At 37.5% G+C, this 144179-nt stretch overlaps 1 protein-coding gene across 2 annotated transcripts; it reads left to right on the top strand.

Annotated features, from left to right (window-relative positions):
• The first annotated feature begins 66588 nt into the window (after positions 1-66588).
• On the top strand, positions 66589-126320 carry SLC12A2 (solute carrier family 12 member 2). 2 transcript variants are annotated; one of them, XM_062599050.1, is made up of 27 exons: positions 66589-67366; positions 82902-83021; positions 84212-84287; positions 85155-85250; positions 87110-87249; positions 88128-88238; positions 90392-90500; positions 90975-91102; positions 91185-91269; positions 95770-95918; positions 101380-101487; positions 102206-102329; positions 103731-103832; positions 105140-105295; positions 106286-106385; positions 109259-109370; positions 112095-112235; positions 112498-112604; positions 114620-114699; positions 115837-115974; positions 116752-116799; positions 118558-118677; positions 118851-118962; positions 119481-119567; positions 120598-120733; positions 122338-122405; positions 123341-126320. In XM_062599050.1, the coding sequence occupies exons 1-27, from the start codon at positions 66767-66769 to the stop codon at positions 123474-123476; spliced, it is 3489 nt and encodes a 1162-aa protein (XP_062455034.1). In that variant the 5' UTR covers positions 66589-66766; the 3' UTR covers positions 123477-126320. The 2 variants fall into 2 exon arrangements, with proteins under 2 accessions (XP_062455034.1, XP_062455033.1); XM_062599049.1 differs by having other exon boundaries at positions 115834-115974.
• The last annotated feature ends 17859 nt before the right edge of the window (positions 126321-144179 follow it).

Raw genomic sequence — 144179 nt, 5'->3', positions numbered from 1 at the left:
AAATGATCCCCTTGATAAAGGTGATACAGGATTATTATTTCTTTTCAAGATTCATATTACCAAACTACACTTTTAAACTAGAATAGTTTTTACACAATCATTCAGGAAAATGATCGAAAGAAAAGAACAACACTGGTCAAAACAGCTATGCTAGAAGTTGATATTGCACGCAAATTCTCATGTTGGCTGTAGGCGAAGAGCTTAGAAACAGCTCTGTGAATTACAATCGAAGATGGTAATTGTAGATCTTTGCTTCTGGGTTGTTGCTGACAGAGGAGAGGGGCCCACCCACCTATCATAAGGTCATTAAAGAGCACTTACTTTCTTTTGGAAGTTGGAAAAGAGACTGAATAAAGTCACACTTAAAAAACTAAAATTAAAAATAAAAGAGAAAAATATTTTTATATTCATGAAAAAACCAATGCCGTGTGTTCTGTAGGTTACTATATTGTGGTAACTAGTAAGACAGGGGTCAGTGCTCCCTGAAACTTCAACAATTGAACAAAAAGATGATCTTTGGAAGAGTCAGGTCTTGAAGTCTTTGCTCAGTTTTCCATTAAAAGAAAGGAAGCATGATGCCTTAGCATGCCAAAGCAGTAAAAAGAAAACAAAAGACATCAGAATTCAGGGTGAAGTTACATAGTTCTGTGACTGACCCTTTACAGAATAGGAAAACTCCTGCAGTTTGGATGCACAGCAAAGTTATCAAGTGCAATGAAGAACAAAGAAATTAAACCACTTGTTAAGAGTTTTGAAAGAACAGAAGAGTCATTAGCTGTTGCCCTGTATCAGTGCTGTGATTTCCCAAATTGGCACAAGAGCCAATGTGTTTGGAAGAACAAAATTTCCAAAGAATAATAACTTTCTTTAAAAAAGGAAAAGAGAGAGTGAAACAGGGAGAAAGTTTTAATCTCCAGTGATTTACAGAAAATATAATAGAAGGAAATGTTGAAAAAGCCTATGTTCTTGGATCGGGATCTTGATAGGTATGATGTAAAGATTAAAAAAAAAAAAAAAAAAAAAAACTTTCCACCCTTCCTTAAACTGTGTTTCTGAAGTCCTCTTTCATCTGTTTACAAAGACACACCCTGTTACACTCCAACCTCCCATGTTTCACCCTTTGAATTTATGAAATTTCATACTCTTAAAACACTCATCATATTTGACCATGAGAGCTGCAAATGTTATATCAGGTGGGTGACACATGGTTAAGCTATCACACTTGATAGTACAACTTAAGTGCATGGGAGGACCGTTTATTTGAGAAAGAAAGAGAAAAAGGTCATAAGATTAAAAGCCTTTTGCAGAGGTCCAGGAAAGGTGGTTTTTCTGACCTTTTACCGTATTCTAAGACTTCTCCTCTACGGTTTTATATATTCAGACAATAATCCTTTCTGTTTGATTTAATTATTTAATGTAAAAGCTCTAGGCAATCAGTAAGCAATAATAGTATTTGGCTTCCATAACAGTTATGCATTGAACCATCAACTTCAGAGTTCACAGAAAAGGTCTAAGGACATTATCATTAAAACCAGTTGTTGACTGGTCAATGACGTGGTAGATAGTAATGGGACTCGCAGCGCACGACACATACATAGTTTATGAACTATAGCAAGGTACAGAGTATGGCGGTGCAGATTTTTATCGAAGTTATCTCAAATGTATAGTTTCAAAAAATACTGACTTTTAAAGGAAAGGAATGTCTTGTTTCAAAGTAAAACAGTGCTGTTACTGTTCTGGTTGTTTTTGCAGATGCCTGAAGCATATTGTGGCATAGTTACCCTTACCACAGGGATGGGCTGTCTATTCTGTGCACTATAGGCATCTAGATTTTCAGCCAAAAAGCAATGGAAACTATGCCTAGAATTTTACATTAGGAATGATTGTTCACATCAGTCAAATTGTTTGATTGCAGTGCACATGGTGTCACTATGATTGAAAAGGGCACTTGTAAGGGCCTGCTCAGATTTCTAACTTGCTAACCATTATATCATCACATATATGTATTATATGTCTGTTTTGTATCTGTATCTAAACATATACATACATGTAAATAATACTCTCTCATAAATGTGTGTGTGTATGTGTACATTTGTATGTATATATATATGTGTGTGTGTGTGTGTGTATATATATATATACATACATATATAAATTTTCAAATGGAAGGACCTAGTCTAATTGTCCTTATTTAAATAAAACCTGTTTTATTCTAAGTAGGAAAGGATCTTTTGCTTAAGCAAAGACTGCAGAATCTGTGAGTTATGTGGTTAATAAATATTTTCTAAATCTGAATGGCAAGAGCAAGATACTATGCTTAGATCTTCCATATTTATAATATTCAAGGCTTTAGTTAATTACCAAATGCAGCTGACAAAGGACACTAATACTGACTGGAGGCCTGGAGTTTTGGGGAATATTTAGATCTGAAATTCTCATATAGTCCAAAGGTTTATGAAGGTAATGGAAAAACTTTCTGCAGCTGGAAGAGATTGTGCAAAGATATAAAAATTGAATTTCATTTGCCACAACTTGAACTTTACCTCTTAGATATACTCCCATTTCCCCCTCTTACCAATCCTGTGTTAAGACTGTCATGGATGGGACAATGTGTCTTGGAGCAGTTGGAATCCATCCTTGTTTGCATTAATATCTGAGAAACTTCCACAAAATTTTCCTTCTCTCCTCCTTGTATCCCATTGACAGCCCTTTAGGAACTGAACCCACTCATGAGCACAACCTCTCTCCATCCCCATAAACTGCTGCCTCTTGTTTACTATGGATTGAAAATCTACTTATTTCAGTTTTATGCAGACTGACTACCTTATTCACTTTGTACTTTAAAAATAATGCATTATTCATAATGATGCTTTCAAATCAGCTTTAGTCTGCATTTATGTGATGAAGAATATGCAGCTGTGAACTGCATTTCATTTAACTTCAAAATAATCTGACGTTTTGCTATGGTTTATGGGGTTTATTGACACAGGTTAAGGATGATTTTGATTAAGATAATCTCTATCAGCAAGCTAGTCTGTCTATTACACAGGATATTATTCTCCTGTAATATGTTGTTTTGTTTTTTTTTTTTTTTTGCACCAGGTGCAGTAAATTGAATAGAGAGTATTTGCAGGTGCTATAAATACCAAAACCAATTGCCTTTTCTTATTATGGTCTTCTTCCCCTGCCAACACAGCCTTATTTAAATATATGTAAGATCTAGTTATAGTCTTCCACTGTGCGCTTTGGGGCATGGATCATATGTATTGCTTCTCTGTATCATTTTTAGTGCAATGTGAGACTAATTTGTGACTAGAGAATCTCAGCATGGCTGTCCACTAGAATTCAAGGTTACTTTATTTTTTCATTTTTGGACAATGATGGGAGGGTCACGCCAATATCTCGTTAATTTAAAATAATCATGGTGTTCTGTTGAAAGGAGAGAACATCTGAGCTCCAGGAGGAATGCTTTTAGCTTTTTATAAGAACTGTTTATAAGAACCAGATGAATGTATACAAAAGTATATTAGTAACATGTATATTATGGTATAATCAAAGTTTTTCATCTGAAGGAGGGGATATTTTTTTAAACATACTGTTCAATAAGATCATGCTTCACCCAATTGAACATTATACTATTTGATAAGTAACTATAATTATCTCCTTTGCCCAAACCTAAGTGCACATTAAAAATGATGGATTTTATGGCTTTTTCGTGACATTCATGAAAAACATTTTAAACACTCATGATATTTAGAAGACAAAGCATGCATCTAGAGGGATTGTTTTGGCTTCTCCTCTGTCCTCCTAACCCTTTGCAGAAACTGAACTTTTTGTGCTATGTTTCCAGTAAAAATAATGCTACAAGATTTTCCTTGCCAAAACTTAGAATAACACCCTTGTCTTCAGCCTTTAACTTCAGCTGTATTACTACTTTGAAAAGGGAATGTTGTCATTTAATTGAACTGATACTTGCACGTATTGTTTGCCTATCTTCTATCATGATATTCTTTTTATTATGACTGGATTAAAATCTTCCATTAATTTTAAAATTAGATCTCCAATTAAAATTTGAGATTTGTTTTTAAAAGTTGCTATTGCTATGAAAACATCCAAATTTCAGACTGGAAAGTTTATGTAGTGAAATGCTTGCCTGGCGCCTGAGTTATAGTTTAGGTAACCCGTACTCTGACTTTTCTGTGAATCAGGCTTCCCAACTGACTTTACTGTTCGTAATACCTTGTGGCCTTGAGACCATCAGAATCTTTTTCCCAAGAAGAAAAACTGCTGTGAAGATTTGTGGGTGAAACTCAATTTTCTTTAGGAAGATAGTAGGAATGTATAACCTCCCGAATACAAATGCCATCTAGTGTCACAGCAACATTTCCAAATTTTAAAAAGTTGCTTTGGAGTTTTGCACATCAGATGAGAGATTTTCAGTGGGGAGGGAAGAAGAGGAGAAACCCAAGCAAAATCACAGCAGAGATAGTATTCTATAATATTCTACTCTAATAACATTCTATTTCCAGCAAAAGTGCTAAACCAAGGTAGTTTTGAGGGAACGATTGAAGATCTCTTTACTTTAGTCCGTTATCTCCAGAATAATCTGATAAATTTCCATCGTTTCCATGTCTGCAGCCATCATTGTAAATGTCAGTTGCAAGCTGGTGGGAGAGAATATGCTTATCTCTGTGACACTCTTTGGCCTACTTGAGAGGGGAAAAAATTACCTGTACTCTCAAGGGCCAAATGGAGCAGTGCATGAACAGATGAGGAGATGAGTGTGGAGAGATAACCCACAAAACCTTTGATTCATAAACCAAGCCTATGTGAGATGGATTAAGGAGAAAGAATAAACCTAGAATCCCCAAACCTATTTCTTTAGAGCTGCTTTTCAAAGCAGAACTCGATATTGAACACAAACAAGTCATATCCTATGCTTCTGTGACTAGGACTTAATCATGACATCAAAGTTATTGCAGATCTCTTTATTCTTAGTGCGTAGATATCCTCCATTTGAACACTCATGTTTGATATCAGCCCTTCTCTTACATCATAAATGTGTAGGAGGGGGAGCCAGGAATTCTGCCTTATTTTCTTTTTTCTTTTTCTTTTTTTTTCTTCTGATTAAGGAAAAAAATGCAAGCAAAATGCCTCCCCTTCACAAGGCCTAGGGCATTTTTCTGCCCTGCTAGTAGGGGAGCATTGTTTCATATTCCATGGCCAAGTAGAGGAAACAGTAATATCTCTTTTCTTTCTACATGTGTTAGCGTAGCCAACCAGCTATCTACAGAGGGACTGGCCACATAGTTCCCAGGAATGATGCAGGCTCCTTTATGCTATGAGCTGTGCAACTGAAAGAACAGTGTCTGCCTGTGAGATCTAGTCCCTCCACATTGCTCATTCTCAATTACTTTGGCTCTGCTCTGCTTCCACGGTCAGCTGGATGTGTAATTTATATCAGCAGACTCAAGTGAACATTACAATGTTATTTCCCTCCACTGCCTGAGAACCTGGAGTGAAAAATGTGGAGGTAATACAGTTACTAACACAAATCTAGATTAGATCTAGTCAGTCATGTTTAGAACATTATTATCTTCTTCAACATATGAGAGAGGTTCATCACTGTTGCTTTCAGATGGACCTGATATTGTCAATTTCCAGTGTACGGAATAGTGATTCCATTGGGGAATACCAGTGTATGACAAATAATTGGAATAAGGTTTATATTTTTCATGTGCCCAGTTTTGTCCAGTTGAGTATTTTTGTCCTTTTTTCTTTTTTCTTTTTTTTTTTTTTTTTTTTGTATTTTCAAATGGACCTTTTTATGAAACGAGAGACAAAAGTTCCTGGTAAAGTACTACCTCTTATTCTGTGTGCAACAGTTTTATCTAATCTTCTAATCTATGCTTCCTGGGCAGTAGTGACTAAAGAATCACATTTCTTTACAGCTTTGTCTGGACAGCAGCGATAGTGATCTCTGCTTGTGAAGGTATTTCTTTCAAGGCAGCTGCTGCCATTCACTGTGAAACCTGCCGTATACTCCTCTCCGATTACTTGATGCATCCATTGTGTGATTAATAATCTTTGGTGCCTGGCTTTAAATCGTACATTTTGGACACATCCCTTTCTTACCATTTCTCTTTACTTTAACATATATTGGTTAATACTAACTAAAATCTTTGGGTTTTTCTTTTTTCAATCTCTTGTGCCAATTTATCTAAGAACCTACTCATGATGTACCACTTCCTTTTTATTAGTTTTTTAGGAAACCCCCTTCCTGTACTTCTTTTCTATTTCCTTCTATATACCTCCTGTCTGACTGACTGATAGTCAGTCAGTATGGTCAGTATGAGAACATATTTGATTTGGTTTTAGAACTTGCCTCCCTTTCCAGGCAGTCCTTCATATACCTTAAATAATATTTTTATTTTTTTATGATGGCATTTTCCTGTGCCGTACCACTGTACCATACCAATTGCTGTACCAATTCTTAGCCCAGCCAGTTTTCCTTTTCAGTGGCCTATCTTCTATCAATAAAATGAATATACACTGAAATACAGTATATCCTATAGGTGCTGATCTTCAAGGCCTGTTGTGTAGGCCATTACCATATAGAAACAGACAGTTGCTTTTGAGGGATTAAAACCTGCCCATTAACACAGTGTTTTCATTAATGTCCCAGTTTCTTGTGGTTAAATGACAAATGAAAATCTCAGTTTTCATTTCTTGTAAGCATCTAGCTCACACAGTTGTGAGGGAAGACTTTGAAATATACGTGATATTGCAGAAGCACTGAAATCAGAAAGCAAATGTAAAGATTACAATTTTTTTGGATAATATCTTGATTTTTGAGGCCTTGGGATTTTTGAATGTAACAGCAGTACTGTGTCCTTGATAGAGATTTTTGGAGGTCAGTTAGGAACTCAGCATAGCAAATGACTGTCTGTGACTGTTCCTGTCACTGGTGCCAGTGAACTTGAAAGGAAAAAAATATCGAGGTATGTAAATAAATCATAGGAGCCAAAGGTCTAGACTTAAAAAAACAAAACTGAAGCCTTTTTCTTATGAGTGACAAGGCCCTTTCACACTTCATCCTCCTGAAAGCTTGGTTAAAAGAGCAGCTGGGTCTCAGAAACATGTCATGTACTTTCCTTCCCTTGTTGTTTTTCAATGAAAATATTTGGATAAAAAGGGGTCCTTGTTTCCCAAGAGTTCTTCCTCCTCATCTGTTTTTTCTCTACCTGGTGTCATAGTACTCTAAGTTTTGGCAATGTAATAATTTCCATAGCAGTCCTGCTGTTATGTCACAAACAGAGGATTAGGCTTTCAGATTATTAAGTAAAAAAAGAAAGATGAATACTTAAACAAAGACTCTGTCTTCAAGTAAAGATCCTTAGTAATGTACAATAAGGAAAGAAAAACAGAGGAAATCTTTAGCACATAAGCAGAATTGTGTCAAAACTGTATAGCTTTTTCAAAGTTTTCCACGCATTCCCAGTTCGACTTTAGGAATGCCATTGCCTTCTCTGTTTACGCTCCATTAAGAGCCTGAATCTGTTTTGGGGCAGGAGAAAGCCCTCAAGAAAGTTTTAGACCTCAGTGATTTAGATTTTAGTGACCTTATTAAGCTGAATGGCAGGATCCCGCCTTGATTACTGGGCTGGATTCCCCAAATGAATATTGCAGACAAAATTCCGGTCACGTATAGGCAGAGCTTGGTGCATAGGAGATGGTGTGAAAGAGCAAAATGAGGCTGCTGCTCAGTATTTTTAGGATTCAGGGCTGTGGAAAATACCTGAAGTGGTTCTGAGAAGGGCATCAGTTGCAGTCATTTCTAAGGCTATTCTAACTCGCATTGTGGATCACAGGGTTTCTCTAAAACAGATAGAAGATTTAATCAAGTTGGCTTAAAATCACATGAATAATTGTGCGTTTAAGACTTTAATTAAAAGTACTGTGAAGCAATTAGAGTTTGAAACCATGAATACAAACCTCCAGGTATAGCTTACATATCTTTGATGCAAGTTAAAATAGTCACTAAGGGGCAGATTGTGCCATCAGTATTCCCACTAGGTAGTTGTTTATTCTCTGAGCAGTCCCTTTGACACTGAGTGTGTTTAGAACAGCAGAATCTGTTGTAAATAGCTACCAGTGACTGACCAGATGGCAGGTAACAACCCTCTGAAAAGGTTATGGAGACTACTTCCATGTTTTTCTCATGTCTGTGCGGCAGTGAAAATAAGGCTCAAGGAGAGGTGTATTGCCAGAATAATATTTCAGTGTCAGCTCTCCAAGTCGTAGCCTTTCACATGACCTCGCAGATAGGATGACTGTAATGTTCTGCTAAACCATAACCCTTGGGAAATCTGCGCTTGTTCCTGATTAAAGTTGTAGTTCGCCTGAGACACAAACATCCAGAAATAAGAAACTAAACATGGGCCAATTTAAGACCTGCAAAAAACAACGTGCTACTTTCCATGGAACATCAGCAATAATATGTTCCAGTGCATGTTTACTGATACAATAGGGACACAATTTTTTAGCTTTATTTAAAGAACCGGGGCACAGTTTAGGAGGCTGGTGCTTTACATAGCTTATCGATTTTCCGAAAGTGATATTGCCTTATATGAAATGCTTGTCATTGGAGTTCTGAATGGTTTGTTCCAATGTACATTTTAGATGTTCTGAGACTGATTCTTCTCTTGCTTACATCAGAGTAAAAGAAAGATCCCAAGGATCTGCTCTGAGGGAAAATCAGCCCCTTAGTATATAGTGCCTTATGTGTGCATACAAGTTCTTACACCAGGTCAGTAGTCAGAATAAAGATAATGTCAATATGTTCTGCTACTGTGACTAACTGCCATAGTTCCAGTCTGTGGACTGTGTTAGAATCAAACTAGAAACATATCACATCACAGTATTGTCCTGAATGCAAAAGCTTCCAGGAGCTCTTGCAGGAAGACCTGTGTGTAAGTGGGCCAAAGCTGTTTACCTGCCTATATGTCTTGTTTCTTTCTTATTTCTGTTTTAGAAGACAAGATCTATGTATTTGATAACCTAGTTGCTGGTAAGGAAATGAGTCCTAATTTTCTGAAAGTAAAGGGCAGAAATAAAAGATAGCCCTTGAGAGGCCTGCATAGACAGTCTGCTACCATCTAGTTCAGGCAGGTTTTCAGAACTACATCTGCATTTCATGTATATATTAGTACTACGTGAACAAGTTAGTAATGCTGTGACATACTTATTTATGCATGCCTGCAGCAATTTATTGTGTAATTTGCCCATATAGTGGTTTCGTCTGCATATACAATTGCTATAATTATATTTGCAAATTAGGTATGTATTCATATACACATGGGATAACTGTATACACAAAATTTTGACTATTTAGCCTGTAAATTTTTTCAAGCAATCATTTATCTTATTCATTCATTTACTCTATTTGCATAAGTCTTCCTTCTGGGTGGGAATTATTGCAGCCTGCAAATTACTTTGTTCTTATCTAGTCTAGAAAATATATTTCCTGGCATAAAGCTTTATCTATAAACTAAGTTGTATGATCTGGTAATGTCAAAACACTCAGGTCCCTTTTCATTATGGTTTTCATTCCTAATAGTTACAATGCAAAGCCTTCAATAGCTGAGATATTCCCCAAAGTAGTTTAGCTATGGTGGCATGGTCTGATCAGCCAAACATTTCCACAGCTTTTGGGGTAGATTTCTGATTCACATTGAATTCTGTGAGGTTGTAGGTAAATTAACTATGGTTAACCTCGCTGGCCCATTCAAAGCTAGCTCATTTTCCCCTACTCTTTGCTGATCTCAGTCATGTAGATACATGCTAAGATAACCAGGGAAGGGGAAAAGAGGGAGAATTTAATGCCATTGAAGATTTGGGGACAGAGGTTTTATATAAATTTTCTTTTGTGGGAAATTCATTTTTTGGCATAAGATGCAGTGACAAGGCACAAGTGGCAAGGAGAGAAGGTTAAAAATGATAATCTGTGGTGAATGTTAAAGTAAGACAAAATTGTTTTCTGTACTGTCAGAGTGAAAGAATCTTTTACTTTCATAGTAGCAAGTGGTAACAGGTTGCTACTGCATGTATGTGGCCTTAAACCATGGGGTGAACACCTCTATGCAGGCCTCTGCTGCTAGTGAACTGTAGGCCATCATAGCCTCCAGCTGCTCTACAAGCTCCTTTCAGTCTCCATTGCATGTACATAAGCAGTCGCAATATCTACCTTTCCTCCTGCCCTCCTGCAAGGGAGCAGGAGCAGATCAGAGGAGCACAAGCTCGACAGAAAGGGGAAAGTTATTGAGGTATTTAGGTACCAAGGAGATGACCAAGGCGTATGAGATGGATCCCAGTTTGGGGGGAAGCTAGAAGGGGACAAGAGGTTGAGAGTGTGAGAGGCAGGGAAGACTGAGCTAACATGAAAGATGGATATGGGAAAAGGACACATATATGTTTTTCTCTGCATTTGTGCTAACTAGTATTGATTCAGGAGTTGCAAGTGCACTACCACCACTCACAGCACATAATCAAAGTATGTTGAGGAAGGCCTGGTCTAGTACTTCCTCTGGGTCTTTAATTGAAAAAAAAATCTGTAAAGAAGTTGGGAATTAATTGTTCATATTAAGCAAATTATCAGACAGTAACAAAAGACTTGTAGCTTTTCAGAATCAGACTTGGGAAACAGAGTGTGGGATTTAGCATGCTGAGTAGGGGAAAACACTACATTTGTTTAGACTACCTGAAAAATAACAGCAGAATAAAGTTCTCACAGTACAGAAAATCCCAAAGGATATAAAACAAAGATCAGCTTTCTGCCATAACAGGTCTACAGGTGCAAGTGGCTCTTATTTCGCAGAGATGTTTGAGCAGGAGTCGGAGGAGTAGATTCAGGATATACAAGAGTGTATGCTTAGTAGTCAGAGGGGCTCTCCTATGATTTTAGGGTAGCCTTAGTTTGGATTAGATAGACAGCCTGCTGCCATCAATTCCTATTCCAGCAGAATTCATTTAAAATTTTCAGATAGATTAGCCTTCAAACCTACTGCTAAGGCTTTATGTGGGGCTGAGAGGCTTCAAGGAACACAAATGCAGCTTCCTTCATGTTACAGGTGTGTACTGCTCTATGGTAGTGTGCTAAGGCTGTTAGAGCAGAGAAAGGGGCAGCTGCAAGTTGCACTTCAAGCCTGAAGCTGCACCGGGCCATTATGGAGTCAGTGCTACCTGGGCAGGTGTGTACGACTTCACCTCCTTCCCTTCTGGTGCAGGAAGAAAGGGTGCTATAGAAACTACTTGGTCATTTCTGCTACTTTGGATGGTTCTTCTTCCAAATTTTAGAACAGTATTTTTCCAGGAAAGCCATTGTAGCATTTAGCCCACTGTAATTCCAAGAATTTGCTATATGTAGTGCCTCCAAGAAAAATCTTAAATTTTAAAGAGCTTCCTGCTCAGACTGAACAGCGTTTACTTCACGGACTTTTTTGAAGAAGAAGGAGAGTTGCCTTCAAGCCCTTGCCAAGATACTGCCTCTTCTACATTACTGCTGCTGACTTGCAAACTAGTTGCATTTCAGTGTGCTCCTTGTGCAAAATTTGAAAAGTCTTTTGGGATAAAAATAGTAAACAAATGTTAAAATATTATCTATAAAAATTCTGGGGAATTCTAGCTTAATAGACCCATTAAGTTGGACTTTGCCTGCAGTTTCCACTGAGGAAGCCATCTGGAAAGCTTGCAGGTCAGGTAGGTCCAACAGCATAAGTCTTTCCAAACTACAAGGCAAAAAGGAGTTATGTTTGGCAAGGTTGGAAACTCTTTGTTTTCTGAATGAAGAGTTAATCCTTAGAAGACCAGAGGAGCTGGATTTAGACTATACTTTCCTATATCAGCATGTCTGAGAGTTTATTAATAAAAATAGAGATTGTAAATAAAAAGTTTATTATTAAGAAGGGCTAGTCAGAAAAACATACTACCAGAGTAACGGTATTGGAGAATTCAAACATCAAAGGTTCTGAAAGAAAAGGATTTCTTTGATTAGGAAATATTGTTGCTATGGGGCCCCCATCTCTGGAAGACAATTAGAGTAGGATATTAAGGTGTTCTGACATTTTATATTGTTTCATCAACTCTTCCTTTTCCCTCGCTTTCATGCAGTCATGATTGTGACTGTCTTGGAAACATAGTCCTTGTTCTGTGACAATGGATTGCTTTCACAACTTGTTAGTATTTCTCTTTGATTACCCTTACCTTTAATGAATCGTTATTCCTATAATTTTGTTCTGAGCATAATTATGTGGGAAGCAAAAAGTATTTAGGCTGAGAAACAAGAAGAGGAGGATTTATAGTGTTAAGTTTACCCTCTCTTTATAAAAAGAGGAGAAACATTATTTGATGTGAGATGAATGATGCAAAATGAGGGATCTTACATTTTGCTCAGGACTTGCTGAGGTCCTTTCATGGCCAGCAGGTTAAATTATAGGAGAAACAACCATTACTTTATTTTCAAGCTGTACTGTGTTGCCACTAGTCCTCCAATTTCTTGTCTTTGCCATAGGAAACAGTAGCTAGGGTCACTGATAATTGTCAGCTGAACTGATAATTGTCTCAGGGTCTACACGTTTTTCTGAAAAAAAAACTATTACCTATTTGATCCATTATTTGGATGAGTTCTAGATCAATACAAAAGTACTGTGAGCTATTTGGAGAAATAATTTCATTGGTTTCAGTGGAAGCTGAGGTGGGATAGCAGAGCAATTCCAGAAAAGCTTTTAGCACCTGAGTTCCATCTGATTTTCCTTGAATTTCTGAGTGCTTGCTGAATGTTCATAACCTCAATGGATTTAGAGTGTACCTAGTGATCCCAGTGATAAGAAGAGTCAAATACACTGTATTGCCTCCCAGATTGCAACGTTATGTTTTAGCCCATTTTCATGAAAACGAGGTAGCCATCTATGTCTCTATATCTGTAATCTACTCTGGCACAAGGGTGGGTGATCTTGAGTCTTTAAGTCACTGTTGAAAATGCTGAACTTCTTACAGCATCAACTTTTGAGAGACCAAGAGCAAACAGAGAAACATGTATTTCTAAACATGCAATAACTTCAATGAGGCCAATATATTTAATGTATCTTAACATATTTAATATGCTAACATTTATAGATCTCAGTACAGCTAATATGTTGGTATTATAATACCATAAAATGTCTTAACTGTGGATATAAGAGTGATTATAAATCTTTTCTTTAGTTTTTCTTTTAAAATAGTTTTTTTTTCACAAACTAGTACTCTGCTGTCATAGCATCTTTTTCTTTTAGAGAGAGCTACATGAGTTTGGAAGTTTTTTTTAGCTTTCCAGAAGTTTGATGCTGTAGGAGCACAGTTCTGTTTATCAGAGCTTTGTCTCTGAAAGTTTGGTTTCATATTTTAATTCTCCAGTAAGCTGTATCTTATTTTATTTTATTGAAAGACCAACAGGTAAAATTGTGGTCAGCTTATAAAATATTATTATTAAAATCAAAGATCAATAGAAATACCTGAGCTAAATGATTTTTATGAAAATATTTTATGGTATTTGCTTTAGTGTAGTCAATACAATTTTGCAACATTGTGCTAAAGAATAAGAATTAGGGAGAGAAATGACCTGCAATTGTCCATTTTCTTTGATTAAGATGACAGAAAGGAAAATTAAACTGCATAAAGAAGAAGAGTAGTTACATCTAACCAAAACATTAAAATACAGTTTTTCAGTTTGTCGTAAGTCCTTTTTAGATGTTAGCTGAAAAAGGCATTATGGGATTTTTATATACACGCAGGGCTTAAGAAAAAGGTATTCCTCTACAGGCAGTCTTCTGAGCATACTTGTTAAAGCTGAAGAACTAAGTAATTGCTAAATTTGGTAAATCTTTTACTGAGTAATTTTAGACACATCAGCTATGTGTCCAATGAATATGATTATTTTGACCATTATTTAATTAACTGAGAGACCTGAACAGTGTCAAGCACTGTGCAGTCACAAAGCTACACGTGGTTCCTGTCCTGCAGAGCTTGCAGTCTTACCAAGGTACAAAGACAACAGTTGCACCAGGATGCAAACCTTGCCTGGTGACTCAGTGGTGACATACAGCTTAGTGGGAATAAAGTCTGTTGACTCGGAGAACAGAGGTGCCGAGTTCTTCACCGAGAGCACAAGGTGGTTCACAGCCTCGCAGAGGTCACTGGTGAAAGTCACTGTGCTATGCTCGGGCACCGCAGCTGATCCAAAATTGTTATCGTTGGATCTCTGGCTAATGGAGTAGCGTATGTACGATATCACACTACAAGGTCAAGCACTGCGAGGCATATTAAATACTAGAAAGTATTTGGCTCAGAACTTTCTTTTTGGTGCCTTTCTGAGGCTGATAGGCCTGCTGTTTTAATGTACCATAATCAGTCCTCTGCATTACTATGCATTTGTAGAGCTGTTGCAAAATGTAATTATATTTACATGTACACATGTGTTTACATATGTAACATGTAAAAAAAAGTTCAAATATGTTCATTGATTCATAACACACAACTGTTACACATAAATAACAAGAAAAAAATTATTTAAAAAGCCAGAAATCTTGATACATGTTACTTTATTTTTCTTTACTGACAAAAGTTTTGTATGGATTTGTTCATATAGAGGCATACTAAGAGTCTTGAAAATTTGAATTAATTGTGATGTTTTTACAGGTAAGCAATGTGAAACCTATTAAGAATTACATTTGTGTTCAGAACATTAGGTACACTTTGTGAGCCCATGTATCCAAATAGCATATGGTTAAGGGGCTCACAATGTGATCAGCAGAACTTAAAAGCCTTCAATAATGATAAATTTTGTACCATGCAAGTAAGTCATTTTATGAAAAGAAACTAGCAGGAATAAGAGATTTGTAAGGCTAATCTTATTTTTAAGAAGTGAAATGTGTATTTGATAATTTACTTCAGAGTTGCCTTTAATAATGAAATTTTGCAAGTATTTATTATAAATTTGATGTAGAGGGACTACAGAGGTTAGGCATGAATTAATCTAGAAGAAATGCAAATGACCTTCCCTAAGTTCCCTTATTGAGCAAGCTGTAATAAAGGATTGAGCCAGACCATGCTTTACACTGTCAGCAGCCAAAATGAAACATCACATATTGCTTTATCACCAATAGCAGATGTGCAGGTGTTTTTCATGTATTGCTATATTTCTCTAGAATAATATACTGTAGGAAGTTACCTACTTCTAAATTCAGTACCTGCAATAATAGTTGCAGAAAAACACTGATGAGTTGCCACTGCAAAAGCAAAAAAAGTTTAAAGCAGTTGTGCAGGAGTATTTAAGTGTTTGAGTAGTGTGGATGCTAGTTTTTCACTTGTAGGGTGCAAGGCAAGCTACAGAGGAATATAGACCGTAGCAGTAATGACCGTATGGTTTTGTGAAGGATGACTATTTTTAGACATTGGGCTGAAATATTTCCCGCAGTGCTCCTTGCTTGCTTGTTGTATCATAGAAAGGATTCCTATTTCTTGCTATTGCCATCTTCCTCTGAAGAAATATCCAGCCTGATACTGTTAGAGAATAAATAATGTTTCTATAATATTTATGAAGAACAAGATCCCAAATCTACCACAGCATCGGGAAAAGAATTCCTTTTATTGCCCCTTAATTTAGACTGTAGACATTTTGGAGCAAGTATCATCTTTTTGCTCTGTGTTTACTCAGTACCGTCCTCAGAGAAGATTTACTCCATAACCTGAAATTCCCAGAGGTTCTAATAATGCAAGTAACAGTATTATGAAGGAGTATCTCCAATAATAATGCTGTAATTTGACTTAAAAGGGGTGGAAAGGGCTCAGAGGCTATTGAACAGCTGTAGCAGACAGAAGGATTTTTCTGTAGGTGAATGAAAGAGTTTCTCTCTCTTTTTCATATTAAATAGTACTTTTTTGTTAGCTACCATATCCAGATTTCTCTTACTAAGGAGGATTAACCATACTGAAGAGTGACATGCAAGATGCTCAAGGTATAGCTGTCTGCTTCTTCATTCCCAAGGTTGCAACCTGTTTCAGCTGTGAATTCCTAGGTTTGTTCTCCTGTAACTTTGGCCTGGAAAATTAATTTGACCTGAAAAGTGTCAGACCTACCCTGAAGGCAATGGATAATGATGGAATTTCTTCAGATATTAGAGAAACAAACTGCTGCTGAGTAACAAGTGAGGTGGCTTACTGGATTATGCTGCAGAAAGGTACTTTCCTTATTTCATTCATTCACTGTCTAAATAATGGAAGGCTGAAACAATCAAGTCTTTATAGAGCAGCATTGAACAGTAAAACCATTGATTAAACATTGTTTTCAATGTCAAATATCGCTCAAAGAATCCTAGGCTTTTAACAAAACTGATCATAAATCTCCAAACAAAAGAAAATGCTTGTTGACCTTTTTTCATGACCTCGGACACTGTTGAATTGCACAGTTGAAATAAATCATGGCTTTGGCTTCATGTTTGAGGTTGTATTGAAACATGATACTGCTCCAGCCTTCTGCTTTTGCACTTGCTGCTGAGATAAGCAGGCAAGAAAGAAAATTTCTGGAAGGGTTCATTACTGCGTATGTAAACAGCAAATGCTTGCCACATAGGGGCACTGGTATGTTTATTGTAAAGGTTCAGTGAGTACTGTGGGAAGGACAGAGCAACGTGGTAGAAAGTCAGCTCCTTCTGGCAGGGCCTGGCAGTTTCTAGGTGGAGGATTTATATCATTGACCTTTATTTATTAAAGATTTGTTGTCTTATTGTGTACTGTGCAGTGAAATGTTCAGCATTTCTTCTATCTAAGTCCGGCTTCAAATGCTGTGTTAGAAAGAATATTTTATGTAAACAGAACAATTGCACAAGCCATATGGATTTATGAAGCTTGAACTTCCCAATGAAGTTAATTTCAAGTGTATATGTATAAAGGTTGTTTTCAACTGGTATTAACAAAAAAAAAGCATTATTGAACTACCTTCAATTGACGCTTACCATAATTGAATTGCATAGGTGAAAGCACACAGAAGTATAACTGTAAAAGAAAAATGCCTTGTATATGAGGGAAATAGTATTTCTGTAAACTATACTTTAAGATATTGTACTTTAATTGCGTGTGACCATCCTAGTATCATGTACAGTCAAAGAAAGAGCAGTAATCTGGATTCTATCTAGTTTTAGTTGCTGTTGGAGTTTCCTGACTTGGATTTCCTTAAGTGTTTGCATTTCTACTATAGCTGAGTGAAAGCTGTGACTAGGCCAAATGTATTAACAGCCATGTAGATTTTCCAAGCCTGTTCTTGTTAACATAAACGTTAATATCATGTTAACATCAATTTTTTGAGGGGTTCATAGGTCACAGAAATTGAACACTAACTAGTTCCACCAGCTTCACAGCTTCCTTGTGCCCAGCTACCAGCACAAGGCTGCTCTAAGGAGCCAAAGGACCAGAATTTCTTTTTTCATTTTCCTTCAGAAAAAGAATAAAATAAAGTTGTTTTAAAATAAGCAAGGAGGTACAAACTTTGGAAATCCTGAGTCCACAGCAATTAACATTCTTCTCCCCCCACCCCTCTCACACACACAAAACTTGCTATACTAGCCTAAGGGGCTGATTTCTGTTTTTTGATGAGATTCCGACCTTTCAGGATTGGGGGAGGGGGAGAACAAAAAAAAAAAAAAAATACCTTATTCCTACTGATTTAGGTGTTTAAATCCCTTTGAAAATCTTACCTTAGGATTAATCTTACATTTAATGTACTTAGCCATCATACTACTTGCAACCCTCCAGTGCCCAGGAGCAAGGAACAGAGGAGTTAAGAGTGGATAATTTTTAAGATATCCACATGGGGTAAACATATTTGACAGAACTTTTTAGTCTGATGTTTAAAGATAAAGGCTGCTTGGAGGAAAGCTCCACTTCTGACAACTTATTGTACCTCTTCAGGTTTGAGCAAATCAGTTCTACCATCTCCTTTTTGATTTGAGCCTAGAATGAGTTGTTATTAATTTGGTTAAACTCCACTGATGCACATTAATAATATGCAGTAATCCTACCCCAGGTTATATCTACATACAATTTATGCCAGAAATAGACAGCTCTTACCAATGTATAGTGTTGCTTACAAGAAACAGTATTTACATTTTTTTTTTACCAAAAATGCTACAAAAAAGCAGCAGTAGCCTCTAGATTATATTAGCTATGTCCATGTTTGCTGAATCTGTGCTTTTTCTTTTTGCTTTATTATCTAATGAGTAAATCTAGAAATTGTTTAAAATTCCATGGTGTAAGAATCTTGCTTATAATCAAATCAAGTTTTATTTTACTTTGAAGGACAACACTGATGAAAGTAGCATAATTCTATTGTCTCCCTGCTTTTACTGATGTATGCTCCTTTGTTTAATGAATGCTTCTGAGCTCTTGGGCACTAACAAGAAAAACATGCGTATTTCAGCAAGGTTACTCCTTTTCTATTGTTTAAAACCTTGAGTTCACACTGAAGCTATGTGATTTATTTATCTATATAAGAATTCATACAAGATGCATGCTTTATTGACTGTATTTTTCATTCCTATCTAGAATTATTGTTATTTTTAAATCTACAGTTTTGTTTCTGAAGTTCTTTGGGATACAAAATTGCTGTGTATCCCATACCTGTCACAGTGGAACCTGTCATACACTTTCCCTCCCACTATTTTCTCTGCTCTGTTCTACATCATTTTTAGGAATGGGAGAAAGGAGTGACTTTCAACAGTATGAGAAAGATCTTGATACTGGATTTGAAGATCTTAGCATTTGTCATTAGTATTAAATCATCAGATATTCAAACTCATTCTACTGAGATTCTTGGAGTGCTATTCCAAATGCCTCCCTGGCAATGTCATCTGAAGTTGTTAGCTGTCTGCAATAGTGATAGTGATCTGTCTTCACATAGTCAGTATCAAAATACACAGTGGCAAATAATACAGATAAAATGCAATTGAAACAACTCTTCAGATGCAGCTGGTATAAGTTCAACAGTTTTCCAGAAGTGGCCTGCAGTTCTCAATACTTGTTGCAACTCTTTAACCTATTTTTCACCTTCCTAAGAATATGAATAACAAAGTGATCTGATAAAAAGGAAAATCTCGCTTATGCCAAGTCAAATTAAAATTGAACAGGCCTTTTTCTTTAATGTTTATTTTAAAGGAATGCATGACAGAAGAACTCTATAGAGATCTCAGACCAGTAGGGGGGAGAGACAGTAGGCTTTTTTTGATTCTGGAGTTGTCTACTCAAGTTTCACTGCAGCATGAGAAGATAAAGCAACTGGAACAAACTCTTAGCAAAGTGAAATGAAGATGCAGCAGCTGGTAGCAGATCTTAAATCTCAGGCTATTCTGGTTGCTAAAATCCCTCAAAAGTATTTATCAAAAGTACCAAGTGGCCATAATGTCAAAATAAATTTCATGGAAACTTCTGAAGACTGGGACTTGCTTAATTGAAATTACTGAGTTCACAATGTGATGTGAAAGCAGCTAAAGTCCATACAGTTCTCAGAAGGGAAAGGTAGAAAAGAATATTTCCCAGCAGTAAACAGATTTTCTTTCTGCTTAGTTGTATCACATAGAAATAGAAAAAAAAAAAAAAAAAACACTTCAAAGCAAAATGAGAAAACGAAGCCTTAATGATAAGTTTAATCATATAATTAGCAAGGCATCAATAACCTTGGATGAGGGAGACACAGTATCAGTTAAACAAGAAAGAATGCGGCAGTCACACTTGTTAGAGAAAGCGCTGAAAAATAAACAAAAACGCTAGAGTTCAAAGTTACTATACAGCTGCATGCAAAGGCAGAAATGTCATACTCTATGGGTTTCTCTTCATTAGTTCTAGTTACTGAACTGACTGCAGCATTATTACTAATCAATAAATACACCTGGGAAGCTCTCTCAATTTGTTTGGCTGCTTTTTATTTTTGTCTGGAATGCATTTCATTAACACTTAGTAAATGTTTACAACACTAAAAAAGACAAACAATCTAGATAAACTGTAGTGGAATAATTCCAGTAAAGTGGAGAAATTCCCTAAGGATGGTACTATTGCAACTCCATGGGAAAGCACAACGTCCCCACTTTCTCTCACATCTGTAGTTGACTAAAAAAAGAAAATGGAAATACCAATTAATGTCCACTTTACTGAGACAGCGTGATGGAAATAACTGACAGGGAAAGAATATTTTTAAATAAAAAAATAAATTTTAATGAATCTAGGACCACGTTGTGTCTGACCCCTGTTCAGAATTCCTATGAGCTGACCAATGACCTTACGAATGTTACGGGTTGGTCAGAATTGCAGCCTGAGCACTTCCTTTCCTTTTCTTTAGATGATTAAATCTCACAGACAGAGCGAAGGTATGGGCCTGACCACAACTCCTCAGCAGCTCAAGGGGGAGGAGAGGGAATGCACGTTACTCCTTGCAAAGCAAGATCTTTGCTGATATGCCGTGGAGCTCTGGAAAGACTTTTGATTCGTATATGATCTATTGCTAAATGGCATAGTATTAAACATTAAAATATGAAATCATGCTTTGTAATCCATTAAGGATAGCTTGTATCTTCACAGCTAGCAATGCTTTCTCACTAGAACTTAAATGTAATAGTTCCTTAAGAGAAATGAAATCACTGAATGGTTCCATTTATATGACAGTTTAATTTTGCCACATGTCAATAAGATGGCATATCCCTAACACTTATTGGCCCCTCTGGACTTCCAGGATGCTGATACTGTGTAGGAACAAACTTAGATTTAGTAGAAAACATATTTAACCCATTTTCCAGTAGATGAATCTGATTCAACAAAAACATCTTTGTTAAATCATAGCAATTTTGATCTAATCTTTTTGTTAAAAAAGGGAAAATATTAAAATATCCAAAGGCCACTTTTGATATTTCTGATGAAAGCTTTATTTCTAATTTCAAAATAGTGTTTGCTTTTAAAATTTATCATATAGTGTTTCAAAGGAATTTTCCAAATTGAAGTCTAAATTAAATCTTTCAGGTTTGTTAAGGTACAATACTTAAGTTGATCCAGTTTATCTTTCCAGACAAAAGCAGTTTTTTATGAGAAATCCATTTTCTGACAAGGCGTAAAGAAGCCTGTGATGTAAAATAGGCTTTATAAACTACAATTACTAACAATGTTTTAATCTTGCATAAAGTAACTTGAGTTACTCACAGAATAAAAAATTAATAAATTCATAGAGAAGTAAAAGCTAGCACAGAGTCAGCAAGACTACAGCTCCTTCTAGAATGATAAGGCAGGAGTTTCTTCAAAGCCGTTGTCACAAAGTTATATGCACATGTAGTAATGAAATGCTAGAACCTTATTTCTTTGATCTTGTATTGATTTCATTGAGAGTCTTGAATGACTATGATCCAAAGTAAGCAAAGTGTATGAAGCAAACATCTTTTTAACTTTACAAAGTTGGGCAAGTACTAAAATTCTTATTTGGCAGCTAGGAAAAACTAAGACTTGCTGAAGGTTACACAGACAGACAGGCAGTTATGAAGTTGATGAAAGAGCCCAGTACTGATACACTCTGAAAGCCCTCCTTCCATGCTACCCGTCAGAAATAATCCAGTGAGAGAGCTGAGGAACTATTCAGGCCATCCTCTGTCTGCTCTTTGGACAACATACCTACAAAGATCCTAAAGTATGATATTCTAAATTTTTTAAACTACTGAATTATTGCTAGTTGTCACCTAGGTCCTGATGAAGTAAAGAGCTTAAGCCGCAGTGTTAAATCCTTTGACTTCAATGAGCTTTGAGTCAAATGCTTTTTTGTATGCATACCCTTTATTGTAAGTGTTTTCTGATGCAAAACAGAGTCTAAGCTGGTTACATCGTCTACTTGCATACTAAATGCTCCAGTAATATGTAAAAGACATTTTTTTCCTGTACAGTTAATTAATCAAATCCAGAAGCACCTCATTTGTTTGAAGAATCCAAAACAGCATCCTATTGCATTGCTTATTAAGTAGTATCCCATGTACACAGTATGATATATGTGAGGATATTGTCCTTCAAGGAATTTGGTCCCTTTAAATATCATTCCTTCTTTAGAGCTAAAGATACTGAACTCTCATTGGAGGAGAAAAAAGGATGAAAGAAACATCCTACCTAAAGAAATGCCAAAATATTTTTTCTGTGAAAGTTCTTGCTGTGATCTGCTGTGAACAAATTATATGATTTTGTGAATGTAATTGCTTCTAAAATAGAAAGTAGTATAACATTTGTTTTATTTAAGACAATTTCAGCAGGATAAGCTAAAGAAGTTTGGTTAACATATGTTGTTTAAAAATAAAAATGAACAAACTTTCCATATGTACACTTCCTCGAGCTATAAGGAAAACCCATACTCTAGCCCAGCGGAATGATGTTTAGAAAATCTCAAGAAAAAGTATTTACAAGGAACTCATCTTAAAAGCTAAGCTGAACACTTCCGCAAGTCTACCGCTATTTTATTTCACAGGTTTAAATAGCTGAACATGTGATATGTTTATTCCTCTGTCTAGGATAAATAATCATTCTGATTTCACTCTAGTCTTAATCATCTCGTTCCTTTTTTATATCTCTTTGCTTCAGAAATGTTTATTGTGAGATGAGATCATCCCATATGCGCAGATATGCTAATGACTAGTTTCAACTCTTGAAGAAAGAAAATCTCAACTGAAAACATTGCATAAACACAAAAGGCTTTGGCTGTAGGTCTTAACTAGATCGGTGTAGCTATATTTGAGGGGTAAAAATCAGCTTTTCCTCAATATTTGGCTTATAATTGGAAAGTCTTTCACATTAATTTTATTCCACATTGTTTACAAAGGAATGAGGGTGAGATTGTTTTATTGGTGACTGGAGAAATAAATTAGAGTACTAATGACAAATATCTCTATTGAATTAAAAATAATAAAAAGCACCATTTTCCAAAAATGTAAACAGGATGCTGAGGAGGTATGTGGGAAAGGCAGCTAAGACACATAAGCAAATGAAGGAAAAAATAGGGATGGTCTGTGTCTCCCAGAAACTTTAAGAAGCTGAGTTGAAAAATGAGGATTCTCATTAATATTAAAGTAGTATAACAACTTGTCAAATATATATGAGGACTATGGAGAAAGTAAATGATTAAGCTTTTTCTAAGCCCTGAATAAATAAATTACTCATTTGTAAAGAATATGTCATCGGAAGGAGATGTTTATACAAGGGTGCAGATAACCTTGAACTTTGCTACGTTTTGGTTCCTTCTAAAGGAAAATATCATGAGTAAACCTCAGCTCTGAGAAAATGGAACAAAAGCAACATAGGAAGGAAGAACAGACCAAGTAACTTCTTTGTTCTTCTCCATGATGTGTGTAAAATGAGCTGTTTGTATACAAAACACCGCATTCAGACTGGTGGATTTCTGTTCACCCGTGACAGTATGGATTATTTTACTGACTTCTGTATTCATATTTTTTTATTCATATTCAAGGAAATGGAATAATAGAGGCTGATGTGAAGGTTTCTCCTTTTATTTTGGCAGTCACAGGATCCTGCTCTTGGAAGGTACAGGAGATAGTATTTGTATATTTGGGATATTCTAACAAGTGCTGTTATTGGGAGAGAGAATTGTACACCTTTTTGTGCAGAGGGGGCTCTGGAATGAGCTCTCATAAACCTGTCTAGGATGGGAATCCTTGGGGCATTGGCAGCTTCGCTGCCCTAAACAGCCTCACCTGGGCTCCCACCTATGCACTCTCCACCCATGGCCCCAGGAGCTCCATTTAAGCTCAGGCCCAGCCCCCCTGCTCCTTCCCTAAGCTAGGCTATAAGAAGGCCTGTGTCCAGCCCTATGGCTTGCTGGCCAGGGTGGTCCTCTGGTCTCACTAGTTGCCTTGCAGCTATCTGATGATTACTGGACTGTTGGTGGACCCTGCTGCTGTTGCTAACTGTGCCCTGGCCACCTTGCTCAGGTAGAGTGGGGCTGTGCCTCTGCTTGGTGGGTGCCCTCAGCTCTCATCTCATCTGCCCCAGTGGAGCAGCCTTGCTCTTGCTGCTCCCTGACAGCCATGCCCATCTGTAAGTCAAGGGCTCAGGCTACTTTGTCACTCCCTTTCAAGCTTTGCTGGCCAGAATATGACAGTTAGTCTTTGTAGCATGCCTTACAGAGAGAAAGGGGCTACAAGCATAGAAATAATGTTGTCTGTTGTCTTTGGTAACATTCTGTGGTATACCAATGCTTATGGAGAGGAAGTAAGGCAGCAAAATCTTAAAAGATGATGACCTAGCTTGGAATAGCATGGAAAAAGTTTTTTTTTTTTTTTTTTTTTTTTTTTTTTTTTTTTTTTTTTTTAATGGCCTTAACCTTCTTTAGTAAAGGGAGTGGGTCTTTAGCTTTCCTTCAGAGTTAATGGGTAAGAAGGGAGGGGAAGGGAATGGCCATCTTGGGTAACAGCACCAAGAAAGATTTCATCTCAAAAGAGAGAAATTTCAGCTTAGCCTAAAGAGGTATAGAAACTGAGATGCTGACAGCCAAGGAACATCTTTATCCTTTAGTGTCACTGTAACAGTGTTCTATTATTTTCTTAATCTTACTCTTTTACTGCAAAACTGCTTTTTAAAAGAGCGTATTTTTGTTTTCAACTCTTGCCTATTGGTAAAGGTGACTAAGCAGTCTGGAAAAAAAGATTTTGTCTGAACAAAAGCCTTTCATCCTCAAAGGTATACTTGGAAGGAAAAACAGGAGTACTGGATCTCTAATATAACTGCCCTTATGTATCTGAAGAATGGGAAAGCAAGCCTTCACATGAGTTGCGGGGGCGTGTTTGAGAGCTGGTGAGATAAGGGCCTTGAATGCAGGCTTTCTCCTAGCCAGTTTCCATCTTGTTTTAGAGGCTTGGATGCTCTTCTGGATGAAAGCAATTGCAACAATTTTCTTTTACTGTAGTCACCTCACTTTTGCGTGTACAGAAGTGGGCATCTCCTTACAGTACTGCAGTAGCTTAAAGCATCTGTATTTTAGTTAATATTATTCCTTCTAGAGTTACTTTAGGATTTTATGGTTTTATTTTTGACTTACTGAAGTAACTGAAGATGCAGATGGAAGACTCAGTGGAACATTCAAAAGCTTGTAAGTGAGACAATTTAGGTGTGCAGAGGAAAGTTCTACTTAGGCATCTAATCTTTAGTTACCCTAATACCTTTAAATATCAGGACCTTATTATTACAGGCTTTTAGGGGCAGCCTTTAAGTAATACACCTTATTTGTAGAAAAAAATAGCTTCTTTCTGCTGTTTCCTTTATTGTACTTGTTTACCAAATTGAACAACAACTATATTCTTTATTAAATGGTTATTTCAAGCTATATAGTGAGGAAAGAAAATAAATTGCTTCTTCCTCTGGCAGATAATGTAGAAAATAAAGAGTACGTCTCAGATGTGGTATAACATCTAAGTACTTAAGCATTGCTATCAAGATAAGTTCAAATATGCATACTACCTTTTCTTCAAATCGAAACTGCAGCAATATATAGTGGATGAAGAGAGCAATCAAAATGCTATTTAAGTTTTTTTTTTAAAAAAAACGGTTTTGCAGGAGGGAAAACTTAGACTGACACTTCTGTATAGTACATTGTTTTTGGATAGAACATTATTTAAATAGATAGCTCCCAACAAGTGAAAGTTCATTCTCACTTGTCATTTTGGCAGGTCTGCTGTAAGCTTTCTGTTCCCAGAACATCTTGTTTCTCCTTAAACTTCTCTCCATGTGAAGTCTGAGAAGCTATAGTTTTGCTATGCTTCAACATTTGTATGTTTGAAATATAAGGGAGTATTAAAAATACTTGGAGAGATCCTCTCATAGCTCACCCTCTACTACTCTTGAAATTGTCATTTCAGTTGCTAGTGTAATGCGGCTCTATAACACAGCAGTGTCAGTTAAGACATTCCCCTCTTGGCCACATCTCTTACAAGGCAATAGGTTCCTGTTCTTTTTCCTCCTTTGCCCAAAACATGGGAATTTCCATGCAGCCTCCATTCTCAGGGGACCACCCATCTCTAAGTGCTGCAAACAGTTACTACATACTTGCTGTGTGTTTCCCAACAAGGAATGAAGCCAGATTCTTTGACCTTTCATTTAGCTTTCATGGTAGTTATGTTCCCCTGACAATGCATGGTCCTGCCTAGCTATGTTCTGCAAAACCATCCATAAAGCCAGCTTTAAAGGAGAAAGTTTAGAAGTGGCATTGCTTGCTTGCTAATTACCTTTGCAAACATTCAGAAGCCAGGAATCAAGCCTCATAGCCCTCAGTTCAAAAATAGGCATTTGGGGTTATTCACATCTCGCCTCTTCCCCCCTACAGAAAACATTGTGGTGGCTCCATTCAAAGCCAGCAGCTGCCACATCTTGAATTCTATATATATAGTTCTGAGTTGCCCATATTGGAAAAGGATTCAATAGCAGTGAAGAAGGTTCATAGATTGGCAAGGCAGGTGATGAAAGGGAAGGAATGGTTTAGAAGAAGGAATAAGAATGCTAGAAGTATTCACTTTAGAAAAGACTGAAAAGGAATCAGATGGAGCTCAGTAAAATCATTAATGTCATGGGAAAAAGCAAATGATTTTTCTTTGCATCCCCAAATACAGGAATTGGGAGATACCTAATGAAACTGCCATGTGGCAGTTTCAGCTAAAACAAAAGGGGGCTAGGTTATGAAAAATCTTGCCACAGATAACTGCAAATACTAAAAATTTTCATGGATTCAAATCGAATATACAATTTTAATGGAAAAATAATCCAGCAAGGGCTGTTAAACGTACTGCTTCTGATTAAAGTAGTTCTTGGTGCATCAGTTTCTGGAGGCTGTGAGTTTTCCCAGGAAGTATTACTAAGTGACATTAATGTTCCCTTTTCTTATTCTTAATCATCAAATCTTGGCACCTTTTCCTGTACACTCTTCACTATTCTAGTTTTTTTGTGCTTCTCTGCAGATTTTGAAAAGACAGCACTGACTCTGCTTGTCAAGGTTCTTCCCCCCTCCCTGCCCAGCAAGTATAACTGCATTTGTCATGGTGATTGTAGCACTCTATCACTGAGAGTATACTAAATATCAAAGTCTTTTCCAGATAGAGGGAATCCACAACAGTAGGAGGAAAGGCTTTGGTTCACTTTTCTCTTCTAGCAGAGGCCACCATTATCCTCCTGGGAGATTTCTGGCCCTGAGCAAGCGCTGGCTATACTCTCAGACAAGCACAAGGCTCTGGAGCCCCGGGAACTGGTAAGGGAGCGGAGTACGTACTTGGCTCCGGTCATCCAATGATGCCGCCCCCCCACTCCCGCCACTCACTTATGTTCAGTGACCCTATAAAGAACAAGCTGGTGTCAGGAGTAGCCTGGAGTTTGGAGTTTTCCTCTGGCTCGCTCACTTACAACATATATCTTCCCTTTTCAGTGGGGGGATACTGAGGACACTTTGGGGAAGGTCCTGTCTGCCTGCGATCAGACATGTGACATTCCCACAAGACTGTGGGATACAGAAAAACAGTTGGGCTTGCTGTGTTGCAAGTAAATGTGCTTCAAAGTATGCTCTGAAGTGTAAAGTCCTCTGAGACATTTCTAAACACCCTGAAATACCAGTAGTTAGGTGCTTCAGCAGATAAGGAATGAACAGTCAGCCTTATACCTGTCCTCTGCTCACTCATAAAATTCAGCATAGGCATTATACCGTGTCCAAATAGGCAATTTTTTTACAATGAAACTTGGAAATACAGGCATGGTCTTGATAAGGAAGAAATTCCCTCCAGTTTGCTTTTGGACTCCTGCATTCCCTTGTGTGCACAGCAGTGCAGGATGAAGAAGGGAAGAATAATAAACTATCTTTCAGTAACTGGGGAGGCAAGAATCTGAGTCAGTGGGACTTTATCTGTGACCCAGAGGCCGCAGGCCCCTGTTGGCTACAAAAGCCTTACTTTGGCCAACTTAAACTTCTAGTGAAAGTGAGGAATAACACAAACAGCCTTTATGCGAATGAAAATACATTCCTTATAAATAACTGGAGGCGCTGTGAAGCTCACACTTCTTTCGCCGCTCTGCTACACTGCAGTGATCTTCTCAATCCAATTGCTATATGCTTATGTAGCATAATTGGCAAGGGACGCCTCCCAGACAAAAGTTGTCAGCTACATAATAGCTTCCCTTCACAATGAATCAGGCTAAATTTCTTTAGCATATTTATTCTTGCACATTTTAGGGAAACTGAAATGTTCCATGCAAAGCAGCCTCTCGCTTCTCTGAATGCGTTATGTAATGGGTTAGCTCCTTAGGCAGGTAGGATGCAGCCAGAACTCGTTCCCTTGCTTCTTGCTGGCAGCTTTCCCTCCTTGTTATACAGGAGAGCTCCAGTTTGAGAAGCTGTGATGGAATTCAATCCAATTATAGTTGGGATTTATTGTAGCCCTAGGAGCTTATTCTGCCAAGAAGGTTAACTGAGTAGCTTTAAAATGAGCTATGAGGAAGGCTTTGTGAGCCCAAATTGTAAGCAGAAAAAAAAAAATCTATTGCTGGGGCTAATTTCAGCTGATCCGGTGGGAAGAGGAAGCCCTAAGGGTTGGCTCAAGTAGGGCAGGAGGTGCCAAAAGTAAGCGAATCAGGTAGCTTATATTCTGGGCCTCGAGCACTTCCCATACAAATTCATCAAAAAGTACAGGGTATAAACCTGCAGCAGAGCTGCAGAGGAATCTACTTACGCTTCAGTGGAAAATTCTGTGAAGGGGAGCTCTCTGTGTTCAGGGTGGTTTGGATAGGAACAAGAATTCCAAGCAACGTATACGTATGCCAGGATCCTTAACAAATGGTGTAGATCTGCATTGAAATATATGCCGGCCTGTGGGGTACGCAGAACTTTAGGCTAACTATATGTTGAAGGGGTAATTCAGTGTGTTTGCTTAGCTGTTCTTTATCAGTTCTTTGGTCTTTTGGACTCCTACATGTACCTGTAATGTGTCGCACATTAAATTTTGTGCAACTCAGTGGCTATTTTTTTCCTTTTTCAAGTTCGACCTTTACCATCTGTGAATGTGGCAATTAAACTGATCACATTAATTCTTGAGTGCTTTTTGTGTGGCCCAAAGACAGGAGTTAAAAATATACCAGCAGACTAATTTAGAAAAGCAAGCCATTAATTATATGTGCGAGAGGGGAAACCCAGAAAAGCCTTCTTTCCCTTTTTTGCTTTTCAGAGGGGTGAATTATTTCTCCACACAATCACATGCAAAATGGTAAAAATGGTGGTGGAATTTTCTGATACTAAAAGTAGCTCTAAGCAGAGCCTCTAAAGCAGGCATGTTCCCTAGAGAGGGTTGAAGCAAAATTCCTATGGTGTCATCACAAATTAGCTTGTGTCTCAGAGTAGCTGCCTTTACTGCGGAACTTTTTCTCAGCCTTGCTGTGTCGGTGAGACACTGAGCCATGGGAAACGGAGATTAAAACCCTCCTCCAAACTCATTGTGGGAAGAATCCTTTCAGTTGCTACCATGGCTACTATATATAAGCCAAGGTCATTGTTTGTTATGGTTGTAGCTGTGCTGAGCCTGTTTTTTTAAGCTGACAGCTGTTGCATATCAGTGAAATTAAATCATGTTTGAGGCAGAAATATTGTAGGATTATTCTAATTCAGGTGAGTCATGTGAAGACGCAGTGTCTGTCTTGTACGGAGATATTTCCATTCTCTCTGTGGGCCAATCTCTGATCTTCATTATCACAATAGTTTAAATAGGGAGTAACACCTTATTATTATTCTGCATCATTTAATGAGAAAATCGGAATGTGCTGCTATATTTGAAGGTGCATCTCTTCACTGGCACAGTATAGCTTCGTACTGATAATTGGAATTGAGCTACTAATTACAGAAGCAATTTAAACGTGTGCACTTGCAAACTTCACCAGGTTTTAGAGATGCATTTTTAAAAAACTAATGACACTGCAGACAATCTGTAGTTGTGCTTTAAGTCGGATTATCCTCTGAATTAATCAGATTTATTTTGTGTGATTTTTTGGTACTGGGTGATTTGGTGGAAGCATTCACAAGCAGTTTCCAAAATAAGATCAGCAAGAGATGTGATGTAAAATAATAAATTTTTTTTTAAAGGGCCTATCTTTTTAACTGTAGGGTTGATTTGGCTATTTTTTGCTGATAATTCTCAATAATGTTTTTTAATTAAAAATATCGGGACTATGAGAAAATCTGTCATGTGTTTTAAATGAGGTTTGTACACTAAGGACCAGTTCCATACATCTAGTTAAACTATAGCAGAGGATGCAAAGAGCTAGTCCAATGCTACTTTCATGTTTTCCAGGGAATACTAGAGGAATACTGTGGAAATGGAAAATATTTCTAGTTTAAATTAAAGCAGATTCTACTTTGTTCTGATGCATGTTAACTGGAATTACTTTCTCCAGTAGCTCTCAACTGACTTACTGCTTGTATTGGTTAATGGTGATGCAGCAGTCTAGCAAGGGTTTTGATGTAAAGGAGCTGAAGCCAAGACCGCAAATGACATGTGGTGTGATACTGGATAAGACACTAACCTCTTTGGGGTAGTTTTTCCAAGTATAACATGAGAACTGAAATATAAAAGGTGCAGTCAGGTAATTATTTTGTATTTTATTTACTTGCATTTCTGAAAGCTGCCTTTCATGTTAGCTTTCTGAAATGCATAATGATGATAGTTGCCAGGTGTGTATCATAAAAGAAATACTGCCAACATGCATGTTCCTCTGCAGAGAATTTCCAATACTTCTGCATTCTTAATTATAAATGATGTATGATCACATATCTGGGATCTGCATATTAAATATCATTAATCTCTAAATATCTTGGTTTAAAAAAAGTATGTATATGCAAAACAGTATATGTTGTTTCATATGGAGAGTCATGTAATACATGTTCTGAAATGCATCTGTGACCTTAGTTAAACCTTGCAGTGCAGATGCTTATTTTATTTTTCTATCATTTCCTTTCTGACAATGTTGACAGCGAGCCAAGTGAACAAAGAATCCCTATCTAGATATAATGCTGAAAGGCTAAATCCATCCATTTCCCAGGACTGAGTTAACGTTCAGTTTCGGAAAAGTATATGGACTAGAATACTTCTAGTTCAGAAAGAATTACTAATTCTCTTTACTCCAGAGCTGTAGCACATTGCAGTATTTTGGAAGGTAAACAGAGCAGGTATTTGTTAGTAGGGAGAATACTTGATGACAAATTCTTGGGTAAAATTACTTACAGGAAGACAGGAAATGAGTCAGGAATCTAAGGAAAAACTAGCTCTTTTGTAGGCATCTGAAGCGGTGTCCAGATCTTTCCAATTTCAGATAGACAAAGGAAGAGGAAATGTATCAATAGGAATTACAGGTCACAAATTCCTTGCTTCCTTCTTAGCTGCATACCGGCCTTCTCTTAAACTTTTAGTGCTAGGCACCAAGGAGCAAGGCAGGCAAAGCATTTATTGCCTTTATTGTCTTTTTTTTTTTTTTTTTTTTTAGCCTTTTTTATTGTTTGACTTTATTCTATATGTTAAAGACTCCTCAGTGCAGACACCGAATAGAACTTGAATAAGCAATTTTCTCTGGTTCTGAAATTCTTTGAAAATATCAGTAGGACTGCATAGAAAGGGGTTCTGAAACCTGCTTCAGCAGCTTTTCACATACTATATAAAGCAAGATAATAGAGTAGTTTGTACGGTGTGACTACAGTTTTACCAGCTAGGAGGAGTCCAGAAGGGTCCATGATAATACTTATTTTTGGGTTTTTATCTTGGTAGATAAAATGCAGAAAATATGGAGAGGTAAGAGCTGACAAAGTGGGAGCATGTTTGAGGACTAGAAAAAATAGAACTTTGTACTCCTTCATTTGCTCTAAGGATTGTATCAGGGTGTTCGACCACTAAACTACATTGTTTAAATTTGGATATTTCAAAGAAATAGCTTTCCAGTTGAGGGAAAGGGGATTTCAATAGCATCGTGTGGTGCATTCTTTGGGAATGACTTGCCATTTACATGTGGCAGCACATGAGATGGATGCGTTCTGCACTGTCCCCCGTCTCTTTGGTATCTGGGTGTCTATCAGGCTCTTGCTAAGATCAAGTGGGAAAGGTTGCTTTCTGGCGAGAAAATTCAGGTGAATGATGTGCAAGGAAATACTAAGGATACCTTTGAGGATGCATTAGTTGCTCAGAAATGAACAAAGCAAAGAATTGCTCAGCTAATTTTTGTTTCGTAGCAAGTGAGAGGAACAAGAATGCTGAGACAACGGGCTTGTTTACCAAAGACATTTGACCAGATTTTCCAGCTAGTATAATTTAAAAAAACACCCACATTTGTTCCAGAGCAGTGGTCATACATACAGGTTTTACTGGCACAGTGGGGACAGAGCAGTTACTGTGCCAGAGAAAGGTCTGTCAGTTCCCCCATGCAGCAAAGCCTGCATATTGCTGTGAGCAACTGCTTTTAAGGCCTTTTTCTGGATTTGGAGGAAAGAAAGGGTGGAGATGGCTTTCAATTAAGTTATTGCAATTCATTTTAGAATATGCTCTTTAACAGAAATATGGATCTAGTTTGACATCTTCATTTCCATTTTAGCTTCACAATAGATAAATCTGTTCAATTAAATCATTGAGAAAATATCTTCCTCCTCTTGCCCCCTTGGGCCCAAGAGAGCACCCATATCCACAGCTCTAAAGCATTATTCTCTACAAGCCAAGCTCTTTGAAAAGCTGGTGGTTCCCTAACCATACCATCCTCTGGGAAAGATGAAGGAAAACAATCTGAACAGACAGTAAGTTAATTCACATAGATTGAGAATGGATTGAAATACACTTGGAAAGAAAAGAGCATGTCAATCAAAACTTGTATTTACAAAGGCTTTTTTCCCCAGAGTAACTAAAGTCATTTTTATTGTAGTATTAAGGTTCATACTATAGTATTAAGGCACATATGTAAGGCATAAAAGCAGTCAGCCCAAAGGACTGTCCAGGCTTTAAAGAACAGTACATGCTTCTATACTAAGAGAAAGCACACAGGGTAATATTTAGGTAATATAGATCTACTTACTGATTTAACCTGAGTAATTTCACCTAAGGTTTTCTTTGCTGCTGTTCCACCAAAGCAGCATCAGTAATTGAATTGCATGCATATTTAAACCCAGAGCTGCTCTTGCCTAAAAATACCTCCTGCTTTATGTTTTTCCATTGTGTGATGGCACAAGATTGCAATTTGGTGAAAGAAACTGGCATAATTAGTTCTCTGTACTCTTTAGTTTTCTTCAGTTTCTTCTCCAAACTGAAGACTAGTGTTTTAGGTATATAATTTACCCTTAACATCACTCATTGAAAATAAGTACTTAGAGTATTTTTGTATCTGATCAGTCTCTTTTAGAGAATATAGCCTGGGTGATGATCATAAAATGAATAGCCAGTTAATATTTTTATCCTAGTACTTGGTGTGCAGCCTTGTGCATTACTTACTGTCCATCATTGAAATATGGTACATACAGAAAGATTAATTTTCTCCTAGATTTTTCTGTAGTAGTCTCATATTAGGGCAAGATTTCATTTAAAAAGAGAACCTGCCAAGGTTCTCTGTGTCTAATTTTTCTTGGACATTTGGTTATTTTATCTTTTGGTATTTAATACCATTAATGACCTAGCCATTGGCTGTTTGTAAATGATGGATTAAAAAAATCCTGTGAAGTTAGGTGATATTTTGCCTGCTTTTCTACTGGAGGTGGAGGGTGGACAGAGAGAGAAACATGAAACCTAAAATTCATTCAGGCTTGACAGCTTTGTGATTCTTAAGAAGTGACTTTTTCCAGACTGGTTAGCCTATAATAGTCCTTAAAAAAAAAAAAAAAAAAAAAAAAAAAAAAAAAATCTTATAATAGTCCTTAGAGAAGTCTGCTGCAGTCTACTGCAAATTAGACCCAGTGTGTTCTAAATCCAGTTTCCAGAATATAAGAAAATGCATAGTAGCTCTCTAGGAAAATGCTACTTCGCAAGTATCGCATATTATCTTAGTAAAGGAAGCAAGGATAAAAACTAGTCAAGGTGACATTCAATTGGCTTGAATATAAAACCATCTTTCTCCTGGAATTTTTCTTGCTTGATTTATTACCTACCTCACAATATATGCAGTAAATTACATAACAAGGTCCTTAGGACTTCTCATAGCTTGAAGGACTAAAACAAAAAAGAATTATCTTTTCTAATATATGCACAGTATCTGTGACAGATTTGGTATTTGTTGAATAAACATTTCAGAGGTTGACATTTTCAGCTTTGATAAAATTTACTGAACAGAACTCATTTGTAAGTTGTTCATTGTGGGAATGTATTTGAAATTTTTGACAAGCAAACGACTGCCTGTAGATTATTAGCAACGCATATTCTTTTGATAATTGAATCTGAATACACTTAATCATGCACTTCTAAATCTGACGTGTGATTCCCAACCACTGAACATAAAGTTATACATAAAATCTATACTTGAATACAATCATATGGAGGCAAACTCCTACCAGTCTCAAATACTTAACAGGAGCAGAATCTGTGAAATACATAAGTGATGGATTTATGCCACTCTTGCAGCCACATAGCTGAAACAACGGTAGGCCAGTGAATTCATAATTTAATGAGAAGGAAAAGGGAAGAAAAGAACCAATTTATCAACAGATTCAACAGTGTAGCCATGGTAAGGTATTCTTTGTGAAATTTCAGGCTACAGGGCTGAGCACAATGGGTACAGCTTTCATTTTAAGAGTCAGTTGCTGTTGTAATTTCTCTTCCACAGAGGTTACTTTGCCCTCTGAATTCTCCACAAACTGAAACTTGGCAGTCAAGTCCATTTCAAATCAGTGATTATCAGGTCCAATTAATCCAATATGTATATCTTTTGAGCTGTTGACTGATGATAATGTAGAGCTTTAGGTTCATCACTGTAAAGTTCCTTTGAAATTGAATAATTTTCATGTCAATCATATTTTGGTTTTAACTGCTATATGCCACAGGCTTCTTTTTTCCATCTGAGGGGATCTAGAAGCATGTTCTGTTTTACTAGTTTCCTTTAAAAGCCAGAAAGCTGTTTAAGCTTTAGCCAGTTGTTCATCCCAACAACTTTGGAAAACTTGATGGTGGGAGAGGGGAAGTGGGCTATATTAATTTTAATGCCTGAAACATAGCAATTATTCTGAATAAGCTTCTTTAAGTGTTTACAAAAGTCTTGGTTTGTAGGCATCAGACTTGGACACACAAATATATTTTCTTGATCAATTGTTACTTATTGTATTATTATTACAGTAGTATTTGAGGATTTCAAGCAGTACTAGCTTATTCTACTACACATTATACAAACACATAGAAACAGTCAGTGCACTGAAAAACCTCTGGTCTAACTTGAGACAAAGTACAACAAAAGACTCACCAGTAGAATCATGAAGGGAAGATAAAAAGCCATAGAAAAGGTGGTATAGCTAATTGTTTTATATGTTTGTATAGCCAGCTCTTGATTATCTTAATGTATTTATGTAGTTCTCATTAGCTTAATGCTTTTTTATTGCACCCTTCTGTTGATATATAACTGTGTAAGTGCAGATTTTGCCAATGTGACAGCACATATAGAATGCCAAAATACATCACCACTGTATTATGGAACTGTTAAACTTCTTGTCAAAGAAACCAAGTTGTCTTATAGATGATTAAAAGATGGCTATCTGTGCATGTTACAAAAATTCCTGAAAGAAATGATGGCAGATTTAGAAGTTCACTTACACAGTAACACTGTTAAAGTTCTCCAACGTATTTTAGCGGCTAAATTCTACTTTACTGCAGTAGGTTGACCAGAGCATGACAGCGTCTTCTCATATGAGGTAAACCAGACAAATCTGTACAGCTCGTAAAATTATAAAAATAGAAAAAGTGAAAATCCCTTGGACTTTGTCTGGCCTTTTGCCCATTTCGGGAGGAAATAGTTTGGCTACATGAGTTTCCCACAAAACTCAGAAAGCAAAATAAATAGAATCCATCATTCACAGATGATGTGGCTTTTTATTGTGCTTTCATCTTCTCTAAGGAGTTCAGAGTCCAGCTAGTTAGAAGGCATTGTGTTTTTGAAATTAAGATACTCTTGACTTAAAAGAGAAAGCATGTTGTTCTTCTTGACCCCCTACGAAGGAAGTTATTAGCAGAGCGCTTGTTTTCAGCAGCTAAGCACTGGATTAAACATGCCCTAGGTTAGTAGACCGAATCATCTGTTCAGGTTGAAAGTGTTTGGCTTTAGTCTGTAAATAACAAGGCACATTTCCAACACACAAGGATCTTGAATTGCATTAATTAATTCATGAGACATCACATTTGAAGAAAGTGTGTGTCCTGTTGATTAACTTCTTGGATGGGAATCAATGGCTTCATTGCTTGGCCGTATCAGCTTTCTGAATATCAGCACTGAGAGTTTCATTAAAGAGAACACAATAGATTGCACATGGCTGAGTGAGATATACCCAGGAAGAGGTCGCTTAGAATTAATACACAATCCTCCATGAATCAAGCTGTCCTGTTGAAGTAGTCTGCAGAAAGGGAGAAGGACATGCTCGAAGGCCCTGAGTCACAGATGGCTTTAAATCCGACTTCTCTTAAGTAGTATGAGATTATTTTGACGGGTTGTGTATTTGCTTGCTTTTTGTTTGCTCCTGCAAAAAAAGGCAAGAAGCTCAAGAACAGAGGAAAACAAAAGGTGTGCTTTTGATAGTTATAGAGAAATCAGATGGTTTGACCAAAACTTACTTGTTGAAAAATAGGATATATTTGAAACTAAACTCTATGAGGAGTTATATGTATTTTCTGTCTTTCTGTCCCATCTCATTACTCTTCCCCACAGAAGACAATGGAATCTAAGATTTAGGATTGTTCATGTTTCCACTTGTATCTTTTTCAAAGTGACAAAGCTCTTAAAAAACTTGGCAAAAGGAAAACAGATTACATGGATTTTTTTCCTGTTTTTCCTATTTTTATAGCTTGGAAGTTACTTATTTTGCTACATTCCATAGCAAGAAGAAAGAAAAGGTGAAAATTTTAAGTTGTATGAAGAAAATCATGTTGCTCTGAAAGGAAAATAAGAGAATGTTTGGTTTTTTTTTTTTTTTTTTAGGAAAAAAAGATTAAAACTTGCTCTGATTACAGGAAGTGTAGGCTTGAAAAGTGCAGGACTCTGGAACATAATTTCTGTATAAACTCTACAGAATCTTGAGACTCAAGCTAAATGTTGTCTTATAAAGGGGAGAGCTTTGGTTATATCCCAAAACATAATGCTGGAATGCCCTGTGGAATCCCACTGGATCTGGAATGCTCCAGTGCCATAGTGTGTTAGAATGTCATAGCATTTTATTTTGTTAATTCCTTGGTTTTGCCTTTCTATTCCCTATATCTCTTCTGTATTGAAGAGTCTTGATTATTTTTTTATTCCTGTTTTCTGTGCATTTTTTTTTTTCCCTGAACTTTCTGAAGTAAATGTGAAACAGGTAGGTAGTTCCAATTCAGGAAATATTGCTGACTCTCTAAACTGCATATGTAGAGGCTCCTGCTGATCTACTTGGTATAAACTCAGCTGCAGAAATACTATGTAGCTTCTTCTGGCAATGGATTCAAGTGACTGTGCAGGGGGTAGCAAACTTCTGAACTTTTTGCTGGAATGTTTTCTCTTGGTGCACTGATGGATTAAGGTTTGTGCCCCTTCAGGGTTCAGCAACAGCCCACATCAGCTAGTTCTTCCTTCACCCTGTGGCTAGTACAGTGTGCAGCAGCCCCCAAGCACTAGTACTACCCTAAAAATGTAAGCTAACAGGTAGAGTCTTTCCTTGGATGCTTTGCATGTCTAATAGCCAGTCTTTACTGGCTTTTGTGTGAAGAGGAAAATTCAGCATGTAGGGTGGGGATAAATTTCTACATTTCCTATAGTTTTGTATATTTTTAGTATTGCATTTTACAGACCTTTCCAGAGTTTAAAACAGTTTTGCTTGATGTTGTTTGGTAGCTTGAGATAGACATATGACTATAAATCTTTCCTTAACTAAAAGGGAACTGGACTCCTGATGTGCAGAATATGCTGAGTGTTGAAAAGATAAATAGCATGTCTCTACTAACATCTTAATGACCTTACTGAAAAGCCCATTAATAGATCTAAATTCACATTTCACATGTGCTGAACAATTGTACGTTTCTTTCATGAGGGGAGGGATCTTATGTGTATAAGTACCTGAAGGGAGGGTGTCAAGGGGACGAGGACAAACTCTTTTCAGCTGTCCCATGTGACAGGACAAGAGGCAATGGGCAGAAATTGAAGCACAGGCAGTTCTGCCTGACCGTGAGGGGGAATTTATTCCCTGTGAGAGTGACGGAGCCCTGGCACAGGCTGCCCAGAGAGGTTGTGGAGTCTCCTTCTCTGGAGATCTTCAAGGCCCGCCTGGATGCAACCCTGTCTAACGTGCTCTAGGTGACCCTGCTGAGCAGGGAGGTTGGACTAGATGATCCCCAGAGGTCCCTTCCAACCTTACTGATTCTGTGATTCTCTATGATTCTATGTTTCTTTAAAGTACTCATGGAAAAAAAGTCTCTGTTTTTTTTTTAATCTCTAATATTAACAGCAGTTGCATATCTGACTCAGTTGTTATAACTGACTTGATACATGGCATACCAGAGCTGAAAACAGAAAGTGTCAGGCCTTTATCTTGAATGCCACCTGTGTCAGAAAATGTCAGTGGCCAGCCTTTTGAACTTCTTTCATTAAAGACAAATTGAGAAGGAGGGAAGGGAGCTGGGGAAGGACAAAGATTCCAAGGCAAAAGTGCCAAAAAACAAACTGCAGTTTCCTTCCAATCAAGGGAGTGCACCAGCAAAGTCTCAGCCTGAAACAAAGAGCCTATCCTTGAGAAGCAAAGGAGGAAGGGTGAGGTTGGATTTTGTGTTTTAGTATGTACCTTAGTTCCAGATGAGTGTTTATTATAGCTTAGGCCTGAAACGTAGTTCTTGCTGGTATCAAACATGGACAGGAGCAATTTGTTTCGACAGGGATATGCTGCTTCATAAAAGCTTTGTAGCCCTTAGATGGCCAGAGAGGTTCATTTACTGAGACTGATAGCAACTGTGAAGGAAACCAATTTTCAATCTAAGTTTCTTTTGACAGGGATTTTGGTAAAACCTTAAAAGCCTGAGTGGGAATTAAGTATTTAATTATTTGCTGGAAATTCTACTCTTAATCTCATTCTAATTCTATCCCTTACATTAGGCTGAATTCTAAACTTTAAATCCAAAAATCAAGCATCAAACTCGCTGTTTAATACAATGAGATGAAAGTATTTGATTCTCATCTCTTTCATGGTCGTTCTTAAGATGGGATAACTATCATTAAAATAACATTAAAGAAATAGTTCCTCAGTGATGTCAGTTTGTCTCATGGTACCAGAAGGATAGGAACAAGTTATGGAAAGCTTATATAACTACACCAGATTATAGAACCTGGAAATATTAACACTGAGCTGTTGACCTTTTTGTTTCCAGAAATTCCAGTGGGTCAAGCTTGCGTGTTATAAGCAAATAACATTACCTAATTCTTGCTTTTTTTCTGGAGCAACTTAAACAGTGTATGCGGGTTGGAATATTTATTAGATTTTTTTTTTTTTTTTTTTTGTTTGGATGGAAAAGCCTTTACTGAAGAGTGGGGGAAAAAATCTTTGAGCTTACAACAATCTGTGGGCCTTCAGAAAGTTCAATGAACTTTGAAGAACTGGGATACTAAGGCCCAAAGACAAGAAGCAAGAGTTACTTACATGCCGATGTTGCTATTGTCAGTGTACAAAACTTGTGACTGAAGACTGTCATATCAATAAGCTCTTTAAGATAAGAAATAGTATCTTAAGGACACTTGCTCTGCTTAAGGGAAAATAAGTTTTGTAAGGCACAGTGGAGACCTTAAAAAGCGGTATTGGCTTGTTATGATTGTAATTCATATTTACGTCACTTGGGTTGTCACAGACTCAAAACTCAAACTGAGTCATCCTGGATAATATCCAAAACCTCCCACATACAACCTGAAAAAGATTGTCCTTCATAAACTACATATACATTCTAAATATTCTGTCTCTTTTCTGAAGAGTTACTGTTTCATGTCTTCCGTGCTGCAAGAAACTACTCATGCCTGGCAAATAATACACAATTTTTTACTATTTTTCCAATAATTTGAAATCCTTAGCATATACATAATTGAGAATATTATCAGGAAAGTGACTCCTAGCTATTTTTAAGACTTCATATGAAACTGCTGCTATTCTGGAACATGTTGCATTACTGATGTTCCTATAGACTGGAATTCGACTTCTAAGTCCTAAGTGAGTAAGAAGGAAAGAATCTCAGAATAATGTGTACTTCCCAAAACTGTCACTGAGATGTAATTGGGCTTGCTTGGCAGTTTCCTACCAGTAACTTCCCATGAAAGGGAGGAGCTGCACAGAATCCAGCTGACTGGGAACCACATGGACAACCAGTATAAAGGGCTTGTAGGTTGAGCCACGTGTTCACTATGTGCTGAATCGCACCAAAGGCATGGTGTTTAGCTTTCTGGATCAAAGCTGGTGAATACTCTGCTACATCTCTTTTGCTCCTGGGAATGGGTTCTAGTCCAATTTCAGTTGAATTTTGTAGAACCAGGAATAGTTGCTTTGTCTATGTATGCTTCTCCCAAGTGCACTGTGGATGATGAACCCTCCACATGAAATCAGCTAGTGGTTAACTGGTCTGTACGATCCCAAGAGGGCTTTGTAACTACACCGTTTATTGCTCCCTCATTGGGAAGTGCCAGCTGCCAGTCCAGTTTATCATTAAAGGTATCTGAAATTTAAAACTCATGATTTGTTGATAATCAAAGGGTATTATATTTTATAATATTTGGACCTTGGTAAAAATGGCTGTGACATTTAGCAATCTACTTTATCCCTACTGTACCAAGTTTCATATGTTTCAGGTTCTGTAGTCTGAATGAAACATGCTTGTGTGATATCTAACAGACAACAGAGCATCACAGCAGTTTATGAATTAAGTGGATTCTTTTAAAGATGTTGGCAAATATTTGTGTGTGGGAAGTGCCCTTTTTTAGAAACTTGTTTGCCTGCCTACTAGAATCTCATAATCTCTTTTAATTGCTGTCTATTTATTGGATTCTGACTAAAAGTTGCAAAACATGTCTCTGACTGCATACATCCAAACACATTTAGATAGCACTTGCCTTAAGCAATCAGTGCTGTGAAAGAAGCCCTTATGTAAAAGAGGCAACCCCCCCGCCATAAACTAAAAAAGAGACAATGTTCCATCATCTCCAGAAACGCATACTTAGTCCAACACTAATACCAAGCATGCTAAAACAGTGGAAAAACCCCAAGTGTTATATGTCAGCATTCCAGTAGCTTCCACAAATGGTTCTGGTAGCTTTGGACTAGTGCAATGAGAAGACAAGACAAATGAATCTTCTCCCTAGATTAACAATAAAATCATATGCTGCTTGGAACATGCATCTTGCATATAAAATACAGCAAGTATTATTTATGTTTTAAAATGCTTTGAAATACACATGGAGTAGCTGCATAAGTGGAAAAACATTTTTAGAATAGTATAATTATAATCTTATTTGTCTAAAGATGTGAGAATTAAGGTTAGAAAGGGTAGGTTCACCCACTGAAGTCTTATTTAGCCATCTGTAAAAAAAATGGGCTTTTGGATAAATGTTCCCTGAACTATATAACTGGCTTGATTTGCTTTTTCATCCATCATCTCCTTTTTTCTACAATAAGATCAGCAGTATTCACATTTCATTTTCCTGTAACAATTAAGATTGGGACCTGGTTACTTGCTACTATAACAACGCAAGGCACAAAATAGACACCAATTCTGCAAAGAAGAAAACATTGAGGGGGAAGATAACAGAGCAGAATTTTAGGGAAAAATTGTCAGAAGTTGATAATAGGATCTGAATGAGGAATCCCTTAATAAAAGTAAGCTCAGTGACCTGTTCCTATTCTAACTATTAATAATGATGCTGGTATGTCCTAAACAGAATGCTTTCAAAATACAGGGGATAACAGTTCTGCTTGCAAAATCCATTAAAGAAGATTAGAAAGCGTGCAACTGGCTACCCAGTCATTTGACCATGTGTGCCTTCTCTCCGCATCCTAGCGCTGCTGCTCGCTCAGATGTACTACCACAGGAGAATTAAGGCTGTTGGTTACACACAAGGGTTAAGAATCCTAACAAGGATTTATGATCTCTGTGCAGTCTCCAGGGAGAATAAGCAGACTATTCCCTGCCAAAACACTCCTAAGCTGCCCTGCAGTGAGCAGTGTTACAGGAAAAGTACCAGAGTTGGACATTTGGGGGTGGGGGAAGGGGGAAACAGTAGAGGAATAGGGAATTGCAGCTCTCAGCATCTTACCTGCTATGTGTATTCTTCACTCCGGCTTCACTGTACTTCCTTTTTTCATCAATAAATGATTGTAAAATTCATTTAATGTGAAGTTGACTGAACTCAAGTAATAGGTAGTAGATTTCTCTGCTATATATAGAAACATCCTCAGAATAATGAGCTAGCTTTCTGGTAAAGATTTCTCCTCTTTAGCCTGTGGTAATTGCTAGGAGTCCAGCCTGAGCCAATTTAGATCGTTTTCAAATTTCCTGATGCCTGTGACAATTTTTGTCACTATAGTGCTCTCTTGAAGGATGGTGCATATCAGACTGTAATTAAAGATTGCAATCTTTCTGTGTCTTAAGATTTGTGTCTTACAATTTGGTTTCGGCTTCTATCATTTAGGTAGTAATCAAAGAGAAAAACACTTCTGGAACTATTTAAGTCCAGTCTCTTGTAACATAGTCATGCTGTCTGTCCCCCTGATAACTTTTGCACAATTTCAGCAGTAAGCAGAGGTCTTTCAAGTAACTAATTTCTCACAGGCTTTGTGAAAGTGGTTGTTTGGAAGAGAGAAACCCCAATGGACACACATGCACACAAAAAAGCAATATGAACTACAAATCTGCATTTGAGATAGACTTCTTACATGCCCCATCTGTGGGAAGCCTCCAATTGGAATATGCATCTTTTCAGACATCAAAATCAAGCATCTGTTAGACATCAAAGCAAATCATAGTTGATTCATTCCACTGCTCACTGAGTAGCTTGCTTTTCTACAGCTGTATTTGGACAGGCACAAAGGTGAGATTTGAGTAAAAGAATTTACAAATGCCAGGTTAACTCACATGCATATTCTTGTGGTTGACATCGTTTGGATTTGCTTTATAAAAACTGTCCAGTCAACACTGAATCTGCTGCCTACTGGTATGTTCAGTAGGGGTCAACACAACCTTGAACATGAGCTGGGTATTGTTTTTCCTCTGTACAGCTCTTCCCTATTACTGATGAAGTAGTAGCGTTTTGCCAATCTCAAGAACAGAGTAACTGGAAAACAAGTCAAAGGGAGGGTTTTACTGTTTGGCCCAGGGAAGGGCCATGACGACTTCACCTAAATAGCCTTTTCAAGCATAACATTGCATGTTCTCACTTGTGTAGCAGTTTATATCTTGTTTGCATAAGGTGTGTGAATGAGATGCATCTTTCCTGTGAAATAGGAGCGCTTCTGAACAGTTATGTAACGAAGGTATTAGTGTGCTTGTCTGCATACATAATGCTGAAGGTAAAAGAATAGCGTGTGAAACTGGAGGCAGCATGAAAAGTTCAATTCCTCTATAATTTCAAATTACGTTTCTGGGTCTTTGGTCATCATTCTTCCACTTCATAAAATGTTGGCTGTAAGAAACGCAAATTACCCACAAGCAACATGACTGATTTTTGAATATGCTATGAAGGGATGAGTTCTGCTAAAATTAAGTAACAAAATAATTTGATATCATCTCTATATACTAGATTGATTCCAAACCACACCTTAGCATATCTGTGAAGTAATCCTTTTTTTTTGACTTCATGGGGTATGTTAAGCAATTGAGTACCCATGTATAACTTGGCTAAGTTCATAAGCAGGACCCTGCCCCTTTCCCCCTCCACAGATTATCTAGGGATTCAGTTCCAGCTGAACTCTAACTTGGAACAGCTTGGGTTAAACTGGGTGTTCAAATGACTCATTGAAATTGGATCGTTACATTGGAAGAATATTGTTCTGGAAGGAAGTTAGTGAGTTGAAGGTACAATCTTACAAGACCCAGGATGCCAGTATCTGTTCCAAGCAAGTAGGTGGTTTCTTTATGGGAACGCACATATTTTTGGATAGTACTGAGACACTGCCATAAGGAACTGTAGGAGGAACCAGATTACAAACGAGGATGTTAGACAAAGTCAGAGGCAAGAAACCAGGAGAAGAAATTATGGAGAGTTTGTCTAGGTAAAAAAGCCTCTTCAAAATGCCTCTGAAGATGGGACCTGAGAAGATCCAGAAGAGAGACAAGTTAATATTTTTTTAAATTTTTATTATCTCCATTGTTTCCATTCTCAGAGGTAACAGCTAAGATTTTTATGACTGTGTCATGAAATGAATAAAGGCAGTGTCACTGCATCCCCTTTTCCTTTTAATTCCACCACTGAGCTCAAGCATCAATCCTGTAGCCCTTTGACACCTGACTTGGCTCTTCTCCCAGACAATGCAGAACTTTGCAGCCTTGTCTGAATTCCCGTCCAGGATGGTTCCTCTTCTGTATAGGCCAGAAGACCAAGGCAGGTGGCTGACAGCAGCTGACTGAATTGTCTTTAATCACTGACAGAAAACGTGTAAAAGTCAAATTAAGAATAAATATATGAAGCACAATAAAAGCAATGAAAGGTCACAAAATGATGATAGATCACATTTCCTTCCAACACTTCACTGTTAGACAATAAAATCAGGTAATTCATTAGAGAAGGTTGGAAAAGTCTTAATTTTCTCCATTCCTCAAGGATAGTCTCAGAATTTGTTTTTTAATTTATTGCTTTAGCTTTGCTGTAGCATAATCAGGTAAGAACAACTTCCCTTTATTCACTAACAAAGCGCCTATGGGTTTCCTCTTCCAGGGTATTTAATTTCTTGGTATTTCTTTCAATTCATTTCACCTCTTCAAGAGTTAGGAGTCCTGTCTAAATTCATCATCTATATTCTTTCTGTCCTAAATGGAAAATAGACACTTTCCACCGATCTTAGGTTTCTACCTTAAGATGGCCTGAATCATCCATGGGAGGTGCTTCTCTTTTTCCATTAGTGTAGTGTTTGAGTAGAAAAGTAATTTAAACATGATGTTTAAATTTAGATGGCTAAAGTTAGGAGTGATAAAATCTCTCCCCTAGAGACTATGACAGTAGTTGAATTATATTTTTCCTTCGCATTTCCAAATGAGAATAGAGCAGAATTTCTAACTGTTTATGCTACATGCTTCTTGCTGACAATCCTAAAGCAATCATCTGATGTGAGACTATTTTATAAGTGTCTGTTGAGACTGGCAGAAACAAACCACAGTTTTTAGTCCCTGGAAGATTGTACTGGCATTCCTGCATAGGAAAGAAATTTGTTACTGATTTCTGGCAACTTCTAGTAATGGAGAAAGATACCTTAAAGTTCATTGACATTATTTTGTAATTGAATCTCTAACAAAATGTAACACATCTGATTGTTGTGTTACAGAAGAGGTAGTGTTTTCAAATTCCAGATCCATGCTAGCTTAGTGGTGTAGAGGCATGCAGTTAGTCCTTTGGTTAGAACTTGTTTAGTGCTAGCAAATGTTTTGGAAGATAGCAAACTACTTCTAGCAGGAGAACATATATGTGTGTGTGTGTGTATACACACATACATAAACATGTATCAAGACTACAAGTTCATCCTTAGTTGGGGGGGGGGGGGGGGAAGTTATTTGAATTCCATTATTCCTTCCTGATTTCTTCATGTTGCTCATCTTGCCTTAGTACAACACACAAGATTTGCTTAATATAATAAAATCTATTGACAGATACATTTTTGCTAAGCAACTTGATTGAGTAAATCACCTCATTTTTGCTTAAGTTAATTATGGGAAGGTGAGCCTAATCCATAAACTCAATATGGTATTGTTGTCAGTGTTATGTAGCAATACAAATCAGTCTGTAAGTGAAAAGCTTTTGTGGTCTCTCAAAAAAAGCTGTGGCTAAATGTTTCTTTAAGGTATTTATCATTAAATACCAGATAATTATATTAATATCCAGAAGATGTTCGAAACAGACTGATGGACTTTAGAATGTTCTTTTCTGGTCAATATTAGGGCAATTTTATGTATATGGGCATGAGTTGTGAAAGGGGGAATATGACAATTTTCCCGGAATTCTATTTAATGGTAGTGCTTAGTTTGAGACACATGCCATTTAATTCTCTATGTTGAGTTCTGACATCCATTCTGAAGTGCGCTGGAGCCTTGGTTCTTATCACAGGAAAATTAGTTCCTAGATATCTTTAGTGCCTAAGTATCTTTAATTGACTTTGCTGGATTGGGGGTTGCATTTGCAAGCAAGAAAAGAGCTTCACAGAGCTACTCTTTCTCTTGTAAAAGAACGAACGAATAAGGACAGAGCTTTTTGCAATGCGTTCAGCAGTATGGCCTTGCAGTCCATCAAAAAGCCTATGTTTGCCACAGGTTTTCCCACTTCTTAAAGAGAAGAAAAAGCAAGAGAAAGGCTGAGTTTTTTATTTATTTATTTATTTATTTTTAAAGTTTTTTTCAGCCTAGCTGATCCAGAGACAGTTCAGCAGTGTTTCACCTCTTGCAGTTGTGGGAATGCTAAAATCACTCTCAATGACTAAAAGTGCTCTTAGTGAGATGGACTACAACATTTAGGAAATGTCTGTCTTTACAAGTTTTGATGGTTTGTATTACTTCAAAGCAATCTGCCTTCTTGCTAAAAAGTGACTTCATTTGAGAAACTTGCAGCAAGTTGCAGCCAAGTGTCAAAGAATGCAAACAATAAGATAAAGAATGTGAAAGTTTAATATTTACTTACTGTTTTAAAATAGAACATCTATTCTAAAATATATTAAGGTTTAGATGCTACAGACAAAGGGAGAGCACTCTTTTTGAATCAGTGCACTATCCAGCTTTTCTCAACCTGTAGATTTCCCCTTTCTGCTTTTCAGCTTTAATGAGATTTTGCATGCAATTTTGTGTGTTTTCAGGGTTAGTTTACATATCTCCTTATACTTGCCACCATCATTTTTTTCCTAGAATATTATTAGAAGGAAGGATAACTGGAGGATGTGCATAACGTCATAGACTTGCAAATTTGTAGAAAGTTAAATAGTTTGTTTAGGTTTCTCACGCTACACTTAAGGAATTGGAAACAAGCCTGAGTCAATATAGTTAAATACAGGCATCGTGTAAATATGGCCACCTCCCAAAGAGAAGCATTAAGCAGCACTGGACACTGGACAGGTTTTTGCTGATATTTTGTACATCAGTACATCCTGTACAAACGAAAAGATAAACAATTACATATGTGTAATTACATATATATTGGACATACAGAACAGGTATCCCTGCATTGTCAAATACACCAAAATATAAAAGTATTCATACCGAGTTTAAACAATTTAACTCTAAAGTCAGCTGAAGTATGTAAGACTTTATCAAGATATATCAAGTAAATTGCTCATATTTGGATAATAATAAATCTAACACAATGTTCAGTACCCAGCAGAATGCACATCCATTGCTAATTCTGCCTGATAGGTAAGTGGTTTGTTTGGATGTGTGATAGTTTATTCCTTTTTTAACGTGTTCAGTAGCAAGTAAACTCAGCACCCCAGAAGTGAAAAAAGTGTGGAAGTACTTCTCAGTTCATGAATGCGTGGGAAAGATCTGGCTTTGTTACTATTAAAATAGATGCTTCTGTAGTTAGCCCCTTAGATGCTGGTTCAACAAAGCATGTGCCCACATTTTAGCACCAAGTAATTCCATTCCTGGCCACCAAAGCATCTAGTCAGGCTTAGTAAAATTTAAATAAGTATTAAAATGGTAAGTTTAAATGTTTTGCTCAGACACTCTTCTAACACTGAATCTTAGTTCACCTTCATAGCAATGGCACAATTTAAATAGAGATGTGCCTCCTCTTTCACTCTAGGGATTTTACTGATAGATCATTCTAAATTAGTTAGATCTATTTTTAATTAACTTTACTCATACAGAAGTTAGAGCTTGATGTTCTTTTACTGAAATTAATCAGTTTTGTCATCAATGACTCAGGAGGGCTGGACTTAGATTTTAAGTTTCTAAAAAAAAAAAAAAATCAGTCTACATTACGTGAACGTTACAGTAAAAAACTACATCTTATCTGATGCTGATTTTACATTTTTAACATTTAATTTTAAACATATAATTTTATATAGATGATAATGTTTTAATCTAATTTCCACTGAAACTTAATAAAAGCAAATTTCAAAGTCGGAGAAAGTCTTGCATTCCCCAAAGGGCAAACTATCAAAGTACTTCATTGCCCTAACAATAGCCTTTTGACTTTAGTAGCTTAAAAATCAAATGACATTTGCTAGCTATTTATGTTAATTATGCTTTTAAATTGTTTATGGTTATACCAGAAGGTATATTCTAGGCTTTCATTTCTATTAATAGATGCCTACTGTGGCAAGCATGAAAACTCCTCTGTCCAGTCTTTATACCTAAGACAGTAAGTCCCGTTCTTATAGATTGCCTAATCTCAATTAAGTAGCACAAAATGCTACTTTCCTTTATAGCATTTGGAATATCAGTATGACTATACAATATGTAGTCATCTGTTTTATGAAGTTGTTTGTGAATACTTGAAAAATATGGAAGATTATTTTAGACAGCAAGGTTTTTTTTATGTTGTCAGTCTTCAGTGTTCTGTAATCCTTCAGAAACAGGTTAGGTTCCGTTCAACATGGAAACCGAAGGGATATTTATCTCAGCTATCTAAATGTCTTGAGATTAGACTAGACTGCAAATAATATAAAGCTCTTACTGAGCATCTATTAATTTCTTTTTTGATTAGCTGGAAACAATTCAACGGTAATCAAGGTCTGAGCTAAAATCAGGAACTGTGGAGCTATAACATTTACACAATGTTTTGATAACAACCAAAGACTTCTGAAGTTCCGACAAAAGTTCAGGTCTGCTTTACTTTTACCGCTGGCGATTCAATCAGTTCAGTAAAATTAAAGAAGAGGCACAGATATAAAAATTTTCTATCACTCACTCTTCACTGACCCAAGTTTTAGGACCACTAAAAATTTAACAGCTTGTCCATTTTACAGCAGCTCAAATATTTTGTCCCACCATTGTTTAAGTCTCCTCCTCCTTCTACACCTGGGAGGAGGAAGATAAACAACCAGGTACCTATTTCTCCATGAGTGCTTCAAATAATAGAAAACATAAGATATATGGAAAAATAAGAAAAAGTAAATTATGGTAACTATTTTAAATTTGAAAATGCTATGGAAGGATATCTCCAGGGGATGCATCACTTTGATAAAACTAGCTTTTTTTTTAAAGTACTTATTCATAAGCTGCTATTATTAAGTTTATTGCTTTTTTCCCTAACTAGGAAATAACCTCTTGAAGTCTTATCCTGTTTTTTTCAAAAATGTCCTTGAAAAGTATATACTCCCTGCAGACAAACATTTACATGTTGCAACTCGTGGTTTAATACTACAGATAAAAAAAATCCATAAAAATATATTACGTACATATTGACAAGTTGGATAAGAATATAAGTCCGATCCAGGAACATGTATCTGCTACTTTTGGCACTGAATAAGCTCAATATTACACCTCCCCTGTCTAGGTGAAAGATTGTCTAGATACGAAAAGGCAGAACAAACACTAACGCTGAGGCTTTCATGTGAGGAGCTGAAGAGCTGTGTGGGGTGGGAATGGGGCAGAGAGCAAACGTCTGCTCAAAGGAGCTCTCCAAGGGCAGAGCACCAAAGTTAGTTAAACATCAGAACTGAGAGAGCTGGTGAGAAGTCAACCTTTGCAGGCTTTATTAACAGCTAGACAAACTTATTTTGTGAACGTCATTGGTACAACTGATCTGCCTTGCTCCAAGGCAACAATTACACACCACCTCAAAATATTTTTTTCTTTTCTTTTTTTTTTTTTTTTTTAACCCCTTCACTAGTATGTCTGACCACTATGTTTTGCCTTGGTCAAATTTGCCTCTGTAGGTTGTCTTCACCACTGGAAATCGTGGTTAGAATAATTCTACTTCTTCTTTCCAAGAAAGGAAAATAATAGAGAAGAAATCAGGGCACATTGAATCCAATAGCCAAGTTTTGATTCTCTCATGGTAGATTCCTGTGTAAAACTTCTTTCTGCTAACAACGCAGGCCACAGGAAGCCCACCTCTCCTGTCCTTGTCTTACAGTCTCTGAAGTCTGAAGTTGGGATTCAGGTGCCACCCCAGCATACATTTTAGGATTGTGTGCATGCCATCTAAGTGTACGTACTTTACCAAAGCCTAAATTGAGAATTTGGTTGGCCTAGCCTCCCTCCCGTATCAGCAGAAGGAGATAAGGCCCTCCAAAAGGTGATTCAGACCTTGGCTAGCCAAATTGTCTTCAGCAAGACAATTGCTGAAAAGCCTCTCTGCTGGCTACAGGTGGACCCTAGGAAGACAAGGTGCCTCAGCTGAAAGCATTCATTCACTTCACGTGAATTGAGGCTTCTGTTGGGTAAAATAAGGGAATTTTCTCAGAGAAGGGGATTGCAAAACTAAATGACTGAGTTAACTTTTAACTTGAATGGTTAATTCAGTGTTTTGTCTATTTTAGGATAGGCAAGTCCCTAATATTTCAGTAAGCAGAATGGGAGAAGATGCTTTCCAACAGCAAGTCATAGGATGTTGGCATTTGGAGGGAGTTCAGATAGGAGTTCTAGAAAAGACTGTTTGGTTACTGTCTTTGGATTGCAGTGTAAGGAGAAATGAGTGATAAAACTGGCAGTAAGTTTTTGCACAGAGGATGGCTCTTTGCCTGTGGAAAGTGATGTTTATGTTGGTGGCTTTGTGAGCATGGCAGTAGGGAATAAAAGAAAGGCAGGACTTTTATTGCCTGTGAGGAGGGAGGGAGGGAAGGAGAGGAAGAAAAGGATGAGATGGAACAGCCTTGCCCCTCGCAAGAGAAGGGTGGGAGAGAAGGAATGGGAAAGAATTTCTTCCGCGTCTCATCCCAAGTTGAAACACTACGGAGAAAGTGTCTGCTCGTTTGAGTTCTCTGAAGGTCATTTGTACCCCGGAATCTTTGGCAATAGTTTGAGAGATGAGACAGGTATGCCTTTATTCACTAGACATGAAATCCCAAGTAGAGCATCTTTTGTGAAATTAAGAAGGTAACAAATGACTGAGAGCCAATTAGCCAAACTGCTCATACTATTTTGGCCAAATACATATATGTATGTGCGTGTGTGCACACATACATAATATATATACACAAATATATATATATACACATAATTTTCCAATACTATACTGCCTAAATCACAGTAACTGTCATAATTATGTCATATTTAACTAAAGAATCCCTACTTTCCTGATCATAATAAACAAGTGTGAAATTTTTCAGTTCTCATTTCCTAGCCAGAGTTCTAATGCAGAATTGTTGATGTTTTCTCTTCCTTGTTTATCAGTAGTGCTTATTCATTACTGGTATATGTTTTAGTTAGTGTATTGTGATGAACTGCTACAGCTAGTTGTGGAAAAATTACTATTGTGAAAAAATATTAGTTCATATTCAGAAAATAAATCTTAAGAAAATAAAGTTGTCATAAGGATATCAACCAATACATACTAACCAGATTCAGAACAAGGCAAAAGAATATCTACTATCAAGACAATATGCAAACCTGAAAAGAATAGAAGTCATAATATTTCACAGGGTTAAAATTAACAGCATAAAAATGAATTTTGATCTTGGACTTTTTTTATATTACAAATGAGTCAAGAAATTCAGCTTTGGTCATTTTTTTAGCAATTAAATTAAAAAAGCAACATAAATGTAAATTAAAACTGAAACAGCATTGAGACAGAATAATGGAAACATTAGCAAGCTGAATCCATGCTTTATTTCAGTACTGTGTTCTTCCTACCTAATATCTACAGTATGACTCCACTGGTTAAAAAAAAAAAGGAAGTTCTGAAATTTGACCCTTCTCCAAGTCAAAATGTAGGTGATGAAATCAAGAGTGCCTTACTTTAAGTGAAATGTTTAATGTTTATATGACATTTGCCAGATTAAAAATAAGAGTTTTGCTACATCTGGATAGTACAGAAGGAGGCAGGAACAGCTGCAAAAATTTAAAATGTATTATGAGGCATGACTTTTTGTCCTGGACTTTTGAACTTTCTGTCTTTGGCCCTCACCTTTCCTTCCTGTGCATACTGGATAAACAACAATAACGATAAAAATTGTACTGTAAAACTCTGTGAATCATATATGCATTTAAAAGTTAAAATTATGATAAAGGAACTTTCATTTATTCATATTTGTCAAAAAAGTAATTTTATCAAGAAATGTAAGGATTACATTACACAAAATAGTCTTACTTAAGACAAGAGTTTTAATGTAAATTTTTCTCTAATTTCATTGCTCTCAGTGGTACATCATCATTACATTATATTATATATATTATATAATAATATATGTATTATTTTTAAGTAACCCTAGTTTCTCTGAGAAAAGTCATCCCTTTTCTTTGGGAAAAAATATATTGCATTTTTTTCATTGAAAAAGCTAAATGAGATACCATCAGAAATCTGAGTAAAAGAACTGAGAAAGTGGATCAAAAACATGTGAATGCCTGCAAAATGTTCAGATCATGAAATAAAAGTTGTAGCTTTCACACAACACTGCTAAATTTAAGTTTTCAGGTAATTTTATTAGAGGAGGCCTCTTGAATGTCTTCCTTACATTTACTGATGCCTCCACTTCAGTACCAAGGTACCACGGTAAATTTTCATAAATTGACAATATCTTGTGGAGAGCTTCAAAATGCCAGACATGTCTACCTTTCATCAGCCTATGGACAGAGAGCCAAAGAATGAGTAGAGTGACATGCACTGCCTTTCAAAAATGCTGTATTTGGGATTTACTCATTTGATAAAACAAGAAAACACCTGTTGGAAAAATATTAATATAAAAATCGGTATTATATCTAAATATAAATACTTGTCACATGACAAAATACCATCACTTAGTTCTATTTCTGATTTGTATTAAATGCATGTCTCAGTGAAGCACTTAAACACATTGTCTGGTGAAATATTTCAGTCCTGAACTCTGAACCTCCTCATTAGCCTCCCTTTACCTCATTTCTCAGTGTACCAACTTGTAAAATATTGTTTCATCAGGGATCTCTTAGTAATCTACCACTACTTGGAAAAGCTCTTAAACAAAGTGCTTGAACTTAGTGGACCTGGACAAGTTTAATGTTAAGTATACTCTTTAGTGCTTTGTTGAATACCGAAGGAGATAAACATGCTTACACAATTTGCTGAGTTGGGGTTTAGTTATGTAAATTAAATACATGTATTATACATCAGTTTATTTCAACACAGTACAGGTCATTAAATACTTTCTAAAATTCAGTAGCCTAGAGCAATACTGAGAATTACACTCTGGGATCTGATACCTTTCAGCCTGCTACGACCCAAGCTGCATTATTGGACAAAGACCAAGATGAAAGACAGAAATAATAATATGAGAAGTAAATATACATGAATATATATGAATATTTATGTATATCTCTATCAGTAGTTTTAGGAGAACTGATCAGTTAGGGATTCAAAATTTCACATGCAAATGAGCCAAGACAGTGATAGAGTGGAGGCAAATTTCATTCTAGGTGCCCTTTTGTAAGGGGAGACAGCCAGTCATACAACTAATGATGTTGTGATACTTGTCATTATGGGGTCAACCAGGAGGACAAGAATAATGAAGAATCAGTTGTCATTTCTGCTACAATGCAAAACAAAAATTTCAGCTATTCTTCCGGAATATTACACATATGCAGGGACAGGAGGAAAGCTACCTACTGACAGACTAAAGAGATAAGAAACACGGACCACTGCAAAAAGACAAATGTAGAGACTTCTGCAGTTTTGACGTGCTAGTTGAGAAGGATAACCAGATCTAACAATTAGAGGATGTGCACAGACAGCTGCAGGGAAGTATTTCTTCTACATTTCCTTCCAGCCCATTCTGAAAGATTAAGGAGTGCCTATGACATTAATTCCCTTTGACATCAGCGGCTGATGACAATAGACTGCGATGTGTGGGGGTGATGTTTGCCATATGGTTTTTGACACAGTTGAAGCAGCTATTTTTGAACCTGGATAAAACAGAACTTTTACAATGTGACATAGGGGATGGAAATGAGCTACAGTTATGGTAGCATATGTTGGTCTAAATGAGCTGTTCATAGGTTGTTTGGAAAATATGAATTGGTTAGCTGATCAAAGCAAGAACAAGATGATACCTGTTTTGCTGGTGTTTCATGTAACTTTCAAAGGGGAAGAAAATAAAGTACCTTTTGAACATTCCTACTGGAATTTGAATCAGATTTTGAGCCACTGGTTTGTTTTTTCACAATTTATAAAGGCACCTCGTTGATCACTTCTGCACTGCCTTCTGAATGCTGAGTCAAATGCAGTCAAGATATAACTGCACAGAACTGTTTAATTAGGATATGACTGGCTCGTGGTCCCAGGGGCCCATGTGAGCAACTGGATTAGCAGAGGCTATGCCTTCTTTGCTACTCCTTTGCTAATACTTGTTTTTTTTTTTCCTTCCCCAGGCAGCCACCAGCTGCTTTTGAATGGTGATCTTTTGCCAGGAGGAAAAGCAAGTATGAAGTGAGATACTGAAAACACCATCTGGAAACCTAGCCTCTAACAGTAGCCAGTGCCAGATAAATCAGGAGCAAGCCTGAGGAAATTCAGAGTGGCAATTAATGAATTGATTTGGGGAGAAATTCTTTCTAATCTTTGCCAGAAATTGGCTCATACTTTGACACAAACAAATTCAAATTTTAAAAATTTTATTCTGCCTGAAAACTGATGTTTTCATTGGTAACTTAAATGGCCAGTCCTTTCTTCCCAGCTACCTAAGTAAATGACATTTACATCAACAAGGTAATTACGGTTTATGTCAAAAACTTTACCTTTTTAACTTCAGTGACTGTCCTATTTTATTAGCAAGGTAAACAGCAGCTCTCTATTTTCTTCCCTCCATGGCCTTTCATCATTTTGCACACATCTGCTAAGACCCTCTCTCTATGACCTCTTCTACAGAACGTCAGGCTTTCCAATCTCTAAATAATTTTAGTCCTCTACAACTTGAAACCCTTCTCTGTTTGTTTAAAAAACAGATTAATCAGAACTGTCTGTATTATTTCAAATTAAGATGACATGATTATTATTTAAATTAAGATGACAAACTTTTTTTATTCCTCTATGCACTCCTTTTGGTAATCACTGCTGTCCAGCGACAGGGATTTTCATTAAGCTGTGTTAGCAATGTTGTTATTCTTTTGCTTTGAACGGTTCATGTTGACATAGAAGTATCACATATGTACAGCACATGTTATTTCTTCCAATGAACTTTCATTGACATCAAATATCCTTAGTCAGCCCAGTATTCATTCATCCAGGTCACCCTGAACTTATTCTGGGAAGAAAAGTTCAAAAATATTTTTAAGAATAAAGAGAAAAATGGTTGGAATCTGCATCTAAAGATATGGGGCTACGCCTTTTTATAATGCTTTGGTGTAATGATTTTCATAAGTTAGTGATCAATTCTTTGAATAGATGTAGGTGAGTCACTGCCTAAGCATTTAAAGCCTTCAAAAGCGCATACAAAAATACTCCAGCAAAAAAAGAGCACTTGACCACAATATTTAGCATTGTTCAGGAATACAATAAATTATATAGCAACTTATCCTGCCAACATATCTTAAAAAGCTACACAAAGGACCTACAACCAAAATCTGTAATGCAATCTGTAGTTCTAAGATAAAGACTGAAAGCAAGGGGAAAACAAGTGCATTATTACAAACCTATGTTTCCAGTGCCCACTGCTTATAAGATTATAATGGATTTGACTGCCTTTGGTATTAGTAATTTCCCAGATGAATCTGTGGGTGGAACAAAAATGTGGAAATGAAAACTGAGAGAGTATTGTATGTTTAAAATATCCACCTCCACTTAAAATAATTTTGATTTAAGCTGTGCTATGCCTTAATTTCTTGAACACTTAATTTTAAACTCTTTAAATTGTAACTCATGAACCAATGTGAAAAAATGTGTAATGAGTAGATCAGTATTTTCTGCTGCTGGCATATAGTGGACTTTGTTTGCCACATTAGAGAATAGTATAAAGATTTACATTTGAACAATAACACCTTTTCCTCAAGACCTAACTACAAACTTTCAAACGGCAGAGATTATTCTACTCTTCTCTATCAAATACCTTTATGGCATTTACGAGAGAGAACCTTGGGAGTACTGTTCTGCTTAGATTTCTAACCACCTTCAGTTGCATCCTAGAATTAATTATATCCATCTTCTTAGCGAAAATTCCCACTTCAGCGTGCTGAATAATTGCAAGGCTATACCTTAATCTTTCAGTGAAATTGCTGTGGAGTTAGGTCACTGAACACAGGCCCATAGTGAATTATTTTATGAGATTGTTTTATTGTATTCAATCCTTCTGAGTATGAGTCCTTTCAGGAATTAAAAGAATTTTAATCTAGCACTTCCCTTTTTCCAGGTTTAAACTTTGAGGGTGAATTAGAAAGAAGAGCATGTCAGCAGTAAAAGATGTTGCAAATGTCATTAAATTCTAAACTTGGCAAACATTTTAAGTGCTTTAGCCAAAAAAGTCAGCAAGGGTCTCTGGTTCCTTTCATTCCTTCCAGATTCCTTTCATTAGCTAAATAGTGAAAAATTCATGGAAACTCATCAATGAATTTGAAAACTACATGATAATCTTTATATAACAGTATTGTATCATGAGAAGTCAACCTTCCAAACTCCATAAATCGCATACTAAAATTATCGTATGGCCAAGAGGCACAAAATAGGTACCATATTCCTTCCAGTGCTGAGAGAAGGTGTAGCACTGGGACTACGCTAGGAGATAGCAGTGCCTTCCTAGGAGTCCCATACTACCAGGGATTAGCTGAACGGACAGCTGGGGCTCACCCTGCTCTGGCCAGTCAGATTTGCATTTTTTTTCTGATTCACTTTCCATTTCTGCTGAAGAATCAGGTTTCCCAGAAGTTCTTGGTTTAGCATATGTGGTTACAGCTAGTCATTTGACTTGATCTGGATATTTGAGGGCATGGACGGCTCCAGAAGGACTAACTGACCATTCAAAATACCTTTTATCAAAGTTTTTCTCTACGTTGCATTGAGGTCCTCAACATGGCATTCAGAATTTGGGTCTGGAGTTCATAAACTCATGCATTGCTGAAAAGAAAATCTGTAATGTCGAAGTGCCCCTTTAGTTGATAATATTACACAAAAAATGAAAGATTAATCTGAACAGAGAAAGATTTGATTTTTCTTGATCTTTAGCCATAATAGGCAGTAGAAAGGAAGGAAAAGTTCTTGCAGTGTAGGAACACATAGTACTTGTGAATCTCTTTGGCAATACCCACACTCAGGTTCCCTCTCTTTTAATCTGTACATTAGAATTTCTGCCGAAGAGCGGTAGATCTAGTAAATCTTAAATCTAATAGAATTTGACTGAACTTCTATAACATTGGCATACAAGCTTTAGCAAATTAGTTTAAAAACACACTGATTTAAGCTGTTGGAGTGCTACATAGAAGAAGTTAATTCCTGTACTTTCCAATAGGTGTGGGTTGTTTTTAAGTATAACCTTATTTTTGAGCATTAGAATTTTCTTGTTTTCCTGTTTTTGAGGGAGAAAAAAAAAGTATTTCTCCTCCCCCCCCCCCCAATATTTAAACCATTCATTTACCTCATTTTTCTCTGGTAATTTTCTCAGGAAATGAAATGCAAAAACATAAAGATGTGACATGGACAGATCATTTGCCTACCTGTTGAGGCAGGAAGCAGCATTAGCAGAAACCTGTGAAGGAACACATGTGATGAAAATGCTGACAAAGAAGCAGAAAGACTGACAAATGACAAAGCAACCTCAGAGGTACTGCATAGTCTGAGAATGCACTTCTGTATTTCAGTCTAGGAGGATGGGCCCCAGTGTCCAGCATACGTACCCTGCTGCACCATAGAAAGTTGGCACCAATTAGTGTCTCTTGTGAGTTTTAAACAGAACAAAGAGAGACAGGCAGCCAGGATGCTCATCTGTCTTGAGGGCTTCATGTAGTGAAGAGCTGCTTGACCTCTAGTCTTGCAGCTATGGATGAACTATTAGAAATCCAAAGATGTCTGTGAAATAATTTAAACACTAGCATTATTTAAATACACAAACATAGCTTTTTGCCAGAGTTGGCAGCTCCCAGACACTTATGGGACCTTTTAAAATATTCATAATTATAACAAAAATTACAATATTGGAAAGTAATAAAACTTTATTTTCTCTACCACTTCATCTATCAATTGCTAAACAATAAGTACAAATTGTGCTGTGGTATTTCTTGGAAATGTTAGATGACTTTCCATAAGAAAAGCTGAAAAAAATACATTTCTATAAGGCAGAATAAAAACTAAGAGTTTTCCAAACAGCGAACAAAGGAGGTAAGGTGAAAAAAAGACAAAACAAAAGGATGACTGTGGCATAAATGATTGGTAACTTCCATTCATTTTTGATAATAAGGGTTTAGTGACTGAAAGAAAAAAAAACAAGTACGTTAATGGACTGACTGTCATAATATGGGGAGAGTTAAAAGAAAAGACTGAAAAATACGAGTAGAATGTGGCTGGCTTGAGTTTCTGGAAATATAGATGTCTTGTCTGTGGGGCCTGGTGGGCAGCTAGCCAACCCACTCCCTCAGGCATCTTTATGTAGTAGATGTCTACTACAAAGGACATCCATTTCAGTGGCTAATGAATACCATGCAAAGACTGAAGAGTTACGTTATCTTTAAGAGCCATGATTAAATAAACAAATGAAAAAATATCATCATGAGCATGGAGAAAAGGAGACATGTCTGAGGACTGGAAGAAGACTAATGTCATTCCAGTTTTCAAAAAGGGCAAGGAGGAGATCACAGGAAACTGCAGGCCAGTCAGATTTGCCTCCATCCCTGGAAAAGTGATGGAAGAGCTCATACTCAATGTCATCTCTAACCATGTGAAGGATAAGGTGGTGATCCGGAGTAGCCAGCACAAATTCACCAAAGGGAAATCTGCTTAACAAATCTGATAGCCTTCTACAATGGGATGACTGGCTGGGTAAATGAGGGGAGAGCAGTGAATGCTGTTTACCTTGACTTCAGCAAGGCTTTTGACACTGTCTCCCATAATGTCCTTATAGGTAAGCTCAGGAAGGGTGGGCGAGGTGAGTGGACAGTGAGATGGATTGAGAAATGGCTGAAAGGCAGAGCTCAGACAGTTGTGATCGGTGGTGTAAAGTCTAGTTGGAAGCCTGTAGCTAGTGGAGTTCCCCAGGGGTCAGTACTGGGTCCAGTCTTGTTCAACTTACTTATTCCTCAGTGACCTGGATGAGGGGACAGAGTGGCTCCTCAGCAAGTTTGTACAAAACTGGGAAGAGTGGCTGATATACTAGACAGCTGTGCTGCCATTCAGAGGGGCCCTGACAAGCTGGAGAGATGGGCAGAAAGGAATCTCATGAAGTTCAACAAAGAGAAGTGAAGTCCTTCACCCAGAGAGGAATAACCCCATGCTAATGAGTACAGAGCTGAGGCTCTTCAGCCTGGAGAAGGGAAGGCTGAGGGTGGATCTTGTCAATGTGTATTAAATATCTGAAGCGAGGGTGTAGAGAGGATGGGGCCAGATTCTTTTCAGTGGTGCCCAGTGATAGGCGAGAGGCAATGGGCACAAACTGAAACACAGGAAGTTCTGCCTGAATCTAAGGACAAACTTCTTCACTGTGAGGGCGACAGAGCATTGGAACAAGCTGCCCAGCAAGGTTGTGGAATCTCCTTCCTTAGAGATATTCAAAAGTCATCTGGACACAATCCTGGGCAACGGCCTCTAGACGACACTACCTGAGCCAGGAGTGTCAGACTAGATGATCTCCAGGGGTCCCTTCCAACCTCAACCACTCTGTGGTTCTGTGATATTCTCAAGGTATTCTTGATGTAATTTACCACAGCAGTTAAGATAATCCACTCTCTCTCCTCTTTGAAAAAAAAATTCTTCCTAATACATGTAAATATACTCCAGTTTTCAAATGCTGAACTAAAAAAGAAATGAGTAACTCTGGATGATGAGTGATAATTGAAGTCCAAAATTGTAAAGTTTTCATATTTAGTCTCATTTAGTCACATTTAGACCTTGGCAATGATTTCTAGAGCCTGTGGGGCTTTGCTGGTCCCAACTGGACAGATATGGGTATGGGAACAAAGGCAGTTTCTTGGGTACTAAGACAACTAGAACTTTAAAGATAAGCCAGCACCTTAGACTTGATGTGGACACTTGTAAACTCAGGGCAGGGAGCAGGTGCTGAAAGTCCTTTTTCCAGTTACAAAAAAAAAGCAGCACAGCATCTTGCAACAATTTCCACTTCTGGGTGGACATGAGGTATAGCCTCCACCAAGTAATACATTGTTAATATAATAATAAAATTTGAAGTCTTTAGCAACAGCTACCCCAAATCTCTCTTGCAGGTCAGTCTTCAAACATTTTAGAAATATTCTGCTAATAACTAGGTTCCTTTCAAAGGTAGTATTCTTAGCAACTGGTTAATAAAAACAAAGCAGCAGCACAAGGAAGCGTGTGTTAGGGCAGTGGAATACCGAACACACACAAGGACACATCAGAAGCATGGAGAGAACAAGTAAGGCCCCTGAAACAATTGTTCCTCTGCCACATCCGGCTGGCAGTAAAACTCTTTTAGAAGGTTTCAGTTCTGAGTGCCTTAATCATGGGATTTGTCTGGCAGCCTTTCAGAAGTGTTGCTGCAATTACCTTTTTTTCTTGTAAGCTAGGATTAGTTTAATATGAATGCAGGTAAGTTGCCACATGACTTCACAGTATTTGTTTAAGATTTCATCCAGATTGCTGGGAAGAAAAAGACAGTATTATTTAAAGGCTCACTTGGATAGACACCTATAACTACTATAAAGGACAAAATAAATAGCATGGTAGTAGAGTATCAATATTAAGTGTGTCTCTATTTGTTATTGAACAGGAAAGAAAAAAGAAGGATGGGAAGAAGAAAGAAAGAAGAAAGGAAAGGAAGAAGGAGAGAAGACTCATACCCCATATTTGTATGGAAAATGTGACAAGGGAGTTTGACACAGAAACAAAATTTTTAGATGCTACCAATGACTACTTCAAGGAGTAACTAGTTAGGGAGTGTATGAGTGGAGAAATAACCCTCCATGTGGTTCTGAGCAGCACACAGGACTGGTTTCAAAATGTTAGTGTTGAAGAGCTGCACTGGAACAGTGACCAGTTAGTATCTTTGCAGAAACAACAAAAGGCTTCCACAAAGCTCCCCAAATCCAGATTTTGTGCTCAACAGAAACAGTACAAAATGAGGTAGCCTGTTAAACACAAAGCTGGATAAGAATGCTAAAAACAGTTAAGTTTTTCTAGTGGCATAGCAATTACTGAAAAATACCATGTTGAAGACACAGCAAATTTATACCACCAATCAAGAGTAACTTGAGAAACGGTGAAAGGAAGCTGGCACAATCAGACTGCAGGGATAAGGCAAATTATTAGAAGAAAGAAGTCATCCATTGAAAAACTGAAGTTGAGGCCAAATTAAAAAAAAAAAAAAAAAAGTCAAACAGTCCATAGGCATGAAATAGCTGTCCAAAGAGTCTGTGGAAAGATGTAAAAAGTGAGTATGAAATCATCCCTCACGCATGTCAGAAGCAGCAAGCCTGTCAGAGTCTGTAAGGCAAATGGTTGATAAGGGCATAGAAAGAGCACTTGGAGAAGATAAGGCCGTATCAGGGAAGCTAAATGAGTTCTTGGCATGTCTGCACTGTGTACGAGGCCTGAGGGGTTCCTCTGGTGGAACCTTTCTTTGTAGGGTATGAAGAGGAATCTGTCTGAACAGCAATAAGGCATCAGGCACAACTGACACTCACTCCAAGCTCTAGAGGAACTCAAGGAGGAAACAGCTGAATTACCAGCTCTGACATGCAACGTCTTAAAACCACCTTTGTGCCTAAGTTCATAAATATGACATCAATTTTAATGGTATGAGGGGAGATCTGAGGATCTACAGGCTGGCTAATCTGGTGCAGAAACCATTATAGCAGAAACTATAATAAAGCATAGACACAGTGGATACAAGGATAAATAGGATTTTTGGGTTGTCAACACAGCTTTTCTGTATTGAGAGCACACTGGAGTTTCTGAAGCCACGTAGGTAAGAAAGCTGAAATGATTTACATGGTTTTCCAAAACACTTTTGACAAGATCTCTTGCCAAAGGCTTTTAAGGAAACTAACCATGAAATGAGAGGGAAGATCCTTCTTCTGACAAATAATTGATTTAAAAATAGGAAAGAGAACAGGACTAAGCAGCCATTTCAAAAAATGAAGGGAGTTCAACAGGGGTGTTCCATGGGGATTCTGAAACCACGGATGTTCAACCTATTCACAGATGACCAGAAAAGAGAATGGATATGGATAAAGGCTGATGATGACATTAAGTTATCTTAGGTAGCACTGACTATGGAGAATTGCAGGAGGACCTTGTAAGATGGATGGAGAGGGTAATAAAATGGCAAGTGAAACAGAATGTAGATGAAAAGTGATGCACACAAAAGCAATCTTCACTCACAAAATGATGGGGTCTGAGCTGATCATTATTACCAAGGAAAGGGATCTTAGTATTATGCTAGTTCAATGAAAATGACAGTTCAGCACTCCACAGCAGAAAAAAACAATAGAGAACAAAATGAAGAATGTCATTATAATGTCATATAAAGCCATTGTGCACTCGCAGGTTGAATACTGTGCCCTATCTCAAAAAGGGTCTGGTAGAACCAAAGAGGATGATCAAAGAGGATCAGAGATGTGGAAAAATGTCTGCAGGAGAAGTAACTTAACTAGAAGTCTTCTGCTTGGAAAAGAGACAAATGAGAGAAAGACAGAAATCTAGGAAAGGTCCAAATGGCCGTAAAGAGGCTGTGTTTTCCAGTATTTCACCAGTGTATCAAATGAAGTTAAGCTAGCAAATGGCAAGCTCAAAGCAAAGAAAAGGAGGCAGTTCATCCCTTGTTTTTCACATGTGGAACTCCTTGCTGCAGGATGTTGCAGAGGCTCAACATTTACTTCACTTCAAGGGGAGACTAGACAAGTTCATGGAACAGAAAGCACCTCTGGCTTGCTTAGCCCCTTGGCTGCAAAGGCTTGGAAGCTGGGAAAGTACTTGGAATACCTATCATATATGCTTGCCCTGTTCTTAGAGTCTTCCCTTGGCTTTCTTTCTGGCCACTGGTGCACACTGGATATTGGACCAAACGGACCTTGGTCTGACCCCGTATAGCTATTCTGTTCTGTTCTCCTCCATGCTTTGGGTTCTGTGGGGCCTGTATTTTCCTCATCCATCTCTCTCCTATTTTTTGGATCTCCCTTTTCCATGTCTTTACTGAGGACTGAAGTAGTATCCCCAACTCTTCACTTTCTTTTATGCCAGGATTTATCACCATCTCATATTAAAATAGATGAGTGCACATCACAGACTCCATCTACTAAGAGGTCTGTGTCTTGTCCTTTTCTTTCATTTGCATAAGGGTCTCCTCCATGTAGATTCGTGTGTTTCCACTCAAATGATGTGCTCTTCTCTCTTAGGGGTTTTCTGTGTCCCTGCTATCTTCTCACTAGCAGGCCTTCTCCTCTTCACCCCATTCAATGCATCGGGACCCCCTTCTTGAAGCTATCACTTAGTTAAACAAATATAAGAGCTCCATTGCCCTTGTTTTTGTTCTACTGGTGAAACACTCACAAAACGCTCTGTGTCCCTGTCTTTTGAGCTACTGAAGACTCCCCATGCTTTTTTATGCACACATACATCCCTAAAAATGAAACATTTCTTCCTTTAAGGGACTTACAGAAAACAAACTTTGTTGTTTTAAAAATCCAGTCCTTTTCTGTTGAATTATGTTACCAAAATTGTTGTAGATTTAGTAAAACATGTAGAGATGGGGGTGAGCTAGAAAAAATGTTGGCACCTGGTCCTTCTAGATAAAGAAGATGAACATTAAAAAAAATCACATAATTAGGAAAAACAATTCAATTAAATGTACTTTAGAAATTTAGGTACTCATGTGGCAATGAGCTGTGTATGAGTTTATGTGGAAAATGGTTAGCTAATCATTTTATATGTACATTACTCAAAACTGTTCAAAAACATTTTAGGTAACACCCTTCTTGTACTTGCTTAGATGGAACAAAATTTAACTAAAGGTTCTCCAACTTTTATGTCAAATTTCATGGCATGGGAACAGGAACCAAGAAGCACTAACCAAAATGTTTTTGAAACAAGCAGGTGCCATCAGTTGTCAGGACTAGCTTAGATGAATGTTAGCTTGATGATTTTAGCAACTAAATCAGGTAGAAATTTTGGTAACTGTTGCCTAACTCCCCCAGTAGTTTGTCAGCTATTACCTTCAAGTATAAACGTGAATTGTCCCAGCATCTCAACCAGCACAGTACCAAAATACTTAGGCTAAGAGTTACCCCCTTTTCAGCAATCATCAGAATCGTCAGTCCAGAAAGGCCATTAACAAGATGAAATAAAAATGAACAATGAAAGTTTCTGTTGGCCTATCCAATTAACCATGGGAGCAGAAGAATTTTATTCGCTTCTCAGCTTCTTCTTCCACAGTCTCAATGGTAACTACCCATGCTTTAATGAATTATGCAGATGCCTATCCTCCACTAAGTGAGGGGAAATAGACAGAACTATCACATTTTTGAATAACTGTCCATCTAGACTGTTGGGGAAAGAATACCTTTTAAGAAAACATGGAAAATGACTTGCAGTGTCGGACACATGAAAGAAACCTGTCCCATTGGATCTACTGTGCAAGGAGAATTTTAGTATGCAGCTGGAAGAGATGGGGGGCCTAGAAAAGGGGGAACAGTACCAAAAACCAGCTACTTTTGCTGTTCTCACTCACTCCTTCTTCAAGACACTCTTATGCAAAGCCTACGTATCTGCCAGCATTTACTGCTCACCCATAGGCGCACACCCATCCTGGCAGTCAGTTCAGCTGAGCCGTACCTATCCCTTCTACATGTGGACAACTTTAGGAGCAGCTAGGTGGAGTATAGCAAGGGTCAGGCGCGTGATGGCGAGAGCCAAGCGGGACTGGAGGTTTCTGTGCAGACACTTGCAGAGGAAGAGGCCGGGAGGGCAGGCCTGGCACACGGAGCACCCGCGGCGGCGAAGCCCCGCTGCCCGAGCCGTGCGCTGCGCTGCCTCCCCCGGGCATCGCAGGCCCCGCGGCCGCATCGCCTCCCAGCCCGGCAGCGACCTCCCGCCTGCGGCGCCCCGCGGGCCCGGGCTGGGGAGAAGCGCGCCGGGGGGCGCCAGCCCGCGCCGCCATGTGCCGCGCCGCCTCCCGCAGCGACCCCTCCCGGGCGGCGCCGCACCCGCCGCCGCTGCTCTCGCGAGAGCTGCGCCGCGCCGCCGCCGCGCCGCCGGCGGGCTGACAACTCCGCGAGCGCCGCGCCCCCTCCCTCCCGCCGCCGCCACGCGAGGCGGCCGCGCCGGCGGCCATAGTTTGGGCGGGAGGCGGCGGCGGGCTGGGGCGCCGCTTCTGCCGCCGCGGCCAGGCGCGGGCGGAGCCTCGGCAGCGGGCGGCGCTGGCGGCCCCGCGCATCTCGCCTCCCCCCGGGCGGGGAAGAAGAGCAGAGAGGCTGCGCTGGGCTGGGCTGGCGCTTCTGCCGCCGCCGCCTCCTTCCCCTGCGGAGCCGGGATCAGGTGGAGCGGCCGGAGGGAGGCAGGGAAGGCATCAGCAGCCGCGTCCTTCCCGGCCCGGCCAGCCCGGTGGCCCCGTGCCGCTCGCTGTTGCAGCGGCGGGCGGCTCGCCCGGCCCGGCCGCTCCTCCCCGCGTGGCGCTGTCAGAGCCGCGGGCGCGGGGGGAGCCGCGGCGGGGAGGCGCCCCGGGCTGACGGGCGGGCCGGGGCCGGCGGCGGCGCCCGGAGAGGAAGGCGCGAGCGGGAAGGAAGCCGGCGCGGGGCGGGCGGGCTGCCTGCGGCTAGAGGAAACCCGGGCGAGCGGAAAGCGGCGGCGGGCGTGCCGCCCCCGGGGGAGGCGGGGGGCCGCCGCGGAGGGCGGAGGAGCGGCGGCGGCACCGGCAGCATCATCACCTGGCGCTGCGGCGGGGCGGGGCGCGGCGCGCGCGGCGCCTTGCGTTGTCTCTGGTGCGGGGCAGCCCCGGGCGCTGGGTGGCGGTTTAAAGCAGCGGAGCCGCCGCCGGTTGCGTTCGGCCGCCTGAGGAGGAGACATGGAGGGGAAGCAACAGCAGCCGCCGCCGCCGTCCGGCTCCGCGGAGCAGAAGGCGGCCGCCGTGCCGGGGGCTGTGGGTGAGGACAAGGATGCCGCGGCGGGCGGCGCGGGGCTGGCGGCAGCAGTGGGCGACGCGCTGGGCAGACCGCTGGGTCCCACGCCGAGCCAGAGCCGCTTCCAGGTGGACCTGGTCGCCGAGGGCTCCGGCCGCCCGCCGGAGGCGCCCCCGAAGGCGGGCGAGGAAGGCGGCGTGGCGGGGAAGGGCAGCGAGGAAGCCAAGGGCCGGTTTCGGGTGAACTTCGTGGACCCGTCGGCCGGCGACGAGAGCCCCGGCGAGCCCGGCGGCGGCAGCTCGGAGGGCGGCAATGTCAGCTTCCAAAACGGCGGCGACACGGTGCTCAGCGAGGGCAGCCTTCACTCCGGCGGGCACCACCACTACTACTACGATACCCACACCAACACCTACTACCTGCGCACCTTCGGCCACAACACCATGGACGCTGTGCCCCGCATAGACCACTACCGCCACACGGCCGCCGACCTGGGCGAGAAGCTCATCCGGCCTAGCCTGGCCGAGCTGCACGATGAGCTGGACAAGGTGAGCGGCCGCCGCCCCGCGCGCGCCGGCCGTTACCCGCCGGCCGTTACCCGCCGGCCCGGCCTGTGGGCGCGAGCGGCGGCAGCTCCCGGGCTGCCGCGCCCTCGCCGCCCGCCGGGGCCGCCCCCGGTGACATGTCGGCGACATATTTGCTGCTCGGGGCTTGTTTTCACTGTGGCGGCTTGTGCATTGGGCTGAACCGTAGGTAGGTTTCTGTAGGGGGAGAAAGCCTGCCGTGCGACAGGAGATCCGAGCAATGCAGTTGAACGGAGTCATTTGTATCTTTTTGTTCTCTTTCAGTGGTGCAGTGGGTCTTTTCTTCCCTGTATTTCTCAGAGGGAGACCCCCCCCCCAACATGAGAGAGAGTTACAACTACATGGCTGCAGGGCAGGTGGAGTGGATCAAGCGGTTTTTCATTTCTAGTCTGTATTGCCTTCAGCAAATAGAAAGCTCCAGGTCTGCGAGGAGTTTTAGGTTGAGAAGGGGAATGAACATGTTTGGAAGAGATTTAAAAACAACGACAAAAAAAAAAAAAAAAAAAAAAAGAAAAAAAAAAAGAAACAAACCAGATGCACTAGCTTCTAGTGGTGATGAGATGTTTATCCCCTAACCAACTGAAAAGGCATGCCATCTCTGCTCTCCCTGTGCGCTTATGATGCTGAACCAAACGGTTGTGTTGCGTGATGCTTAAGGTCGCATACATAGAGTTAAGGCTCCTTCACATAAAGCAATCTCTTCAGTCACGTTAAATGGCCCTGCTAGTGAGGGCTTTGTGATGAAGGCTTGAAAAATTTTCAAGCTGTGCATGTCGAGTTTTTTCCTTTTTGGAGTAGTCAGTATGTTATTGGAGATGAGGTGCAATGAAAGCTTGTTTGCATTGTCTTTATTAGAAGACAAGCTGTAGCCGAACCAGGAATTAATTTGATATAATTCTTTGATCCTATTAAAACGGAAGCCAGGTTAGACTATCACTGTGCTGTTTTCGTGCAGTCTGAATATTGCCTCTTGGTATTTGGCTGTACTCTAATAAGTACATATTTTAGTGATTTTTTTTTCTGCTGGTTTAGTGAAAAAGGGAAACATGTGGGTTACATCTGAATGAAGTGAAGAATATTCTTCTTCCAGAACTCTTCTCATCTTATCTTCCACTCTGTGTTTTCTTATGGAATTCCACCTATCTTACTTTAAGGCTCTCCTGTTTCTTTTAATACCTTGCTGTGTTTGACATTAGTTTATGTAATACATGTCACTGATAAGATTCCTTTTTTATTTATATATAATTTATGCTGTAGTTACATAATTCTTAAGATTATGTAGTAGCACACATACTACTGGAAAGAGGCAAGAAGAAAGATGTACTTAATCAGTGTGTTTTTTTTTAAGGGTGAAATTTCTGCCCTTTGAGTCAATGGGATAAACTCATACTGGTTTGAATGAATCTGTGCTGAACACATTTCCTTCCCTGCCCTGTGTTTCTCCACCTCACCCCCCACCACAAACTGTCTATAAGGCAGTTCAGTGCAAATGAACTAACTTGTGATATTTTCTTTTCATTCCTTCAGTATGTTTCTTGAAACCATAACTCTTCATCTGTTCAGACATAAGTCATTTTTGATGGTGCAAGGGAGTATCTCTATAGCACATCTAAGATTAGATATCAAAATCATTAATAAAATAAATTACTGTTGCTTTTCAGGTCCCCATCTAACAGAGTTAACTGACTGTAGTCTGATTATGAGTTAGTATTCAGGGGGAGTGGCCAATTACTGTTTTGTGCATAGAATTAAATAGGCTGTATATAAAGCCACACAACATAGTTGAGAACAGGCTGATTTTTTTTTCCAGATTTCTGACTTCTGGTCCACACAAGGATGAGAGGGAGGAGAAGGATGCAAGTGCTTAGATTTTATTTCCTGTAAGCAGAATATTACCTGAATTTTTAACCTTGGCAGACAAGATTTGAATGTGTTTATATTGTAGCAGTCAAGACACTATTGAGACATTTCAGCACAGAATTTAACATATTCTGAAAGTATACTTTCTAAAAAGCATGATTCCTTCATATTTTATTAGTTAGCATAGCAAGAAATTTTCTCGACAGGTTATGGTATAGAGGAGCTGTGGGTGGACCAAATTTCTGAATCACTCTCAGAACAGTTGCGTTATAAGCACTATTTAAGTCAAATTACTGTTTTCTAAAATGTTATGTGTTTGTTCTGTCGTGTGGATAGATATCTACATGAAGAAGACTCTCTTTTTTTGAAACAATACTTTCAAAAATAAAAAGGGGGAGGAACTAAGCCTGTGATTTTTTTGTTATGCTTGATACTACACTTTGCTATTCATTCTAAAAACTGTCACGTGCATTAGCTTCAAAAGTTAAGTTGGCGTTCCGCTTAGTGAGTAACTTGGCTGTTCTGTTGTAAGAGGTTTCTCTTCCAAAGCAATTAACATGTTAGGAAGCAGTGAGACTTAACATGAAGAAAGGGAGCACTTTTTCCACTTTAGAATTATAGTATTTTGTGTGAGATAATGTTGTGAATGCAAATCTTAGTAAGGGTGTTTCATGCATAATAATAGCATTAAATACTTATGTTTTTCCTATTTCCAGAGTGTAAAATACACCATATCTGTGATTGTATATATGTTTTCTGGCCAGGAAAGAGCTACCAAGTCAGGAAGGTACCATATTTTTTTTTTTTTTTTTTGTTAGCTAGACTTTCAGGGGATCTCTTGTCTCCATTCCCAAAGTGATTTCAGTTCCTGCTAATTACTGGTCATGGTCTCTAGTGTTGAATAACACTTTACATTAAGGATAGGATATTTTCCTGACTTTTACAAATTTGGAAAAAATTAAATTCCTTCCTTTAGCTGTGACTTTAGTACTAAACTTGCGCAGTATGTGTGTCAAAGACTTAGTAGAGCAGCTGATATGACCTAGTACCATTGAATAAAATTAGCACTAAATGAAGATTACTATTATGCCTACAAAATGCTTGATTTGCTCTAGGAAATATAATTGTTTTGCTTCTTGACCTGATGTATCACAGTTGGCAGTTATTTTGTATCAAGACTGATCCAAAACTGTTTGCTGCTGTGGTTCATTGCTCTGAATTTAGCTGTTTTGTCTGAAAGTTTTCACTATTCTTTTTTTTCCTTTTAAAAGATAGATATATCTTAGGATGTGTTTCAGTAATATTGATGCTAGTGCAAATTAAAGGGCAGAAAAATGTTTTCTTAATTTTGTTTACAAAATTCGTATGTTTAACTAGTCTTCTGGTTTTGTTCTTACAGAAAAGCACTGTTTGAGGAATGCACACATATATGTAGACAAGGGGTACCTTTTAACAGGAATTTGTCTTGCAGTCATGGCAGGATAGGTGTTTAATCACCGTAAGTGTTATTTAGTCATTACAGCAGTAGCTTTTATAACACAAAAGTTAAGGAATTGCTCTTGAAGCTGGTTGTGGAAGTGCACCTGGGGCCTGCTCTGATGCTCTAATCTGAGTTGCATGCTACTGAACTTGATCTACCATGGCCTGTTTCAAGCAAGGGGGCTTGTCTTTAGTAGATAGTCAAGGTGATCAGTCTGTTGCTTATCCAGTTAGTGTGAACTAATCTTCATTCTCTTTAGAGGGATGGTAGAGGGAATTTGTTGATACTGTTACAGTCACTAATCTTGTAGATAAAATGCTGCTTTGCAGCATCATCAGTCTATAGAGATTTAGAGCTGAGAAAAATGATCTTTGGCAAAGAAGTTGAATGGCAACTGTGTATTGTATGCTGTAGAATTTTGTTGCAGTTGCAGCAGTGTCCTTTCCCATAATGGGGGAGGGACCTGCCTTCAGGCACCAGGAAGATTAATAGCCTAAGTTGTCTTTTTCTTTGTTTAAAAATACCATCTTGCAGTTTAGGAATATCTGTTCTGCTAGGTCAGCTAAATCTGTAAGTAAAGCTCTAGTATGTAAAAGGAGTTTAATCTTTACTTTGAAATCTGCCTTTATAGCTTCCTAAATGGAAAACAAAATACCCTAGTATTTCTAGAGCTTATGGTTCTGCTCTCTAGAAGGTGACTGCTTATAAACATTCAAAATTGAATGATGTTTTAGTTATCCACTACCATGAGTTAGTATGTAATATTTTTAGTGTAGCATCACCTTAACTGGCATGGTTACTTTCTGGAAGAAGAAGAAACTTTGCAGTATGTGAAGGATTTTGACTTAACACACATCTTTGTGCAGTTGCTTACAGCTGCAGTAAGTAGACAGTATGTGAACCAAGCCCTCTACTGGTAGTTTTGTTCTGTTGTTCGTTAAATGCTTAATGAGCATGCTAGTTGGTTCCCTTGACAAGCTAGAAGGCAGTGATTTCAGAGAAAGGTCTTTACTTTTCTTTCCCTTACCTCCCTCCCCCCTACTGCAACAAAACACATTTAAGAACACAGCTGTGCACTCTGTTTCTTCCCACACAGGAATCCATGCATCTGTCCTCTGATCTTTGAGACAGAGGTAAGAAAAAATGCAATACTACTGATAGTTTTGAGGCAGGATGGATTGACTTTGACTCAAGTTGGATAGTTATAGTTTTTTTTAAAAAAAACTATAATAGTCTGCTACCAAGCTTCCCTGGTTATAAAAGTATTATTTAGTATAAATAGTTTTTGAATAAATGGTTGGTAGGATTTCTGTCCTAAAATTCCTTGACAGTGTGTGGCGTTTTCTTGATTTCTTTTTTCCCCTCCTTTTCTTTTTAAAATTAAAACGCTGAGGAGTGGTTTGATTAGAGATGCCTTGACATGTCTTTTCTGCCATTTTTCTTCTGTACTTGCTATGTGACTGGTGTTTTTCACTGGTAGCAATACTGATCACTCAAGCTTTAAGTCTAGCTCCTGAAAAAGCTACTGCGAAATATCTAAATCTGTTTCTTGAACTTGGCAACTTTATTTTTAACTAAAGAATTAGCATGAATTTGTAAGCTGCATTATGTGTCTTTGGAAGCTGTTGTCTTTATGGGTAGCAATCTTTAAGTGAAAGATAACTGCGTTTGGTTGGCTGTTACCCTGATTGAACTATTAAATATGCTTGCCAGATTGTGTTATATCTGTAGATAAAATATAATTAGAGATGTAATTAAGATGTGAAAAGTGATAACCTACTTCCAGTTTTAGGTTCTGTTCTTTCCTTGCTCTTCTTTCATCAGAATGAGGGCTATAATGAAGAATGAATCTATAATCGGGCTCACAGTTCTAATTTCTTTCTTTTTGACTAAGGAGAACTGTGGCAGGATGAGACTTATCAGACATGCCCTACAAAAAATCTTATGTAACATGCAGGTGGCTCTCAGACTAGAGAATTTAAGTAGTATCTTAATACTTCCATTTTAAGTCATTGCCTTCTCCATATCTGAACAAGTGTTACCAGCTTTCGAGTATCTTCTCAACTTTGTAATTGGCAAAACTCTCCTTTTATATTATTTATTTATTTATTATTTATATTATTGCATCCATGAAATTCAGAAGTAGATTAGCACCTCCTATATCATGTTCTCCTAATGTAAGTTTCTTCTAATGTTCTTCATGTAAGTTCTTCTAATGCTTTTAACCACCCTTGTAAAATCCAACTCTTTTGCTTTATAATTCATTTTTTTTAGCTTTGAAGGACATAAATTTAAAACTTTTTGGGAAAATGAGAATGGCTGTATCAAATCAGACCAAAAGTGTGTTTAGCACAGTATTGTATCTGCAACACTGGCTGCTCAAGGAAGAGTATAAGTAACAAGGCAAACATGTGATGATTGATTCTTCCAGCAATCTCCAATTTAAATAGTATTCTTGTTTTTAATAGCTTCTGCATTTTTCTTTTTTTAATTCTTTGTTCTAATTTCTTTTTGAACCCATGCAATCTCTTGGCATCCACGTAATAAGTAGTTGCACAGCTCACCCCTAAGCTTGTGGTAAAGTTTCTCCTCTTGTGCTGAAACTGCTACCTGAAAACTTTGCTCAGTGGTCCTAAGCTCATGTATTTAAACCCTAAATAAACACGTCCGTGCTAACTCATGATAATGCTCCCACCTTCATCTCAGAAGAGGAGTGGTAAGGAGGAACCAGAACTGCATGCAGTATTCAAAATGTAGACATACTCCCAATTTTTTCACAGTTCACTCTTTCTGAAGCAATTTTCTGTTTTTATCTTCTGTTTCTTTTCCACTAAAGAGCTATTTCCAGTGTTCTGATTCTACTGTTACGGAGTAACAAGATGATAGTTCTGTGAAGTTATTTGTGGTGGTCCCGAAAAAAGCTCTCGTGAGTAGTGAGAGATCTAGATGGAGTAGGGTTTTTCACTATGTTTGCTTTTACAGCCATTGAGTTTCTGTTGTTAGCTTCTAGTCTTATGAAATTCTTCTCACAACAAAAGGATCTAAAGAAGTTGTCTTTATATGATCAGTTCAGATACAAGGAACTTTATTGTGTGACAGTGCTTGTAGTGCATCTTTTTGTTGATGCTTGTTTAAAAAAATTGTGAATGGTTTCCAGCTAAGCAAAAAACCCCTATATTATATTGTTTTATTATGTGTTTTCTTTCTCTTGTTTTGTTTTTCATGAGTAGCCCTGTTTTCTCTGAAGGTAGGTAGCTTTGTTTTGATTGCTGCTTACTGCAGGTAACTTTATGGCTACTTCTGTTCTTGCTTGCCTTCTGGCTTCATCTTCATCTTCTGGCTTGCTGGTCAGGAAGGAATGTAAAGCAGATTGCCTGTTCTTTCTTCTGCCTCTCTTCTTTCAAAGTTGCTGAATGTTTAGAATCTTTAAATCTGATACTGTTTCAGTTAAAATAATAAGTAATTATTATTATTTTTTTTAATTCTTGGACTTCCACATTGTTTTTTTTTAGAAGCTCATCACTAGGATTTTTGATATCCCTTAATAATAAGTAGTTTGTGTTACACAGCCATCATTTTACAGTTCTAAATACTAAATCGGTCCTCTTTTTAAAGAAGAAACCTTCAAGCAGGTTTGGATATTGGTACAGACTGTGTAGTTTTTGTATCTTAATGGGAGGGAGGCTTGAGAAAACTTAAAAGATCTCTCAAACGGAAGATCCACTTGAAATGTATTTGAGAACTAATGAGAACATCTGACACTGTTTTACAGGCAGTACTTTTGAAACAGATCAGTATAGAAAAGATTGTTGTTTGTCAACAACAGTATTGTTGGTGTTACTAGCTTATAAAAGAAATCATCTGTGCCAATACTGATTGCTCCTTAACACTGTTAAGTGGTGCAAAAATTGTTTGGGTAGCTACCTATAATACTACCTTTTTTTAGATATGTTTATTTCCCAACAGAAAACATTAGCAAACTGTCAGAGCTGGCTAAAGAGTCTTTCAGAGTTAACGTTAAAAACTCACTATGACTTGTTGATAGTCTCCAGAGCAAAGGTAACTGAATATTATCTGAGACATTTTGAACAACAGTGGGTTAAAGAAGTGAATAAAAATAAATTGGTGTCTCTGGATCAAGTGAAAGACTGCTGGCAACTACTTTTCCTCTGCTACAGTTAAATACTGAAATACTTCGTATTCTCAGTCAAACAATCAGATCTGAAATTTAACTTGATAAAGAGTTCGTGCAAATGAGTTTCAGGCTGTGATGTGTGCATGGCTTTCTATGACTGTCTGGTTTTTTGCTAGTTCCTTTTTGAAAGGATGATGACTGTTGGAGACAGCTTTGCTGTAGTAATGGACTTGTGCTTCAATGCAAATTGGGATTATATCTGGAATATCAGGAAACTGTTGATCAAAGATTGCCCCTTTTTGGAGTGATAAGACCAGGATCCTTTTCATCTTTGGTTTTTCTTTCTTAAAGAACTATGAAGACTCAAACACAAGATATGCTGCTTCAGGCTTTCTCTGTTACAGTAAAAATAATTGATTAATGGAAAATATATCCTTTTTACTGTATAAAGTCTGAAGACTGACTAATAATGTGTCTTCCTGAGACTTGAATAAAATCTTAATTCCTAGGAGAACTGGATTAATCACTAGTACTATAATGTAGTCCAACAGAATGGCCTAACTATTCTAAAGAAAATGCCATTAAATATATTCATGTCCATAGCTCTTGCAAGATCCTCAGAAAACCACTTTCATGTATATTTGTTAGCATAATAGGAAGCTACTGTGGAGTAGATGGCTTGAGAAAATATGTTCTTTTATAGATTGTAATTGCCATCATCCTCTTTTTACTACAGTTTAATGGGTGGACCATGACTATTCTGAAAGACTAGCAAGCAGATCAGTCTAGTCTGTTAGATACTAAAAATAAGGTCTATTGTTGTATTTCGTAGCCTATCTGGACAACAGTATGCTTAAAATCATTCCATAGAGACTTACAAGCTTTGAAAAGAAAGCACAACTCCTTTGCTCTTTTATTTAACCAATGATCAAAGAAATAAAGCATTAAAATGCGTAATCAATTTTTCAAAGACTCTTAAGCACAAACTGTGAATCTGCACTTCTAGATAGTGAGTGCAAATGTTAGCATGCAGTGTTTAAAGACCAGATGTGTTAAATGTACAGTTCAATGTCATCTGATCAACATTTAATAGCTGGCTGAATATCTTTGGTAGTATAGGATCGCACTTTGAATTTTTTTGCTCATACAGAACTGTTTACAGAAGTAATCACTTGTTGCATCACAATGAATTGACTGTGTCAGCAGGGTTATTCTATGCATACAATATATCTGACAATTTTTTTTTCAGGCTATTAAAAAATATCACAGGTTGGGAAAGGAAGGAAGAATCCAAAAGGTCTTTCCAGAAAAGAATGTGGAGGGCTTGTCTGTTCAGGGTAGGACTTACAGCTTCTTTAACAATCCTGGAAATTATTAGTTCCCTCTGAGGAATTTTTGTCATTATATAGTTAGATCTTAGCAGTGTAAATGCAACGGGTGTCCTTTTTAGATGGATGTTACTGAGTACGAATTTACATTCTATACTTCAAACTCAGCTTCGTATTGCAATTCAATCTGTTACTTCCTGTGTTCGCAGCAAAAATAGGTACACATGTGAACCATGTGTGGTTATGGGCCAGGTAGCCAGCAATGTTTCCATTAAACTCTGGGTCAGCATCAGTAGAGGTCTCTCATGTCTTGCTTGAGAAGGTTCATGAGTCTCAGGAAAGATGTGGACTTAGTAACCATACTGATTCCCATTTTGAAGGAGAGTAGTGACCTTTCTTCTATTCCAACTGCTATGGAGCTTTCCACAATCTTTTCCCAAAACTTCGAAAGCTAGAAGTCTGGGATTCTCCTATAAGGAAAAAGAAATTTGATAAAAGTTCTAGCATTTTTGCACTTAAAATCTTAAAGGTTTAAATTCCAAACCAAACAAAGTATCAGATTCTCACCAGTAAAGTCGCAAAGATTATTATTTTTTTTTTTTTTGGCAAGACATCTAGTAATTGTAGATTTGATAACTTTTTAAAGCACCTGTCACTTTCTTCCTACTCACACTATGGGTAGAGGAATATGTCTGAAACTCACTAAAACTTCTTGCTACCTCTGTTTTGAGCTGTGTTAATTCTTTGAAATCTACACTGTTTTTTCCTGTAGTTTTGTATTTTACCAGCCATAGTCTTAACAGTTCTTTTGCTGTTTAGACAGCTGGCATGCTACATCTGGATCAACATATTTTGTCAGTCCTTCCTCCTACAAACTGAAATTTCTTAAAAATGACAAATGCCTAAAGTTGACCTTCTAAAAGATAACAAGAAATTGTTGTGGGAAGATGTAGCGAACAACTTGCCACTAACTATGGAAGCTGCAGTGAGGACTGTAGATGTGTGGAAGTCTCTCATTCTTGTGAAAATAAATTTCACTATCAGTGATGATTAGGCCAGACTTCTCTAAACACAAAATTCCTGGGCAAGTAAAAGCATAAGAAAGTTGTCTAGGCTTCTTCTTCAATTGGTGAGGACAGAGATCCATTTTTATACTGAATCATTCTGTCTGTAGCTCCATTAATGAAAGAAGGTTCTTGCTTAATTTCCTGTCCTCCAGAAGTGAGTTCAGTGACAAGATCGCCATGCTGAATAGCAGAATATGTAGATAAAAACCAGTTCTGAATGTGAATGGCTGTTCTCTTGATCAAAATGTCTGAACTTAATGGAAGTGCATCTTCATATACCGCTGCAGAACCTGGAGCTGAAAAAGAGAAGGATTTTTGTTTAATCTTCTTGATAGAGCTAGCTACTTAAACAGCTTCTGTGCCTTATCCTACCAAGATGAGACGAAGCTACAACTGTGAATCCTTTCTAAGGAATTTGTGCATGTGGAAGAGCCCTCACTGTATGGTATTTGCAGTTGGTAGCTGGTCAGACTGGAGTGGCAGAAAAAGAATAGTTGAATGCTGTAGTCGCGTGGTTCTTTGGTATCCACATCTTGCACGAGAGTAATGGGAACCAGAAAAGATTAGCTGAAGAGGTTATCTATCCACTGCACAGGACGTTCCAAGTCACGTGGGCTATGGGAAAAGCACATGGATATAGTATTTGGATATAGCTTTTTGCTTGAAGTGTGGAGCCGCAGAGGCTATACTTGAATTAAAAAGAAAAAGTGCAAGCTTAAACGTATTCTGTCAACAAAGTGAAAAAACCTTAGAATTAAACCACTGCAAGAGCATTTAATAGCAATCTCTTCCCTCTAGTGGAAGGAACCTTTCTTGAACCTTCCATGTTACTATATTTGAAAAGAAATGAGAGCAAATGAGTTCATATGCATTCATTTTGGTACTATCATCTCATATAATTCAAAAAAAAATCTCAGTATGTTGCCTTTAAAATGGGAGCTAAATGAATTCACCACAAATAAGCATGCTGCATGATTTACACAACTATTAAGTGTTTCAGAGTTCTCAGTAAAGGTAAATAGCAATTCTTACTTGATGAGAAACTTTTGCAGACACCAATATCTTGCAAACTGCATATGAAAATCTCTTTTGGCTAACAAGTGTTTTCTAATCCACTTCTAATAATTAGAGAGGCTATTCATAATTGGCACAAATAACTTATTGTTGTACTTATGAACCCGTACTGGAGATGAAATAGTAGATTATCTATACTTCTGAGTGCAATGCAGTACTGCAGTGGAAATTCCTGTGTAGAAGGAGAATTTAACTGTTTCTGGCCTAAATTCCTATTCAGTATACAATGGAACCATCGACATAGGAATGTCTTATTTTTTCTTAAATGGTGCAAGTGAACACTGAAACTGTCTTCTGTTATCTAATAAGTCTAAACATAGAAAAAGTTTTTAATAAATGATTGTGCCAGTAAGAGTGTTTCTGATCTGAAGTACTAGAGCTTTCACTCTTTTTTCCTCTTCCCTCATATCCTTCCCCTCCTAAACTCTGTGGTGTATTAGTGTTATTTTGAGTGTTTACGAAGATCTTGCTGTATGTGTGTTGCTGTTCTAAACTAGTACTAGTGAGATATGAAGCTCTTGCTGCACCTGTATTGCTATTTTAAAATAGTACTAGTGAGGTTTTTTCCATTCAGTATGTGACTTGAATAAAAGCATTGTGTTTCCTTATGAGTATGAGCATGAAAAATACTACTACTACTTTATTTACAGATGAGACCACAGTGGTGCTTTATTAGTCTGGCGTTAAAGGGCTAAACTTGGAGCCTTCTGCAGTGGAATTCTTTTGTGCCCATACTTTGTAATATCTGTGTTCTCACTGGTGCTTTATCAGGCACCCGCTTGCACAGCAATAAGCTTTCAGCTATTAAATTTTGCTTGTACTTGAAAATATTTTCCTAAAAAAATATTGCATAGTGTAGAGAGACAAGACCTACAAAACAAAACTCTTTCTTGTATTCATAGTGTACATAACTTGGAACTGATGTGGTAACTGATAACTCAAAAGATCAGTAATGATCCATTAAGAACTTCACAAAATAAGACAGGCTGAGCTAAGGACTTGGTTGAGTGTTCTCCTAAAATCCATTGCTTTCTTAAGCCAATTCTACCAATATTCAGCCAGCCGTATAAACTCTGAGGTATATAATTGTCTGTTGCACTGCATCCTAGGATATTCTAACCTTCTCTAAAACCTGAATGTGCAGTAAGTTCAAATTTCTGTCTTTTTTTAAAGAAAGTATTGTGACTCAGTATTATAGCATTTAACTACTTCAGTCACATAAAACATTTCAACATTGCAGAACATTAAGATACAGATTTCTTCCAGCCCTTTTCTGCTCCTCCTCTAACGAGTCTTTTCAAAGAACATTTTTTTTTGTTTCTTATTAGAAACATGACTTTGTCTTTTGTAATACAAAGATGTTATCAAATGTTGGCGCTTGTCTTGGCCAAAGTATTAAAAACTGCTTAGATAATACAAACAGGACTGCCTTTATGCCAGATTTTGAAATTAAATTGGTTGCAAGCATAATGTGCTGCTTTTCAATAGTAACACGAATATTTTTTTCATGAAAGAATAATAATGTACAGTCACACAATTGCATGCTTGGTTGGAGATTTTGTTGTCGTTTTTGAGAATATATTTATTAAACTAGGTTTAGGATGTCATTTGTGTCCTAGACTGTGTTTGAGAGTATTCAAGGTGATTTGGGGATTCTTTTGTTCACAGGCTGCTGTGGCTGCTTAATTTAGCAATGTAGAATACAATGGGAAAGTAAACTTTAGCGTGGAAAGTCTACAGAGGGCTTGAATTGTAGACACTGACAAATTTCCATGCCCCATGTTAAATTTTCCCATGATAATGCAGCATAGTATAGAAATAGAAGTGCATTACGTCAAATAGGGAGTTTCCTGCTCTTGTTTTTGCAACTGGTTCTGCCTCATTAACTGCGATTTATTAGACCCTCAATAAGTATGAAAGCTTTCTCTGTGTAAGGTTCAGAGATAGCAGAGCAAGACTTTTGTAGTCAGATAAGTTTGTTCCTTCTAGATTTTTTTTTTCTGCAGATAGATAAATTTTACTTTCTCCAAGGTCCTTGTAGTGATCCGTACAGTCAGTGTACTAGGTCTGTCTATTGGTGCTAGGGGGAACTCAAAGAAGATTCTTCAGTTAATGAAGTGAACAGATGAGTTGGTGGCAATGAGAGTATCAGGCTCTTCGGTCTCCCACAACTGTGGAAGACTATCTACCTACACTGAATTGCCTTCAAAAGCTTTTTTTGTGTATGAAAAGTAAAATACTAAAGAAACATTCTTCATTTTAGAAGGGCCTGAGTTATAGATTTTTGTATATTTCCCTAATCTGTCTTATGCATTAACAAATCTTCCCACTCCATTTTTGGAAGTGGTTGGGCGGTGAGGGGGAGAGAAGCTTTTGTTCCGTGTTGTTGGAGACAGCAGTACCTCATGAGGTACTGCTATCAGACAAACTGATAATCAAGGCGTTAAAACCTAAGAGCGTTCTGATTAATAAATCCATCCTCTGGCATTTGGGGAAAAAACCATCTGAAGGAAGGGTAATCAAAGATAACAGAGCAATGAGTCTACACTCATTATGAATGTCTGAATTTGGCGGGAAGCCTGATTAGGATTTCCATCTCTTCAGTTCTTCAGTTTTAGGCAGGTCAGCATAGGCTCTGTGGGTGAGTGGCTTGTAACTGTATGTATTACAGAAAAGTTGGTTAAATAATATTCTCCTTTGTTGCATACAGATGCAAGAGTTAATTCTGTGAAAAATCTTAAATGTAGCTGCTCCTCAATTCTCCTCTTGGTCCTCACTGTTTTTTACTCTAAATGGATCGTGTGCCATTTCTTACTTGACTGGTTTCAAGTTCAGATGTTTGGATAAGAGCAGTGAGCAAATCAATAGATTAATCATGCCAAAGGCTACGCAGAACTCCAAGAAGTTACAGCTATTAGTGTTCTCCTACCAAAAAAGTTACAGTTCAGCAAATTGGGTAGCTCTCTGTTCCTTTTCTCCCTGCTGGAGACAAGACACTACCATTTAAGAAAGCTGTCTGGTAAGGGTAATGATCTGTAAACTGATGGTGATCCTGCTTAGTGGTGAAAAGCTTATGCCACACAGAATCTGTAGAGGTCTTGAAGGTTTATCTGTTTTTGAGAACTGCCTGTCAAAGAATGTGGATGAGAAGCACTAATGTGAATCTGTGCTAAATACCTTTGGATTGTGTTGACATGATCTGATTTCTTTTTTCTTTTTTAGAATCTGGTTGTAGGTGTACTTTTAATTATGAGGGAATATGGATGACACCCTTCATAAGTGCCAGTTCTGTAAGATTTCCTCTGGACTCTGCTGTTGGTGTATATTTGGTATTAGTGTATTAGGAAGGAGGGGGAAGTTAATAAAGTATTCCACAGTAAGCTTCCTGACTGTGTGTGTGTGTGGTTTCAGCACAAAACGTACTACTTAAGTGTGAGTTGGATCCAACATATTTTGGCTTATTTAGCAAACAGGTGTTTTGCCCTTTACCTCATTGGGATTCAGTCTCTAATTGCTTAAGTGTTACTTAAGCCCCTGGGGATGTACACTGCTTCACAAATATGGCTTGCACTGGTTTATTGAATAGTACTCTCTGAATGGTATTCAGGGTCTCCTCTAGTGTGTTCATTCTTTGTACTTGTTGCCTTGGATAACTACCATACTTTGCCCAGCACACTTCCTGAAGATTGCCTGTAGTAAGTGTAGGAAATACTTAACAGTTAAGTATTTAAAAGTTTGTTTGGTGTGGCAAAGCAAAATGTCCTGAAAAAGAAGCATGCAATTTCTTTTTGTTTGTTTTCTTTTCCTCTTTCTAATACATGTCAGACAGTCAAGACTTCTACACTGACCAGCTGTTGGTTGAATTGTAAAGGAATGCCACAGTTTGGTCTTTGCATGTGTGGCTGATGTTTTCTGTATGTCACCTCCCCTTCTAAATGGGGAAGAGTATTTGGAAAGAGACTTCCTCCCTCCTTCTGCCTGAAATGCTGCTCTCTCACCTTCCTTTCCAGCAGCATCATCTTACAATGAATAGTAGAACAGTCTACAGGGAAGTGAATAATTTATTTCCTGAAAAAAAAGATCAAATGACAGCTAAGTCTGGACTAAAGGAAATGCTGTAGCTGAGACCACAAATTGTTGGTAGAACAGTGTATACTTTCAGATTAAGAAATAAAGCTTTGTGCTGTGGAAGTCACTGAAAGTGAAATTCTGTAACTCTTACAGAAAAAGAATTCTGTAACTCATATAGAAAAAGACCAGATGTTGTTTCTTAGGGCTTTAGGAGAGATTCTTAAAAATTTTTTATTACTCTGACTGCTATCTGTTTGAATTAACTGTAACAGAATGCCTAAATTGTCCTTGTAAGTTTGGTTTACATTTCTTGAAATCCATGGGCAGTGTCTTCTGCAAGAAACATAAAGGAAAGCCTTAGTAACGTCAGCGTTGCCATCCTTTAATTTTTCTCTGTTTGGACAAGCAGACTGTTTCTTACAACTCGAGTATAAAATTCCTTTGGGACTTGATTAAGCACATAAATACTCTCCCTTTTTTCTAGGAGCCTTTTGAAGATGGCTATGCAAATGGAGAGGAAGGAACGCCAGCTGGGGAGGCAACTGTCACTTACACTCCAGATAGCAAAGGGGTAGTCAAGTTTGGCTGGATAAAAGGTGTATTGGTAAGTTCATGTGTTGTACTCCTATGTCTTAAAAATATATAATCTTTCTAATGGCCTTACTTTTGGAGGAGGATTGAATTAGCTCTGTATAAAGAAAAGATCACTTGTATGAAACTTGTGAAAAATGTCTAGCCTTAAGCATGGTCACTTTTATCCTTATATGGAAATCTAAGAAAAACAAATCTTCAAGGCTTCAAATTCTAAAGGGATCATGGTGTTTTAGCACAAATTTTAGAGTTATGAAGTTGCATAATTTCTAAAAAGCAAAAAAAAAATGCTTTTTTGTTTTTACTACACAAGAATCCTAAGTCACGCAGGCACATGCAAATGGAGAGAATACACTTGTGTGTTCACCTTGGATCTGTAAATTTTTGTACTGAGGTGATAAACTTTTAGAGAAGCAAAAATTACTGTGCAGAGAATATAAGGGTGATATGAGGGATCTCATTACAAGTACATGTTAACTTATTTTTAGTGTTTTGGCAAAGAGAAACCATAATACTTAATATCAAAAAAAAGTCTTATATTTTTGGATAATACTAATTAAAGACTTTGTGGTGGAGGTTGCAAATGCAATACTCAGTTATCAAGTACTGACCTCAGACTACTTAATTTTAGTTCAGTAAGCTGCTTTAACTGCATTTAGCAACTGGTTTTTGTCTTCTTGCTTGTAAGTTTTCTGGAAGACAATCTCTTCCTTTTCAGTGGTTTTGAAACTTGCAACTAATATTTCCTAGTAGGCATAAGCTGCCCAGATGAGTATTTCCTGCTTGAGTATTTGTTTAGTTTTCATTTGAAGATGATATTTACCATGTTATTGCTTTAGTACTTGAAAGAAAGGTAGTGGAGGATCTGAAATGGGGCTCTGAGACTGTTTGATATGAATTTTGCATCCTAAAGGTGGAGGCCCAAATGATTTATTTTTACTGTTTTGTCAAGAAATGCTAGTAGTGTCAGTTGTTGAAGTACTTCAACTTTTTTGGTCAAGGTAGTAATTTTTTAATCATGTTTAAGCTTCTTTTTACTCTAAGGCCAAAACATGTTTCATTAAAGAATCTCTTCTAGTGAAACAATTTGAGAAGCAATGAGAGAAGACTATGATAAATCAGACAACATTAAAAAATGGAAATGAATAATTAGTGGAAATGACTGCAGATGTGAGACTATGTAATATGTATGTTTTATCTTAGGTACGATGTATGTTAAATATTTGGGGTGTGATGCTCTTCATCAGACTATCATGGATTGTAGGACAAGCTGGGATAGGTATGTGTACCAATGCTGTAATTTTTTTACTGCAGTAACTTTTAAATTACGCAATTCAAAGGAAGTGTTGACCCTGAACTTGTTGTGAGACAGGCAGAAAATGACCTTAATGTTGCCAATATTTCAGCTTTGTCAAAACTTTAACCAATGTGAAGTTACTTACACATTGTTGTTTAGCTGCAAGGTATATATCATTTAAAACAGATGTGTATAGGTCTTCAGTAAAGTGTAGAGATAACTGTAGAGAGAAACTCCTTTTGATCTCCATTTGCTAAAATACGCATATAGACTGTATAGTATATAAATTATTTTCTTCAAAGACTTAATTTCACATTGAACTGCAAAAAAATATCTCACCTAGAATACAGCTTTGTCACTGCTGATTAAGAACACAATTATTTTCTTCAAAGACTTAATTTCACATTGAACTGCAAAAAAATATCTCACCTAGAATACAGCTTTGTCACTGCTGATTAAGAACACAATTATTTTCTTCAAAGACTTAATTTCACATTGAACTGCAAAAAAATATCTCACCTAGAATACAGCTTTGTCACTGCTGATTAAGAACACAATTATTTTCTTCAAAGACTTAATTTCACATTGAACTGCAAAAAAATATCTCACCTAGAATACAGCTTTGTCACTGCTGATTAAGAACACAATTACCCAATCTCATAAGTTTTGTTTGTACCCGGGAACTTTTCTTTACTCCTGTTCAGTGCAGTAGCCTTTCACTTGAACCTGCAGGGCTACATACAGTAAAACTGTGTCAAATTTGCCAGATTAATTCTTTGAACGTGATTAACTTGAAGATTTGCATGTTTTGATACTGTTGAATTTGCAATTTTTCCTCTTTTCCAAAAGGTTTGTCCGTCCTAGTTATTGCTATGGCCACTGTTGTGACAACTATTACAGGACTATCTACTTCAGCAATAGCTACAAATGGGTTTGTCAGAGGAGGTAAAGCTGCTTTCATAAATCTTCCAAAGTATTTTGTCATCTTTCTGAAGTGCACACTTTAAGGCTAGAGCCTCTAATTTCTTCTGTGTCTTAGCATGGGAAAAATGAGTGACAGTATAGGTAAAGAGTAGGGAAGAGCTGTTTTCCTGAGTAGCAGAGTTTTTATAATTTTCTTTAAGTGATCATAGTATGAATGAAGAGCCAACAGTTAGTCTAGCAAGTTGATTCGGTTAGTAGCTTGTTTTTCTGCTGTGGTAGAAGCATTATCTATTTTTAATGTTTGGAATATAAGCACTTACAGAAAGACGTGTCCAGGAATGAATAGGGGCTTAATGTTCCCCAGCATCTGCTTTGCTAGGGATATGTGCATATGTATGAGTGCCCGCTTGTATGTGTACATATCCTGAAATAGAACTTACTAATTAAGAAATACATTCTGTAATAGGATAAACTGGACTTTATATGAGAACATACAAAAAGACATGTTCTATCATGAAAATATAATTACAAAATCTACTCTGAAAAGATTCTGCAGTCTCATTCAATTATCTCCAGGTTTCCTAAGGATAATATTTTTGTTCACTTTCATGATTTATGCACTGTTGTCAGCAATTCTGTACCTACCAAATAGTTTTGTAAATGACCAGTTTCTGACATACTCAAATTGCTTCATGATCCTGTGAAATGTCAAGTGGAATCTGTGGCAGAATTAAAATAGAAACACTTAAGTTCGTTCTGTTCACATCCGAGTCCCTTGATTTAAGAATGAAGACAAAAACCTAGCACAAAGTTGTGTGTTTTTTTTTTTTTGTTTTTTTTTTTTTTTTTTTTTTTTATTAAGTGGGGGAAGGTCAGCTATGAGACTTAGTTTTATGTCAAGTAGATATTTCTTCGAGATACTTGTTTATGAAAAATCTTCGGTGTCTGTTTCTGAACAGCACTTTTTTAAGAATTGCATTATGCATTCCTGACTTTTCTATTCTTACAGACTACATATTTTTGAATTACTTTTGCAAAATAGTGCTTAATTGAAAGCTTTGAAGTGCTTAATGACAGGAATTAGGGGATGATTTCATGACGTTCCTAAAACTTTTTTATTATGTGCTTTTTTAATGTTTATTGTTTAATGTTTATGTTATTTAATGTTGCAGTCTTACAATGTATGTCAAAGTTGGGTACCTACAGACTTTCCACAGTAACTGTAATGCAGTGAAGTTAAGGATTTCATGATGTTTTTTCTTTTAACTTGTCACTCAAATATCTCAAAATCTGGAACTAGAGGATTTATTTGATTGCACAAATCTTAGCCTTACACTGGAATGTGCTTTTGCTAACTCTTGGAATTTACCCTTCCCTAAAGCTTTAGATATTCACTTTTCTGTTTGTCATATGCTGTGTTTGAGACAGCACATTTTTCAAGCTCCAAAATGTGAAGATTGGTTCTGAAAAAAAAAGAGTTGTCATGTGATCATTATGACAGTCTCATTGCAGTACAGAAAATTCCCTTGGCAACAGAGATTTAAGAAACAAGTCATGTAGGTTTGGAACTTGAAGGGGGTTATTTCAGTATCTTTTGCCAGTTTCTTGAATTACAGCTAGTTAAAATGTGTGATAGTAAAATTACACATAATCACTTTGAGTAGTTTCAGGGAAGGAGGGAACCACAATAATACCATTTTCTGTGTTTTATACCTTATTTTTTAACCTTGAAAGTGGTTGTGTAGCTGAATAATAATATAATGTGGTGCACAAGCCAACTGATTACTTACAACTTGTATCTTTTCTTGCAAACCTCAGTCCTCATAAGCTCTTCCATTAAGTCTTAAATAGTGTCCTCCCTGCCTCTTCTTTTTTTTTAGGAGGAGCATATTATTTAATTTCCAGAAGTTTGGGACCAGAATTTGGTGGTGCCATAGGTTTGATTTTTGCATTTGCCAATGCTGTTGCGGTAGCAATGTATGTTGTTGGTTTTGCGGAGACGGTGGTGGAGCTGCTCAAGGTAAATGGATTGATTATTGATTACTGTTGTTGAGAATTGAGGTTATTGAGAATGAATTATTGAGAGCTGAGATTACTGAGAACTAATTACCCTGCCCTGATTAGAGTTTAAAGACTGTACATGTAATGAGGTACAAGATTACAATATCAGTAAACTATTGCTGCAATTCAGTGGCTTTTTGGTATAAAACAGGTTATCATTGGTGTCAGACTGAAGGTTCCTGCTCTGCTTATCTCACTCCTGAAAGAATAAAATGCTAAATCTATGGTAACATCAAGCTAGCAGTTGAGATGAAGGGTAGAAAGATAGATGCATGATGTGGAATCCTGGAAGGTTAGTGCTTGAATTCTTACCAGTGAGCAGTTCTTTTTCTCTAAGTGACAGCAGCTTATGTTAAGCTCCTTTTTAAAGAAGTTCTCCTTATTAGAAATAATTCCTTAAGATTAACGCAATGAAGTGGTATATACCTCTTTTTTTGATTAAATATGACATTGAGAAGAACCCAATCATACTCTTCCTAGATGAGAAGAATTCTAGAATGTATTAAAGGAACTTAGAGTAATAGTGAACATCAAGTAAAATCTATTCATAAATGCAGGATGGTAGCTGTTGCGTTGCTGGTTAATTTAATTCTCTGGCAGCTGGAGACAGGCCATTCTGTTCGGGGTTGGGTCATGAAGCAAAATGATTGTTTCCATTTTGGATGATGAAGTGACTTAAAACGAGGCAAAAACAGTGCCCATGTGGGGAATATAAAATAAGCAAATTTGTGGTATAGAGGTTAACTCTATTAATAAATTTTAGGTGGTAATAATAGAATTCTATTCTGCATTAGGGGAAATGAGCACTTATTGATATGCCTGTGTCCTTTTTCCTAGGAAAATGGAACGATGATGATTGATGAAATGAATGACATCAGAATCATAGGAGCTATCACAGTAGTTATACTGCTGGGCATTTCTGTTGCGGGGATGGAATGGGAAGCAAAAGTAAGGAACTGTTACCTTTTTTTTTATTTATTTTTGTTATTATTCATTGGTTTGTCCAGTTATCTGTATTCTCCATCTCAGTTGACTGATTTATTTTTAATCTATTTGTATTTGTAGCACTCAGGAGTAGGGATTTTAGAGAAAAAAAGTGAAGGTAAATGCATTACTAGAATCTACTACAAAGGAGGAAAGAATCTATAGAAATCAACCTACAAAATATAATTTTGGCATGTATTGGTAAATTAAATAGCACGCTTCTATAAAAACTATTTAGCTTTCTCAGGTAATCGTTCACTGTCTGTAACTTCTATTTGTAATGGTATCTGTATGCACCTAACTTTGGACAGTGCTGTGCTCCTTAATCTCAACCGCTTATGTTTTTACTTCGAAGGAATTACTTATTAGATCACTAGTAGTCTGGCCACTATGATTTAAAATCTCTGGAAGTATCTTGCTTTTGTTCTGCAGCATGAACAGTTCCATAATAGTGGCTTGCATAGAAATATCCCCATTGTTCTAATGTCTATGTATCAAACCTGAGTGTGGCATCGCTGCTTCTTTCTCACCTCCACCTTATTAGGAAATTGGTAACTTTTTTTTTTTTTTTTTTAATCCTGCTGAATGCAATCATCAAGACTTGTTGGCTTGTTTTCTGCAACATGAAAGAAAGCAGGTAGAAGCTACAGCAAACAACTGAACCTGTCCAAAAAGCACTTTGTGTGGGTTAACATGCAGTTCAGGATAGCATTTCTTCCTGATAATAGTTATCTACGATATTCTCCTATGCCTTCCCTGTGACTTAAAGAATGCCTTGGAAAATGGGACAAGGGGACTCTATAATAATACCTTTGAAGTAGACCTAAAAATTTATAAATAAAGGCTGGGAAAGCCTTTTTGCCAGGAAAGCATGCTTCAAAAATGACTTTGCAGAGTTCCTATTCTCTTACCATTCAACTGTGTTGAAGTCTTAGGAGCTCATTCTCTTCTATTGCCTGAGACTTCCAATGTAAGGAAGTGATACAGGAAATACTCTTATCTCATGGAGAAGCCTAGGTTCACTACTGAATAAATCCAGCCGTGCCAGTTGCTCTCTGGTGACTTCATGTTGAATATCTTTGGATTTACTGAAGTCTTATTTCAGCATCCAGCTGAATTCTCTCATCTCACCTGTTCTACTGTAGGTTTGGAAATGGAGAGATCTAAGTGTGATGGACAGGCTGTTTTTTTCAGGTGGTCCTCTAACTCTACTGTTGGCTGTCATGCTCTTTATTTTTGTACTACCCTGTTTTATTTGTTGAGATTGTGTGAACTGGCGACAGCAATGCTACAATGCTATTGTATATTAGTTTCCAATCCTAGGCCTGAAAAAATCCAACTAGAAATAGTTTTCCCTGAGACACGGGCATATGCCTTTATGGGGAATCAAATAACTGAAGATGAAGATGTAGGGCAGGGTGGTTGCTTATTCAAATACAAAACCTAAAACATCTTGATCTTCTCAATGTCTCAGTTTATCATTGCTCATGCTTTTGAGGTCTTGGATAGTTTAAAATACTGTTTTATTTGTATGGTAGGATTTCTGATGTTTTTAACCAACATTAGTTTAAAACCTAGGTTGTAATAAAAAAAAGTCATGGGAAAACTGGAAGCTTAAAAAAAAAGTGGTAATCTTTGCAATTTAATTTCATAGATAAGGCTCGAGATTGAAACTTGAACAGTATAAACTAGTTCATTGTATAAAATAACAAATTCTATTTGATTCCTGGTGCAATAGAACTTCTAGTAAATAATACTTTGCTTTATACTTTAATGTGTATGATCACAGTTAATGAGACTACACTGCTAGTGTTCTTGCATTCTGTTTTTCTTTTCCTTTGTTTGCTCAGTCTACTCAAACACTTAATTAAAAGAATTATTTTCTTTAGAGGAATCAGTTTTTGGGGGGTGTAATAATAACAAATTCCATTTTGAAAAAAGTGTTAAATTTTCAAGCTGTTCTCTCCAGCATTCCTTATTTGTGGGAAAACAAATATTGGAAGGCATAGCTGAATTTTGAATCAAGTTAGTATTTATATTTTAGAACATATTCTTAGTATTGTGACTTAGCTGTGCAAAACAGGAGGTTTTTCTGTCTGACTGTAATCACATTTCAGGCGCAGATAGTCTTACTGGTGATCCTCATAATTGCTATTGGAGACTTTGTCATAGGAACATTTATTCCTTTGGACAGTAAGAAGCCTAAAGGTTTCTTTGGTTACAAAGGTATGTTGGAACAGTTAATACTTTAACTAATATATTCGCGAGAAGAGGCATGCTATGATAATTGAATGAAATACCTAAGATAACTTATACTCTGAATGAGACAGATGTAAAGATTGGTTTTCCTGATTCTTTCAGACTTCTGTTTTTTATTCCTTGATCTTAAAGTTGCAGAGCTGAAATTGGTCCTACTGGCTTAGTTAGTATAATAATAAATTAAGAAAAAAAAGTAGTATTGAATATATTTTTATTATTTTTAAAGGCTATTTAAGGTTACTATGTGGACTTTTATGTTGAGCTGAAGTGATGAATTAGGACTTATCCTATCTTAACATGATCTCTGTGTACTTTTGTGAGTAGGGCATACTGCTGTGATTTTGAGCTTTTTCGTGGAGCTAGGTCAGGTAGAATTGGCTAATAATATAGGTTTTATACAAATATTAGCACACATCTAAATTAACAAATCTTTCTCTACAGCTGAAATATTTGCAGAGAACTTTGGACCAGATTTCCGAAATGAGGAAACATTCTTTTCTGTATTTGCTATTTTCTTCCCTGCTGCCACTGGCATACTTGCTGGTGCAAATATCTCAGGTGATCTTGCGGTGAGTAGTGAATTAACAAATTTGACTACAAACACTGAGCATATACCTCATTCATGACTGTCCATTGAAATTTTTCTTTCAGGATCCTCAGTCAGCCATACCTAAAGGAACGCTGTTGGCCATCTTAATTACTACATTGGTTTACATAGGAATTGCAGTATCTGTAGGTAAATGGTGGATTTTTTTTTTTAAAGTTTTATTCTTTTGTATTCATTCTGAGGGAGTACTTTGATATAATTTATGTAATTCCATTGTTTATTGTTAGAGGGAGGCTCAGCTTTCAGACGCTTTTATTTTCTCTAAAATGAGTGATAATCTTTTTCCAAGATTAGTGGCTGCTTCACACTAAAGATGACAAATGACGACACTTGACTTCACATTCGTATTTCCTAAATTGTTGCTGATAATTGTGTTAGAATTTGTATTTAGATCTTTTTGGTGGGATAATGCTTGGATTAGAAAGCTGCGTTTTCAGAACATAATCACTTAGCAAACAGCTGTGCTGATAGACGATGCTAGAAGGCAGCTATTTTACTTGAAGCATATTTTGGGATAATCACATAACTCTCTAGCAAGGGTGCTAAAGGAGTAATCCCCAGTCAAGGGAGAAGAGTGAATGGCATCTTTATCTGGCCAACTTCCAGAAGTGTTGTCACACTTAGAAATATCTGTAGCTTTACTTTTGGAAGGAGGAGAAACAAACATAGACAGGTATTGGTCTTGTGTAACCTCTTTTCTGTCTCTCTTCCCCACCTCACAGTGGTTTGACTATTCTGAGTAGAATTTGCCTTAGGGTTTGATGCTTTCTAAATGTTTCACTCCAGAGCTGCAGTGGGCACTCAGGTTTTTTCTCCCCTCCCTAAGAGAACTCTACTGTAGTAATCTAAAGAACATAAAACCATGTCCTGCCTATTTTTTGCCCTTGATCTTAAATGGTTTTATAATACCGCATAAATGAGTTTCTGGCAGTAGCAGTCAGTTTTCTTATATGAAGGACTTTGCCTTATCTTAGCTGTGCTGCCTTTTGAATGAATCTTATAAGAGCACCATTGATCTTACCACTAATGATACTTCCTTTCTAAAGATACCAATCTTGCTAGCCTGCCTGTGTTGGCTAACACTGCATTGTAGCTCTGCCAAATAGTTGCTCTCCAGTGATTATGCCCTATGCTGGATAATGACCTGCTATGTTTATCTCCTAATTAGGCTGACCACACAGAGTTCTGCACCAAATCTGAATGTTTTGGAGCTTGAACCCACATGAGAGCAAAATGCTCATTAGTATTCATTTCTTAGCAGAATACGTTAGTTGCCTTTTAAACATAAACTTTATTTCTCATATTGCAGAAGGAACATTTTGCAAAACCAGTCAGACATGAAATTGTTTAGTGAATAACAATATTTAGACCTACTTCCTGTAATTTATGATTAGAATTCAGGTGATTAAATAATACCAGTTCTATTATCAGAAGTTAGACGTTATAAAATGAAAGATAGAAAGGGAATAATTAGCTTTTTTGAGGCATTGCATCAGGAATTGGACAGATGAATTCCCTTCATATGCTCCGTATTCCCCACTCTATGCCTCTAGTATAGCTGTGAGCATATCACAAAAACTGTGACGGAGCTACAGATGTTACTGAGTAGTGATGCCTGAAGGGGACAAGAACAAAACTTAGAACGTGAGGGTGCTTACTTTCATATTTAAGGTATCTGAATACTGTGGAGACAAAGTTCCTGAAGAAGATATTTTAAATTTACATAAATATTTGCAAGCTATGTAGTAAGTAACAGGCTTAGGAAACTGAGTAAAGGTGACTTAGAAGGGGAAAATTGCTAGCCCAAGGGCAGGAGCTAGAATGCTTATTTCAGTAGTATAGCCGTTGTAAGGGCAAAGACCATGCTGTTCTTTCTTTAGCAAGGGAATCACGCAAGTGTGCAGGTTGCAGGATTAGGACTGCATGAGCAACCTTTTATTTTGGTATACTGAAACTCTTGAATGCCTTCAAGGAACAACATTTAGATTGCACTGTATTTGCTTAAAAACATACAAAAGCCCAATAAGAACAAACCTCTGAGTGGGGTAAAGACATGCTTTCCCTACCCAATGAAATAGGGCTAATTAACGAGAGGCTGATCATAGCCATTTGTAGCACCAAAGAAGTTAAGAAGTCCTCTCAGTTGTACTTAATTTTTTTTCAGGGTGGTATCTCTGTAAATCTACCTATTTGCCTGTACCTAGAGGACTTAAATGCTTCGTTGAACTTATCAGAAGCTTGTAGCATAGCAAAACTTAATTTGGCTTTGACAAGAGCATACATTTGAATGCCTCTAAGAAGGTGAAACTCTGTTTTTACAGGAAGTGGACCTAGAGATTGTTACAGAAGCTATTGCTAGAAACTATTATAAATAAAAATCTTTATGAAATAGGGTTAAATAAAGTGTCTGAATTGTTAGGTATATCTTGAGGATGCAGTTTGACCAAATGGCTTGTCTTCTGCATTCTCTTGTAATAAGGCTACGTTAGATTTGTTCAGAGTACCACTATTCTTCCTGTTGTACGTTGACACCATGTGTGAAAGAGCTGCCAGCAAGCTTAACTTAGAGAATGAAAAAAGGAAACAAGAAAGAGGAGGGTTGTGATACTGCACTGTAGCTATTTAATGAGATACTCAACTTATACATTGCAGTTGCAGACTAGTTTTATTAATAAAAAGTATTTTGGAAATGTAGGTTCATTCAGAATATATGTTATCTAGAAATACCGGAGCTGGTAAATATATTATGACATCCCTTATATGCTATTTGACTGGGGGGAGCAAATACCTGCATGGTGGAAGAGAAACTTTTTTTCTCATACAGAAATTTTCATCTTGATTAAACCAAAACCCCCCAACCCCTCCACACACTCTGAAGGAAAGGTGAAGGATCAGTATAGGAAATTTGCTGAAATTTAACAAATTGGGTTTGATAAGCAACTGAAAAATAAATCTGAAAACTAGAAGTATTAAGTAATGTCCACCTACCCAGGACCAGGCGTTATTCTCAACTGTAACTTCAGTTCTAAAAGCTAGGAAACAATCTAAATATGGTATATGTATTTAGGGACCTTTTTTGTCAAGAAAAGGAAAATATTTTGTGTCAATAACAGGCACTGTCATTTGAGAAATTTAAACCTATTCTAATGTGCTTGTAGTACATCTGTGCCCTCCTTTTTATTTGTATTCTGCAAATAAGTCATTTAAGTCATCAATAGTCATATGTTTCTGTTTTCAGGACTTTCTTTTCACTGAAGTTCTGAAAAGACAAAATTAAGGGAATGCTTTTGGCTTTTACTCATCTGTAGACATTTCCTGTTCTCTTCATCACTATTTAATTTCTGTTCCTTAAAACAGTGGTGAGTGTCCAAACACAAATTAACCGCCCCAGTTGTTAAACATGGAAGTCCATCTCCTGTAGTTTGTCTTTAAAAACCAAAACAAACAAAACTCGTTGAAAAAAGACTTGCAGGCTTTTTAATCAATTGAGATTGTTCTTAGAGACTGAAATGCTGTATCTTCACAGTTTTACTGAATAGTAGAATTATAAAGATTATGATCATAAATGAATTGGAGACAGAAGTTTTGAAGTGGTAGAACTTGATTTAAAAAAAATGCATCAGGTATGGGACTATGGGGTTTTGTTTTTCACTAAGAAATAGGTGTTTAAAATACAACAGCGACTTCTATGATGGAAGTGTTGTTAAAGTGTCAGATTATCATACAGCAGTGTTCATGGCAAAGCCCTTTTTGTTTTTTGTTTGTTTTTGAATGACTGACTCATTAACTGAGTTGTAGAATCAAACTACACAAAACTAGAAATCAGTATGTTGGAATGTGATTAGAAGTTGTGAAAGTGTTTTTTATAAATATAAGTATACTTCCATAGGAATATGTAATGCTAGACTTTGTAAACTGAAGTATGTGTGTGAAGCTTTATAACGTAAGTCATCTTACATATATCTTAGTATCTCATTCTGGATAGAGAGAAAGGGAGAAGTTCCAGGAAAATTATTCATGAAATAATCTAGGAAGGTTAACTTTCTTGCTTGATTAACTTCTGTCATGTCAACATCTTTGATCGCTGTAGCAAAAAATATTTTAACTGTGGCATCATCAGACTTCAATATATAGGAAAAGAAATAGCTTCAGAACTGTACATACCTATGTATATGCATACCTACATACCACAACAAAACTACACTCCACTAAGAAATCTGAAAAAAGAAAAATGATGAAATCAAGTGATGGTGCATAATGCTAATTTCAAGTAGAGTGCTATGGGAAATTCATGACTCCAAGAAATAAAATACTAAGCTAAAATTGTGCTATTAAACTTTTACAATTCTAGTGAGTTAGTTGTCTTCTATACTATTTTTCTTATTTACTAGACTGAAGTTTTTCTAAAACTTACATTGTTCTCAAACAAGAAAGCAGATAGCTTTCTTGTTTGTGTTTATTCTTCATTGTGAAGAGGTGCTTGAAACTGAAATCTGTTAAAAATATGAATGCCTTATTTTAATGATGCTCTATGAAAATATGCTTAGCGAAACAGGGATTTGAGCTTGACATGTCTTAACCACTAACAGACTGACCTTGTGTTTATTTCTGTGACTGGGTCCATTTTAGGTTCCTGTGTTGTTCGAGATGCTACAGGGAACATCAATAACACAATTATCACTGAGCTGACAAATTGCACTACTGCAGCTTGCAAATTAAACTATGATTTCTCATCCTGTCAGACAGAATGTCACTATGGGCTGATGAACAATTTCCAGGTATGAAATTTTCTCTTAAATCAGTTTAATATGTATGTGTTTTTCAAATTGTAAAAAAAAAAATATAGGCTAAAAATGACTATCTCTGTAATTATAAGGTTAATGTGGAATAGTTAGGTGGTACACTCTAGAACAGCTAGGTAACTTTAATAAAGACCTCTGAGTATTTATACACAGGTGATATAAAGCAGTTTACTTTTCTCCTGAGTAAATTGCCTAGGTTTGGTGGTGGACTGCAGCTTTCACTGATGGGTATAGATGCTTTCATTGTTAAATAGTGAGGCATAGCAATTGTAGATGGTCTCTGCCAATAGCTTGCTTTTTCCTAGCTTTTTAACTTTCTAAGAAACTATGTTGACCTTTTTAAAAAAAGGTTTTATACGTTTATCATAATATCAGCTTCAGTGGTAAGGATTTTGTGAGTTTTCATGAACACCAATATTACTGTGTTTAAAAAAAAATCTTCTAGATGTGGGGTATTTCAATGGACTATTAATAAGGGTTTGTGAAAGAAATTTGTTTTGTAGTAATGACCATCTCTGTGGGGCTTGTTTCTTCTTCTTCTTTTTTTTTTTTTTTTTTGTATGTTTATTACAAAAATGGGTGAGATAAAGCTGAAATCTACTAATGAGAAAAACAGCAGCTTGTATATTTGGATTAGAAACCTATATGTAGGAAGGCTATCAACCTGTTTGCAGGCAGCAGGCTGGAGAAGTTGATTACAATTTGTACATGCCAAAATAATGATCCACTACAGACCAATCTATTACAGTAAAATATATTTTTTTGAGTGGAATAGTTTGGATGTTTGTGTGGTGTCACTTTGTACTTTGTTTGGGTTTAGAAAAAGTATATATTGGAAATATTTCAAAATTATTATTGTGGGAGTAGTTATTCTGTGATACTTGTTGATCGCTCTCCTCATTTGTTAAAGCTTGAAAGAGCTCAGTACCTTATCCAGTGCACACCTGAGAAGAGTGTAAAACTAGCTTCTTCTGATTGTGTCCTTTTTCTTTTTTTTGATGTAACTTCAGTGAAGTTGCTCATCATAAATGTAGCTCGTAATTCTAACAATCTAGTCACTAATGCTCTATTTGATCTAAAAGCACTAGTCATAGAAAAATTAGTAGGCTCTAAATGGGAAAAGTAAGTTTCAAAGCCAAGACCTGCACAGAGAATGCATTCCTCATAATGCCCCCCTTTTTGTTGAATTTTGAAAATCTCATCATGCAGATTGCAGCAGGTTGCCCAGACAGGCTGTGCAGTGCTTCACTATCCTCATTGTGAATTTCTTTCACTAGCACCTGAACTGAGAAGTTTCTTCCACAAGTATTTATCTTGTAAACTAATTTGTCAAAATTGGACTTTCTCTTGCTGCAGCTTGTATCCATTGCCTTTCATCCTTTCCTGTGTACCTGCAAGATTAATCTGATTCTGACTTTTCAGAAGACATGACAGTGAAATTGTTTGCATGAGAGGCTATCTGTCTATAGAAAAATTATAAACTTTTGTTCATTTTTCTGATTGAACTTCCTCTGACTTACTCAGTGTCTCTGAATAATAGCTGTTAGGGGAGGATTTTTTTTATATAAGTGTCACAGTCAGTGTGTGTGAGCCTCAGACTGGAGCACCTCTCAAGCAGTTCATACAAACATAGCTTCTTTCTGTAGGATAAATAACTGAGGAACAGTACTTCACAAACAAACTAATCTCCAAAGTGAGTGAAGATGTCTTTTTTTTTTTTAATTTATTTAACAACTTGGAAGCATTGTAGATTCTAGGGCTGAAAGTGCCAACTAACTTGTGTGCCTGACTTGATTGCAGAATGAGTGGTATTTTGTCATCTTTACACTTTGTGTTGTATTAAGTCCTTTCAGCATAGAACTGATTTGTGTTTTGTGCTTAGACAGATCTGGTTTTGAATATTTTTGCTGAACAGAAAAATCCATCCAGAAATGGATGACTTGTAGTAAAATTTACCTATGGAAAGCTTAGGTGATACTAAGTGACTTAATTTAAGAGCCACGTGCAAGAGGGGCTTAGAACTTTACTCTGTGGGATGGTAGCAGGCTTGCATGAGAAGACTGTCTTCAGTTGCTGTCTCAGTCTTTACAAATGAAGAACAGCTCCTGGCAGGCCTTGGACATTCTTCCGCTTAGTGTCATAAGGGCTGTCAGCTGGTAGCAGAGTAATTTGAGGATCTTGTTTGGGCTCTATAGGCCTGAGCCTAGAACTTGCCTATTATTAGCTATAACTGTGGGTAATTTAAATGCAGAATTCAATTATATTCCTATTTTAAAGTATATGCAAATAGTTTTTATGAAAATGTCTAGTTTTAGATGAAAGTCAGAAGTAGCACAAAACTACATGGCAGAAGCAGTGTAGAAGTTCTGCTAAAACACTGCAAAGGGTGGAGGTTGTAAAACATTTTAAAATAGCTTGAAGATAAGCAGGGGGATGTGGAGTAACCCTTTGTCCATTTTCATTGTAAAATTTTAAAAGATTATAAAGAAGCTGGTACTTGTTTTGTGTGACTTTTCTTATGCTCCACAACCGCTGAACCAAATAACTGAAACTAGTCAAAATACAACATTTCATTATCTCAAATGTTTGAAATTTTGTTTAGGGAACTGTCTAAACTGGAAGTGTCAAACAAATATAAGTCTCTTATCAGCAGTGACTGTATCTGTTTCTCACTGCACCAGTGATAATAGGACAGCTCTTGCTGAGTACCTGCCCTTCCAATTCTATGTGATGTGAAGTTTCATTGCTATAGTCATCTGCATTTGTAGGCCTCTTTGTTTTGTGGTCATGGGTGGTTTTTAACACTGTGGTTCTCCTGGAACTTGTCCTAATTTTCTTTCAGTTTTAGAAGAAGCTTCCATTTATTTGTTTAACATTAGTAACCTAGGTTGTAAATTAGCAACTTTTAAACTGAGCAAATGCTATCTGCATACACCTTGCTCAGACTTCTCTCAAGTTTATAAAACAGATTTAATATTTAAAAAGAGAGAACTAAAGTGCAAGAAGTTGATGCGAATGTAATAGAATGAAGGCCTTGAAATAACTACGTGTTTTAATGGGATGAAAAGGGGCAAGAGTAAAACTTATAAATAGGTAACATCCACAACAGGTCCTTCAATCAAATATCCTTGCAGAGGGGAAAAAAATCATACTGCTTCAGCCAAGGTTATTCTGTATTATATTCTCCAAACTTTTTTGTGTGTGTGTGTGAAATGTTTGTCAGTAAAGCATTTGTACTCTTATCTTCTGGAAATACAGTATAAGTTTGTTGCATTCTGGCATTTATAGCTGTAACTTTACTGCAAGTATAAAACTAACTTAATCTTGGGCATTAGAGGAATAGCTTAATCTTACATTGCCAAGTATGAAAATATTCAAAGCAATGAGTTAATACAAGAGGAAAGGTTAAAAATGTGTTAGGCGATAAGTTTTATGATATCTTATTCGTGATACCTTTAACTACCATAGATCATAGAATCAGTAAGGTTGGAAGGGACCTCTGGAGATCATCTAGTCCAACCTCCCTGCTCAGCAGGGTCACCTAGAGCATGGTTGCATCCAGGCAGGCCTTGAAGATCTCCAGAGAAGGAGACTCCACAACCTCTCTGGGCAACCTGGTCCAGGGCTCCATCACTCTCACAGTGAAGAAATCCCCCCTCACGGTCAGGCCGAACTTCCTGTGCTTCAATTTCTGCCCATTGCCTCCTGTCCTGTCACATGGGGCAACTGAAAAGAGTTTGTCCTCGTCCCCTTGATACCCTCCCTTCAGGTACTTGTACACATTGATAAGATCCCAAGATCTTATCCAAGATCTTGGATACATCTATATATAGTGCCTACATCTATCACAAGATACATGATGTATCTTGTGATAGATGTAGGCACTATATATGGTAATATAGCATACGTAGAGACATATCTAGCTATCTGACTTGTATGAATAAATGCTTGCCCTGCCTTAACATTTTTTTTCTTGTGAACTCCAGGAAATCCTGTCTTTCATTCCTTAAATGACTAACAGCTACTTCATCACTCATTTTAGGCACATGTAATTCTTTCACTCCTTTTCAGCCAAGGCATGCGTTAAACTGATTGGTGAAACCTAATGCAACCTAGAGATTCAGTTGCCCAGTTGAGAGATCTAGCAGTTTCTCACAGTCTGACTTGGAGAAGAATGCCAAATTTTGCCATTAACTTAGCGCTTGGAAAATGAATAAAACTTCATCAGGCACCTGTACATTGTTTCTGGGAGCATGTCTTGCTTAGTGAGGTTGCTTGGATTGTACAACCTCAGTGTGTCAGTGATTTTAAAAACTAGATGCTTCTGCCTGATCTTTCTTCCCTATAGTCCCCATCCTGCTATTTTAGATGAGATTGCCAGCAGGAAAGAGGTATATGTTTTAGTGCAAATGATGCAGGACCTCATTCTGATATTGATATTCTGCTTGAAAGGTGCCACTGAGTTTGTTCCAGTGACTAAAATGTCAATTTTTCAAGATGTTACCAAATTATTAAACACTGGTTGCCTTTAAGCAGGTGAGGATTTGTTTTATAAAGAACAGTTATCCTAAGTATTAAACCATGACTGTTTTTAAACACAGTTTTTTATCTTAATTCACTTGACACATACAAAGCTTGATGCAGCTATGTAAGGAAGTGGAACAGTAGGTTAGTATAAGCGAGTCTTCAGGCTATATTGTCTTTAGACAGAACCTGTTTGGTTTTTGTTTGTAGTTTAATTATTTTTTTTTCTTTCTTTCTTTAATCAACATGAGTCCTGTATACTCAGCCTGCTGAGCATTTGTTACTTCCAGTTTACTAGAAGTTGCATATTGTTCCTTGGGGTTACAAAGTCTTCCTAGGGTATGATCTTGGCTTGGCGGAGAGGGGAGGGAGAATAGGATGCAAACTTGTCCTGTCCTTGTGGTTTTGAATGGGAAACAACCCTAGCTTACAGTGATAGAGATGATGAGAAACTGATCTACAGGAAGGTAATAAACTTTCCCAGGATACTCTCTGACTTGACTCGTGGTTTTGTCATGTGAGCTTCCTGAGGTCCTGTTATTCAATGGTAGATTAGTCACAATATGTAACAACTTCCATTGGATTTTTTCTTGTATCTAATTTCTTTTCCAATTTTCTTAAGAGCCCTTGGAGGCTTCTGTCATAGATCATTGTGACCAGAGAATTACTTGGTTTGACTGTATGTTGCATGAAGAGCCACCATCTCTTATTCTGAAACTAGGATCTGCTTATCCCTCTTGAGCTGTTCCCTAGCTCTTACATTGATTTGAATGCATGATGCTTAAACAACTTTTAAGTGGAGAGTACATGATATTCTATTTTTCCATTTACTGTGCAGTTAATGTTTTCATCCATCTGTATAATATACTTTTTCATACTCTTTTAAGAAAGGATTTGTGTCTTGTGTCTTCAGGTGATGAGCATGGTATCAGGATTTGCACCATTGATTTCTGCAGGTATTTTTTCAGCCACCCTTTCTTCTGCATTAGCATCTCTTGTGAGTGCACCAAAGATCTTCCAGGTAAGTATGGAAACAAAACTGTAATCTTTTGAAAAAAATAAGTTTTGAATCAGAATTTTAGAAAGGGACTCTGGTATGCTGTGATGTGGATTTGTACCAATTGAGGTCAGTAGATTGATTTTAATATTTTCTTACCGGAATTGGAAACTCAATATAACTATGTACCAATTCATGTGTAAGTTAATTTATATTGATTTTGTTGGTGTTCCTGAAAGTATTCTACTGTTCCTGGTTCTTTTTTAAACTTAAATCTCAATCTTAAGAGTTCTGTTTTATTTAGTAAAACTTTGTATCCTTGAATAATCTTCAGAACAAACTCTCTTCCCTAAAAGTTCAGTAGGGAACCAAACATAGGAGTTCTGTTGCAGAATTCAAAGGCAAGTATTGAAGCAGAGAATGAACGTAGCATTAGGCAAACTTTCTGCTTTCTGAGGAAACATTGTTTTAGCTCTTAAAAAAAAATTGTGATGATTGTACTTTACTGGCATCTTAAAATAGTTGACCAGATATAGAAAAGTGAAGCTTGTTATTGATAGAAGCTACTGAAGGATAAAATGTAGGAAATGCAAAATACAATGACAATTGCAAATAGAATTTGTGCATCTTGGCTGCAAACCTTCTTTTAGGAAGATAACATATGCAGTAAAAGACAGCATTAGTAAGTGTTAATAAAGATACATTTTAAACAAAATACTAACTTGTGAATTTTCTTTCTTAGGCTTTGTGCAAGGACAACATTTATCCAGGTTTTCTGATGTTTGCTAAAGGCTATGGGAAGAACAATGAACCACTGAGAGGATATCTTCTAACATTCTTAATTGCTCTTGGATTCATATTAATTGGTTAGTTTCAAATTATAGTAAATCTCAGTATCTTTTTGTTCTTTATGAAGCATTCTATTCATGACTTGATGACAGCATCCTTGAGGTCTAACGCACAGTTTAAGTCTGCATTCTAAATCTGTTTAGTGTGAGGATTATTTTCTCCTGTCTCCTAGATCTAGCTCTGTTTAGAACTAGAATAAATCTGAGTTGTAGCTATACTGTGCTTTTCCTAACCATCTCAGATCTCTATTTTTAGATGCTGCCAATCAGTGAAAATATATCCTTAGCCTGAAGTAGAGGGATGTTATATGATAAAAATATCTGAAATAAACTTTTGTATTTAATAATTACAAACAGATATAATTACAAAATTACAGAAATAATTACAAATAATAATCTCAGTGAATAGCAAATTTGCATGAACAGAACTTTTTAAAGTGGGGTGTTCCGTTAAGCTGTAAACAGTAGAAATGATTGCTGCTGTTGCCAAAGGTAAAGGCTAGTCTAGGTAGTGACATGTCGTCTAAGTAGATGGCAAACTAATTGTACCGTGTCCACCTGCATGCTCTGTGCTGCTGCTGTTAAAGTTTGATTCCCTGTTTGCGCATACATCCTTTCCCCAAACCCTATTTAAGGTAGGTATAGCCATGCTATCCATGTTGCAGCATGATACTTGAAAACTGGACACTCGCCTTGGAGATTCTGCACTTTGGTCACAGTTCCTTGTGGTGGAGGGAGTACAAATACAAGTGTTTCATATTGTACTGCCTCAAGGAAAAGAGAGCATTGGGCTCTTTGATCCCTCCCAAAAGAGGGGGAGTGCTAATCACTATTGCCACAGGTGGTGGTTTAGGATACTGCATTAACATGAGTACTGTTGAATGTGTGTGTCAAACTGCATGCAGTAACTTTGTCTGCTGTTCCTATTTACTATACTTAACAATTTCTTAATCTTGTTGGACTCTTGTTCTATGCTGTTTGAGAATTGAGACTTCTAGTTAGAGACATACTATATATGTATGTATGTATTAAAGCTCTGTCCATCTATTCTGAGGCTCTTCAGAATTGAGGACATAGCTGCACTGTTTGATCAAGCCACACAGGGAAAAAAATCTTACTCTGAATTATTTTGAATATTATATTTGAATTATTTTGAGAAAGTATGTAGCACTTCAAAACAGATGTAGAAACTTGATAGTATGGACTTCTTTTTGAACTGAAAGTTACGTTTCCTGACTATTAGAAAGTAATTCAGTAAGTGACTTTGTACAACAGATGTGTTAATTTAAAAGGGCAAACTACTTTCCTTAGAGAAAATCATAAAATAAGCTGATTTTGTAGCAGACTTCTGGCTCTAGAACCTACAAAGCCATTTGATGGTGTGTTTCATAACAGCTTGTTTTGTTTTTGGTTTTACAGCTGAATTGAATGTCATTGCTCCAATTATCTCCAATTTCTTCTTGGCTTCGTATGCCTTGATTAACTTCTCAGTATTCCATGCTTCTCTTGCAAAATCTCCAGGTAGGAATCACATTTTGGGGGTGAGAGTTTAACCTTCAATTTCTAGATGCAGAAATATATTTTAAAAGGTATTAATTTAATTTTTCTGTTTAATATAATTGTCTATTTGATTTTCATGGTGCATCTCAATTACAAGCTTAATATGGTACATGCTTGGGTCTTCTGAAATTTTGAGGACTCTCATCTATGACTAAAAGTTTAGGAGTTACTGTCATCTTTGCTGAAGGAACACAAGATAATTGAGTTTTTATTCAGAAACTCTCAAATAGATCTATGGTGATATCTGCCATGACTATATCCTGTGATGAGGTGCCTTTAAGGATTATTGCTTGAAAAAAGTTTTCATGATAATTCAATATCAGCAGTTCAAGACCTACCCTTGTATCTTTTTTGAATTTCTCTCTTAATATGAGTTAGTCTCCTAGTACAGAAGAAACTGGAATTGCAGGTGCTATTGCTATATTTTTATAGGCTTTGTTTGGTGTAGGATGCTAGTTAGAATAAAGGAGTGAGCCAGGTGAAGACAACGGAAGAACCGAATCTTGATCAAATTGATCTCTTGTCCGTTCCAGCGTGGTTCATGCTGAAATAACGCACCTAAAAGGTTCTTATTTATGGAACCGATAGACATCCTGATTTTTTTTTTCAGAGCATTTGCTTAACTCAATATCTACATAACAACTGTATGTCTGATACCCAAGGTTAACAAGTGTATGCTGGTGAGCGTTTGGTGTATTTACTTGATCTTGGATTAATTTATGACGAATCAGGGCATAAAACAGTGACAGTCCAGTACTGTGGCATATTTGCATTCTGTTTGGATAGGTCTGTCCTTTTTCTTTTAATATGGTGAAAATTTCTAGTCGTGTAAAAACACTAAACATAATACTAACTGATTCTAGTTTTATGTGTGTTCAAGAGAAACTTGCTGGTAATCTATATTTGAAAACCCTTGAAAATAAAAATCAACTGTAATGCAAGCTGTTTTCAAATGTTTTAATAGCTTGTTTTAATAGACACGCTGGCACAAGTATCTTCAGACTCCTTTTGAGACATGCTTTTGGGCATGCAAATGTTTCTCATCCTGCCCTCCGTGTAAGAAAGATGCAAATTAATTTGAAATGTGTTGGAAAATCAAAGCATAAATGTGCCAAAGTCTTTATTTTGTACATTGCTGAAACTGTCATGCATTACCATGAAATGCAATGCAGAGCACAAAAGGAACAGCTCCTGCCTTCTCCTGGAGTAGTGATTAAATGTTTCTTCCTCTCTTCCCTCCCCATCCTTCAAATTATGTTTTGATTTAGGCTGGCGCCCTGCTTTCAAATACTACAATATGTGGATTTCTCTTGTTGGAGCAATTTTGTGCTGCATAGTGATGTTTGTCATAAATTGGTGGGCAGCACTTCTAACATATGTCATAGTCCTTGGACTCTACATTTATGTCACTTACAAGAAACCAGGTATGTATGGGAGTATTTTTTGGTTTTGGATGGGGAGTGGCTGAAGGGAGGCAGGAGGAGGAGAAAGCCATGGCCTTTTGAGGAAACTGAGAACTTGATTCTGTTTAGCTGGCTAGCTCAAGCTTCTGTTTCAGACCGTCCAGTTGTAGTGAAATGTCATTGCAAATGCCTGTATGTTCACTGCTGCTATTTCCTGTCTTCCCACCACCACAAAAAGAAAAATTTATCAAGGTGCATCTAAATCAAACATGCTCGTTCTTAAACGTAAGCATTTGAAGAAAAGATGGAAAGATGCATGTGAAAAGAGCTTGGGTTGCGGTGCTGAAGGCACCAGAAAAGCGTGTTTTTTCAGATGGAGCAAAACTGAGTAAAAAGTATTCCTGAAGCAGACAAAAAGGAAAAGACAATATACTAGACTATGAAGATTATGAAATACTTGGATAATAAATTCATTCTAGCTAGCAAAAGTAAAACCTTTATGGGAACAACTAAAGGGGATATCTGGAACTTTTATGAGGAAATTAATAATCTTAAAGAAACTGCTAAATCAAGTCTTTGTCCTCTTTCTTTTTTCATTAGAAGTTGCTCATTAAAGTATTTGACTTAATCTCATACAGCATTTTTTAAAACTACTTTTCCTTTGCTGTGACATCGAATGAATAAATACCTTTTTCCCCTCTCTCTAAATTTGAACTCTGAAGTTGTCACGTCCTTTGAAATACAGGAAACCACTCAGCTCCACTTTTGTTTTTTATTAACTGTAAAATACCAGACTGCCACTTGTATTAGAAAACTTTTACAGAAATGCTATCTTTAAATAGAATTGGCTATTTAGCAGTAGGGTTTGTTAGCCAGTATTGTGCAGAATGTACTAAGATGTAGCTTAAATCTTATGCGTTTCCTGTTGGTATTAAACATTCATTTTGTGATCATGTACTTTTACATTGAGCTGCTTTTAATAAAATATTGAAACTTCAAATCTTCCCACAGATGTGAATTGGGGATCCTCAACACAGGCTCTGACTTACTTGAATGCACTACAGCATTCTATTCGTCTCTCAGGAGTGGAAGATCATGTGAAAAACTTTAGGTAACAGTTACGCTAATACTAAAGGTGGTTTCCATTAAATTGCCTATTCAGCTTCTCTGGATTGTAACAATTTGGAACTGCACTATCCTGTACAGCCTCTGGGATCCCTGCGTTAGCATTTTATTTCTGATCATGAGTGCACTTTAGAAGCAGGTCTCTTCATGCCAATTTATGGCACTTTAGTTTGCATCATGGACTGGTCTTGGGGCCTGTGAATGAGATTTCCATTTCAATTTCATCAAAAAGGAAACATGCTTCAAACTACTAATGGACATTCAGTCCATGTGATCAAGCTAAAACTAACCTAAAGTAAAATCCATGAGTATATATAATGTACAATGTTGGTTCTTCTACAGTGTTTCACATTAGAGAGACTCTACTACTATGCTGCACTAATGGCAAAGTGGTTACACTAGTATTCTTCACACAACTGAAAAAGAACTGATTTTTCATTAGCCAGCATGGCTGCCCTGAAAGTATCCTACTGAAGTAGGCAATTGCCTATCCTATAGTATATATGCTAATTTTATGGAGTAAGCTATTCTAGAAGAAAAGTGTTTGAAAAAATATTAACAGAAGTCATTGGCTTCTTATACTATTCCCTCCAAATAGGGAGAATCAAAGATTGGACAAGACTTAACTAGGTGAGCTTTTACAACCCTGCACTCAACTGGCTCAGGGCAGAGCCAAATGCAAAGTTAGCTCCAACACTGATGTTAAATCAGGTTGCTGCAGGCCATACACAATCAAGCTTCGAGTATATCCAAGGATAGATTCACTGGGCATTTTTTTCCAATATTTGACCATCCTCATTAATTTTTTTTCTTTTTTTTTTCCTTGATGCTGGAATGTCCCATGTCATATCTTGTCAGTTGCCCCTTGTTCTTTTGCTGTGCAACTCCAGGTAGTCTGACTCCATCTTCTTCTCTGGCCTCTCACTAGGTAATCAGGCAACAGTAAGATTCCATCCTTAGCTACCTTTTCTTAAGAATCAACTAACTTAGCTGGCAGCCTTTCTTTTGTACAGAAGAAAACATTTGTACATCTTCTTTTGTACTGTTGACCTGTCTCTTTTCAGATTGGACAGTTACTTCCTATATGCTGCCTGTGCCCAGCATAGTGGTTTACATCACTTAGTCTAGTGAATCTTTATCAACCCTTGCAGCCGCAGCTTTAAGGAATGACTTATTCTGCCATAGCTGGATTATGGTCAGTGTGTTAGCAAGGGGATCTAGCTACTAAAATCTTCTGTTATGTACAGAGGGAGACTTTGCTTACTTATGGCAGAATTCAATAAGGAGTGAAAAGTAAGGGAGAGATTCTTGATACAAGTGCCATTTACTGCTGAATTTAATTCCACAACCCAAAACCTGGAAGAGATGGAACTGTTTCCAAAGAAAAGATTGATGGTATTCAGTGTCAGTTTGGAAATACTCCAGTTCTGACCTCTAGCCTCTCTTGGAAGTGACTAGAAATTTATTAAACAGGTATAGGGATGGGTATTTCCAAAGTCTGTGTTACAGATGGTTGAATTAAGAAGTGTCAGCCAGTTGTGATGGATACTGGCACAACCTCAATGGTTATTACAGTAAAACTGTAAATTACAGGTGCATTAATATGAGTATTAATAAAACTTACCATTTCCAAACTGAAAACCGTTGGCTTTTGCTGTAGGCATAATATGCAAAAATTGAAGACTTACTATGAAATGGCTGTTCTTACTGAAGTTCTAAGGCTATATGACATTAAAATTCCTCATTATTTACAAACACTATCTCTTCCATCCTGTTCTATCATTAATAGGAAAAAACAGTCTGACTTAAGAAACTTGTTTGCTGTTGCTCAGCTATCAAGAGCAGAAATTTTAAAACTTTTTTTAAGTGCAAATCTAAAGGCTGGCATAAATATTTGGTGGTACCTGTTATCAGTGTTGCAACTTCACTGCTATCTGCTGAGAGTCTGTTTTGGGTTGCAAACTCTCTCATATGAACAAATATTATAGGAAAATTTTTTCCAATTGTGATTTTCTGCTTCTGCTGATGTAGTTTGTGAATGCTCTGCTATCAGTGTGCATTTGGGGGTGCATTGGAAGTACTTCAGTTCTTTCATTTATGAAGGTAGTGTAGAGCTTTTTGATTTGTAAATCTCTTTCCAAAAGAGATACAAAGCTATATGTAAGCCAGTTTTAAGCACACTGGCAGTAAGAGTACTCCTTTGTTACTCTTCTTAGCATGACAGTGGTTTCTAATGTATGACAAAAAGTGTTTTAGATTTTCAAGGTACATCCTAGAACTAACTAGTTCTAGTATGGAAAATGAACTGGAGCTGTTAATGGGTTGAGACAGAACAGCAAATTAGCTTTGGTTTTTATAATCTTCTGAATTGAATAAGAATAGATACTTCAACTTTTAAAACAGATTAGAAAGTTGTCTAGAATAATTACCAGTTGTTTGGCTGTGCCTTCTGAATGATAGTGATAACAAAAGCACAATTCGAGTTTTTCTGTTTCGTAGAAAAGAATCTAAGCTAGAATATGAAAAAAGGTATGACCTCAAAGAGGTAAAGAAATTCATCGCTCTGACTTAGTCTTGTCTAAATTGTATTTCTTGCCTTTTAAAATGTGTAAATTGTCAGACTTAAAGGGATTATTAAGTTTGAAAACAACTAATTAATCATTGGTACACTGACAACTGTGAAAGATTGATCTCTTCCTAATTTAATATCCACACTGGAGAAGTAGTATCCTCATATCCTCTTACATTATATTCTCATGCTCAATATTTTGAAGACATTTTTTGGAGTGAAAATAAGTAAACAAAACTCCACAGGAAATAATTTCTAACTTTCTCTCCCCCCTCCATTCACTATTCCAGACCTCAGTGCTTAATTATGACAGGTGCTCCAAACTCACGTCCAGCTTTGCTTCACCTCGTCCACGCTTTCACCAAAAATGTGGGCTTAATGATCTGTGGCCACGTGCATATGGTGAGTGTATTCTCTCTTTTTATTTTAAAGTTACCTTGGCTTTTTTTACGGAGATTTCTTTTTGTTTTGTTTTGGTTTTTTTTAATGAAAAAAGTGCAAAAATTGAAATATACTGTGGAATCTATTTATGTAGGGGTCAGCACTTTCCAGTTAGTGGTACTCTACCTTTAAGGAAACTTTGGAAGTTAATATGACAGTTAACATAATTGTCATCTGCTTTGCATCTTTCATGCACGTGTAGATAGACTAAAATCTTGCAAATAGGAGTTGTGCTGTAGGATATGCATGATATGTATGGGAGAGAGGAAACTTAGCAAAATTAATATCATTGATCATTTGACACTTAAATGCTTAGGAAGTTTTATAGGGGTAATGTGAGATTACAGTCTGAGCCTCTTCTGTCCTTGTGTGCTTCAATCTCATGTACGTATTCATACTTTGGAGAGAGCAGTCAGCAAGAATGACCAGCAGCGTGCAGCTCTCATCCTTGGTGCTATGACATCTGCTGAGGCAACATGGCTTCCTTCCACATTTTCAATATAACTTGCCATTTCTTGGAGTTACACTGGATATTTTGGAATTTAGTTGAATCATAGAATAGAATCATAGAATCAGTAAGGTTGGAAGGGACCTCTGCAGATCATCTAGTCCAACCTCCCTGCTCAGCAGGGTCACCTACAGCACGTTAGACAGGGTTGCATCCAGGCAGGCCTTGAATATCTCCAGAGAAGGAGACTCCACCACCTCTCTGGGCAACCTGGTCCAGGGCTCCGTCACTCTCACACGGAAGAAATTCCTCCTCACGTTCAGGCGGAACTGCCTGTGCTTCAATTTCTGCCCATTGCCTCCTGTCCTGTCACATGGGGCAACTGAAAAGAGTTTGTCCTCGTCCCCTTGACACCCTCCCTTCAGGTACTTGTACACATCGATAAGATCCCCCCTCAGTCTGCTCTTCCCCAGGCTAAACAGGCCCAGCTCTCGCAGCCGTTCCTCATAGGGCAGGTGCTCCAGCCCTCTGATCATCTTTGAAGCCCTCTGCTGAGCTCTCTCCAGTAGCTCCATGACTCTCTTGGACTGGGGAGCCCACAACTGGACACAGTACTCGAGATGAGGCCTCCCCAGGGCTGAGTAGAGAGGCAGGATCACCTCCCTCCACCTGCTGGCAACGCTCTTCCTAATGCATCCCAGGAGACCATTGGGCTTCCTGGCCACAAGGGCACATTGCTGGCTCATGGTCAATCTGTCATCCACCAGCACTCCCAGGTCCTTCTCTGCAGAGCAGCTCTCCAGCAGGTCAGCCCCCAGCTTGTCCTGGTGCCTACGGTTATTCCTCCCTAGGTGCAGGACTCTGCACTTGCCCTTGTTGAACCTCATGAGGTTCCTCTCCGCCCAGCTCTCCAGCCTGTCCAGGTCTCTCTGAATGGCAGCACAGCCCTCAGGTGTGTCAGCCACTCCTCCCAGCTTGGGATCATCCACAAACTTGCTGAGGAGGCACTCCATCCCCTCATCCAGATCACTGATGATAAAGTTGAACAAGACTGGCGCCAGTACTGAGCCCTGGGGGATGCCACTAGCCACAGGCCTCCAACTAGACTCCATGCCACTGATGATGACCCTCTGAGCTCTGCCTTTCAGCCAGTCTCAATGCTGTCTCACTGTCCACTCGTCTAACCCACACTTCCGGAGCTTCTCTAGGAGGATGTTACGGGAGACAGTGTCAAAAGCCTTGCTGAAGTCAAGGTACACAACATCCACTGCTTATGGAACTAACTGAAGTTAGTTCTAACCTATTTAAGTAATCCTTGCCATTCTTTTCCCATGCAAATAGAGCTGATGCAGTTGGCCCTACAGAAGTAGGTAATGGAGGCTAGGGAAAATGCTAGGTTTCCTTCCTAGTGTTATTGTTTCAGGGAGACCAATTGCTATATAGATATTTTCTTATAAATCCTGATGTAAAGTAAACCTTCTTGAGCAGCAAATTGAATATCAGCTTTAGCCAATGGTTAAAATTTTGCTCATCTTTGGAGTAGTATTTATCCCTTTAGGTTGATCCCCTCTTCCCTTTCAGCCCAGCCCCTAACATTTTGCTAACTTTCCTTCCTAGTTTCTGTCAGGATAAAAGGATTTATTCATTTGTTTGGTTTTTTTCTGCATCAGTGCAACTTCAGCAGTCCTCTCTTCTTGGAGAGCAGAAAAGAAAAAGTCCCTTTAAAACAAGCTTATGGTCCCTTTAAGTATAAGAACAGAATATATCTGTAAACTTCTAGGCCAGACTGGTGTATTTCAAGGGATGAGGGGGAAGAAGCAAACTTTGAGTAACTGTTCTTCAGAATCATACTGTGATGTGTTCCAGACTGAAGTTGGCTACAGAGAGGCTATTGCATCTCCAGTAAAAAGCTTCATATATAAAATTCACACTCCTCCTCAAATGCTTCTGATGCAATACAAAGTTTCTTCTTAAAGTATGAAGTACAAACAAAAAAAAAACACAATCCTAATACACTAAAACATATTTAGCTGCTTTCCTTAAAAATGAATCTGGTCTACTCACTTCCAACAGCAGTAAGAATAATGTTTAATTTCTGTTGGTGTCTTGGAAAGCAGGAAAGCTTGTTTTGAGGCTCTTCAAGTTTGATTTGGATTCTAGCAGTGAAATAAGAAATGGGGCATTACCACTGTTGATACTATTAGTTCCTGCTCCCATTTATTTGCTTGTTTTGAAAGGGTCCTCGGAGGCAAGCTGTGAAGGAACTGTCAACTGATTTGGCCAAATATCAGCGATGGCTTATTAAAAACAAGATGAAAGCCTTCTATGCACCAGTGCATGCAGAGGACTTGAGAGATGGAGGGCAGTACTTAATGCAGGTACGCTTGTCTCTTTCTCCTCTCTCTCTCTCTCTCTCTCTCTCTCTCTCTCTCTCTCTCTCTCTCTCTCTCGTCTCCTTTTTTTTTTTTAATGGAAGTGTTTCTTGTATTGTGCATGTTGAAGTATTTTCATTATGCAATTTTACCTTAAAATTTTGTCTCAATCTTCTGCATTAAAAAAAAAAAAAAAAAAAAAAAAAAAAAAAAAACTATAGCTGTTTAAGTAATTCAGGCTTTGAAAATCTTTTTGTGTTGTCCTTAGGCTGCTGGTCTGGGTAGAATGAGACCTAATACTCTTGTTGTTGGATTTAAGAAAAACTGGAGAGAAGCTGACATGAGAGATGTTGAAACCTATATCAATTTATTCCAGTAAGTAGAAAATGAAGAAGTGTAGATAACAGACTTATGTTCCTTTTCAGTACATTTGATAAGTCAAAGAGCAACAAATTTTTGCCTAAAGATCTTAGTTACACAAGTTCTCTAAGTTTTCAGTAAGACTCAAATTTTCCATGTTGCTGATCCAGCAATCTTCAATACAGTGTGTGTGTGTGTGTGTGTACATATATATATATATATATATTTTTTTCCCTGATATGGAAATTAATAAGCAAACATTCATAGTTTAAATATTTTGAGTTTCTAGATAAGAACCGTTTATGTATCTGGAGGGATTTGAGAGGGTGGTATGAGATTTAAGACTTACTGTCATTAGATTTAGAACTAGTATTTTATGTGTTGGTCTGCTCAATGTATTCAACCATATGTTCTATTGAAAGCAGGGTTTTTCCTACAATTTTTGCACAGATTAAGTGTAAAAAATGAATATAGTCTTATGCCAAAGTTGTATGGTCCAGTTAGTGTTCCTGTAAGTAAAGTATTTCTTGTAGTTGATACACAGCACTAGACACACAAAGTAATGCAGGAGCCAATAAACAGATGGGAAAGGAAATCCCAGTGTAGTTTGCCAGACCTGAAAGGCAGTCTAGTGCTGGCCAAAAACTTTTATAGAATAACTTGTGCTATAGATATTTTTGAAAAAAGCAAATCTTGCTTGTCACACTTACATGTTCTGTTTTGTTGTATGCTACTTAACTGGTTTTAATTGTGCTTTATGCTTCTCCTTTACTGTAAGAAAGAAAGGGAAAGAAAGGTAGTGAAGGGGAATTACAAGTAGAGAGTAAAATGTTGGGGTGGGGGAACAATTCTCTCTCACTGAGGAAAAAAGCAGAAACATGAAATGAAGTGGAAAAATAGGGGGCAGTAGGAGTGAGGGAGGAGATGTTTGTTTTGATTTGGAATGACTTGTACTGGAAGAATTCCTATGGCCAAGAAAGTCACGTGGTTTCTCGCATGCATTAAGAGAAACCTCAGCAGGTAGTAGCTGTAGGTACTTTTGGATGGAAAATTATTCTGAAATACGTGAACAGAAATGTGTCTATAGAGATTTGAAAAATTAAATAATGAATTAAAAAATTCAAAAAACCTTTGCTTCTACACAAACCTTGTTTCTTGCATTTGCTATAGTATATATTGATACTTTGAACACTTCACATCAGATCTTACTGCTTCAAAAAAAAAAAGTGTTTAATGAGTAAAAGCTTGTGGGATTTCTGTCCATGGAAATGGCATGGGAGTTTCGTGAATTGCAACTGTTTGTAATGAGATGTTTACATTTAACGCACTGACAATTAAATGTTAACGCAGACTGTGTGATACGGTTAAGTTCATATTTTTTCTGTTGAAATCTTAGGGTTTGTCCTTCATTTTACTCCAACTTTTACTTAGCTGTTTATTCAGGCTGGTTGCCTGCTTCAGCAGTAATGAAATTTTTCCTCTTAGTCTGTATTTTAAAGGAACAAGTTTTTTTTCCTCATTGTATATAATGAAAATAGACACATTTAACTTTTCTAATTTGATTCGAAATTACAGCTTCATAGCTCTTTAAGTCTCCAAATGTATTGGAAACACTTCAGGAATTTATAGTTTTCATTTCGAGGAGACATGCCTGAAATAAATTGCTTTTATGGAAGGGAAAAAAAATCAAAATTTATATTTCCCAGTGTATCCTATCATCATCTCTGCAGAACTATGCTAGCTTTTTCATATTGCTTTTTTAATCACTGTTTTACATATTAGAGTGAGAGAGAGGAAATGGAACCGATATCCTTTCTGTATGTTGCTTTTCAGAGTAGAGTGTTCAGTTCACTGATGCAGTTGATTTGGAACTGCAACTGAAATTGTAATACTAATTTATGATTTGGGAGTTTAAATAGCTGTTTGATTTCTGAAATTTTGTTGAAAGACAGTATGTAAAGTAGGTCTTATGGGGGGGGAAGTTTATAAAAAGGTTTTAACACTGTTTTATTTTTGTTCCCTTTGTGTAGTGATGCCTTTGACATTCAGTATGGTGTTGTTGTCATCCGTCTAAAGGAGGGCTTGGATATTTCTCACCTTCAGGGACAAGGTAAGATTTATTTTGTTTCCTCTAGGGAACAGCTGTTCTAATTTCCTTTTAATATCATCTTATGAAAATGTTAATTGAAGATACCTATAATAAGAATAAACAATGTTCAACAACATGATACAATATATAGAACTATATTTATTTGTACATTGAATGTAGTTGCTTCCCAGTGATTTACTGCTTACTGCCACAGATACCAGAGGCTAGCAAATTGATATGAAATACTTAAGATTCCACTCCAGAAACTAAGAAAGTTCATGTAGTAAAAGTTCCATGGTCCAAGAAAACTGTGGGTCTTTGTTTTTTCTCCTTTCTCCAGACTGCCACTGCTTAGACATGACATTCACTAAGGCAGTATGGCTTAAGTTTGGAAAGGCTTTGTATTTTCAATGTAGAATACTTGGTTACAGTTTTGTAGGAAGTGGTCTTAAACTGACTGGTATAACTTCTGTTGGTTCTCAAGCAGAATAACAAAGGAAGCCCATGAGCTTTGGCAACTGTGTACTGAAATTGATAATGTCTAATTTGACCATAGCCCACTCCATGTAATGTGGCTTCAAAGAGAAAGACTGCTCATGACATGTAGCACATGCTGTGCAGGTGGTACCCTCAGGAAAGAGGGGAGGGTTTTTTCTTTTCTGGAAATGTATGAGCACGTTAGGATTTGGAGGGAAGCAGAGAACTTCTTACTGTGTGCAAGAAGGCAAAGGAGTGTGAGAAACAGCAAGGAGTGGCCCTGCAGCGTGAATGGGAGAGTGCTAGGAAGACCCGGAAGTCATGACTCAAAGGTGTCAGAGAAACTTACTAGTATCTGCTGGGGGTAGGGAGTGAGTTTACTTCAACCCAGACAGCAGGGACGGGATGCGCAAAAACCTAGGAAGAAAGTAGCAGAAAACTGACGATATTTTCAGAGGAGGCAAGTCTTTGTACTTCAATGCAAATTTTTTGTTCATTCCTTGTTCCTTCTCGTTTGTTTCAAGGTTTTTGTTCTGTTCATAGCAGGTCAGTTGTAATAGAATTTAGCCAACTGTGAACAGTCTCAGTTATAATCACATACCTCTGCTTGATACCATTTGGAACAAATGAGTGGTTTATAATGTGGGTTTGCTTTTAATTTATTTTTCTTCCTCGAAGAAGAGCTACTGTCATCCCAAGAAAAATCTCCATGTTCCAAGGATGTCATAGTAAAAGTGGATTATAGCAAAAAGACCGAGACGGACACTTCTATAGCTTTTGCTCCGTCATCCAGTGAAAAAACTCATGTTCTGCATAAAGGTAACTTTCTAGTTAGCAATGACATTCTCGTTACTTCTCTCTGCTTCCCTTTTCATGGGGTTATTACTTAAGGGGTGTCTGTGTCCGTGTGTATGTGTCCGTGAAACAAACTTCTCGTGCTTTCCTAGCCATTGATGTCTAATCACTTAAATATCTCGTTTTGGAACATACCACTGTATAAAATCTTTAAGATCCAAGCTTCTAATTAAAACAGTTTGTGGACTACAAACCACATGGGATATTTTTAGTTTGGTTTTAATTTGTTTAGTTAATGAGATTGGGTGGCACTAAAAATTGATTGGGAATCAGGCTACAAACTTACATATTAAACGTCTGTTTTTTCTTTAAGGCTGCTAAGTGTAGGAAGGATTTTTTTCATCTCAGATTAGTTTATTATACACCTATTAAAAGACAAAAATAATTCAGGTCAGGAAACTTTGACATTACAGTAACTTTCTTTTTGTTCTTTTTAAAGAACAAGGCTACAGTGACTTTATAGTTAAGTGAGAAATGTGGTTTCTTCACTGTCCCTGCCCCTTCCCCTCAACTCCCTGAAGTTCTAATCATTCTCCGGACATGGTAGACTGTATTTGTGTCCCTTTTCATATGAGATAATATTTCATTCTACACCTTTGTTTTCCAAGTTTTACGGGGTATCTTGTTTTTTGGTTTTGAGTGTGTTTTTTTTTTTTTTTTGGTAATACACACAAATTGTGTTTTCATTAACATCACAAAAGAAATTAACCTTTTTATTTTGTATCTTTAAACATTTTCCAGAGGAGGACGAGGATGGAAAGACTCCAACACAACCACTGTTGAAAAAAGGCAGGCATTTTCCACCTTTTTGTGTTAAATCATTCACATTGTTAATTTTGGTTTTCCTTTCATGCTCCTTCCTCTCTCCCTCACTCTTTCCTCTCTCTTTCTTCTCTCTCTGCATATATAAATAAATATATATATATATATATATATATATATATAATAATAATAATGTGTGTGTGTGTATGCATACACACACATACTATTATCACATATATGAGAGAGTGAGAGAAAATATCAACCATACAATGTTAGTTTGTTTCTTTGTACTTGAGTTGAAATACAGTTCTTTTTCAGAGATTAAGCTGTGGCAAAATTAAAGTTTATGCAAGTTTCCTGATCAAGGTGTTGCTCAAAGAATTCCACGTGTCTAAAATATGAATGCTGGATTTTTTTCTTCTTTTCCTGAACTTTGTTCTTTATAAGTGACATTTGCAATGTATTCAGGAGCTTGCTTAGTTCTTATAGTCTCAAATATCTTACTGGGTCTTTGATTGATTTAGGAGTAAGGGAAAGGTTCTCCAGTGTTATACTCCCAAGTGCTGCCTTAGTCTAGTCAGTGTATCTACAGCCATAGTTATTGCAGTATTTGAGACTGTTCAGTAGCTTGAAAAACAAGAGATAATATAGCCAGTCAGTGAGATTAACATCTGAAACAATGAAAACTGTGTTTTTTGTTTTTTGTTTTTGTTTTTTTGTTTTTTTTTTTTTTTTTTTTGAATAATTACTTCAGAGATGAATGTGGCAGTTTTAGGGTTTATTTCAGGCTTTTATGAGAGTTAAGTGATATGTTTGCTTCATTGACAATCTTTTGACATTTTCTTTGTAATTATAAAAGCTAGAAACTATTATATTTTAGTAATGAAAACTGAGATTATGAAGATAGGTTGGAAGAAATCCCAGTATGCAGTAAACTAGTATGCTTATTTAAGTCACGTCACAGATGTACTATAAATTTTAAAAACTCCTCATAGAATAAGGACCGAGATGATATCAAATTCCTGCCTCTTGTTCAAACTTAGATTTGAGCTAAGGGAAAGGAGTTTGATTTTTTTTTTTTTTTTTTTTTTTTTTTTTTTTTTTTGCATAGCTTTAAAAACATTTGCACATATTAATCTCATTGAAACTACCATCATAGTCGTCTTCTGAAAACTATCTATGCAGTAGATGGCAATAATTGTCTTGGTACACAAAACAGTCTATATTGTAGTTCAGAACCTTGCACATGCAAAACATTACTTCCTGCAGAGGGTAGAATTCCAACAGTTAGAACTAGCTTTTCTTTTGACCACATGCTTAAAGAAAAAATGGATTTAAGAAATGAAGAACAGTGTTTCAGAGAGGATTCTTTCTTATAAATGTCATCGTGCTTGATTAAAGTAATAGAAAATTAGAGTGTACCTGTGTTTTAAAGGAAGTAAGATCTTTGTCAGATGCAAGAGGTAGTAGCACCAGCACATTGTCTAATGCTCTGAAGTATGTACGTGATGCTAATTTGTAGTCGTTTGATTTTGCAAATCATTTATTTGACAAATGTCTGCTAAATGGAGTTCTTAAAGTGCTGAACATGTGGGTTTGCAAAGTTTCTAAATATTGCTTAGTGTATATTCAGTCAATCAAAATCAGTCTTGGGGAAAAAAAGGTTTATTTTTTTTTAACTTAAACTTACAGATATCACAAAATGTTGATATTAAGATGTTGCATTTGATTTCTGGGATTATTAAGCAAAACATTTTAAAAATAAACTGGTTGGTTGTTTTCCAGATCTGAAGAGTACATCTCCTTTAAACTTGGCTGACCAAAGACTTCTTGACGCTAGTACTCAGTTTCAGAAGAAACAAGGCAAAAGCAATATTGATGTCTGGTGGCTCTTTGATGATGGGGGTAATGTTTTTTTTTGTACTTTAACAACAAGTTAAAAAATTTTTGAAATTATTTTAAATTAGTTGTTAATAGATATCTTTCAGTCAATTCATATGTAATTACAAATTTGTAATATTAAACTCTTAGAAATTGCTGTATTTTTGATACATTCCTAAACTCTGGTCAAAATGCAGGTTTGACACTATTGATTCCCTATCTTCTTACAACGAAGAAAAAGTGGAAAGATTGCAAGATCAGAGTGTTCATTGGTGGAAAAATAAACAGGATTGATCATGACAGAAGAGCGTAAGTTTACCTCTTAAAAATTTCATTTAAATGCAATTAAATGAAACTTAATGCATCATAGATGACTTTTTCTTACTATTGGCTTTCTTCCAGTTGTTTAGAAGCGATTTGACCACATTCCTCCTTCCCTAAGAATACTTCCATTGCTCCCAGATTGTGTTGGATGAGATGATTCCTCAAGCTGTGCTAATTCTTCTGTAGCATTAATACAGGCATTTTCTTTGTTCTTCAGACATATTCTGAGGTTATCTTTAAAGGAGGGTTTTTCGTCTTTCTTTAAGCTTTTAAATGTTTCCCCTAAAGCATATTGCTGATCCATAGCAGTATGCCAGGTCTGTATAACCTAGTACTACACAAAGAGGTCCCCCTTGCCTTTTCTCTATGTCTACTGCACTTAAATTGCTTTTTTCTTTTCTTTCTTTCAAACTAGTGCTTTCAGTACTAAGTTCCTGTCTGTTTACCCTGTGAACTAATTTAGAAATACAATAACTGTATTAAGGCTTGTTTTTCTGACACAGAATGGCTACTTTGCTCAGTAAATTTCGGATAGACTTCTCTGACATCATGGTCCTCGGAGATATTAATACTAAGCCAAAGAAAGAAAAGTAAGTCTCATAAAATACTGTTTGTTATTGAGTGTCTTGATGTCTATCATAAATACAGAATATATCATTCTTTACTACATAAAAATATTGATAGACTCCATAACAGTGTTTTAGCAAAATGCAGGAAATGAACTAAGCAATAACTCCTGTTTCCAATCTAGAACTTTGTATTTTTCTTTCATTTTTAAACTCTAGCTTTTAAACTCTAAAGGTAGATATAGAAAAATCCAATTTGTGTAGTGCAATATTCTCTAAACAAAGGAAGATTACTCTCAAAAGTTTAAATGGTCTTAATTTTTCTTGGATGTTTAGTTTAAGATAAAGCTTGGTCTTTAAAAAGCCTTTGTGTGCACCAGCCCTCCACCAAATGAATGTGTATACACACACACACACGCACACATGTGTGTGTGTATGTATATATATAATGTATAATGTGTGTGTGTGTATATACACACACACACACATATAGTTGTGACTTTTAAGTTGTGAGTTTTAAACTGCATGGGAATGATTATACATGTGATACTCTGATTTTCAGCAAACAATGTGAATTTTAGATGGCTTCTGGTACAAATAGTTTTTTGATAGCAGAATGTGTCTATAAAACATAAAAATATCGAGATGGCTAAAGATGATCTCTTTCCTTCAAGTATTCTGTAGTATACTGAAGTTGCATATATTTCCAGACAGATTTTTTTTATATTATATCCGAATAATTTGAGTTTACGTTGAGTCATGCAAATTAGGAAATAACTGTTCACAACTTTCACAACTTGTTATGTAAATGCTAATATGAACAGTTAAAGCTTCAATAGTTTTCCCTGATTATAATGTCTACTCTTAACTTTGGTATGTGCTTATGCAAGTAGTTGATTTGATATTCTGTATGCAAAAAGGAGTGGAAAATTTTTCACTTCATTTTATTTTTGCATAGTAGTAAAACTTACTTTCCTGTAGCAAGAAAGTCATTGCTGATGTATAGGCTAGTATTAAATCTGATTTAACATGGCTGTTCACTTAATCCTTTCAGTATTGCAGCTTTTGAAGAAATGATAGAGCCATTCAGACTTCATGAAGAAGATAAAGAACAGGAAGCTGCAGATAAAATGAAGGAGGATGAACCTTGGAGGATAACAGATAATGAACTCGAGCTTTACAAAACAAAGGTTCAATTTTCTTTAAACTGCTATGTTAAATGTTGTCAAATACATCATGGTCTCACCCCTGGCCTCCTATTGGCATTTGTGGATGTGGTATCAATGAGCTGACCCTTGTTATGCACCCTCTTTCATATCTACTTTTATGAATAGCTGGTGGAAAGCACCATCTAAAACCATTTAGGTAGCTCACTGAAGGAAAAAAAAAAAAAGAGAAACGAAAAGAAATATGTTTATAATATGTACAACATGAGTTCTATGAATGTGGGCCTAAACTGCTTTCGTTGTTCATTGATTCTTGTGTATGTAAGATCTTTAACTAGAGACCAAACTGCCTTCTTCATTATTTAAGTATATGTATATAAATGTGTGTGTGTCTATATATACATATATATATATATATAAAATATATATATATATATATATATACATACACATACACACATATAGTTGTTGTGTTAAGGAGCAATTAAAGGTTTGACATTTTTCCCAGTCATGCACTATAGAGACATCAGTCATTCCTTCTGCATTGCTTCTATGGGGGAGACTCATGCAGCATCCTGCAGCAGGATGCAGATACAGGGAGGCATCTAAAGAAAGACTAGTTAATGATTCAGTTATCTGAAGTTTTTCAAGAAGTGATGTTTCTGAGTGTATTTCACTCTTCTCTTTTTCTTCCTGCCCGGATTTGTATATCTTGCATGAAGACTTGCAGTAGAGAAGCAACTGGAATGGCTGGTGGCTCTGCATTATAAGTGTAAAAAAGCAGGAATCTAAGATGTAGGCACAGATTGACTAGAAGCTGATGACAAGATACCTACTTATTACAAGAGGTACAAAGAAAAGGAAGAATTTATAGTTAATAAACTAGTTAATAGTCTTGTTGTTCCTGATGTCCACAAACAGCCTCAAAATTCTTTTCAGTGAGATAACTGCAGTGATTCATTGTCTGTTGATAGCTTGTTTCTGCAGATATTAGCCAGCAGAGCTTAAAGACTTCAGCTGATCTGAGAACAGTACTATAAGAAATGGTTAATTTCAAACATTTGCTGAAAGAAGCATTAAAGTTGATCGGAAAGAGAAGCTGAAAGTGACTGTATGAATGACAACCTTAACAAGTCATCAGTAGTCGGACATGGAGAGCTACTTAAGATTCTAAAAAAGGACAGAGTAGTATAAAAAGGAGGTCCATTATGGAGGGAGGCTTGGCAAACGAAGGTGGAGCTTCACTTCTGCAACCCTTGCTCACCACTAGCTTACAGGCAATGGTTAACTTTTAAGGATGTTTAGGGGACTTGCTTCCAGCAGCTGTGGAGGATGATATCATTAATAGAGGGACTATCTTAAAATTTAGTTTAGCTTTTGTAGTACTTGGTTTATTTGCACATCTTAAGCTTAGCACTTTTTTTTTTTTTTCCCTCAAGGCCCCGGAACCCTAGATGGTTCAGAAAAATGAAAAAGTTATCAAACTGAGGGAGAAACGCATGTTTTCTATTAATGACACATACCAATTGATTGTAACTCCGTTCTTCATGTTTCTTGAAAAAATGAACTTTTCTTAGAGTTTTTATGTAAGTGAAAAATCTTCCTAACAAGTTTCATTTTAATTGCAGACTTATCGCCAGATTAGGCTAAATGAGTTGCTTAAAGAACATTCAAGTACAGCAAACGTAATTGTTATGTAAGTAAAGGATTTTTATGGTTATCGTAATTGATACAGTATTGGAATTTGAACTGTGAATATATGTTAATACATTAAGTTAGTAAAAAGATGCTGCCTTGGCAATAAAGCACAGACATACTGAAGTAAGTTTCTTTCCTGGAAGGGATTTATTAGCAATGCAGATCTACTACAGCAATGCATACAGAATAGCCTATGTGGCTTCATGCTTCTAATGCGTTACTTCAGATGATTAACTCTACATCTGTAATGCAGCTTGGGATTCTCACATTTCCTCCATGCTTGAGTGCCAACTATTCCCCTCTTTTTCAAGTCCTTCCTTTCAAGTCTGCTTTTGCTAGGATATGTCTCTAGATAAAGTTACCTCTGATCAACATTGTTATCTGCTGATACATTTCCATGGAATTACTTTTTCTGTAAAGAAGCAGAATGCAGATTGCAGGTTCCTCACTGCTCTTTTTCAGGAGCCAGTTTCAGAGCTGCATGAACTAGCCAATGATGTTTGAGCAATGCATGTAAACTTAAGAGTAGTTTTTCAAAAGGCAGCATGCCACATGTTTTGCAAGGATTGTGCAAAGAAGGGTAATTAGACTGAAACAATTTAGCACCGTAAGTAAAAGCTGTGTTTTAAAGACTTCGAAGAGTCTTAAAACAAACTTACTCCAACTGAGGAGAATTCTCTGTGAAGCTTCCTGAATATAAAACATTGCTAAGAGACCAGAAGTCAGGTGTTAGTAGATGAAGGCCTGTGGTGCTTGAGATGTGAACTCTTCAATTCATTAACTGATTTCTGAGGTAAAAAGTAAAAACCTAAAAAGGACAAGAAATTCATAATATCCCCTCTTTGCAGAATCGTATTTACATCTCTGCATGGTATAACCTCTACCAAGATTTTCTAATTTCTTTTTTTTTTTTTTCCCTCTTGTGGATTATAGGAGTTTGCCAGTTGCACGAAAAGGTGCTGTTTCTAGTGCACTATACATGGCCTGGTTAGAAGCTCTGTCTAAAGATCTGCCACCAGTTCTTCTTGTTCGTGGGAATCATCAGAGTGTTCTTACCTTCTATTCTTAAGAGTACTGCAAATGGGACAGCTATGATGAAATGGTACTTCAGTGACCAGAGGAGTGACTGAGATGTTCTATAGATTATTAACATCACAAAGGCAAAAAGTGACTCTTCTTTCACTATTTCACTGACTTGAAAGCACACAAGGAAAGTCACTGTATTTATAAAGTTGTGACATCTTCAGTTTTATTCTAAATCTTCTGTAATTTAATCTTGCTTAATGGGGGAGGATTCCTTGTTAGACTGAAGAACAAGATGAGCTTTTTCTTTGCTATTTGAATAGCAGCAATAAAAGTGTTTTATTTTTGATCAATGAAAGGATTATAGATTTATAAAAGCCTTTTAGCCTTGAGGTGCCTTCTGAAATTAACCAAATCTCATCCATACATCCTATTTTGTAAATTTATATAGAATGTCAAAATCTGCCTTCAACTAAGAGTTTAGGTCAGACTTCCTTTAGTTTCTAGTCTCTTCCATATTACAATAAAAATGAATGCTGCTTTTCAGTCTTCCATTGAGCTATTAGTTCTTAGTACTGTATGTTTTCTATTGTTGGGAATGTTTTGGTTTTTGTTTTTTTTTTTAATATATCTGTTAGATTTAAAATAAAGGTGAAGATTGGGGCAGGTCAGCTGGAGTAAGACAAATTCCTGATGTTATTGTCAAGACTGTGTACTACTAAATTTTGTAATAGTTAAAATAAAACTAATTGTACTAGCTGGGAGGATCCTTTTCTGAAATTTGACATTGTGTATTTCTTTGGCATTAGTGTGAGGTACACTGCTAATATTAGCTACCTTGGTGAAGGTGTGTCAGTCTTTTGCTCCGTACTCTAACAAGATACTGGATTAATATTATAGGCTGAGGCCATTTTTCTCATTTAAAAACAGTAAGAAAACAGAGACCTGTCCTAGCTCTTGGCCTTTTACATTTTGGTATCACTTACAATTTATTTTGAAACAAAACTCAAGTTAAGGCTTGAATGAAGAAAATACGATCGATGTGATGCCATCTAACAGAAAACAGTAAACACTATGTGGAATCTTGCTAGGCCATCCAATATTAAATACAAAAGCTAAAGTTCTCTTGCATTTTTCAACAGATAGTTAAAAGGACCACTCGTTACTAGGGGAGATGTTTTTAGGTCAATTCATTCAGTTGTCAGCAAATACACCTAGTCTTATTAAATAATAACTCAGGTTTGATCATCTTGCAATTTAACTTTATTCCATACATCCTATTTTATACATTTTCTATGTTTAATAAAGAAACTGCCAATTTTATGTGCCCTTTCATTGTATGTTTTGACTAGTACATAATTTGTTCTGCTATAAACACCTACACAAGAAATTTCACTTAAGCCTATATACAAAAGTTAATAATGTGAACTATTTTTAAAATTCCTGTATACTTTGGATAGAAAGGATTGCCTAAAAACATTTCACAAGCTTTTGATATTAGTATTGGACCAGTTACTGGCTCAGTTTACCAATGCTTCAGTGGCTTTCATTTAAGGATGCACAGAAAATGTGTATTTTTATGCTAAATGCAAGATCAAATTGAAATATTGTAATACCTTTTGAAGGGCAAATCAGTTAGTTACTATGTCACAAGATAGAGCTGTAAGTTCTTATGATACAAGATAAAAATATTCTATGTAGTACAGTATGCACTGTGGTTAGATCATTGGTAAACTGCAAAATAATCTGGTTTTTGGTTTTGCTGCTGGTTTCTATCAATTGGATTTGAATCTATTGAATCATTTCACTTTTTTTAAAAGAGAAACAAGCCATTAGGTTTTGCTGCTAAGTGTGAGGTAACTGATGCCAGCCTGGAGCCATCTTGTTACGATAAACATTGTAATAGGACAGTTTGCAGTAAAAGCGCTGTTTCTTTGTGGGTGAAGAGGGGAGAGTGGTGGGAATCAAACTTAACCGTTGTGTCTATTACAGGTTTTGCAGTGGCTGTTGGGAGTGAGGATGTCACATTATGAATATGGAATCATTGCCATTTTTCTCTTTGTTTAGTGAGTTTTGGGGTTTTTTTTTGTTTTGTTTTTTAAAACAGATGGACAGTAAGGCATGGACTTAGTGCTGCTATCTTAAAAATGTGCACAGGTACACTTATTTAAAAGGTTTTTTTGCCCATTCAGGAAACCATTGCTTGTGATCTGTAACACAGAAACCAAATGAATTGTGTATACATGCATATATGTGTATAAAATTATATAAAATATATCTAAATATGCATATAGGGATGGGGAGGGTAATGTCTGTGAAATAATGTAGGATGCTTTTCACATATGCACTCTGAGAAGTCCACTAACGCGAGACACAAGGTCAAGTTTCAAGATTGAAGTTTTAGTGTAACAAATAATGGTAATTGTTAGCAACATATGTCAGTTAGTGGTAGTCACTCCTCCAATTTCTGCTTTGATTTTGATGCCAAATAGAGTTATGTTCCAATCATTGTTAATGACTTGAAAAATGAGATATCACTGACACATGGCAATTCATAACTTTTAGATTAGGTTTCTTTGTATGGGTTTAGAAAAACAGCAATAGCTGAAGAAATCAATTATTTATTTATTTGTTCACTTATGTTTGTACTTAGGTTTCCTTTTACATATGTTCTTTTTATATGCTTTTTCTGATATATTTAAAAATAACTGAAAATAATTTAAAGATCTGAGCGTTAGTGGGTAATGATCCACTGGGTTTGAAGATGTAATGTTTGATACTGTACTGTAACTGTCACACACGGATGCTTTTCTAATGTTTTAACGTAACTATTGCAGTTACTACTTTGTACTGAGTGTCACTGCAATAAAAGGAAGTGAATTCAATACAACTGTCTTGTCTAACAAAGCCTTTTTTATTGGTGGGAGAGGGGGAATCAGTCATAAATTAACCCATTAATGCAGAAAATAGTTCCCAATATGTGAATCTGTGTATTGCATGCATCTGATGTTGTTCACCTCTATTGTGGAATTCACTGATGACCACTACTAAGTCTTAAAGCTGTTCAGGTGACTAGGATGAGACAACTGTTTTGCTCTTCAGAGGAATGCCTGCGTTACTGAATTAGGAATAGTGTCGGTTGTGTAAGAAAAGGAAGGCTTATTTTGCTATCTCCCCAAAATTTCTCATGACTTGCTAGAAGATACACGCATACTTCCATGTGTTTTTATGTGGCATCAAAGCCATAGTAAGGCAAATTTGATCTTTATTTAATTATCATACATTAAACTATGATTAAAAAAAAAATGAAGAATGTAAGCTTAAAACAAATATGTTTCTAGAAATGGCATTTTTTTCCCTTCCTTATATAAAATCATACTTGGAACAACTGGAGAACTTCCTAACCTCATCAATTTTGGTATTTTCTAATACGGCTGGATGAGAGAGAAATTTGTTTGAAAACTAATCCCTGATTAAATCTATGTCCTTCTTAAATACTTCTTGAATGAATGTGTCCATGTGTTTAAACTTAGGCCTTGAGAAAGTGAGGCTTGGAGGCCAACTGAAAAGGAACACTTGTTGAAAGAGCACTGCAAATGCCACTGTCTTTGGGTCTTGCCTGTTTTTAGTATGTAAAGGTGTAGGAAGAGTTTCTTTTTTTTCCCTATATCCTTTTATTTGCTGGAAAACCTGTAAATCACTCAGTGTTATTAAATGTATTCACAGGTAAGTGATGACTTTTCACCTATACCTTTCCAAGGTCAACACAAAGTTGAACGAAGATTGCACTCACGACATGGCTACCACGTGAAACACCATGAAGGATCCAAGTTTTGGGAGCACTTTGGGTTGTATAGTTGTTTTCTTTCATTTGTGCATCCTATTTTGTTTTTAAACAGGACAGCAGGCCTCCCTTCACCTTGGTTGAATGTCCTTTTTACCATCAGTCTCACTATGCTCCTCCTTATATAACCTCTATGGGATCCTGTAAGTCTTTCCTCTGAAGTACACTGAGGCCAATGCCTGAATTTGAGGAGGGGAGGAGGAAAAAACACAGACTGACAGAAATCGTTGCTTTAACCTTTGGACTAGAATACTTCCCAGGTTCAGGCAACAGTACGCACCTCTGCAAAACAGGAGCGGGAAAGACCGTTCTCTGGAGCCCAAGTGAGCTTTGCGTGCTCCGAGCACCCTCTCATGGCCGCAGAGAAAACTGCCAGCCAACGGCTCTCTGGGTGAACTCGCATTGACTGCTCGCTCGAGGTGTTAAATACTTAGCTGAGAGCTGGAAAAGGAGCCTAGAAACAGTTCCTCCGCGCTCTCATCCCTCTGCAGGGCAGAGGGTAGTAAGCTATCACCATACAGCCTGCAACTTACTGCCTCTAGTATGAGTGTGAGGGTTACAGCAGGGCAAGCTAAAGTGAAGTGGCTGGTGTTTTTTTTTTTTTTTTTTTTTTTTCCCTTTTCCTCGTTCCAACGCGCCGCGGAGCCGCCGCACACAACCGTTAGGCAGCTTCACCTCGCCGGCCACGTGCAGCTCATTAACACCCCTTAGGCCGGGCACCGCCCCTCCGGGCAGCCCCGCGCTCCTATTGGCTGCTAGCGTCTCCCCTCGCTCTGTTATTGGCCGCTGTGGGGAAGCGGGGTGCTTGCCTTGTCGCGCGCTGCGGCCGTTAAACCGTTGCCTTGGGCGAGGTAGGCAAGAGGGTGGAGGTGCGGTGCGTTGCGAGGAAGGTGAGGGGGAGCCGCGCTCTTAGGCCTGCCGTACGTTTGGGGGCTGGTGCCGATGGATGGCCTGGGTCCGCCAGGGCCGGGGTGGGAACACGGACGGGGTGTGAAGTGGAGCCTGCTGCGTGCTGCCGTTCCCGGGTGAGGGTGCTGACTGAAGGCCTTGGATGCTTGCTGACGATGGCTGCTTTCATACGTGTGCTCGTTTGCGTTTAGGCTGCCTCCTCTGCTTAGCTGCTCTTTGGTAGCCAGGTGTTTGTGGTTTCTTCATGGTAGGGAGCACGGGTTATAAACAGCAACAGAAAGGGAAAGTGTTTATTTACTTAAACACCCTTAGGAAGGAAATGTCTAAATCATCTCTTAATGCATTAGATCCTCTGTGGTTTGGATAAAGTTTAATATTAGTTCTCTTTGGGTATAGGGCTGTAGCTCTGCTTGTTTGCTTTGCAACAATTGAGCAGCTTGCCAGTTTAACACCTGTAGTTATCCACAGAGCTATTAATTTCACTCACCTGCTCACACCTATTATTATTTGGAAAAGTGCTAACTCCATTCACCTGCCCTTTCTATAAGGCTTTCTGGTGTTCACTGGAGTATAATGATGTGTGTTGGAAATACATTTTTGTTACACTTAAATGAAATCCTGGAAAACATGATGTTAACAGAAATCTAATAGCAATAGTGTCTGGAGTTACAAAAAGTGGAGCAAATCTTCCCTTTCCAAGTCTTTGGGGTAGTGATGGCTGTGGGGAAATAGACTTTGCTAAAGTGCTGTCAGATCCCATTTTAATGTACAAGTCTGTGGAAACAGGGGCATTCTCTTCCTAGTTGTTCAGTTCCTGTGTGTAATAATGGTCGTAAAAGCCTGCTAATAAAAACTTGATTTTTAGTGATGAAAGAAATAGGGAAGGCTTTCACCAGATAAGCGTTTTTGAGGAATTAGGACTTAAATAGCAACAGTAGGGGGCGCTGTTGTCCTTCAGTATTTTGAGTAGCAAATTTAACTGCACTGTTGGACAAATTCGTTGTTTCTTGTTCTGTTTCGTCTGGCTAAGTGATGTTTACTGCCTTGAGTAAATTTAACACATATCAGCCCAATAGCACACTGTTATGTTAATTTTTTATAGTTTTGCCTGTGGATTGGAGAAAAGGAGACGATAAATGCTGCTTAATTCTTAATTTGTAGTTTTCTCTTACTCCTTTTGGGAGGGAGAATATACTGGATTTTTTGTCCTGAAGGGTATGGAAATCTCTGTGGAAGTGCTACCTGTTGAGTTCAAACAGCATCTTGGATGCCGCTATGAAGTGGTAATTCCATAAAGCACTTGGAGCTTGCTTCTCTGTTAGTGGCTATTTTCCAGCTGTGGTAACCTGGGAGAGCCAAAGGCTGAAAGTTCTAGGCAGACGGAAAAGAGGAGACCTTTTAAACGTAAAGTAGTTTGACTAATGTGTCCTATCTAGTTTCACGGTGATTTGTCACGTTCCAGCAAACTATCTTTGCTTCGGAAGAAACAAGGAAGACAAATGTTCAACTGCTTTCTACTAATACAGAAGTAGGAGCGAGAAAATAAAATTTTTGTCTACTATCATCCCAAAATATTTTTTTTAATAGAATAGGTTATAGCTATTTAAAGCACTGGAGAAGACTGAGTACCGTAGCATTTGGCATTCTGAAGCTTATTAAGCTTGAGAATAACTTTATCACTCTGTTGAAAAGTGTTTTACAACTAATAACTAAATCTTGGAACATCTCTCAGCAGTAAAATTTCTCTCTGCTAAACAGATGTTAAAATGGAGTCAGAAGTAAGAGATTTGCACATGCTTTTTGTTAGAAATCAGAGAGCTGGGTTTAGCTTGAAACCTCCTTGCTTTCCAGCCCTATATGGTCATTCTGTCAGACCAAGCTGCTTGGTCTGATGCTTTAACCACAATTTTCTGAATGATATGGTCTCTTGAACAACTCCTTTGTACTGCTGCTACTGATTACATATATTAAATTGTAGAACTGTATTAAAAAATGCATATTTGAAGAAAGGAAGAGTTATAGGTACAAAAGGATGTGCCTGGTAATTTACTGTTTGCCTGTGTATTTTATAAATATGTCAATCTACTTAATGTAATTCATTTCAAATGAGTAGTAGGTGTAAAGAAAAGATGAAAACATTAGCTGTAAACTGCAAAAACATAAGCACAAAAATAAAGCATCATTGCTTGTAGTAAAACATAGTAATTTAAGCACCGGTAACCTAGAAATCATAGCAGGTCAAAACATGGTTCTTGCTAACAGAAGCCTGTACCTCAAAGGAAATGATATTTTATGGAGTCAACCAACAACAGCCGTTCACAGTATTAACGTATGAAATCAAGGCTAACCACAGAATAAAGTGTGGGCTTTCCCATGGGATTTTGGCTAACCTCATAGAATTTCATTCTACTTTTGATTACACAATTGAGTGTTGTTAATTTTAAGAGTCTTTATTCTCATTAAAATGATTGTGTATCTTTCAGCTAGCAATAACAGTATCTCAGATATGATAGGGTTTATTGAGAGAAAAACTTGAGTTTGGGCAAGTACCTGCCAAGCACTCTTTATTTGTGGTGTCTTTATTTTAATTGATTTGTAGGGTCTTATGGCAACTCCTTTCTTGCTATGTATGTTGTACCTAGCAAAATGACACTTGATTCTTGGACTTGAATTTGGACTGGAGCCTTGGAGTTGCCATGATGTGAATAATTCTAAGGGATTAAAAAAAAAAAAAAAAAAAAAGGTTATGAATACTTGACATCTCTAGGAATAGAGCTTCCTCTCTAGCCAGAAAACAGATCTATCTTTTTCTGTATTTACTATTAGCTGACTCTGAAATCACTAGATCATTACAGAAAACTCATTCTGTCCCAGATGTAAAGTGTTTCAGTATTAATTTATGTTTTGGTTTCTGTCTTTGCAAGTATACCTGTTCTATGTGTCGTCATTTCCAAATACATCGTGTTTTAAGATACTTGGCTCTCTTGTGTGAGATTTCAGACTAGTAAAATAAATGAGTTTGGAATATACCTTTGGAAGTCATCTAGTCTGACCTTCTGCTTGGAGTAGTTTCAGATGGATTGGATTGCTTCAGGCCTTCTTGAGTTTTGAATATCTGCAAGACTGTGTATTGCACAACCTTGCTGTGCCTCTGTTCTAGTGTTAGACTACTCTTAGGATAAAACCTTCTAATCAGAATTTGCAATGTTTTAACTTACCTGTTGTCTCTCATCCTATTGCTGTGCGTCTCCAAGAAGAATACCTTCCCATGAGGTTATTGAAGATAGGAAAAGGATCTCCCCATAGCCTTCTCTTCTTAAGGCTGAGCAAACCCAGCTCTCTGAACTTCCTGTATGCTCTAGCCCTCTATAATCATCTTGGTCACTCTGATGGACTTGTTTTATTTCATTGGTCTTTTGCTGTGAGTGTACCTAGGCCCATTTTACTGTTTTTTGTATCCCTCACTAGTTTCAACTCAAACTGACCTTTATCTTTCTTAACTTCAGCCCTGCACACTTGATCAGTGTGTTAGTATTCCTCTGGGTAGCTTGTCCCTGTAGTACTTTCTGTGTTCTTGTGTTTGACTTCAGTTAGGAAGGAGTTCCTTGTTTATCCATGCTGGCTTCTGCTATGCTTACTCTGTTTTCCACACACCTGAATGGACGGGTTTTGAGTTTTTAGGAGGTAGTCGTTCAAGTTCAGCTGGCTTCCTTTACCCTGTAGAACAGTCTCTCACAGGAACCTGCCAAATAGATCTTTGAACAAGCTCAAGCTGGTGCTCCTGAAGTCCAGGGCTGTAGTTCTACCATTTATAGTTTTTCTCTCGGGATTTTAAACTCCACTCCATGTTGTAGTCACTGCAGCCAAGACTGCTCTTTGCCATTGCATCCCCAGGCCATTCTTTTTTGTGAGGAAAAAGTCCAGCAGGGCGTCTGTCCTAGTTGGCTTGTTGATTTCGTGTGTCAAGAAAAACAATTGATACACTCAAGAAATCTCTTGTATTGCTTTTGTTCTGCTATGTTGTCCTTCGAACAGAGATTGATGAAAGCACCAGAGCCTGCGATTGTGTGGCTTCCTCCAGTTGTCTATCTCATTTTCAGGTCTGTTTCTGAAACACTTGTGTGTATCCTCCTAGAAAAGTAGAATGGTCATGTGCGAAAGTGCAAGAGGCATTTTATATAACTTCACAGCTCCTGAAGGAGCAGACTGATCTAAATTTGCCGTTCTTCTCTGAGGTAATGCATTGAAGCTGACTAGAGGAAGGTGGATGCCTCTGATTGAGATCTGATGGTTCTGAGCTCTGTGTTAGAGAGGTCATCATAAGCTTTGTCTAGAATAGTTTGAGATGACTGCAAAGATGAAGGGGAATGTTAAGAGGTTGGGAATCTAGAGGGGAAAATGTTAAATGGCATGCTTAATTTACTTAAGGATGAAAGGAAGACAGAACAGGGCTTAGTGGAGTGCACGTGTTTTGGGTACAAGAAGAAAATTGGAAAGTTGGAGGCTAAATGGTGTGAGGAGGAAACCAGGGAGATGCAGAGAAGGTACATGGAATGTGAAATAGAATTAGGGTAATGGATGAGGAGTGCAAACTGAATAAGGAGCTCTTGCCCCTGTGAAGAGGGGGAAAGCCTTGCCTTTGTCACCTGTTTTGATGATACTTTCCTCTCTTCTGGAGAGAGATTAAGATCTTGCATGGAAGGATAAGTGAACATTAAAAGTCATTTGAGAAATGTATTAAAGGTAACAATACCTGGAAGTGCAGATGTGGACTCATTGATTACCTCTACTACGAAGTTTGTTCTTTCTGATACCTCATTCAATCTGACAGTTTAGATGATTTTCCTTCCCCTCCCCCCTTTTTCATTAGAACTAGTGTGTGAAAAGTACAAACGTGCTGTGTGCATGCTAAAATCTTCCGAAAAACTTAAGGTGCATTAGGGAGCTGCGTGTAGCATCTTAAAAATTTCATTTCCTTTACATCTTTTTTCTTCATAATAAACCATTTGCTTGTGGAATGCTCAACATTCCTTGCATGGCTGAAAGTGCTGTTGTGGGTTTTGATGGCAAATGTGGAGCATACTTGGGAGTGCACTTCCTCTTTTTCTATCATATTTTATTTGTTATGAGACTCTTGGTCACTTGAGAATATTTATTCTTGGTTGCGTTCATGACCAGCTTTCCTCCGCATACGTGTGCTTGTTTGATGTAGAGTACATTTCGCATCTGAATGCGTAGTTCTTTGGTAAGCTACCACAGTAGCATGTAGTCGAGTCTTTCTGTGTCTAAGATTTGGTCATGGGTGTGCTGCTTTTTTAAGTGAGACGTGGAGGAAATATAAAGGAAAGATTTGGACACTAAGAGATCCAGAGACAATTGTTTAAACAGAAGTGAAATACTAAGAAAATTAGAGTCCACCTAGGTTCCTAGGTAGCAAAACTGAGTAGTCACTTTTCCTGAAAGGCTGATGGCTGTTTCAGGAAAAAATTACTTTATGTTAATGCTTTGTTAATCTGAAGAGAGATCAAGGACTGAAAGAGTTAAGAATAGTTCCTTTTCATGGCTAGAAAATACTTCTTTTGGATTAGTTTTGGGGAGTATTGTCTGAGCAGTATAGTGGATAAAATTGGCACTGATCGACACATTTGCACACGTGGACAAATAGGTATGACTTAATTTTCTGTGGAGGTAGTTGTGAAACTTCAGGAATATTATTAAAAATATATATAGCTACAAAGGGATCTCTTTTTTGTATTAACTGTACCAAGTTATGTACATATTTGAGGTCCATTTTATGTTCTTTCTTACTGTTTTTTTGTCTCACAAGCAGCAATGTTTTGGTGGGTTTTAAGTGTAACTTTATGGGAACAAAACTGTTCCAGTTGTTTGGTTTGGTTGCGCTCAATTCAAGTGTTGGTTACTGTGGTTTGTTTTTCTTGGATGTTACCTCTGGACTGTGCCTTCCTTAAGAGCACGTGTCCTGATCAAGGGTAACTTCATTTTCCTTTCACTGAAAGAAACTGGAGAATGTCTAGGAATAGGTAAATACAAATACACGCACACAAAAGTCAGTCCAGGCGGTCAGAAAGGAGAGGAGAGTGAGGGAAGACATGTTTTACAGCATGTTGGAGTCGTATCAATAGTGTGACTGTGAGTAACGCTATTGTACTGTGCTCAGCGATCAGTGAGGCAAGCGTTGCTTCCCCTCTTAGGCAGGGAGGCTAGACTGAGGAAGTGGTGGATGTAACTCGCCCCTTTCAGGAAGAAACGAGACTCATCTGTGGTTAGCTCCATATTCCACAAACTCTTGTCTTTTGGAGCGGGCACATTTATAAAATTTACATCTGTGTTCTCACCAGTTGAAAAATGACTTACAACTATCAAATTTCCCTTCTGCTTTCATCCTGGCTTTAAAACTGGATTCCAGGACAGCTACTGTTTGGCCAAAACCCATCTGTATTAGGGTTGAATGGATCTTATTATTTTGTGAAATGCTTAGAAACAGTATATCTTTGCATCATACAGTAAGCAGGCAAAGGAATTTCAATCCATTTAGTTAACAGGCTGTCTGGTATACTTAGAATTCGCCATGCAGTAATGTGGATAGGTTAGATGTGCTATATTAGATGTTATTCTAATGAAGCTCAGCTCTTTAATCAAGGCCAGCTCTTTGTTACTATCCTTGTGTACTTGATCAGTTTAATTTGTTTTTTAATTCTTGTCTAAACTGTATGGTTTATGCTACAATTTAAATCTAATGACAGGTAATTCAAGGTATATCTTGATCTCTAACCATTAACTTTGTCTCTCAGCTAACATCAGATCTTTTCATTTTCTTTATATTTCATTTTGGTTTTATGACTTAAAACAATTTTTATTTTCTCTTACTAGAGTTCTACAGGTAAATTTGATTTCTCTAAATGTTTTAGCAGGAATATGTTATTGACTTCATAGATGGATGTGCATAGGTTAGAATTCAGAATTATTTTCAAATGTTAGTTGGGAAAACTGTCATTGATGCAGAAATAGATTCTTCATGACCATTTTAAAAGTATTTTTCTAAAACTTATTTTTAAAAGTGGGGGAGGAGTATTAGTGGTATTATGAGCCAATTTGGTTATTTTAAAACTGCTCTTTGTCTGAATGCGTTATTCTTCAGTAAAGTAATTTACTTCTGCTTGTAATTATTAGGCATTTGATGAATTAATGCACCATTGCGGGTAGAAAAGGGAAGAAGCACATATGCTTCCACATCAGCCTTTTGCACTTGTTTTAGTGCACTATTGCAGCTGTGTAACAAGACTATAGGATTTTATTGGGGAGATGCTAACAGAGGCTTGATTGTTGTGGTAGGCATGACAGCACTGTAACTATGCTCTTTTCTCATCTCTGCTTGTATAAAGATATGAAGGCAATAAAAGCTAATGCCAGGACTGATGCATATGGGCTGGTAACTTTTAAAATAGTACCTTTCTTAACCTTCCCCTCCAATGTGGGAAAGAGTTTAAGTAGGCATAGATGATGTAAACTCTAGTTACTACTCTCATTCTGAAGAAAATACTAAGAGACAGGGGCACGCATGGAAATCACAGGATAAATTCAAAAGAGAAGCCTGAAAAAACGATTTTTATGGAGAAAACAAATGCTGAACAGTTAAATATACAAGGTTAGTGATACTAGTGATACTAAGGTTATTGAGAAATGATTAGCTGAAGCAGCTAGTACTGTGGGAGTTGTAACTGTCTGCTTAACAATCCGGCCCTTGATTTGTGTTTTTGTTCAGTTATGTGGCAAAATGAATGGAAACAATAGTGTGAGAGCTGTTCCAATCGTGTTCTTTAGATGTAGTGGTTGATTTTTAGGTTTACTGTTGCATAGTTTGCTAAGGCTTTTTTTCCTGAGTTGCAGGTACTATGCCTGGCACTGTAACAGGAACATGTGGTGCTAAGCTGAGAAGTGGTTTTGGAGGCTTGTAGAGTGCTTGTCCAGCTGGACATGTTTTAAGCTCTGTGGCAGCCAAGAGTTTGTGTTGCCGGTGTGCCCATGTGTTTTGTGAAGAAGTGGAGACTTCATGGGTTTTTGTAAGTTTACTTAAAAAGAAGTCTTCAAGGAAGATGGGCAAAAATGATTTAACTGAAGGTCATATGAGCATGCTTTCGTCGTGAAAGTGTCAGGATGATGCTGTTAGTAAAGTTAGAAGTTTCCTGCAGATCTGTTAGTTTATTTGCTCTTTTAGCTTGACTGGCTGAGCAATCCTTAATTCACAAAGTCTTAAATGAAAGAAGTAATCCTTAATGTGTTAGTGACCTAAGCTATTGAAGATCTCGTCTCAAACTTAAAGAGCTTTTCCCAAGATGAGGTGTACAGAAAAATGAATGACAACAGCAAACTTATGAATGACTGTATTAAGCGAAGACATCCAGTCACATTGTACTAGTGGCAAACAATAGCAGCCTCCAAGTAGCCTCCAAAAATGTGTACCCAAAATTTAGTTTAATGTTTCCATGAGTAATTTCAATGGGAAAAGAGAGACGCTCTGTGACTGCCAGGTGGTTTGGGACTGCAGAGTTCGTTCTAGTTCTGAAGCTGAAGATTGTGATTGCCCATGAGATTGTCATGTTGTGATGCAGGTTTGCTGAAGTAGAACATGTAAGTAAAACTGCTAGTTTTAAATGAGAGTAACCTGAACTATAACTTCAGTTATGATCCTGCTTCTGTTTATAGCTATAACTTTTTTTTTAAAAAAAAAATGAAACTGAAATACCTATATGTTTATGTATCATTCCAGCTTTAGGACAGTTCTCCCTTCACATAAGAAGCAATGGAAATAATTGATTTATTCTGTTCAGTTGCACATGGGAGTCTGTACTGTGGATATTAAGGAGAACATCAGGGATTCTCTTGCTCTGTACGTAATCATATTCCTTTTGAGGATTTAGGGAAGGAAGCATATTTAACCAGAACTTGTTAGCTCTGCGTGCTTTCTTTTTGTTGTTTGTTTTTTTTCTCCCCCCTAAATATGCTCTAGAGGGAGAAGGACAGGGATCACAAACTTTGCTATCTGGTGCTACATGAGATGCTTTTATGTGAATATTCCTCTTCTCTTAATTTGGGTCTGCTTTTTTGTTGTCCTCGTTAATTGCCAAACTTGATAAATGCTTTGGTCTGCTGAATTTTAACTTTGAGTACAGGGTCTGTAAAACTTTTAAAGATCCATTATTTGCATCGTGGATTAAACACAAATCCTAGGAATGGCAATTGCTGCTCAAACATTCTCTGTCAGGATATGGCAGTCTTCTGTATTTGCAATCAAACATATTACTTAGAATCCTGGGCGTGTGAGTTCTTTTGTGCCTGCCTGTCAGTATCTCAGTTAATGTATGCAGGGTGCATGTTCTTATTCTACTTGTTGCTTTCAGCTCATCAAATAAATTTTGTGTAATAATTGTTTTGTTGTTAATTTTCTTTTTCGTTTTTGTTTTGCTTTTGGTCTGTGCTTTCTGTGTGTATGTTAATACGTGGATTGCATTGCATTTGAGACGTGCGACGACTTCCGTTGGTGTCTGTACTGCAGTATTAGGGCTCAGCAAAGCACGCAGGTGGTGTGTAGTTTCTTGTTTGTTTACGTTCCGAAAAGTGATTTATTCTTTAGAATGAAGGTGATGGGTTTTTTTCTTTTGGTAGAAAATACCTCGTTCTTGATACACTTTCCTGTTGGAGTAGCTTCATATTGCAATGGTACTTGTAAAAGTTTGTAGTTTGACTTAGCTATCTGTCAGTTGGTCCCATCTTCAGCCGAACATAGTTTCTTTCAGGATCAGATCAGGATGCTGCATGTGACCATGTGTTTGGCCCAGCAGCAGCAGCCACACAGCTGAGGCTGGCCAGCTTCTGAGCTGTTAGTAATCTGATTTAATAAATTTATGTGCATGTACCTCTGGGAGAAGATTTTTTTTTTAAAAAAAGTGTGTTTTTGGTGTAGCTAATGCAGGGATGGCTCAGGGTGTTTGTGGGGAGGGGCACAGAGTGCTGAAGAACAGCTGCATTGTCAAACCAATGTTTCACCTGTTGTTGCCTTTGAAACAAATTTTGCAGGGCAGTCATACAATGAAAGTTCTCCAAAATACTTTACCGATCTTCAAAAATTTTCAGCTTGGGAATTTCCTGAGATAAGATAGATATGTTTTAGGATTTAATGTATTCCAGCTGATTGTCTTCCATGAACTTAAGCATCTTCCCTTGAAAATGCCTACAACTTTTAGCAAGCACACTATCATGTGACAAGGGATTTTACAACTTAGTCCTTCACTCAGTAGGTAATGCCTCTTATTTTGAACCTGCTAGACTACTTTGATGTGCTTTAGCTCATGTGTTGGAAAAGGTGATGAACAGTTCATCTTTCTGCATGCTCTATGTGTTCCTATAGACCTCTGAGGTGCAGATTGTTTAGGGGCTAGCGTTACTGCTTGGAAGGACACAGGGCATGTGGGAGAAACCAGAGGTTTTTTGAAGATGTTGGGGATACTATAGGGAAAGCAGTGTAACCTGGAATGAATGCATGATGCAGGCATTGTGTACTTAAGTTAGTTCTGAGGCTGCAAAAGTGTCATGCAGCAGAGGTGTGCAAAATGAATTATTTTAGAGAACATACTGGAGAAGCTAGGTAGAGAAGCAGTGATTAGGATTCAGGTCCTTTTATCTGTTCCTGAGGTTTGGGGGTGAGAAAAGAGAGATGGGCATAGAAGATTAATGTTGGCTTTCCTTAAGCAAAAATTTATAACCAAAGTTGTGGTGAAGGTTGTTTCCCACATTTCTGTTCCAAAATATACAGCAGCTTAGTCTTGTCAGTCAAGTCTCTGGATTGATCTCTGTTACAGGTATTTGAATGGTCATTTGTTATGTGTTACTGTTTGTGAGATTTGAACTCTCAACCTCCTTGCAGAAAAGTAATTGCAGGTTAATTGTACACATATTCAGGTTAAAAACATGCACAAAATAATGATGTAAATTTTCTGTCTCTTTATAGCATACTAGATATGTCGCATTTATGCTAAATAACTCTTTATTATTGACCTTAAATTGAAATGTTTTTAGGTGACTCTGGCCTTTCCTCATTTGTGTCTGTCAGGGTACCCTGACTGAGGTATTGGAGGTGTCATATAGGAGCCATACTGCCCAGATGTTTTTATTAAGTTTTCTGTCTCAGATGTATATAACTTCCTTTCTATTTCAAGTTTTTATGAATACATGACTTTCGAAAGCTTTGAGTGTGTGTGTGGGGAAATTGTGCAGTTATCTTTAAGCCTGTTAATTGTGGAGGTAAAACGCTTTGCAGGCTTTTGAATTGGTGGCTTCTTAATAAGTTAGTTCTTGGCTGTTTTCAGCTTTCTCTAGATGACTTTTATGAAACAGAACAGTAAGGGAACTGGTGCTGTTGGATGATACGATTGATATCTCTGATTTTTATCTTAAAACTAAACTACTCAAAACTACTCAAAAAAAAAAAAAAAAAGTTTTCATAATACTTAAAAGAGTAATTTCCATGCTAGTAAATGGAGATTGGCAGAAAAGTGATTGTACACTTGAAGATCATGGCCTAGTAATATCTAGTATTGAAAGTAGTTATTTGATTACTCCGTGTGTTTGTGTGTGTATGTGTTTTGTTTCTTAGTGATGAATGCTGCTTTAAAAGCACAGGATACAGTAAAAACTTGAGCTGTGGTAGAGGTTTTACAGAATTCAGGGACCCAGGCTTTTAAGCCCTTATATTTACCTCAGTTAGAGAGCCAATATAATATTTCAGCTAAATATCCTCATGTTGGGGGTTTTGTCATCTTCAGAGTGTATGTTGTGTTAAACTTCAGACTGGAAGCCAGGGCTTGATAACATGTCAGGTATTTGGATGCCAATTTAGTCATCTGACCTGAAATTCAAAATCTTGATTTACTGGTAGCAACTCTTGAGTTCTCTTCTCTGTTGCAGTTAGTTAGTTGACAGCATGAAGGAATGAGTGTGTATGTTTAGCTATATGTGCCTGTATTTTTTTTGGGGGGGGGGGGGGCGGAGGGTAGAAAGGGGAGGAGATAGTTTTTTGTTTTTTGTTTTTTGTTTTTTTTTGTGATGTTTTGGGAGATTGTTTTTGTTTTTTGGCAACTTCTTAGTAGACTTGCCTGGGGCAAATCTGTTGAATAAGTGGCAGGATTTTGTTGTCTTTATTGGGCAAGAAATGCTATGGGATGAAGTATAGAATATCAGCTAAAACATCATTAATGCATGGGAAAAGATAGAATACGTACTGCTGTCAATGGAAATTTGATAGAAGTCCATCAGATTGGCTTTATGTAAGAATCTCTATTGGACATAGGATTTTAAAATGTATTTGTGCACCAAAAAAACTGATAGTCTGCAGTTTCTCTTCTCTAGCTCAAATGCATGAGGAACTTAGTGTTCCCATCTGGCAGTTTTCCTGCCTGGACTTTTGACAGTTTTAACTTCTCGTACGCTTTAATACTCCTACGATTAACATGGTGGGACTAGTTATGGTTTTAAATATGTGAGTATTGCTTTCTGAAGGTTGCTGTAGAGCTGCGTATGCTTTGCAGTTTTGATGTCTTAGCATATTCAGTTACTAATCATATGACTGGAGTTCAGACCTTTTGGGAAAGAGGCCTCCCAGTGAATGTTTCCCATTTGTTATGAGTAAATCGCACATCGTCACTCTCATAACTTCTTCCCCAGGTCATTTGTCGGAATGGCTTCTCAAGTTAGAGTGCAGGGTTAGTTAGCTAGCTCTGGTTCTTCTCTTTAGGGTATGCCAAGGTGTGACATGGATATTTTTTCCATGTATGAGAGTGCTGCTGAACTCATGCTTTGGCCTTGGAGTTCAAAGCTAATCTCCAAAATCCCTGTTTGGGTAGCAAGTACTTCTTGAGGCTTTAAAGTAACTGCATGACACTAGCTGTTTTTACTGGAGCTTCAAGATTCATTTTTAGCTGTGGATAGAAACACCTCATTCTTGACAAGCTGAAGCAGTGAGACCTTGCTCATACTGAAGTCCTATCCTAATCCACAGGTTAATGTAGGTTTTATTTCCTACTTCTGCTATAGTGATTTACTGTCAAATATGCAAACAGCTGCAGGAGGGACTAAAACTTAGTTTTAGGCATAAATTGTCCTTCTACCATCTCAAGTTTTTCCTTCTCTCCTACTTTAAGCAGTGTAACTCTAGTGTTGTGAATCTTCATCCCCTCAGAGTAAAGCTCTCAAGGCCAAGAAAAGAGTAGAGTTTAAAAAGTCTGTATTACAGCATCGGTTAGTCTAGGTGCTTAGGCTTCATGCATAACATATGGGAATAAATAATTAAGAGACACTTGAGGTAGTGAGATTTTTCCTTTGTTTAGTTTTGCAGCACATTGCTGCTCCTCAGTTCTTTTCTGGCTTTAGCACAAAGGCAAGTTTTTCTGCTGTTGGTCCGCTGGCCATATTCATTAAACCAAAATTTAACTAGTGATCCCAAGTTGGTCAAATAAGCCCCCTTTGAAAAATATTTCATTTTAGAACGCTAGAAGGAGATTCTAGCCTTCCTTTCAGAGAAGGAACATGAAACACCGGGTATCTGAATTGTTGCAGTGTTACTCTTGGATAGTTTAAGTAGTGTGGCTCCCAAGAAAGGACCCAGAGTGCTCAGAAATAATTACTGGATGCTTAGGCTCAGTGGTATCTGCTCCCTTGTCTATTGAATTGGAGCCATGCTCAAAGGGGAAAGGCTCTTGCATGCATTAACGCATACATGGAAGTCAAACACTTTGGAGCGTTTGGGGATAGAAAAGGAGGCATGCATTTTTGATGGGTTTTGGCGACAGTGTGGGATGATAGTAACTGATACTGAAATTTAGGAATGGTATGGTGGGATAGCTGATGTTCAGGTCTAGAGCTGAGTGCCTGAGTCTTTGCAGGAAAGCTGGAAAGAAACAAAACACTTTTTCTGAAAAGAAATTTTGTTATTAGTTACATATATTTTTTTAAAAAAACAATGATGATGAAGTATGATAGTAAGAGGTTTGTTTCTTGGTGGGGAATGGACATTTTCAGATCACTGTTAAAAGTATGGTTGAAGTAGAGCAGTGGCACTGAAATGAGTCCACTCACCTGTTTCTTGTCTAAACAGGGGAAAGGAAGAAGATGAAAGAGCCTATGTATTTCTTCTGATGCAGATTTTTTATGTAAGTTTGAAGGTGGAGCCAGGACTCAAGAAATGATTGTTTCTGTTCTCCGTTAAGAAAGTCTTGCCAGAAGATTACATCTGAGTTCCATTAGAATGGTTGCAGATTCCTATAATCTGGTTATCTTGGATACCCTGAGCAAGTTCTGCATCTGTACCAACACTGGAAACTTAACACTGTAGGTAGCCCCTAGTACTGCACTGCCTCTGGCTAGAGTTGGCCTTAGATGTTACCTCTACTCACTACAAGCATAGCTTCACGTTGCCAAGAGACCTCTTGCACTGCAGCCTCGTAAATAACAAGCCAATTCTCAATTTACTGTTAACGGCAGGTTTTGTTTTTCTGTAGCTTGCTGGGGCGCTGATCTTCTTTCTGTGCATGTGTAATTAGTTTTCTCATTAGATACTTAATACTGTACCTCTAGCCTTCTCATTTTTACGGAGGAATGGGTATCCAAATATTTATAAATTACAATGATAGATTGTTTGCTGGTGGAGCAGGAGGGATTTCTTTCCTTTATCTGAGATTTTTCACTTGGATGTGAAATAGGGAGGTGTTTCTGTGAATACTGAGCACAGTTGTCTTGTGCATTATAAGGAGGTGGAGAATAATACTGTCTATCTAATGAAGGGATAAAATTAATTGTACTTATTGTATCATTAGTTAACACAAGTGTGGCTATTAAAATTCCAGGGAAGGAGAATTGGATTCACCACTTGCATGTGAAACAAGTGGTGGACCAAGAGGTGAGTATGGTGGGTGCTACTATGGAGCAATGAAGATAACCACACGTGCTCCATTGCCCTGCAGGATGGCAGGCGTAAGTGCTGTATTCGTGTTGCGATTCCAAAGAACCCTAGAGTGGCCATGGTCCCAAGCCTGTGTTAAGTATAGCAGAAGCACGGGACTGAATTCTGAAAAAAAACTGGAACCTCTCAACTGTGGTCGTGCATGGAACTGAAGTGTACTTAGAAAGTGAATGGAGCTGGGATAGTACTAACTCATCTAACTCCTGGGAAAGACAGGACAAGAAATAAAGATAGGATGCCAGATGGTCAGTGGGTCCACCCATGAAAAAGGCAAGTGTCTGTGACAGATGTCATCTAAAGGAAAAGGGGAAATTTGCATCACTGAAAGATTGGACTGTTGGTACAATTTTACTTTAATACAGTCTTTGTAGTTTGCCTCTGGCCCTGTCACAGTGTGGGGCTATCGTTTAAATTTTAAAATAGGCATTACTGAGGTTAGTACGTCTACCCTGACTGCAACTGTTTCCCCAACATAAATACCTCTACTGTTATAAAGGATAGGAAAAACTTATCCCCACAAATTTCTATAATTGATTCATATGTGATCAGAAATACAGGCCAATGAGTATTATTTAATCCTTTGTGGTCTCTTAAACAAGTAGAATTACTGATGCAAATTAATATCTCTACAACCAAACTGATTTGTTCACTGTTCCTAAGTACATCCCGCATGGGATGGTCAGCATGGTTGCATAGGCAAACCCTCACCTCTCTACAACAAACGGAGATGTGACCGGTATCACAGGGACAGGATCAGGAGTCTCGAGTAGTACAGATGCCGAAGTTGTCATAAATAAACTAAGCACCACAACAAGGGATTTGCACAAACTGGAACATCCATTGCGGTCTTCTCTATTAGCATTGAGAACTAGCCAATGGCTCTTACCTGATATATTGCCTCAGGGGGAAAGAATCAATGAAAGGGACCACCAGTTGATTGCGAATGCACTTGGTGTAGCCCCAAA

Source organism: Rhea pennata, chromosome Z, assembly GCF_028389875.1.
Source record: "Rhea pennata isolate bPtePen1 chromosome Z, bPtePen1.pri, whole genome shotgun sequence".
Lineage (NCBI taxonomy): Eukaryota > Metazoa > Chordata > Aves > Rheiformes > Rheidae > Rhea > Rhea pennata.
The sequence above is the reverse complement of the archived record's forward strand: the minus strand, read 5'-3'. Positions and strand labels throughout refer to the sequence as shown.

Excerpts from the sequence above, each read along its gene's own strand:
- SLC12A2 (XM_062599049.1), top strand. The coding sequence starts at position 66,767 with ATGGAGGGGAAGCAACAGCAGCCGCCGCCGCCGTCCGGCTCCGCGGAG. Across the intron at positions 90,501-90,974 it reads AGGTTTCTTTGGTTACAAAG|CTGAAATATTTGCAGAGAAC; the intron begins GTATGTTGGAAC and ends CTTTCTCTACAG. Across the intron at positions 105,296-106,285 it reads TGTCACTTACAAGAAACCAG|ATGTGAATTGGGGATCCTCA; the intron begins GTATGTATGGGA and ends ATCTTCCCACAG.